General features: G+C 47.3%; 1 long non-coding RNA gene across 1 annotated transcript; it reads right to left on the minus strand.

Annotated features, from left to right (window-relative positions):
• Window positions 1–14,772: 14,772 nt before the first annotated feature.
• LOC147117865 (uncharacterized) lies at window positions 14,773–108,289 on the minus strand. The gene is made up of 2 exons (XR_015078310.1): window positions 108,120–108,289; window positions 14,773–15,019 (listed from the first exon to the last, which is right to left on the minus strand). It is a non-coding gene; the product is annotated as an uncharacterized LOC147117865 (long non-coding RNA).
• Window positions 108,290–144,179: the final 35,890 nt, after the last annotated feature.

Genomic DNA, 144,179 nt, shown 5'->3' on the forward strand with positions numbered 1-144,179 from the left:
GATTATCTGGTCATTATCACATTGCTGTTTGTGGGAGCTTGCTGTGTGCAAATTGGCTGCCGTGTTTCCTACATTACAACAGTGACCGCACTTCAATAGTGCTACATTGGCTGTAAAGCGCTTTGGGATGTCCTGAGGTCATGAAAGGCGCTATAGAAATGCAAGTCTTTCTTTCATTTTATCAGCTGACAGGCGGACAGATCCCTGATTGAGCAGATATTATATGACTAATAGCAAAAAGTTATGCAAATAAATTGAACACTGTGAAAATATTTTAATGAAAGTTTCCCAGATGCTTATTACTTTGAAACAAACTACAGGACTTTTTCATTATTCTAGTAATAAAAAAGGAAAAACAGCAAATTTTGGCAGTGTTCACCATGGGTTCCTTAAAGTGCATGTCCTAGTGTGCAAAGTTCTTCCTTGTGCACTACATCTAACTGGTGTATATTGGAAGGATTCTTGCTCTCTCACCTGTTGAGTGCTTGCAGTTCTGACAGCAACCTACAACTAAGTGTGCCAGACCCAGATGTGCCAGAAACAGGTTGTCTTATTCTGGCCATAAGGTCTGGCCAGCCTCGGCAAGCTTTCCCTGTCATTTACCCAGAAACAGATGCTAGCACGGGAATGGCGGTGATTGGAGATCCATCAATGTCCTAGCATCAAATCGTAGAATCATAGAATAGCACAGCACAGAAGGAGGCCATTCGGCCCATCGAGCCTGCGCCAACACTTTCGAAGAGCAATCCAGTTGGTCCCACTCCCCCGCTCTTTCTCCATATCACTGCAATTTCTTTCTCCTTCAAGTATTTATCCAGTTCCCTTTTGAAGGCTGCTATTGAGCACCCTATCAGGCAGTGCATTCCAAATCCTAACCACTCATTGCGTAAAAAAGATTTTCCTCATTTCGCCTCTGGTTCTTTTGCCAATCATCTTAAATCTGTGCCCTCTGGTTATCGACCCTCCAGCCATTGGAAACAGTTTCTCTTTATTTACTATATCTAAACCCTTCATGATTTTAAACACCTCTATCAAATCTCCTCTTAGCCTTCTCTGCTCTAAGGAGAACAACCCCAGTTTCTCCAGTCTATTCACGTAACTGTAATCCCTCATCCCTGGAACTATTCCAATAAATCTCTTCTGTACCTTCTCCAAAGCCAACACGTCCTTCCTAAAGTGTGGCTCCCAGAATTGGACACAATACTCCAGCTGGGGCCAAACTAGTGTTTATTATAGGTTCAGCATAACATCCTGGCGTTTGTACTTTATTTATAAAGCCCAGGATGCTTTAGTAACTGCTCTGTTAACCTGTCCTGCCACCTTCAAAGATTTGTGCACCAACATTCCCAGGTCTTCTTGCGCCCCCTTTAAAATTGTACCATTTAGCTTGTATTGTCTCTTCTCATTCTTCCTTTTCTGCATTGAATTTCATCTACCATGTGTGTGGCCATTCCATCAGCCTGTGTATGTCCTCTTCAAGTCTATCACTATCTTCCTCAGTGTCCTACACTTCCAAGTTTTGTGTCATCTGCAAATTTTGAAATTGTGCCCTGTGCCCCCAAGTCATTAATGTATATCTAAAACAGCAGTGGTCCTAGTACTGAACCCGGGGAACATCACTGTATGCCTTCCTCCAGTCCGAAAAACGGCATTTCATCACAACGCTCTGTTTTCTATCACTTAGCCAATATTGTATCCATGCTGCCACTGCCCCTTTTATTCCATGGGCTTCAATTTTGCTAACAAGTCTAATATGTGATACTGTACTTTATCAAATGCCTTTTGAAAGTCCATATACACAACATCAACTGTACTGACCCCCACTTAGCCTTGCTGTTACTTCATCAGAAAAATCAATCAAGTTGGTCAAACACAACATGCCCTTAACAAATCTATGCTGGCTCTCCTTTAATAGTCCATGCTTGTCCTAGTGGCTGTTAACTTTCTGTTGGATTATTGTTTCTAAAAGCTTCCCCACTACTGACGTTAAACTGACTGGCCTGTAATTGTCAGGTTTATCCTTCTCTTTTTTGAACAATGGTGTAACATTTGCAATCCTCCAGTCCTTTGGCACACCCCTGCATCTAAGGAGGATTGTAAGATTGTGCCAGCACCTCCACAATTTCTACCCTTATTTACCTCAGCAACCTAGGATGCATCCCATCCGGACTGGGTAACCTATCCATTTTAAGTACTGCCAGCCTTTCTAGTACCTCCACTTTATCTATTCTTATTATCTCATCCAGTGTCCCAGCAACCTCCTCATTTACCATAACTTTGGCAAAGTTCCCTTCCTCGGGAAACACCGATGCAAAGTACTCATTTAGTACCTCAGCCATGTCTTCTGCCTCCACCAATAGATCTCCATTTTGGTCCCGAATCGACCCCACCGCTCCTTTGACAACCCTTTTACTGTTAATATGCCTACAGACTATTATGTCCATGTATAATTGAGACACGGACTGCAGGAGTTGATTATAACAAGTCTTTACTGAATGGAGACAACCTGGAAACTGAAACTACAGAAGCCTGCTAGGGCCTTTTATACAGGGGTGGTCACTGCCGGTACTGCAGTCTGAGACCAGTTATTCCCTTAAAGGTACATACACAACAATTCCTCCCCTTTTAGATAAACAGTACATAACATTCATTTAACAACTAAATAATAACTAATAACAATTACAATTACGGTTGCTAGATACATTGGTTGAAGTTAAGCAATTATAAGTTCAGTCTTTGAGGAGGCTTTCTGATTCTGTTTGGATAACGCCTCTTTGGGGTATCAGGTTCTTCTGGCAAAGTTGAGTCAGGATCAATGTCGTTGTTTGGTTTGTCTGCTTCCAATATCACCGATTGCATATGGCATAGTGGTTAGCACTGTTGCCTCACAGCGCCAGGGACCCGGGTTCAAATCCGGCCTCAGGTGACTGTCTGTGTGGAGTTTGCACATTCTCCCCATGTTTGCATGGGTTTCCTCCGGGTGCTCCGGTTTCCTCCCACAGTCCAAAGATGTGCGGGTTAGGTTGATTGGCTATGATGAATTGACCCTTAGTGTTAGGGGGATTAAAATGTGTGGGGTTATGGAGATAGGGTGGGGTATGTTTTGGTGAAGGGGTTACGGGGATTGGGTGGGATATGTGTCGGCGCAGGCTCGATGGGCCGAAATGGCCTCTATCTGCACTGTGGGGTTTCTGTGATTCTGTGATTCTGCGGTAGATGCAATTGGTACTTCGGTTTCATCGCCAGGTGTATCAGATCGTGGTGTGGAGTTGACGTTTTCCAGTGACTCTAGAATCTGGTCAGCATGGCTTCTTACAATGCTCTCTCCAATGTCCACGGTATACATTAGAGGTCCTTGCCGTGTACAGATCGTTCCTGGCTGCCATTTCTCTGTGCGGTAGTCCCGGGCCAAAACTGGTTGACCTATCTTAAAACTCCTGGTCGGCCTTTCATTCATATTCTGAAACTGCCTGTTCTCCACATCTCTTCGAATGTTTGGCTTAACCGAATCCAAGCGGCATCGTAGTCTTCGATTGAAGAACATCATGGCTGGAGTTTGGTTGGTAACCGCATGTGTTGCATTCCGGTAGGCAAACAAGAAGTTATCCACCTTGTGTTGTAGGGGTATATCTTCATTACACATTGCCTTGATAGCCTTCTTGAATGTTTGAACAAACCTCTCGGCCAATCCATTAGTGGCTGGATGATATGGGGCGGATGTGTAATGCTTAACACCATTGTTCTTTAAGAACCTTCGGAACTCTTCAGACACAAACTGTGGTCCATTGTCAGAGCAAATCTGTTCAGGCAGCCCATTCCTGGTGAATATGGTTCGTAAGACTGTGATAGTTTTTTCTGTGGCGGTTGAGGACATTTTTATTACCTCTGGCCACTTTGAATGTGCATCCACCGCAATTAAAAACATCGAGTCCATAAATGGGCCAGCAAAATCAATGTGCACCCTTTGCCATGGAGATGAGGGCCACTCCCATGGATGTAGAGGGGCTTGTGGTGGGGCGTTTTGGACCTTCTGGCATCCTGTACAGCTCTTGGTCATCTCTTCGATTTCTCTATCGATTCCCGGCCACCACACAAATGCTCTGGCTAAGTTCTTCATTTTTACCCCTCCCAGATGACCCTCATGAAGCTCATTGAGCACTCTATCCTTCAATTTGGGTGGAATTACTACTCTGGATCCACACATCAAGGTTCCTCTCCACACTGACAGCTGTTCTCTTCTCGGCGAGAATGCTGGCAGCAGTGGTTTGCCATGTGCTGGTCATCCCTTCACCGTTAAATCATAGACCCAGGAGAGTGTCGGGTCATTTCGTGTTTCCTTTTCTATGTTTGCATTCGTCACAGGGAGACATTCGACTATGGTCGAGTGGAATATCTCCACTGGATCCACTGCAAGTTCTTCTTCCACCGTCGGCAACGGTAGGCACGACAATCCATCAGCATTCCCATGCTGTTTAGTTCCTTTGTACTCGATGTCATATTGGTGTGCCCCTAGGAAAAGGGACCACCTCTGTAGCCGTTGTATTCGACAGGCACCCTTATTTTTCCTCTGGGGTATACTTTTTGCCCCGTATACATCCTCAAGACAATGGATGTCTCTCTCAAGGGTATGTGTGAGAATAGCCACTCGTAGTCTCGTCGATTCATGATGGTTAGAGCTGATCCTGTATCCAATTCCATTTTGACTTGGGACCCTGCTATCGTGAGGGTGACCCAAATGGTTTGGTGATCCTCTTTTGCGATTACGTTGTGAAGTTTGAGACAGCTTAGTCTCTTGTTCCCGGATTCACTATCGCTCATCTGGTCTTCGGAACTACTGTCCGTCATCTTTTGTACTTTCCTGTACGGTTCCTTAGTAGCCTTTTTGTTGTTATTGGTCTTCTTCCCAGACCTGGAAACTCGTGCAATGTGTCCCATCTTTCCGCATTGCCTGCATATTTTGTCCTTGGACCAGCAGTCCTTCTGGTCATGGGTTGTTCTGCCGCAGCGATAACATTGTGCAAATCCCCGTGTCATTTCGTGGGTGCCGTATTCCTGTGGCTTTTGTTGTATTTCCGCAGCTCCCCTGGCTGCTGCTTCGTACGATACTGCCACGCTGAAAGCCTTATCTAGCGTCAGCTCTTTCTCTGAGAGTAACCTCTTCTGGGTTCCTTCACTCAGGAGTCCACAGACAAATTTGTCCCGTAGGGTGTCTGCCAGTCCTGCTCTGAACTGGCAGTGTTTTGATAGCTTGCGTAGTTCCGTAAGGTAATCAGCATTGCTCTCATATTTATGCTGATTTCTCCTGTGGAATTTAAATCTTTCTGCTATCAGCAGCGGTGCAGGGTTTAGGTGTTCCTGTAGGATAGCAACAATTTCGTTAAAACTCTTCGCCTTCGGTTTGGCTGGAGTAATCAGGTCCCACAATAGGCCGTACGTTCTTGCGCCCATTAAATTTAGCAATACCGATGCCTTTTTCTCATCGGCTATTTCGTTTGCCTCGCAATATACCTCGACTCTTTCCACATACGTGGTCCAGTCTTCTATTGCATTATCGAAGGCAGTGATATAGCCAGTCTTTGGCATCTTGAAAATCTGAGATGGCGCCTCCCGCGCTTTGCCTTCTTCCCCGATTTAACAAAATGGCGCCTCCCGCGCTTTGCCTTCTTCCCCGCTGGATTAAGATGGCGCCTCCCGCGCTTCTGTCTTCTCCGCTGTTGCTAGCACTGTTGCTGGCGTTTTATGCCTTGATGGCGATGCCCTATGGGCTTCGCGCACTTCCCCCTGCGCTGCTGCTAACGCCGCTCTCCGCGGTTTCCGTGGCAAACTGCAGCTCCTCGCGGCTTTCTGCGCGTTTAATTTTTTTAATTTTTTCATTTCCCCGTCGTCGGAACAACCCTGCGGGACTCTTGCCTCCCTCTTCTCGGGTCTGTACGCTGCCCGGCTTCGTAGCACCAGCCGCGCCTGGTGTGCTCCACCCTCTCTGTATCTCCTCTTCCCGACAACGCTGCTCGGCCCCGTTGCAAGCCACCCGCTCGAACTCTAGACCGCCGCAGCCCAGGAAGGATCAGTGTACTACCTGCCACCAGCCCGATTAGCTGAAGCACCATCGACAGGATAACCAAGCCCCGTTCTCGACAGCCTCTCCTGCAAATCTTCAACTCCGCTGACTCAGAGGCGGATGCCCACGGTCGACGCCCATTTCTACTGTTTCTTTCTTCCTTCTGGCCTCGACCTCTGCTCACTTCGCTTTAGGGATGGAACCCCATGAGGTGGTGCAGACTGTAGCTAAGTTCGTATCTGCTCGTCACCAGTATTATGTCCGTGTATAATTGAGACACGGACTGCAGGAGTTGGTTATACCAAGTCTTTACTGAATGGAGCCAACCTGGAAACTGAAACTACAGAAGCCTGCTAGGGCCTTTTATACAGGGGTGGTCACTGCCGGTACTGCAGTCTGAGACCAGTTATTCCCTTAAAGGTACATACACAACACAGACGACCTTTGAATTCCCTTTTATGTTAGCGGCCAATCTATTCTCGTACTGTCTCTTTGCCCCTCTTATTTCCTTTTTCACTTCTCCTCTGTACTTTTTATATTCAGCCTGATTCTCCCTTGTATTATCAAGTTGACATCTGTCATACACCCAATTTTTCTGCTTCATCCTACTCTCTAGCTCTTTCATTATCCAGGAAGTTCTGGCTTTGGTTGGCCTCCCTTTCCTCCTTGTGGGAATGTACGTAGACTGTACCCAAACCATCTCCTCATTAAAGGCTGCCCATTGCTCCATTACATTTCTGCCTGCCAGTTTTTGACTCCAATTTACCTGGGCCAGATCCCTCCTCAATTCGCTGAAATTAGCCCTCCCCCAGTTAAATATTTTTATTCTAGTTTGCTCCTTGTCCTTCTCCATAACTAATCTAAACCTTACAATACTATGATCGCTATTTCTGAGGTATTCCCTGACTGTGACATTCTCCACTTGACCCACTTCATTCCCCAGGACTAGACTCAGCAATGCCTCCTTCCTCGTTGGGCAGGAGACATTCTGATCAAGAACATTCTCCTGAACACACTTCAGAAATTCCTCCCCTTCTCTGCCCTGAACATAGTCACTGCCCCATTCAATATTGGGGTAGTTAAAGTCTCCCATTATCACTACTCTATAGTTCTCGCATCTCTCAGTAATTTCTTTGCAAATCTACTCCTCTAACTCCTTCCCACTATTTGGTAGCTTATTAAATACACCAAGTTGCATAATAGCTCCTTTATTGTTTCTTAACTCCAACCAAATATATTCTGTCTTTGGCCGCTCAAGTACAGTCTCTCTTTCTAGCACTGTATTTTCCTTAATCAAAACTGCTACCCCTCCTCTTATTTTCCTCCCCTATATTTCCTGAATTCCTTGTACCCAGCATTAAGCATCCAATCCTCCCCTTTTTTGAGCCAGGTCTCAGTTATCGCCACTACATCGCCTTCCCACGTGGCTATTTGCGCCTTCAGCTCACCAATCTTATTGGCCACAACTTGGTGCATTTACACACATGCACTCCAAACCTAACTTGGACCTCTTTGTACGTTCCATGCTCCCACCTAATTCTGTATTATTTCCACATCTAACCGCCAGCACCTCCAAATACGGCAGCCTTTCCGAGAGAAGACCCAATTGTGCGTCGGGCTTGCTTACGTGAAGTCTTACTCGCTAACTGAAATGGCACATTGCTCAATAGCATCCTGATGAGCAGATAACTCTTGCTGCTTGGCTTAACTTGGTGCTACACTGCATCGACCTCCTGCTGTTATATCCACTAATTTGTAAAAAAAAAAGGTAGAAAGGGAGTACAATCATGGAGGTTTAATCCATTCCCTGTGTGGATGATAATCTTAATACTATAAAAATAACAATGGAACAGAATGGTTTCTACTACAGTAACTAAATGTAATTAAATATTTAATCCCACTGGTCTTAACCTCTCTCGATTCAACCTGCTGCATCAAGCAGAGATTTCATCGCGACACCTAGAACGGGAGAGAGACCTGTCAAAAGGAGGATATTTTGTCAGTAATCTTTAGTGCTCCACATTGCCTGCATGAATAAACTCATCCACGTTAGTGGATGTTTAAATGTCACGAGGATGGAAAGAAGGCAGTTCGAATATTACAGGTAATTATTTATACAATGTGTGTGGTGAAGAAGGCGACGGAGTGTATATGTGTTACTGCTGATATTTCAAATAGCGAATTGATTCCATTTACATGAGATAACAAGCAAACCAGAAATGAATTTCTCCTTCAGCAGCTGAAGAAAAGGTCGCCCGGCCTTGTATCCTATTTTCGTTCTGGAGACTGTCGTCCATAACCATGGCAACTTCCATCCAATAACTGCTGCCGAATCTACTGCAGCATCAGTACCACGAGCAGAGCATCTGACACACAATAAGAATCAAATGCTCGCAAGCTGGCTCTCAGCTTCCCGAAGCAGTCAGCTCGTCGCCATGGCAACTATTGTGCTTGCTCATTGAACTACTTATCACTACAAATTAAAGGCACACCAATACAACGCTAAACAAATGGCCCCTGGAATTAAATGCTGCTTAAAGGTTACACCACTGAAATTACACGTGACAAATAGATGGCAAGCATCTATTAACTGCAAACACAGGTGTTGCTAATAAAATTATATTAAAAATGAGTAACACTTATTTTTCTGCACAAAATCTCACCTCCACCACCGCCCCCCCCCCCCAACAACACACACACACACATCATAAATATGGGCAAACTGTACATTAAAACAGTTAAAATTTATCACAATCCACTTAGCTGCATTCCACATTAACTGTAAACCGGCCTGGATTTTTCATGTGGGTATGATTCCGACCAGAGAGGTGGGCTTACACATATCGCCGGCACCATCTGGGTTGCTTAGACTGCTGTATTTGAGGTTTCTAATTGCAGAGGGCCGTCTGTGCTGGTTTGTTCAGCATTGGTGAGTAGCCGCAGAGCGGCACCACACAGGTCTTCACTGATTAGGAACTGTTTTCCTGCAGGGCCGGGAGGCGAAGGAATGATCTTGCTGGATATGATAGGATAACATCTTATGCATGCCCTGCTGCCAGCCCTCTCTGATGTGGCAGAAAGGATGCAAGGCCAGCTTGCTCACGCAGCAGCAAAAGAGCTGTAGCAGCTTCATCTCAGGACGTGGTCGACATGAAGTGACATCCAACTTAGTCCCAAGATGGTTATAATGAAACAGAAAATCTCTCATGCACTCCTGCCACTTAGTTAGCAAGTAGGAGAAGCACTAGTTTAGGGTTAAGTGTTCAAACTTCACATACTGGCACCAAGGGGTGAGAAGCACTGAGCTATCACGGTGCCCTGTATGCTGCTGCCAGTGCTAAAGTGGATGAAATGGCTAGCTCTAGTAAACATTGCATCTGTGACTTGCGCAACACAGCTGATTATCTGATGCCACCAGCGGCATCGTGGAATGGCCCAATAGCAGAAGCATTGAGGGCAGTTGTGAGCTTCACAGCAGAGCAGTGCTCCTGGCAGAGATGGGCTGCAGGTCAGGTTGCAGCGTAACGCATTGATGGTTTCCCGCAACCCCCACAAGCATTGCCTGGGACAACTAGGGGGTATGAGTGTCTCGGCCTGTATATTTCACTGTAAAGGTATCGGTGGGTTGGTAGTATGATGCCTTAGTGCCGGCTCAACACTGTCAGTTGTTCCTCTTTGTTCTGGAATTGGGGTGGGAGAGTGAGAAATGGGAGCTCCGTAGTAAACGGCACACAGGTTCAGCAGTTGCCAACAGTAGGAAAAGAGCAAGAAAATCACCCAAGTTACATTACATTATGAAACTGTAACATTAACGTGCAAATAGAGTGAGAAGGTAGACACTTAATGGGTGAAATGCGGGGTGGGGTGGAGCAGGGGTGGGGTGGGGCAGGAATGGGGTGGGGTGGGGTGGGGGCATAAGTGGGAAGTGGTGTAGGGGGTGGGGGGAGTGAGGGTTGGTGGGTGGGAAAGGCAGTTCTTAAATGGAAACAGGAAAAGCTGTTTCTCTGGGGTTTCCACTGATCCTCCATCAGAGTTACACCAGGAGACCGAGAGAACCCTGGAAATTCTAGCCTAAGATCTGAAGATATTTAAAGACTTGAGGTCTGCAAAGTGCCTAATGGATAAGGTGCAGTTTCTGGAGCTTGCGTTGAGCTTCACTGGAACAGCGCAGAAGGCCAAGGATGGAGAGGACAGAGAGAGGAAGATAGGGAATTGAAGAGACAAGCGGCAGATATAGTAGACTAGATTGAGGAAGTAGATGTAAACTTCTGTCTCACACAGCAGGACAGTTTAAGGCCTTCGATAGTGGTGTAGGAGGATGTGAATGGACAGGTGTTGCACCTCCTGCACCTGCCCAGGAAGGTGCCAGGAGGAGGACAGCAGGTGGTCAAGATGGTGAAAGAGTGAACCAGGGTGTCACGGAGGGAACAGTCCTTCAGTAACCAGAGTAAGGAAGGGCTAGGAAGGCGTGTTATGGGGTGGGATAATGTTGGAGATGATGGACTTGGCAAAATCTGATCTGGAAAACACAGAGGCTGGTGGACGGAAGGTGAGGACAAGGGCGACCCTATCGCAGTTGTGAGGAGGAGGGGACAATGAGTAACGGCAGAAGCACAGGAATTAGGTCTGATCTGGTGGAAGAGAATCCTCAGCTGAGGAAAAAAGGAGACATTTGAAAAGCACTGGTGTAAGAGGTGGCAGCGTCAAAGCAGATGTGACAGAGACAGAGAAACGGAGAGAAAGCAATGGAATCCATACAGGAAACTTGGTGAGATGAAGGAAGGGAAGAGTCAGGGATTGACCATGTAAAAGTAATGGATGAGTAAAGATTTGAAACATAGTTAATAAAACGGCCTAGATCAGGGCAAGAACAGAAAGCAGATCCAAGCTGAGCATATGCCAAAAAATTACATGACTGTGTTGCCAATCTGAAAATATTTTCAAGAATGCTCCACAATTAGCTAAACAGCCACTTGAGCAATTTAAATACTGCACTCTGAGCCAATCCAGCTGTGGAGTGTCCAATTTCTATGCGAAATGAAGGAAGGCTGAAGACGCGGGAGAGCAAGATTTATGAATCAAGAATCTACGGATCATTGCAGGGCACAGCAAGCATGGTTCAGTGGTCACTGGGGGGTAGAGGGGCAAATCATCAATGGGCAAATGGCAAAGCGAGTGGGGAAGGCTGTACACAGAAGGTTTTTAGGGGTTCATGCACGAGGAGGGCATGGAAGGATATGGAGAAGAGGTGACAGGCTATGGCAAATGTCATGGTGTGAAATGAAAATCAGTGCGATTTACAGTAGTCTGTCACTGGGACACTTTCCTATATAGAGCTAGGGATTGATAATCAAGTAAGTTACAGGTGTCAGATACATAGAATGTACAGCGCAGAAACAGGCCATTCGGCACAAGTGGTCTATGCTGGTGTTTATGCTCCACACGAGCCTCCTCCCGCCCCTCTTCATCTCACCCTATCAACATATCCTTCTATTCCTTTCTCCTTCATGTGTTTATTCAGCTTCCCCTTAAATGCATCTATGCTATTCACCTCAACCACTCTCTGGGTAAAGAAGTTTCTCCTGAATTCCCTATTTAATTTATTAGTGACTATCTTATATTTACGGCCCTTAGTTATGGACTCCTCCACAAGTGGAAACATCTTCTTTATGTCTACCCTATCGAACCCTTTAATAATCTTAAAGACCCCCATTAGGTCACCCCTCAGCCTTCTCTTTTCTAGAGAAAAGAACCCCAACTTTTTCAAAAGCAAAATACTGCAGATGCTGGAAATCTGAAATAAAAAGAGAAAATGCTGGAAGTACTCAGCGGGTCAGGCAGCATCTGTGGAGAGAGAAACAGAGTTAACGTTTCAGGTCGATGACCCTTCGTTAGACCCAACTTGTTCAGTCTTTCCTGGCAATTATAACCTCAGTTCTGGCATAACCTATAAAATTGCTTGAGTACTTTATTAAACGTGAATTGATCTAATAAGCTTCTGCAAATACAACACTAAGAAAAGTAACGATCACAGTTGAGAACAAGCACAGGTGGATTAAAAAAGAGTTTAGAGTGAATGAACTAAGAAAGATTGAAGAATGACTATCATTACTTACAGCGAACAATTATAATGCTGTCAGCTCTCAAACATTTTCACAAACTTTCTGTACGTAAGGTACATTCCATTCCAATAAGCTATGTATAAAGAAAGAAATTGGGGGAAAAATTGGGTGGCGCCCATTTTGGGGCGCTAACGTCACCGGGTCGCTAATTTTACCGCCCCAAAAACATTAGCATCCCCCCGCCGTAAATTCAGTAGTAGTGCCCCAAGCAGGAGGTGGGGCACGACTGGAAAGCACTCCCCCTCCTGCTCGGGGCGCTACTATTGAATTTCACGACGCTACGTGCAGCCGCGCCATGCGCATCGGCCCATAGCACCGCATCATTGCAGGCCTCCTCCCCTGATTAAAGGGGAGGGGTCTCACGCTGTGCGCACCGGGGCCCTGCCGGACCACCGGGGAGCGGGGGTGCCGTGAAAACAGCCCGGCACTCAAGCGGCGTGCCGGGCTGAGCGATCGCGACCGGCACCCCGCATACAAAAGCAAAAGGGGGCAGGTGCTGGCAGTCGGCCAAAATAAAAATGGCCGTCTGACACCTGCCCTCTAACATGTGCCGCTGCCAAACCGCCCCCCCTGGTCCTGTTGCACATAGTTTGCGGCCGGGGTGCTGCAGAGAGCAATGACGTCATCGGCAGTGGCGCGGGGTGCTCCTGCCTACCGCCACCGCTAACCTCCAGCTGAATTTCAGGGAAGGCGTCAGCGGCGTCGTGCCCGGGCGCTTGGGAATTTGCGTCCTGTTAGCGCCCCCTGGGGGTGCTGGCGAGAGGCGCAAACCAACCCAATTTTTTCCCCATCGCACTTCTATAGCGCCATTTCCGACCTCAGGATGTCCAAAAGCTCTTTACAGCCAATTAAGTACTTTTGAAGAGCAGTCACTGTTGTAATGTAGGGAAACTGAAGATGCCGCCAACCCTCCAGGGCTGTCGTGGAGTCTCCAAAAATTAAAGATTAATCTAGGCACTGCTGCAAGCAATCAGGGAGATAAATCATAAAGGCATGTCTGTTTTTTTTTCCATTTTCTTTGAACGCTTTCATTTATAGTTAGTTATAAAAATATTGGGGATGGGAAAAGAGGCTGCTTGCCTGGGCAGGGTGATTGGAGGTGGGAGGTCATGTAATGACCTCCAGGAATAAATCCAACCAGAGTTGGCAACGAGAAGGGAAACACAGCAGCCACAAAGGCCATAAAACTGTCCTGCTGCCTAAAATACACAGCACAAAATATTCAGCCATTCACGACATATTTACCACGAGGCCAGAATCACAAATCAGCTCAGCAGAATCCAATTAGCAGCAGCCAGCGCTAATTTGGCCATTACCAGCGCCGCTTAAACACCCAAGAGAAATGTCTCATCCTCTGCTTTCTCTGATAAATCACCAAAATCATCTCCAGTGTGTGCCTCTTGGCTGGTTGCTTGCTTCAAGTGATTCTCCTGCTGCCTGCTGTGATGAGACTCATTGCTAAGAGGGCTCAGCTTGCTGCCCTGGCATCCTGACATATCTGCAACAGGAAGAAAAGGCCAGATGAAAAACCACCGTGCAGAATTCAACCAGCTTTCAATTTTGTAAAGAAAGTGTTCGGCACATTTTTTGATATAACACAGGTCACTGCTTTACACCTGCTGAAATTCTTGCGCACATCGCTCTGTGTGATTATAATTACACAAAGCTTGAGTGCCTTCCCCTCTTCCTGTTTCCATGTCACCCACACCATAGAGGTCATTCTAGCTGATAAACTCTGTGATAACATCCGTGTAGGCAGTGAGAGGTTTGGTTGTTGGGTTTCTATAAAGAAAGAAAGACTTGCATTTCTATAGCGCCTTTCACGGCCACCGGATGTCCCAAAGTGCTTTACTGCCAATGAAGTACTTTTTGAAGTGTAGTCACTGTTCTAATGTAGGAAACACGGCAGCCAAACAAGCACACAGCAAGCTCCCACAAATAGCAATGTGATAATGACCAGATAATCTGTTTTTTTAGTGATATTGATTGAGGGATAGATATTGGCCAGGACACTAGGGATAACACCACTGCTCTTCTTTGAAATAGTGCCGTGGGATCTTTTATATCCACCTGAGAGAGCAGACAGGGCCTCGGTTTAATGACTCAACCAAAAGTCCTATTGCCCCACTCTCTTCCTATAGCCCTGTATCAATTCCAAACTAATCCCACTTCCCCACTCTCTCCCCATAGCCCTGTATCAATCCCAAACTAATCCCACTGCCTCGCTCTCTCCCCATAGCCCTGTCTCAATCCCCAAACCAATCCCAATGTCCCACTCTCTCCCCATAGCCCTGTCTCAATCCCCAAACCAATCCCAATGTCCCACTCTCTCCCCATAGCCCTGTATCAATCCCAAACCAATCCCAATGTCCCACTCTCTCCCCATAGCCCTGTATCAATCCCAAACCAATCCCAATGCCCCACTCTTTCCCCACAGCCCTGTATCAATCCCAAACTAGTCCCACTGCTCCGTTCTCTCCCCATAGCCCTGTTTCTTCCTCTGCTTCAAATGTTTGACCAATTATTCCTGAAAAGATGCAACTGTAGCGATTTGTGTGCATCACCACTAAATAATCGAGTTCGACTTCAATGAACTATAAATAAGTTGTTTATTTACAGGAACAGGTTAAATACAACAGGTAAGGTAGCAGGTAAGATGGCTGACTGTAGGAGCACCGTGGTGTAGGTCTTTCCCCAGCAGGGACGCCACGAGGACTGACTAGAAGTTTCCCAGCTCAACTGCCAGCAGGTTCCGAGCTCAACTGCCAGCAGGTTCCAAGCTCTACTGTTGGAAGGTTCCGAGCTCTGACATCATGACGTCAGAGTACAGGAGAGAAGCCTGAGTATAGTAACAGACACATACAGTAAGGTAAGTTAAAGGGAATTATGTATCTCAATGTAAGGGACAACCGGTGGTACCGCCACACAACAATCGTTTCCTCAAATAGTCCCTATGGCAAAACAACCCTCTGAGTAAAGAAACTTCTCCTAAACTCTCTCCTCACTCTGTTAAATACAATTTTAAATTGATGATCCCTTGTCATTGACGGAGAAGTATTTCCCTATTCATTTAATCATAATTTTAAAAGCCTCTATTAAATCTCATTAGTGCTCAGTGCTTCATCCAGTGAAAGCTCTAACTCATTAACTGTTCCTTCCCGAGTGAGTATACTTAAAAAGGAAACACTTACAGATCTATGGAGAAAGAGCAGGGGAGTGGGTCTAATTGAATAGCTCTGTCAAAGCGCTGGCACAGGCACGATGGGCTGAATGGCCTCCTTCTGTGCTGTATGATTGTATGATTCCATGCACGATTCAGGACACTTTGGGGGTGAAATTGGTCTTAGGCATGAATGCAGAATGGGCGACAGTGAATCAGTAGCCCGATACACCCCTCCGGGGTTGTGTAACACTGATTTGCTATCGTCTATTTCTGTGGTGTTATCTCTATTCAGTGGCACTGTGAAGTTAGCCCTAGCTATTTCACGTACTTTGTCCAGTATTAATTATGGAGTGTGTGTGTGAAGAAGCTTCATTAGGCTGCTTGTCTACTAGCTAATTATATGCTGTGCTGTTTCACCAACATGCAACCTGTATCGAGTGTACATCTTGTGATGTGTCACATTGAAATGATGCCGTCTGGCATCATTCCAGCTATCTCTTGACAACATATACGGCCAGTAATATGTATCTTCAATTTATTTTACAGATGTGTTCTCACATAAATGCTAACCATGTTTTGACATATTCAATGTATATTTTTGTAACCTGATGGAATAATAAGGCTGATTTCACGATCCTGATGGCCCAGTCAAGGATTGCACTCACAGGCAGTACATGGAAAGAAAGAAGTTGCATGTAGATAGTGTTATAAATCTCATCATCAAGAAACTACTTATGAAATAACGCTGGATGGCCAGCTGGTGGCGCCGTCCAAGGAGTATAAATACTCGGGTGTGGGCCCCAGCTTATCAGGGACATTTTGTAAGACAAGGAACTAGTGAAATACAACTAGACTTCCAAATTCTGAAACAAGTTGATTAAAGCCTTGCTTTAAGCTCAATCCAAGTGCGTATTGAGTTTTATTACATCAGATAGCACCTTTCATGACCGCAGAACGTCCCAAATGGTTCACAGTTATTGAGGTATTTTTGAAGTTTAGTCACTGTATATGTTGGGAAACGCAGCAGACAATTTGCGTATTGCAAAATCCCACAAGCAGCAATGAGATAAATGATTGGTTAATCTGTTTTAGCTGAGGAATAAATGTTCCCCCGCTCTTCTTCGAATAGTGCCATTGGACCTTAAAATCCACCTGAGAGGGCAAATAGGGCCTTGGTTTCATATCCTATCTGAAAGACAATGGCCTGGAATTTGTGGTGGGTAATAACAGTGGACGAACAGCGTTTGCTGTTATTGCCCCTTTGAAACTGGCCGCAACTTCAGGAGTTAGCGCATGTGCAGCCTAACGCGGAAATCCTGAAGTTGTGGTCAGTCAGTCTCTGCTCCAACACTGGCTGCGCTGGGCCCACCCCCACTGCACACCCCCTCCCCAACTCCCACAGCCAGCAATCAGTGTAATCAGTGATATCAGTGAAACTGATGAAAGTTTGGGATTTAGGCACTCTCTTATTGGAGATCCTCATTGCCTGGCACTTGTGTGGCGTAAATGTTACTTGCCACTTATCAGCCCAAGCCTGAATGTCATCCAGGTCTTGCTGCATGCGGGCATAGACTGCTTCATTATCTGAGGAGTTGCGAATGGAACTGAACACTGTGCTGTATCCAGTGTGCTCAGCCATTTCTTGATATTACGTGGAGTGAATTGAATTGGCTGAAGACTGGCTTCTGTGATGGTGGGGACCTCTGGAAGAGGCTGAGATGGATCATCCATGTGACACTTCTGGCTGAAGATGTTTGCAAATGCTTCAGCCTTGTCTTTTGCACTCACGTGCTGGGCTCTGCTATCATTGAGGATGGGGATGTTCATGGAGCTGCCGCCTCCTGTTAGTTGTTTAATTGTCCACCATCATTCATGACTGGATGTGGCAGGACTGCAGAGCTTTGATCAGATCCATTGGCTGTGGGATCACTTAGCTCGATCTGTAGCATGCTGCTTCCACTATTTAGCATGCATGTAGTTCTTTTAACAGCGTATTAACTACTAAACAAATGCTACTGCCCTGAAAAACTAATTTTAATTTTGTGAAGTGTCAAATTTATCCATTTTAATAAAAATTGCAATTTTTAAGAAACTTAATTTTTTTTAAAGTTTGTTCATCTTTATTTCAGGTTTACCTTTTCCCCGTGTGAGAGCCCCAATCACCAAGGACACCCATTACACCGAGGGCCAAACACGGGAGGAGAACGGAACCCGATTCAAAAGCACACAGGACACACAGGCCACAAACGGGCAGACGAGATGAGATGAGACGAAGAATACGGTAAACCGTTAAGGGCAGAGAGGAGCAGCGGAAAGACGTGTTGGGGGACAAACGCCTAGTTATAAGCTGGCGTTTGAAGAATAAGTTGGCATTACATGCATGGACAGTAAAACCCCAGAATCATAGCCCAGTTTAAGAATAAGCTGGCGTTCGAAGGATGGGTAGCAAAATCAAGACAAACGGCCTAGTTATGAGCTGGCGTTTGTTACATGGACAATAATAGCTCAGTTTAAGAATAAGCTTGTGTTCGAAGCTTGGATAGGAAAATCTTTAAACGGTAAAGACCTCCAACCGATCCCCAACCACAGCAATACCGTCGACGACTGCCCGAGGATGAAGAAGAAGACCCATCGCGACTCGACGACAACGTTAGCTGAGGAAAAGGAGGGTGATTCGCATCAACAACTCCATCGCCGCGCCCTGTGACCACGTGGCGATGAGATACCCCAAAGGACAGAAAGAGTGAACCTCAAAACCAACCCAGTTAAAGCAACAGGTTTCGAATTGGTGAGCATGAATCCCTGGCCCCTCATAGCTTAATCTAGTTAGGTATTAGGGGGTGGGATAAGGATAAGGGGATTTTTAATGTATTTGTTTCCCTCGATGTGCCGTGTGTTCCCCATTCCCATATAAGTGTAATTGTTTATGCCTGTAACTATATCAGTAATTCTCAGTAAGATTGTGTTTTATTCTGCTTTTAATAAAATTTTGGTTTTCTTGCACCAAACCACTTGTCTACTCGATTTTCTGTATCGCCGCCTGTACCTAAGTCCGGTGTCTAGAACCCAAGGGTGTGGGAGCGATTTGAACCGCTCAGAGACAGTCAGAGGTGAAGCTGACTGGGCGCACGCCACCCCCTACAACGTTGGAAAAGCCAAACTTCTCGCCACAGAGATCGCGAGATGTTTTCCAGTGGCGAACGCCTTTACTTCACTGCTGACATCAAATTACGGGCCAATATCTCTAATAGTGCAGCCCCCCTCAGTACAACACTGAAGCATCAGTCTAGATTATGTGATCAGGTCTCTGGAGTGGGGCTTGAACCCACGGCCTTCTGACTCAGAGATGAGAGTGCTGGTTATGGAATTGGCTATAACATAGTGTCCTTAATGTCAAAGGGTTGACATCTGAAGAAATACTGGAGCAACTTGAGCTTATCAGCCTCAAAAAGCATGCAATAAGGTGCTACATGTTGCACAAGATAAGGGCTCCTGGTGTTGAGGGTAATATATTAGTATGCATAGAGGATTGGTTAACGGACAGAAAACAGAGAGTAGGAGTAAACGGGTCTTTTTCAGGTTGGCAGACTGTAATTAGTGGGGTGCTGTAAGGCTCAGTGCTGGGGCCTCGGCTATTTATAATCTTATTAATAATTTAGATGAAGGGACCGAGTGTAGTGCATCCAAGTATGCTGACGATACAAAGCTAGGTGGGAAAGTAAGCTGTGAGGAGGACACAAAGAGCCTGCAAAGGGATATAGACCAGTTAAGTGAGTGGGCAATAAAGTGGCAGATGGAGTATAATGTCAACAAGGGCAGACGTCGATGACGAAGTCCAACACTGCCTTCAGTGTGCCAGTGCAGCCTTCGGTCGCCTGAGGAAGAGAGTGCTGGCACCAAGCTCATGGTCTACAGAGCAGCAGTGATACCCGCCCTGCTGTATGCCTCAGAGACATGGACCATGTACAGCAGGCACCTCAAAGCACTGGAGAGGTACCACCAATGCTGCCTCCACAAGATCCTGCAAATCCATTGGCAGGATAGGCGCACCAACGTCAATGTTCTCGCTCAGGCCAACATCCCCAGCATCAAAGCTTTGACCACGCTTGATCAGCTCCGATGGACGGGTCACATTGTCCGCATGCCCAATACGAGACTCCCGAAACAAGTGCTCTTCTCGGAGCTCCAGCACGGCAAGAGAGCCCCAGGTGGACAGAGGAAATGCTTCAAGGACACCCTCAAAGCCTCCTTGCAAAAGTGTAACATCCCCACCAACACCTGGGAATCCCTGGCCCAAGACCGCACAAAGTGGAGGAGAAGCATCCGGGAAGGCACCGAACACCTCGAGTCTCTTCGCCGGGAGCAAGCGGAAGCCAAGCGCAAACAGCGGAAGGAGCACACGTCAACCCAAGCACCCCACCCACCCGCCCCTTCAACCACCGTCTGCCCCACCTGTGACAGAGACTGTAGGTCCCGCATTGGACTAATCAGCCACCTGCAAACTCATTTTTAATGTGGAAGCAAGTCATCCTCGGTTCCGAGGGACTGCCTAAGAAGAAGAGATAATGTGGGGAAATGTGAGGTTATTCACTTTGGTAGGAAGAATAGAAAAGCAGAATATTTTTTAAATGGTGAGAAACTATTAAATGTTGGTGTTCAGAGAGATTTAGGTGTAAGAATTCGCAATAATTTACAGTTCTGAAGATACATTTTTTTGATTAAAGAATCCCTGGGCGTTGTGCTTTTAAATTTCCAGGGATAAAAATGGCTGTCACCACATGGCCGAAGACAAAGGACTTGGAAAGCAGCTTTCTGTGTCTGGAAGTAAGGTTCAATGGAGCTGCCAATCAAGGGGGTGTCCCCACCCCCCCTGCAGCAGGACAATCGATGCCTGTACCACAGGACAATGCTTTGTTTACAAAGCAATTGAATGCTATTAGCATTTGTTTGTATATCGAGTGGATACATCTAAACTGCAGAAGAGACTTTTGGATCTTGAATGGGAACCGTTTAAGAACTGAATGGGTTTAAATCACCTAGCATTCTGGACAATAGAGCAGTTGTATTTCCCTTTTGTTTCAGCCCAGGGCGCTCCGGAAGACACATTAACCCAGTCCAACCACTCTGAGTTAGCCAATCACAGCTTTCTCTTGTGTATTGGACTCTTTGGGCGGGGAATTTTGCACACAGCCCTTGCAGGGCAGAATGGCAGGACCTCACCAGGTATATAAGATAGCTGCTGAGAAGCTATCACTCTCTTTTTGCTTCGCTGGACCACAGGTGAGCAGGGTGTTCTGACTCCTCAACAAGGCAACCTAGCAGGAGTTTGGGGCGGTGATTTAAGGGAATTGCTAAGATTGTTTAAATAACATTGTAGCCATTGTATCCCTCGTTTTTGCCATCTGTACCCCCTTGTTATACACTTTTACTGCAATTACTGTGTTTGTGTGGTATAGTTTATTCTTTTGATTGTAGTTTATTTAGGTAATAAAACTTGATTTTTCTCTCATCCAGACCACTTGTCCATTTTAATATCATTAGTTATAAGTTCCTCCACTCAGAACTGAAGGAGGGGTAGCGATTCGCTACCGCTGTTTGTAAATTGGTTTAGAGTGCAGCAGCAAAAGGCTGCTGACCAGGTGAATTACCGTAAACCAGGTAAAAGGTTGGAATTGGTCAGAGCTCAGAGGCAAAGGCTGCTGGCCAGGTAAATTACCATAAACCAGTTAAAAGATGCCCCCCCGAAGAACATAGGCATCCCTGTACATGAAACACAGAAAGTTGACATGCAGGTACAGCAAACAATTAGGAAGGCAAATGCTATGTTGGCCTTTATTGCAAGGGATTGGAGTACAAGAGTATGGAAGTTTTGCTGCAATTGTACAGGGCTTTGTTGAGACCACAACTGGGGTACTGTGCACAGTTTTGGTTTCCATAACGAAGGAAGGATATACTTGCCTTAGAGGTGGTGCAACAAAGGGTAACTAGATTGATTCCGGAGAAAAAAGGGTTGTCCTGTGAGGAGAGATTGAGTAGAATGGGCCTATACACTTCCTAGTTTAGAAAAATGAGAGGTGGTCTCATTGAATTCTGAGAGGGCTTGACCAGGAAGATGCTGAGAGGCTGTTTTCCTTGGCTGGAGAGTCTAGAACTAGGGGGCATAGTCTCAGGGTAAGGGGTCGGCCATTTAGGACAGAGATGAGGAGAAATTTCTTCACTCAGAGGGTTGTGGATCTTTGGAATTCTCTACCTCAGAGGGCTGTGAATGCTGAGTCGTTGAGTATCTTCAAGGCTGAGATTGATAGATTTTTGGACTCTAGGGGAATCAAGGGATATGGGGATTGGGAAGGAAAATGGAGTTGAGGTCGAAGATCAGCCATGATCTTATTGAATGGCGGAGCAGGCTCGAGGGGCCACATGGCCGACTCCAGCTCATAATTCTTATGTTCACATGGAGGGGATTGAGAACAGATCTTAAAGAGGTTTGCAAGATAGCAAATATTATTAGAACATATATCTGGAACACTGTGCCATGAAAGATTGGAGAAGGGCGTACAGGCTCAAACTAGTGATAGGTAAATTTAGGACTGAAAACAGGAAGTTCTTAAGACAATGAACAACTAACACTTGAAGGTGGAATTTGTCTCCAGTGGTGAATCAGCAGCTCGGTTTACACGCCGCCCGATTTACTTTTCCATTGACTTCAATGGAAAAACAAAATGAGCAGGTTGCAAACCGGCTGCTGATTGGCTATTGCCCAACTCAGCGAGACGAGTTTCACCCCCTTGGATTGATAGCGTCGTGGAATCAAAAGCTTTGAGGTGACTTAGAGACAACGAGGGAGAAACTGCAGGTTTTTCTGGATGGTTAGACGAGTATGGGACTAAAACGGCACATTTACCTTGTAATATATTAATCTGGCCTCCTCCGATTTCAGTGTCACTGCAAAGCATCCAAAATAGTTTGGGGGTAATTTTGTGGGTCAGCTGCTCACCTGCTGAGTGCGTAAATCAGAAATCACTGCCCATGATTGTCTGATCATTGGAAATGAATAGTTGGAAAACCAAACACAGCCCATGACCGGATTTCTGATTCGCCCCATCGGCGAGTGAGGTTGTTATAAAAATACCCCCGTTATCCGTACTGGTCTCGATTATTTTGGAACTGGGCAGCAATGTGTCATTGCAGTCCTCCAGTTCTATTCAGATTGTTGTATGTTCCTACAATTGACTCGGTTATAAAAATAATGGGCTGAAATTCCGTGGGGCTTCTACTTGTGTCCTGCACAGGATCACGGCACTGTACTTATATCTCGGCAGGCTGCAAAATAAATCTTCAATATACCAAAACATTGTGAGCATTTATTTGGAAACACATCTGTAAAACATTCCGAGGAAACAGCAGTGACCACTGTCAGTAAATATTTGACAAAAATGCCAGACAGCATAATTTTAAAATAACACACTATCACAAGGTACAACTAACATGATGATCCCATACTTTGAAATAGTGCCCCAATTTTACATTTCTGTACAATTTTGTATCCCACTATCAATGCATCTGCGAGAAGTTGCAAAGCCCAAGGGTAGAATTTCAAAAGGGTTCTCACTGTAAGATTCTCACAAAAGAGTCAAGGGACCTCAGAGATATGGGCCATGATTTTTCCTCTCGATGCGGCTTGGGGGCGGGACAGCTGCCTTCGGGTTCCAATCCCACCCCCAAAGACGTCTGACGCACAGTCGCAATTTTGCGTCAATTGTGGGCTTGCCGGCCAATTAAGATAAAGCTGGTGTCAGATGACGCCAGTTGATGATGTGTCATCTGCCGGTTTTCTTAAAGGAGCCACGCACAATTTTTTTTTACAGCTGATTCCTCAGTGTTTGACAGCATTGAGGTGCTGCAAACGCTGACAATCACTGTTCACAGGTGAGCTCTTGCACCCGGGCTCTCCAGTGACTCCTTCCTTAGGCTAGAACAGATGGCAGCTGCAGGTGAGGTTACAGAAGCAATCTATCACTGGTGAGAGAGGTTCTCACAATGAGGTGAGACTACACAAAAAATTCCAAATTGTTACCTACAGAAAAGTCTAAATACATTAAAAATGATTTCCCCAACATTTTCTTACCTCTGAAACTCACCAATGTACCATTGGATCCTTCACACCACTTCTGCAGGTGTCATCAATGCAGAAACATTACAGTAGACCCACAGCACGCCACACTTACCTGGCGTGGTGTCTGGACGTTGGGAAGACCGCAGTAGACCTGGCAAAATTGCAAAAAGCCTCTTAACTGCCTGTTATCAAACAAGTAAGTGCCTATAATCCTCTTCCCGCTGCTACGTGTCGGGTCCATGTGCAAATCGGGGACCCGACACCTGGGAAGATTGTTTGGAGGCGGGTTGACAGCGGGTTTTCGACCCACTGTCAATCTTTGCGATTTTGCCGGATGTCCCACCCCCAAACCCGACCCCTGAGCGCCGGCAAAATTCCTGCCATGGTGTAAACAGCTGTCTCTCGATCTCTCTGCAGGTCACGCTGATCGTCTGTCCAGTAACGGAGATCAGGAGAACCCCCACAGAAATTCTACCCCCAAGTTTCTCCAATCTGTCCTCGTGTATCGATCCTTTGACAATCGAAACACTAAGCCCCAAAATGCCTGGGTTGGAAGAGGGCTTATGTTGGCAATTTTGTCTTTGCAGGGCAATTTTTCAACCACAAATGTGCTTCTCATTTATAATGACTAATACAGCATCTTTACAATATGCGGGGTGCTGTCATGATGCTTCGATACTTCATCAGTCCAGTGTCTCAGCTCTTCTTTCGTATGAGACATTAAACCGAGGCCCTGTCTGCTCTCTCAGGTGGATGTAAAATATCCCATGAAAGTATTTCGAAGAAGAGCAGAGGAGTTATCCCTGGCGTCCTGGCCAATATTTATCCCTCAATCAGCATCACTAAAACAGAATGGGCCAGTAATTCCTGTCCCAACGCGTGAGTACGGACAGGGTACTCACGCGTAGGCCCGGAGGAATTGCCGGTTTTCAGCATGCACAGCGCATGCGGGGAAAACCGGCATTTCCTCTCCTCTGACCCAAGGGGTTAAGAGGCGGAACGCGTGCGAGGTTTCAGGTAGCACGTGCGCGCTGAACTTCCTTTTTTTTTGAAGAGTTGCCCGTGGGGAAAAGACTTCGGTTTTTACGCGTGAAAAAAGCAGCTGTAAGTACTTACTTTTAACAGGTAAGTGGTCTATTAAGTAAAATTAGAAAAACTTTCCACAGGTTCTTTATTTTTGAAAACTTTACAGTAAGGTAAGTCTATTTTTAGCCCCGATTTTTTATATAATAATTTTTTTCAAAATTTAAAATTATTGTTTAAAATAGTTTTTTACAGTTATTTATAGTTTATTTAAGTAGTGCGATGTTTTTTAAAATTTTCTTTTAAGTTTAAGTAGTGTTTTGGGGCCAGGAGTTTTCATGAGTGAAATAAAGAATAGATTGGCCTTCCAAAGCTAGGCTTTATTAACTTTAAAATCAGCAGCATATCTTTCCGCATCCAGTCCCAACTAAAGCTAGAAAAGGACTGAATTTAAGGTAGCCACAACACATCATGTGATCATCAACTACCAATGAGATTACAACACATATCCCAAGGCAGTTAACAAACAACGAATCACAATACTTTTACTAATCAAGGAATAATCACCACATTCACCCCTCCTTTTAAAATATACTCCAACCTAATAACTTTTACAATTTACAATTAATTATTTACAACTAACTATGCACGAGAATAAAACTATTTACATAACACAATACTAAATGAACAACAACAAATAATAACATTACGCATAAGTATTAAGTATCTCTCAACTAAAACAATATACTATAATATTTCAACAATTTTTAAAACATTACTATCAATTTAAAAGTCCATTTTCAATCGGTCGACCGGATATCTTGTTCGTGCCGACCTTCTTAACCTTGGTGAAATTCCTTGCCCTCCCACGCCAGAAGGCACAGAAGTATCTTCAACAGGAAGGCTATCCATATCCCGATTCTCAACGGTTTCCGGATCAGAAATCCCATCAGAAGATGAACTGGGACGGTCATAAACATCTATCAAAGGCTGACTAATAGAAGTATGATTATCTGCAATCGGATTGGAAATATTCGTAGTATCTGTAACAGCATCCACATTATCCGAATCATGACCATTATTAATATCCTCAGAAGAGGGCTGGCCCCCACAAGGAGCCAAGTCTTTAATTGAAACAGTACTTTCTTTCCCATCTTGGAATCGAATATGAGCATATTGGGAATTTGCCTCCAACAGCTCCATCTCCTCCACCAAGGGGTCATATTTTGACAATCTAACATGGCGTCGAAGCAACACAGGTCCCTGCATAGTAAGCCATGAAGGTACCGAATATCCCGTAGTAGATCTCCACGGATAGTTAAAGAGCCTTTCATGGGGGGTCACATTAGTAGCCATTGAAAGCAATGATCTAATGGAATGCAGGGCATCAGGCAGCACCATTTCCCACTGTGTATTCTTAAGGTTCCGGGATGTCAACGCCAACATAACTGCCTTCCAGATCACCCCATTGTATCGTTCACACTGTCCATTACCCTGGGGATTATACGGGGTAGTTCTACTAGTAGAAATTCCCCGACTCTGAAGGTATTCCTTCAACTGGGAAGACATAAAAGAACTTCCCTGATCCGAATGGATATACGCAGGCATCCCAAAGATGACAAAAAGTTGAGTCAAACATTTAATAACTGTAGCAGCTGATACATCTGCACAAGGAAAAGCAAAAGGGAACCTTGAAAACTCGTCCACAACAGTAAATATATATCGGTTTTGATTAGTTGAAGGAAGAGGTCCCTTAAAATCGACACTCAAACGTTCAAAAGGAGAAGTAGCCTTTATAAGATGAGCTTGTTGAGGCTTAAAGAAATTCGGTTTACACCGAGCACAGATAGAACATGATGAAGTCATCCGCTTGACGTCTTCAACTGAAAAAGGCAAGTTCTTACTGCGTACAAAGTGTTTCATCCTCGTAACCCCAGGATGACATAAGGCATTGTGAAGATTAATAAGCGTATCTCCATGAATCACAGAACAATAAGCCCTCGACAGTGCATCAGCAGCAACATTATCCTTCCCCGGACGATAAACTATGTCAAAATGGTAACATGCCAACTCAATCCTCCATCTCATTATTTTATCATTTTTAATCTTTCCAAAATGTTTAACATCAAACATAAAGGACACAGATTTTTGATCAGTTACCAACGTGAAATGTCGACCCGATAAATAATGTCTCCATTTACGCAATGCTTCTACTATTGCGTATGCCTCTTTTTCTATTGAGGAATGTCTTTTTTCACTATTATTCAAAGTACGTGAGAAAAAGGCCACAGGTCTTCCATTTTGGTTCAAAGTAGCCCCAATTGCAAAATCCGAAGCATCCGTCTCAATCACAAAGGGAACCTGCTCATCAATGGAATGCACAACTGCTCCTAAAATATCCTTTTTAAAATTCTCAAAACATGTCCTGGCCTCCCATGATAGAGGATATGTCGTAACCTGAATAAGAGGCCGGATCTTCCGTGAAAAATTTGCAATCCAATTAGAATAATAAGAAAACAGTCCAACAACTCGTTGCAAAGCCTTAGAATTAGTAGGACAAGGTAAATCGATCAATGGTCGCAGACGTTCTGGATCTAGTTTAATCTTATTTCCCGAAACAATATACCCCAATAGATTTACCTCAGTAGTCGAAAAGATACATTTCTCTTTGTTAAAAGTTAAACCAACTTTTTCCGCAGCTTGAAGGAATCTTTTAAAATTAGAATCATGCTCCACCCTTGATTTGCCACACACTGTGATGTCATCTAAGTATGAAAAGGTGTCAGAGAGGGAGTTATCACTTATAAAAGCATCCATTGCCCATTGAAAACAAGCAACACCATTAGTAACACCAAATGGTATTCGGCAAAACTGATACAGCTTTCCACCAGCCTCAAAGGCCGTATATGGTTGATCCTTCTTAACAATAGGAATCTGATGATAAGCACTCTTTAAATCAATAGTGCTAAAAACTTTATACTGAGATACTTTATTGATAAGCTCATCAATCTTAGGCAAAGGGTACGCGTCTAATTGAGTATACCTATTAATAGTTTGGGAATAGTCTATCACCATTCGTTTCTTGTGTCTCTCATTAGTCGTGACAACTACCTGTGCTCGCCAAGGTGAACAACTAGGTTCAATGATTCCTTCCAATAAGAGACGTTGAACTTCAGAATTAATAAATTCTCTATCCTGACTACTATATCTTCTTGACTTGGTAGCAATTGGCTTACAATCCAACATCAAATTGGAAAAAAGTGATAATGGAGGAATAGATAAAGAGGTTAATCCACAAATAGATAAAGGTGGCTTAGTCCCTCCAAATGAAAGACTAAGAGACTCGTGTAACTGAAGCACATCATGTCCAATCAAAATATCCGCACAGAGATTAGGCAAAACAGATAGGCGTATATCAGTATACGTATTACCTAGAAGAACCATTTTCACAAAGCAACAACCAGCTATTTGTGAAGTAAGGGTCGTCTGAGTCATACACACCTGATACGTAACAGGCGAAATTTTCAAATGCTTCTCCTTCGCAAACTGAAGACTTATAAAACTCTCAGTACTGCCCGTATCTATAAGGGCCTTCACTTCCAACCCATTAACTTGAGCCGTAACTATAGCTTTGTTTAGGCCATGAGCAAATGCAGCAGAAATTGATGCAATAAACGCCCTATCTAAAGGCTGAATAGTCACAGAAGAGGTAGTGGAGGAAGACCCTCCCACACCAGGAGAAGGGAAGGTAATTGAACCTGATGATTTGCACACACGTGCATAATGACCTCTCTTGCCGCATTTACTACACACAGCCTCCCGAGCAGGACACTTCAGACGAGGGTGCCGGATATTCCCACAAAAATAACACTTCTGAATCCTAGAGGCAACGGCCGCCGAAGTAGAAACTGTTTCAAATTCTAGTAAACCACTCCCATTAAGTCCACATAATTCCTTTTCATCCGAAACTGCCGAAACCATAGTCGCAGGCCGATTAAAAAGAGCATAAGAATCCGAACTTCTCTGAGCCACATCCAATGTAGAAGCTTGCTCAAAAGCACTTTTAAGATCCAGAGTCTTATTTTCTAACAACCGCTGATGAATTGATCTAGACAGTAATCCATTAATAAAAGCATCCCGTACCGATTCGTCCTTATATTCTTCAGCCGTCACAGCCTTATAATTACAGTCAACACTAAGGCACCGAAGTGCTTGTAAATAAGTATCCAAAGATTCTCCCACCTGCTGCCTACGGGCAGATAGAAGATGACGTGCAAATACCTCATTCTTTGGTTTAACAAAAATCTTTTCCAATGTAGAAATAGCCTCTTCATAAGTTTTACAGTGCAAAATATATTTATATACATCCGGGTCAATGTAGTTGATCAGCATATTCAGCTTATTTAGAGCCTCTTGATCCAACACGCCCAAAAAGTTTTTAAATGTACAATACCAATGTTTCCATTTATCATCCACTCCAGCAGAATTGGGGTCAGCCTTGAATCATTCTGGTTGAAGATATCGCTCCATTCTAACATAAAGTTAATAAATTGAAATCAAGAATAGATTGGCCTTCCAAAGCTAGGCTTTATTAACTTTAAAATCAGCAGCATATCTTTCCACATCCAGTCCCAACTAAAGCTAGAAAAGGACTGAATTTAAGGTAGCCACAACACATCATGTGATCATCAACTACCAATGAGATTACAACACATATCCCAAGGCAGTTAACAAACAACGAATCACAATACTTTTACTAATCAAGGAATAATCACCACAATGAGTTTGACAGTTCTTACTATCAAACTCATGAATGAACTTTTGCAACCTCCCATTGGTTGCCCAGTGCTCATGTGATCCCAGCCGGCTCATGACACTAAGTACGCCGCTGGATCACGCACGCACAGCGCGGCAGGACCTGAAGCGGGCCAGTGACAGGAAATGCAATGCGGGCCAGGATTGAAACGTCAGCGCGCCGGGTAAGTGCACATCGGGGGCTTGCACACGCGGCAAGCCCCCAAACCTAATTTCTGGCCCATTATCACATTGCTTTTTGTGGGAGCTTGCTGTGCGCAACTTGGGTGCTGCGTTTCCTCCATTACAACAGTGACTACACTTCAAGCACTGGAGAAATTAATTGGACTGAAAGCCGATAAATCCCCTAGACCTGATGGCCTACATCCTAGGGTTTCAAAAGAGGCGCTATAGAGATAGTGGATGCATTGGTTGTCATCTTCCAAAATTCCATAGATTCTAGAATAGTTCCCAGGGATTGGAAGGTAGCAAATGTAAGAAATATTTAAGAAAGGAGGGAGAGAGAAAACGGGGAACTACAGACCAGTTAGCCTGACATCAGTAGTAGGGAAAATGCTAGAATCTATTATTAAGGACGTGGTAACAGGGCACTTAGAAAATAATAATAGGATTGGGCAGAGTCAACACGGATTTATGAAAGGGAAATCGTGTTTGATGAATCTGTTAGAGTTTTTTGAGGTTGTAACTAGCAGAATAGATAAGGGGGAACCAGTGGATGTGGTGTATTTAGATTTTCAGAAGTCATTCGATAAGGTGCCACACAAGAGGTTATTAAACAAAATTAGAGTGCATGGGATGGGGATAATATACTAGGATGGATTGAGGATTGGTTAATGGACAGAAAACAGAGAGTAGGAATAAACGGGTCATTTTCAGGTTGGCAGGCTGTAACTAGTGGGATACCACAAACCTAACCCTAACCCTAACCCTAACCACAAGGATAAGTGCTTGGGCCTCAGCTACTTACAATCTATAACAATGATTTGGATGAGGGGACCAAATGTAATATATCCAAGTTTGCTGATGATACAAAGCTGGGTGGGAATGTAAGTTGTGAGGAAGATGCAAAGAGGCTTCAAGGGGATATAGACAGGCTAAGTGAATGGGCAAGAACATGGCAAATGGAATATAATGTGGAGAAATGTGAAGTTATCCACTTTGGTAGGAAAAATAGAAAAGCACAGTATTTTTTAAATGGTTAGAGATTGAGAAATGTTGGTGTTCAGAGGGACCTGGGTGTCCTTGTACACGAAATCACTGAAAGTTAACATGCAGGTACAGCAAGCAATTAGGAAAGCAAATGATATGTTGGCCTTTATTACAAGAGGATTTGAGTATAAGCGTAAAGACGTCTTACTGCAATTATATAGACCCTGGTGAGACCACACCTGGAGTATTGTGTGCAGTTTTGGTCTCCTTATCTAACAAATAATTTTTTCTCTAATTGTCCTTGAGAAGGTGGTGGTGAGCCGCCTTCTTCAACCACTGCAGTCCATATGGTGAAGGTACTCCCACAGTGCTGTTGGGTAGGGAGTTCCAGGATTTTGACCCAGCGACGATGAAGGATCGGCGATATACTTCTAAGTCAGGATGGTATGTGACTTGGAGGAGAACCTGGAGGTGGTGGTGTTCCCATGCGCCTGCTGCCCTTGTCCTTCTAGGTGGAAGAGGTCGCGGGTTTGGGAGGTGCTGCCAAAGAAGCCTTGGTGAGTTGCTACAGTGCATCTTGTAGATGGTACAAACTGCAGCCACGGTACACCGGTGGTAGAGGGAGCGAATGTTTAAGTGGTGGATGGGGTGCCAATCAAGCGGGCTGCTTTGTCCTGGATGGTGTCTAGCTTCTTGAGTGTTGATGGAGTAGCACTCATCCAGGCAAGTGGAGCGTATTCCATCACACTCCTTACTTTTGCCTTGTAGATGGTGGACCGTCTTTGGGGAGTCAGGAGGTGAGACACTCACTGCAGAATACCCAGCCTCTGAACTGCTTACGGTATTGATATGTCTGGTCCAGTTAAGTTTCTGGTCAATGGTGACCCCCAGGATGTTGATGGTGGGGGATTCAGCGATGGTAATGCCGTTGAATGTCAAGGGGCGGTGGTTAGACTCTCGCTTGTTAGAGATAGTCATTGCCTGGCACTTCTGTGGCGCGAATGTTACCTGCCACTTATCAGCCCAAGCCTGAACGTCGTCCAGGTCTTGTTACATGCGAGCATGGACTGCTTCATTATCTGAGGAGTTGCGAATGGCATTGAACACTGTGCAGTCATCAGCGAACATCCTCATTTCTGACCTTATGTTGGAGGGAAGGTCAATGATGAAGCAGCTGAAGATGATTGGGCCCAGGACACTGCCCTGAGGAACTCCTGTAGCGATGTCCTGGGGCTATGATCTTCTTCTTAGGCAGTCCCTCGGAACCGAGGATGACTTGCTTCCACACTAAAAATGAGTTCTCAGGTGACTGATGAGTCCAACGCGGGACCTACAGTCTCTGTCACAGGTGGTTGAAGGGGCAGGTGGGTGGGGTGCTTGGGTTGACGTGCGCTCCTTCCGCTGTTTGCGCTTGGCTTCCGCTTGCTCCCGGCGAAGAGACTCGAGGTGTTCGGCGCCTTCCCGGATGCTTCTCCTCCACTTTGTGCGGTCTTGGGCCAGGGATTCCCAGGTGTCGGAGGGGATGTTGCACTTTTTCAAGGAGGCTTTGACTTGTCCTTGAAGCATTTCCTCTGCCCACCTGGGGCTCTCTTGCCGCGTCAGAGCTACGAGTAGTGAGCTTGTTTTGGGAGTGCTTTGAGGTGCCTTCTGTACATGGTCCATGTCTCTGAAGCATACAGGAGGGCGGGTATCACTACTGCTCTGTAGACCATGAGCTTGGTGCTGGGTTTGAGGTCCTGGTCTTCAAATGCTCTCTTCCTCAGGTGACCGAAGGCTGCACTGGCACACTGAAGGCAGTGTTGGACTTCGTCATCGACATCTGCCCTTGCTGAAAGTAGGCTCCCGAGGTATGGAAGGTGGTCCACGTTGTCCAAGGCCTCGTCGGGAATTTTGATAATCGGGGAACAGTATTGTGTGGCGGGGGCAGGTTGGTAGAGGATCTTTGTCTTATGGATGTTTAGTGTAAGGCCCATGCTCTCGTACGCTTCGGTGAAGGTGTTGACGATGGCTTGGATTTTGACCTCAGAGTGTGAGCAGACGCAAGCGTCGTCTGCATACTGTAATTTGATGACAGAGGATGGGACGACCTTGGATCTGGACAGGAGGCGACGGAGATTGAACAGTTTCCCATTTGTTCTGTAGATTAGCTTCACTCCAGCGGCGAGCTTACTGGGAGTGAGATGCTGCATTGCAGCCAGGAAGATCGAGAAGAGCGTCGGTGCGATGACACAGCCTTGCTTGACCCTGGTCCGTACGTGAATTGGATCTGTGGTGGATCCGTTGGTCAGGATCACGGCTTGCATGTCGTCGTGAAGCAGGCGGAGGATGGTGACAAACTTTTGAGGGCAGCCAAATTTGATGAGGACACTCCATAATCCCTCACAGTTGACGGTGTTGAAGGCCTTTGTGAGGTCAAAGAGGGCCATGTACAGCAGTTGATGCTGTTCCCTGCATGTCTCTTGTAGTTGACACACGGTGAAGATCATGTCCCTTGTGCCCCTTAGTGGGCGGAATCCGCATTGCGACTCTGGGAGGAGCTCTTCAGCCACTGGGAGAAGGCGATTGAGGAGGATTCTTGCGATAACTTTCCCTGTGGCAGACAGCAGGGAGACTCCTCTGTAATTACCGCAATCAGACTTGTCACCTTTTTGAAGGTGGTCACGATTACGGCGTCTCTGAGATCCCCTGGCATGCTCTCCTCCTTCCAATTAAGAGAAATTAGTTCATGTATTCGCGCCAGTCGAGCTTCTCCGCCATGTTTTAGCGCCTCGGCGGGGATTCCATCTGCTCCTGAGGCCTTGTTGTTCTTCAGTTGTCGGATGGCTTTTTCAACCTCATGCCGGGCTCGGGTTGTGCTGAGGTGGTGGCGGGTAGCATGCTGCGGGATGGAGTTGCGGGCACTCGCGTCGAAAACAGAGTCTCGGTTAAGGAGATCTTCGAAGAGCTCCTTCCAGCGGGCACTGACTGCCTCTCTGTCCTTGATGAGTACCTCTACGTTCTTGGCCCGCAGTGGGGTAGGACCTTGGGTGCTTGGGCTGTAGGCCATCTTGACTGCGCTAAAGAATCCACGCACGTCGTGGTTGTCGGCTAGCTGCTGGATCTCTTGCACTTTCTCCACCCACCATCTGTTCTTTAGGTCACAAGCTTTTTGTTGGACCTCGGCCTTCAGACGCCTGTAGAGCTGCTTTCTTGCTCTCTAGTTCTGTTGCTGTTTCCAGATCGGGAATGCCTTGCGCTTGCGGCTTATTAGCTCCTGGATCTCCTGGTTGTTCTTGTCGAACCAGTCTTGGTGTTTCCTGGTCGAGTGACCGAGCGTCTCTTCACAGGTGCTGATTATGGAGGCCTTGAGTGCAGACCAGGCGCTGTGGACACTCTGTGTCTCTGAATCACTGGGAGTCATCAGGGTGGTTGTGAGGCGCAGGCTCCCGGGCAATGATAGCAGTACGACGTTCCGGTCTGTCGCTATTGAGGTTGTCCATGAGGGTCCTGACATTCTAGGTCCCGAACTTCATTTTAAAGAGTGGAAGATGCCTGTGCGTGAATTCTTTTAATGTTGGTCGGCCGTTGCACACCAGCTACCACACGGGCTTGACAGAGCAAGGTCTTGGTTCAATGGCAAGGAGATCCAAGATGATTGGAGGCCAGGCTCTGCTACATCAGCCTAGCACACACACACAAACATACTCCTGCTGTCCCCCTCCCTCCTTCCCTCAGGTCCTCTCTGCATGGATTTCATAGGCTGCAGTGTGGTCCTCCCGACCCCGCTGCTGGTCCACGCTGCACCACTCCTGGGCCTCGACCTCGCTGCTGGGCTCGTCCTTGCCCCTGGGCCTCATCCTCGCTCCTGGGCTCCGTCCTCACTCTTGGGTCCCAACCTCACTTCTGGGCCTTGACCTCGCTCCTGGTCCCCGTCCTCGCCCCTGGGCCTCTTCCTCGCTCCTGGGCCTTGACCTCACTCCTGGGCCCCGTCCTCACCCCTGGGCCTCGTCCTCGCTCCTGGGTCCCGTCCTCGCTCCTGGGCCTCGACCTCGCTCCTGGGTCCCGACCTCCTTATAGTGTGTCTCCTTCTAGTGAGTGTGTCCCGTGATGTCTCCTTCTATGATGATTGACCTTCAACCACCACAACCATCTTCCTTTGTGCTAGGTACGACTCCAGCAAGTGGAGAGTTTTCCCCCCGATTCCCAATGACTTCAGTTTTACTAGGGCTGCTTGATCCCACACTCGGTCAAATGCTGCCTTGATATCTAGGGCAGTCACTCTCACCTCACCTCTGGAATTCAGCTCCTTTGTCCATGTTTGGATCAAGGCTGCAATGAGGTTGGGAGCCGAGTGGTCTTGGCGGAACCCAAACTGGGCATCAGTGAGCAGGTTATTGGTGAGTAAGTGTGCTTGATAGCACTGTCGATGACACCTTCCATCACTTTGCTGATGATTGAGAGTAGACTGATGGGGCGGTAATTGGCCGGATTGGATTTGTCCTGCTTTTTGTGGACAGGACGTACCTGGGCAGTTTTCCAGATTGTCGGATAGATGCCCGTGTTGTAGCTGTACTGGAACAGCTTGGCTAGAGGAGCGGCTAGTTCTGGAGCACAAGTCTTCAGCACGTTAGCCATAGAGGGAGTGCAACGAAGTTTCACCAGATTGATTCCTGGGATTTGGAGATTTTCCTATGGGGAGAGATTGAGTAGACTAGGCCTGTATTCCCCAGAGTTTAGAAGAAAGAGAGGTGATCTCATTGAAACATACAACATTCTTACAGGGCTTGACAGGGTAGATGCAAGGAGGATATTTCCCCTGGCTGGGGATTCTAGAACCAGGTGTCACAGTCTCAGAATAAGGGGTCGGCCATTTAGGGCTGAGATGAGGAGAAATGTCTTCACTCAGAGGGTGGTAAATCTTTGGAATTCTCTACCCCAGAGGGCTGTGGAGGCTCAGTCGTTGAGTATATTTTGGATATTAAGGGAATCAAGGGATATGGGGATTTGGCAGGAAAGTGGAGTTGAGGTAGATGATGAGCCATGATCTCATTGAATGGCGGAGCAGGCTCGAGGGCCCGAATGGCCTACTCCTGCTCCTATTTCTTCTGTTGTTATGTAGAAATGCAAGTATTTCTTTCATTCTTTTTACTTCAACAGCAGATGTAAGGAGTAGGATGGCTGTTGCAATTGCAACGCTCAAAGGTAGATTCTGGGGTCAGGATAGGTCCGAGAGTGCCTTGCAGTAAGCATCCCTGCACATCTCGCAAAATGTGATAGTATGACCTATGCTTCATGACGTAATAAAACTCACTACACACTTGGTTTGAGCATAAAGCAAGGCTTTAATCAACTTGTTTCAGAACATGGAGGTCTAGTTGTACTTCACTAGTTCCTTGTCTCACAAAATGTCCCTGAGAAGCTGGGGCTGACGCCCGAGTATTTATACTCCTTGGACGGCGCCACCAGCTGGCCGTCCAGCGTTATGTCACAAGTAGTTTCTTGATGAATGATGAGATTTATAACACTTCACAATTCTGAAATCAGCAATGAACTGATGGTAAATGTCCCAGAGAGTGTGACAATGAAGAATGGGAAGCTTTGGCTAGTGCCGATAGGCAACTGAACTACAGACTCATTCAGCACACCTTCAGAGATGGACAGAGCGTTATTGCCTGAATCTCTTAACCCATCATTGATCTTCCTCCTCTCAACCCATTATTGATCTTCAGCCCATTATTGATCTTCCTCCTCTCAGCCATCTCTCTGGTAAAATCCTTGCTCTTCACAGCTAACCATCACACCACCTCCTGAGCCTCAACATATTCCAGTGAGTTATTGCAACTACTTTACTGGGTTTTTTCATCATGCTTTTCTCTGCCCTATTCTAAAACTTCTTCTGTGTGTCACCTGAGGACCTGGGTATGAGATGTAGACAATTGCTCCTCTGGAGGCAATACACAACACTGTTAATGTTGGTTTGCTTGGGTTACGTTCTATCTTAACCAGCTACTTTGTGGAGCTGTTATAAGGAAAAATGGTAACTTTTTTTTTTATTCGTTCATGGGATGTGGGCGTAGCTGGCAAGGCCAGCATTTATTGACCATCCCTAATCGCCCTTGGGAAGGTGGTGGTGAGCCGCCTTCTTGAACCGCTGCAGTCCGTAAGGTGAAGGTACTCCCACAGTGCTGTTGGGGAGGGAGCTCCCACCCTGCTTCCCAGCAATTTGTTTCTAGCGCAGATTGAGAGTTCACTGAAGAAAAATGATTTAATAAAGCTAGGAGTTTGATGAAAATAAACTAATGAAAGAAAGTTGGATTTGCACTGCAGCAGCTGCTGAATAACTGGCTTTATTTTTTTTTAACTGTGTGGTTGAGGAAAACAAATGCAAAGCAGAGCAGGACAGGGATCAGATTAGGAGAAAAAACATCAGTACAAAACAATCAAAGCATTGACGCGGGGCGTGGAGCAGAGGCACTAAAATAGTATCAGAGAGGAGTTCACAGAGGGAGCGGAAAAACTCGAAAGCCCCACTCCCAGGAGCCTCCACTTCCAATCATGATGTTTTTTGTTATTCATTGATGGGATGTGGGCGTCGCTGGCTAGGCCTGCATTTAGTGCCCATCCCTAATTGCCCTTGAGAAGATGGTGGTGAGCCACCTTCTTGAACCGCTGCAGTCCATATGGTGTAGGTACTCCCACAATGCTGTTAGGAAGGGAGTTCCAGGATTTTGGCCCAGCGACAGTGAAGGAACGGCGATACAGGTCCAAGTCAGGATGGTGTGTGGCTTGGAGGGGAACTTGTAGGTGGTGATGTTCCTATGCATCAGCTGCCCTTGTCCTTCTAAGTGGTAGAGGTCGCGGGTTTGGAAGGTGCTGTTGAAGGAGCTTTGGCGAGTTGCTGCAGTGCATCTTGTAGATGGTACACACTGCAGCCACAGTGCGCCGGTGGTGGAGGGAGTGAATGTTGAAGGTGGTGGATGGAGTGCCAATCAAGCGGGCTGCTTTATCCTGAATGGTGTCGAGCTTCTTGAGCGTTGTTGGAGCTGCACTCATCCAAGCAAGTGGAGAGTATTCCATCACACTCCTGACTTGTGCCTAGTAGATGGTGGAAAGGCTTTGAGAAGTCAGGAGGTGAGACACTCGCCGCAGAATTCCCAGCCTCTGGCCTGCTCTTGTAGCCACAGTATTTATATGGCTGGTCCAGTTCAGTTTCTGATCAATGGTAACCCCCAGGATGTTGATAGTGGGGGATTCAGCGATGGTAATGCCATTGAATGTCAAGGGGAGATGGTTAGAGTCTCGCTTGTTGGAGATGGTCATTGCCTGGCACTTGTGTGGTGCGAATGTTACTCGCCACTTGTCAGCCCAAGTCTGAATGTTGTCCAGGTCTTGCTGCATATGGACATGGACTGCGTCAGTATCTGACGAGTCTCGAATGGTGCTGAACAGTGTGCAATCATCAGTGAACTGTAATGATCAATAACATGTCATTCTATAGTGGACACTAGGTGGAGCCGTAGAGCTGTGTAGAGCTGTATGTATAAGACTACACTACCCAGCTGTATGTATATTAAGACTACATTAGCCATGAGGCACTAGGCTACCCACAAGGCAACAGTCAAGATGGAAGCCTCTACAGATACTGTACCTAGTCCACATGTGCTCAATAAAAGTGTCTAGCAAAAGCTAGCTGTGTTCATAATAAGAATGTCTATTTATTAATGAACATAAGACGAACATCCCCACTTCTGACCTTATGATGGAGGGAAGGTCATTGATGAAACAGCTGAAGATGGTTGGGCCTAGGACACTGCCCTGAGGAACTCCTGCAGTGATGTCATGTGATTGAGATGAATGACCTCCAACAACCACAGCCAACTTCCTTTGTGCTAGGTATGATTCCAACCAATGGAGAGTTTTCCCCTTGATTCCCATTGACTTCAGTTTTGCTAGGGCTCCTTGATGCCACACTCGATCAAATGCTGCCTTGATGTCAAGGGCAGTCACTCTCACCTCACCTCTTGAGTTCAGCTCTTTTGTCCATGTTTGGACCAAGGCTGCAATGAGGTCAAGAGCTGAGTGGCCCTGATGGAACCCAAACTGGGCGTCAGTTAGCAGGTTATTGCAGTGTAAGTGCCGCTTGATAGCACTGTTGACGACACCTTCCATCATCTGTGATGAGCACTGCCCACCAGCAGTTGTGGAAGAGGCAATATCCAATAAGAACATATGAGCATAGGAATTAGGAGCAGGAGTAAATCATTTGGCCCCTCGAGCCTGCCCCGCCATTCAATAAGATCATGGCTGATCTTCTACCTCAACTCTACCTTCCCGCACTATCCCCATATCCCTTAATTCCCTTCATATACAAAAATCTATCGATCTCTGACTTGAATATACTCAACGACTGAGCATCCACAGCCCTCTGTGTTAAATCAGTGTATCTTGATGTTGTGTGTCCTTCAATAACTAGACAAGAGACTGCAGAGAACAATCAACAGGTGTTTACTGGATGAGGGTTACTCTAAAACTAACTGTACAGATCCCTACTCAGGGTTATATACCGGTGTGGTCACTGCCGGTACTACAGTATACAGGAGCTGTAAAAAGTAGTTATCCCCTTAAAGGTACATACACTACAATTCCTCCCCTTTTAGATTAACAGTACCATAACATTCATGTAACAATTAAATATCAACTAATTACAATTAACACTTTTAACATGCAACAATAACTGAAAATAGTCTATTTACAAATTCAGTCTTTGGGGAGGCTTTCTGATCCTTTCTGGATAGCGCCTTTCCTGAATGTCTTGCTCTTGGTGTGGAGGCGATTCTGGCCCCCTGTCGTCGGTTGGTTCATCAGCTTCCGATGCTACTGTTTCTGGGGTAGATGCTACCTGTATGTCGGGTGCTGGAATTGCTTACTCTCAACATCTCTTCGTACATTTGGTCTGAGCAAATCCAGACGAGATCTCAACCTTCGGTTAAAGAACATCATGGCCGGGGTCTGGTTGGTGACTGCATGTGTCGCATTTCTATAGGCTAACAGGAAATTGTCCACCTTATGCTGCAGTGGAATGTCGTCATCGCACATGGCCCTTACTGCTTTTTTAAAGGTTTGTACGAACCTCACAGCCAATCCATTTGTGGCTGGATGATACAGGGCGGATGTGTAATGCCTTACCCCATTCCTTTTCATAAATCTTCGAAACTCTTCGGACACAAACTGTGGTCCATTATCAGAGCAAATCTGCTATGGCAAGCCGTTCCTGGCAAATATGGTCCGTAGGACTGCAATAGTTTTCTCCGTGGTGGTGGAGGACATTTTGATCACCTCAGGCCATTTCGAGTGCGCATCCACGGCTATTAAAAACATTGAGTCCATGAATGGACCAGCAAAATCAATATGCACCCATTGCCATGGAGATGAGGGCCACTCCCATGGGTGTAGAGGGGCATGTGGTGGTGCATTTTGGACCTTCTGGCATCCTGAGCAGCTCTTTGTCAGGTCCTCGATTTCCTGATCGATTCCCGGCCACCACACATAAGCCCTAGCAAGGCTTTTCATTTTCACCCCTCCCAGATGGCCTTCGTGAAGCTCATTAAGCACTCTCTCCCTTAACTTGGGAGAAATTACCACTCGGGATCCACACATCAAGGTCCCCTGGCATACTGACAGCTGTTCTTTTCTGGATGAGAATGCTGGCAACAGTGAGTCGCCATGTGTTGGCCATCCCTTCACCGTCAAATCATATATTCGAGACAGTGTCGGGTCATTTCGGGTCTCCTTCTCTATATCAGCGTTAGTTACTGGCAAGCATTCAATTATAGTCGAATAAAATATTTCGACAGGGTCCACTGCTGGTGCTTCCTCCGCAGTAGGCAGTGGCAGGCGTGATAGCCCATCAGCGTTTCCATGCTGTTTCGTGCCCTTATGCTCGATTTCATATTGGTTCGCCCCTAGAAAAAGGGACCATCTTTGTAGCCATTGCGCAGTCATCACCAGAACGCCCTTCTTTGGATTAAAGATGGAGACAAGTGGTTGGTGGTCAGTCAGCAAGGTGAACTTCTCCCCGTGCAGATAGTGGTTGAACTTTTTCACTCCCCACACTAGGCTGAGGGCCTCCCTGTCAATCTGGGCGTAGTTACGCTCGGCTGAAGTTGGTGACCGAGACGCAAAGGCTACTGGCCTCTCTGAGCCGTCCGGGAATTTGTGCGACAGCACCGCTCCAATGCCATAGGGTGATGCATCACACGCCAACCGAATTGGTAGTGCTGGGTTGAAATGAGCCAACACCTCTTTTGATGTGATCAATTCTTTGCACTTCTGGAAAGATCGTTTACATTCGTCATTCCACTTCCATGGTACCCCCGTTTGCAGTAGGGTGTTCAGTGGGTGTAGTACTGTAGACAAATTCGGCAAGAACTTATGGTAGTTGTAGTGTATGTACTTTGAAGAAGGAACTATATTCTGCAGGCCCTGTATACTGCAGTACCAGTAGTGACCACCCCTGTATATAAGCCTGTGTAGTAACCTTGTATAGTAGTTCCAGTTTTGTCTCCATTCAGTAAACACCTGTTATAACCAACTCCTGCAGTCCGTGTCTCAATTACACACGGACATAATACTGACGACGAGCAGGTCCGAACTTACCTACAGTTCTGCACCACCTCACGGGGATCCATCCCTGCAGTGAAGTTGTTAGAGGTCGAGGCCAGGAGGAAGAAATCCAAAAAGAAAAAAAAACAAACAAACAGAAGAAACGGGCGTCAACCGTGGGCAAACACCTCTGATTCATCGAATTTGAAGATTTGCAGGAGAGGCTGTCGAGAGCTGGGCTTGGTTATCCAGTCTATGGTGTTCCAACTAATCGGGCTGGTGGCAGGTAGTACACTGATCCTTCCTGGGCTGCGGCGGGCTAGAGCTCGATCGGGTGGCTTTTCAAAGGGGCCGAGCAGCGTTGTCGGGAAGAGGAGAGAGAGAGAGAGGGTGGAGCACACAGGGCGCGGCCGGTGCTACGAAGCCGGGCAGCGTACAGACCCGAGAAGAGGGAGGAAAGTGTCCCATAGGGTCTGCTCTGACGACGGGAACAGTAATTAAAATAAAAGAAATTAGAAGCGCAGAAAGCCGCTAGGAGCTGCAGTTTGCCACGGGGACCGCGGAGAGTGGCGTTAGCAGCAACGCGGGGGGGAAGTGTGCTAAGACCGTAGGGCGTCACCATCAAGGCATAAAAAAAAACAGCAACAGCGCTAGCAGCAGCGGAAAAGACAGAAAGCGCGGGAGGCGTCATCTTAATCCAGCGGGGAAGAAGGCAAAGCGCGGGAGGCGCCATTTTGTTCAATCGGGGAAGAAGGCAAAGTGCGGGAGGCGCCATCTTAGATCTCCAAGATGCCAAAGACTGGCAATATCACTGCCTTCGATAATGCAATAGAAGACTGGACCATGTGTGTGGAAAGAGTGGAAAGAGTCGAAGTATATTGCAAGGCAAATGAAGTAGCCAATGAGAAAAAGGCATCAGTACTACTAAACTTAATGGGTGCAAGAACATACGGCCTATTGCGGAACCTGATCACTCCAGTCAAACCGATGGCGAAGAGTTTTAACGAAATTGTTGATATCCTACAGGAACACCTAAATCCTACACCGCTGCTGATAGCAGAAAGATTTAAATTCCACAAGAGAAATCAGCATAAAGATGAGAGCAATGCTGATTACCTTACGGAACTACGCAAGCTATCAAAGCACTGCCAGTTCGGAGCAGGACTGGCAGATACCCTACGGGACAAATTTGTCTGTGGACTCCTGAGTGAAGGAACCCAGAAGAGGTTACTCTCAGAGAAAGAGCTGACGCTAGATAAGGCTTTCAGTGTGGCAGTATCATACGAAGCAGCAGCAAGGGGAGCTGCGGAAATACAGCAAAAGCCACAGGAATACGGCACCCATGAAATGACACGGGGATTTGAAAAATGTTATCGCTGCGGCAGAACAACCCATGACCAGAAGGACTGCTGGTCCAAGGAAAAAAAACATGCAGGCAATGCGGAAAGATGGGACACATTGCACGAGTTTGCAGGTCCGGGAAGAAGACTAACGACAACAAAAAGGCTACTAAGGAACAGTACAGGAATGTACAAAAGATGACGGACAGTAGTTCCGAAGACCAGAAGAGCGATAGTGAATCCGGGAACAAGAGACTAAGCTGTCTCAAACTATACAACGTAATCGCAAAAGAGGATCACCGAACCATTTGGGTCACCCTCACGATAGCAGGGTCCCAAGTCAAAATGGAATTGGATACAGGATCAGCCCTGACCATCATGAATCGACGAGACTACGAGCGGCTATTCTCACACATACTGTTGAAAGACACATCCATTGTCTTGAAGATGTATACGGGGCAGAAAGTATACCCCAGAGGGAAAATAAGGGTGCCTTTCGAATACAACGGCAACGAAATACAGAAATTGTATCTGTACATACTGCAAGATGGTGGACCACTGTTATTGGGACGTGAATGGATCAGAAAGATAAGTTTAGACTGGCACTCCATTCAGGCACTGACTGTGGCTGGTAAAAAGGATGACGACGTCACACCTGGACGATTGTCAAAAATCTTAGCTAACGCTAAAGAGGTGTTTCAACAAGAACTGGGAACTCTTAAAGGCGTAACCGCCTCGATAAAAATAGAAGAGAATGAAATTCCCAAGTTTTTCAAAGCAAGACCGGTACCATATGCAATTCGCCCAGCCGTCGAGGCAGAGCTGGAGAATCTGGAGAATGCAGGCGTGTTATCTAAGGTAGACTGGAGCGAGTGGGCGACACCCATCGTTCCTGTCATGAAGAAAACGTTAAACAATAAGTCTGAGGAGCCAAGGAAGGTTCGCATCTGTGGGGAATTCAAGGTGACTGTGAACCCAGTCCTTCACACAGTACAGTATCCTCTCCCGAGGATAGAAGATATTTTCGCCTCACTATCTGGAGGGAAGCGTTTTACAAAAATTGACCTAGCACAAGCATATTTGCAGATGGAGGTTGAAGAATCCTCTAGGAAATATCTCACGATAAACACTCACAAAGGCCTTTACCAGTATAATTGACTGGTATTCGGAGTAGCATCAGCTCCGGCGATATGGCAAAGAGCGATGGAACAAGTCCTGCAAGGGATTCCGGGGACTCAGTGTTACTTGGACGACATCCTAGTGACAGGTGAAAATGACAGTGAACACCTTGCCAACCTAGAGCAGGTGCTCACTAGACTAAGAGAACATGGGCTACGAGCCAATCGCCCCAAGTGTGAGTTTTTTAGGAAACAGATATCGTATTGTGGCCACGTGATTGATGAAGAGGGGTTACATAAGTCCCCTGACAAAATTGAAGCGGTAGTTAAGGCTCCAGCACCTGAAAATGTGTCGCAACTGAGGTCATTCCTCGGATTGGTGAATTACTACCATAAGTTTTTGCCGAATTTGTCCACAATTCTGCACCCACTGAACGCCCTACTACAAACTGGAGTAGCATGGAAATGGAGCAATGAATGTAAGCGGGCCTTTCAGAAGTGTAAAGACCTGATCACTTCAAGAGAAGTATTGGCTCACTACAACCCATCACTACCGATGAGACTGGCGTGTGATGCGTCTCCCTACGGCATTGGAGCGGTACTGTCACATAAATTCCTGGATGGTTCAGAGAGGCCGATAGCTTTTGCGTCACGCTCGTTAACTTCAGCCGAGCGTAACTATGCCCAGATTGACAGAGAGGCCCTCAGCCTGGTGTGGGGGGTGAAGAAGTTCAATCACTACCTGCACGGACAGAAATTTACTCTACTAACTGATCATCAACCTCTTGTCTCCATTTTCAACCCTCAGAAGGGCGTCCCGATAATGACAGCACAACAGCTACAGAGGTGGTCCCTTTTCCTAGGGGCACACCAATATGACATCGAGTACAAAGGAACTAAACAGCATGGGAATGCTGATGGATTGTCACGCCTACCATTGCCGGCGGTGGAAGAAGCACCTGCAGTGGATCCTGTGGAGATATTCCACTCGACCATAGTCGAATGTCTACCTGTGACGAATGCAAACATAGAAAAGGAAACACGAAATGACCCGACACTCTCCAGGGTCTATGATTTAACGGTGAAGGGATGGCCAGCACATGGCGAACCACTGTTGTCAGCATTCTCGCCGAGAAGAGAACAGCTGTCAGTGTGCCGAGGAACCTTGATGTGTGGTTCCAGAGTAGTAATTCCACCCAAATTGAAGGATAGAGTGCTCAATGAGGGTCATCTGGGAGGGGTAAAAATGAAGAACTTAGCCAGAGCGTTTGTGTGGTGGCCGGGAATCGATAGAGAAATCGAAGAGATGACCAAGAGCTGTACAGGATGCCAGAAGGTCCAAAATGCCCCACCACAAGCCCCTCTACATCCATGGGAGTGGCCCTCATCTCCATGGCAAAGGGTGCACATTGATTTTGCTGGTCCATTTATGGACTCGATGTTTTTAATTGCGGTGGATGCACATTCAAAGTGGCCAGAGGTAATAAAAATGTCCTCAACCACCACAGAAAAAACTATCACAGTCTTACGAACCATATTCGCCAGAAATGGGCTGCCTGAACAGATTTGCTCTGACAATGGACCACAGTTTGTGTCTGAAGAGTTCCTGAGGTTCTTAAAGAACAATGGTGTTAAGCATTACACATCTGCCCCATATCATCCAGCCACCAATGGATTGGTTGTGAGGTTCGTTCAAACATTCAAGAAGGCTATCAAGGCAATGTGTAATGAAGACATACCCCTACAACACAAGGTGGATAACTTCTTGTTTGCCTACCGGAATGCGACACATGCGGTTACCAACCAAATTCCAGCCATGATGTTCTTCAATCAAAGACTAAGATGCCGCTTGGATTTGGTTAAGCCAAACATCAGAAGAGATGTGGAGAACAGGCAGTTTCAGAATATGGATGAAAGGCCAACCAGAAGTTTTAAGATAGGTCAACCAGTTTTGGCCCAGGACTACCGCACAGAGAAATGGCAGCCAGGAACGATCTGCACATGGCAAGGACCTCTAATGTATACCGTGGACGTTGGAGAGTGCATTGTAAGATGCCATGCTGACCAGATTCTAGAGTCACTAGAAAATGTCATATCCACACCACGATCCGATACACCTAGTGATGAAACCGAAGTACCAATTGCATCTACCTCAGAATCGATGATATTGGAAGCAGACGAACCAAACAACAACGTTGATCCTGAATCAACTTTGCCAGAAGAACCTGATACCCCAAAGAGGCGTTATCCGGACAGAATCAGGAAGCCTCCTCAAAGACTGAATTTATAATTGCTTAACTTCAGCTAATGTATCTAGCAACTGTAATTGTAAATATGTTATTTAATTATTAATCGAATGTTATGTACTGTTTAGCTAAAAGGGGAGGAATTGTAGTGTATGTACTTTGAAGAAGGAACTATATTCTGCAGCCCCTGTATACTGCAGTACCAGTAGTGACCACCCCTGTATATAAGCCTGTGTAGTAACCTTGTATAGTAGTTCCAGTTTTGTCTCCATTCAGTAAACACCTGTTATAACCAACTCCTGCAGTCCGTGTCTCAATTACACACGGACGTTACAGTAGTAGTTCACCAGCCCGAGGAACGACCTCAGTTGTGACACATTTTCCAGTGCTGGAGCCTTGACTACTGCCTCAATCTTTTCAGGGGACTTATGTAACCCCTCTTCATCAATAACGTGGCCACAATATGAGATCTGCTTCTGGAAAAACTCGCACTTGTGGCGATTAGCTCGGAGCCCATATTCCTTTAATCTAGTGAGCACCTGCTCCAGGTTGGCGAGGTGATCAGTCATTTTCGCCCGTGACCAGGATGTCGTCCAAATAACACTGGGTCCCTGGAATCCCTTGCAGGACTTGATCCATTGCCCTTTGCCAAATAATCGGAGCTGATGCTAACCCGAACACCAGCCGATTGTATTGGTAGAGACCTTTATGAGTGTTGATCGTGAGGTACTGTTTCGAGGCTTCTTCTACCTCCATTTGCCGGTACACCTGGGCCAGATCAATCTTAGTGAAGCGTTTCCCTCCAGATAGCGAGGCGAAAATATCTTCAATCCGCGGAAGCGGATATTGTACAGTGTGAAGGACTGGGTTCACTATCACCTTAAAGTCCCCACAGATGCGAACCTTCTTTGGTTCCCCAGGCGTATTACTCAACGACCTCTTCATGACAGGAATGATGGGTGTAGCCCACTCGCTCCAGTCCACTTTGGACAGTACTCCTGAACGTTCCAAACCTTCCAGCTCTGCTTCGACGGCTGGGCGGATCGCATAAGGGACCGGTCTGGCCTTAAAAAATTTTGGGCTTGCATTTTCCTCTATTTTGATTGTTGCTGTTATGCCTTTTAGTGTTCCAAGTCCCTCCTGGAACACTTCTTGTGCGTCAGTTAGCATTTTTGACAGTCGTCCAGGTGTGACGTCGTCATCCTTTTTGGCATCTACAGTCAGTGCTTGTATGGAATGCCAATCTAGCTGTATCTTCCGGATCCATTCACGCCCTAGTAGTGGTGGTCCTCCATCTGGCAATACATATAGGTCCATTTTTGGTGTTTCCTTGCCGTTATATATAACGTTCACCCTTATTTTTCCTTTGGGGTAGACTTTTTGCCCCGTGTACATCTTCAAGACAATCTTTGTATCTCTCAAGGGTATATGTGAGAATAACCGCTTGTAGTCCCTTCGGTTTATGACTGTTAGGGCTGATCCTGTGTCCAATTCCATTTTCACTTGGACTCCAGCTATCTTGAGCGTGACCCAGATAGTTTGGTGATCCTCCATTTTGATCACATTATGTAGTTTCAGACAACCCAGCTCCTTGCTTCCGGAGTCTGTATCACTCTTCAATTCGTCTGAACAACTCTCTGTCACCTTATGTACTTTCTTGTACTTCTCCTGTGGGGATTTCTTGCTGCTGGTTTTCTTTTCCGACCTGCAGACTCTTGCTATGTGTCCTACCTTTCCACACTGCCTGCACACTTGGTCCTTGAACCAGCAGTCCTTATGGTCGTGTGTTGTTCTGCCGCAGCGATAGCACTTCACTGTTCCGTATGACATTTCATTTGTGCCATATTCTTGCAGTCTCCGTTGTATCTCTGCCGCGCCCCGTGCTGCTGCTTCGTGTGATACTGCCATGCTGAAAGCCTTGTCCAGCGTAAGATCCTTTTCTGATAGAAGCCATTTCTGGGTTCCTTCACTTTGAAGCCCACACACAAACTTGTCCCTTAAAGTATCTGCTAGTCCCGTTCCAAACTGGCAGTGTTTTGATAGCTTGCGCAGTTCCGTTAAAAACTCAGCATTACTTTCATCTTTATGCTGGTTCCTTTTGTGAAACTTAAATCTTACCGCTATCAGCAGCGGTGTGGGGTCTAAGTGGTCCTGTAGTATTGACACTATGTTTTCAAAATCCTTTTCTGCTGGCTTCTCTGGGGTTACTAGGTTTCGCAGTAAGCCATACGTTTTTGCACCCATTGAATTCAACAATACCAGCGCTTTCCTGTCATCTGGCACTTCATTCGCCTTGCAGTACACTTCTATGCGTTCGACATATGTCGTCCAATCTTCGACTTCATTGTCGAATGCTGTGACACTGCCACTCTTCGGCATCCCTGGGTGTGGTTAGACTGGCTCAAAATGGCGTCTCCTGCGTTCTCCCTTCTTCTCCGCTGTGGCTCAAACAAAATGGCATTTCCCGCGCTCTCCCTTCTTCTCCGCTGCGGCTCAAACAAAATGGCGTCTCCCGCGCTCTCCCTTCTTCTCCGCTGCGGCTCAAAATGGCGTCTCCCGCGCTTTCCTTTCTTCCCCGCTGATGCTGCTCGCCCCCTGAACACTGCCTCTCTCTCGCGTCGACGCCGCTCGGTCCTGAACAGCAGCTGCGCCCTGTGCGCTCTGCCCTCTCTCTTTTCCCATCGACGCCGCTTGGTCCTGAACACCGGCTGCGCCCCGTGCGCTCTACCCTCTCTCTTCCCCGCTGACACTGCTCGGTCTTTTTCCTGTGCCGTCGGTCGGCTCTAGCCGCCGTTGTGCGGGAAGGGTCTGCGCCGTACCTGTTGCCAGCCCGTTTCGCTGGAGTCTCTGTTGGATGGTCGACGCCAGTGGTTCTGCAATCGGCCTTCTTCTGCAGAGTTGCAGGTAGGTTCGAATCTACTCATCGCCAATGTTAAATCCGTGTATCTTGATGTTGTGTGTCCTTCAATAACTAGACAAGAGACTGCAGAGAACAATCAACAGGTGTTTACTGGATGAGGGTTACTCTAAAACTAACTGTATAGATCCCTACTCAGGGTTATATACCGGTGTGGTCACTGCTGGTACTACAGTATACAGGAGCTGTACAAAGTAGTTCTCCCCTTAAAGGTACATACACTACACTTTGGGGTAGAGAATTCCAAAAGATTCACCACCCTCTGAGTGAAGGAATTTCTCCTCAGCTCAGTCCTAAATGGCTGACCCCTTATTCTGAGACTGTGACCCCTGGTTCTAGACTCCCCAACCAGGGAAAATATCCTCCCAGCATCTTCCCTGTCAAGTAAGAATTCTATATGTTTCAATGAGATCACCTCTAATTCTTCTAAACTAGGGAATATAGGCCTAGTCTCCTCAATCTCTCCTCATAGGACAATCTCCTCATCCAAAGAATCAATCTGGTGAACCTTCGTTGCACTCCCTTTAAGGCAAGTATATCCTTCCTTAGGTAAGGAGACCAAGACTGTACACAATACTCCAGGTGTGGCCGCACCGAGGCTCTATATAATTACAGTAAGACTTCTTTACTCTTATACTCCAATCCTTTTGTAATAAAGACTAATATACCATTTGCTTTCCTAATTGCTTGCTGTACCTGCATGTTAACTTTCAGTGATTCGTGTACAAGGACACCCAGGTCCCTCTGAACACCAACATTTCCCAATCTCTCACCATTTAAAAAATATTCTGCTTTTCTATTTTTTCCTACTAAAGTGGATAACTTCACAATTCTGCACATTATATTCCATCTGCCATGTTCTTGCCCACTCACTTAGCTTGTCTATATCCCCTTGCAGTCTTTTTTTGCATCCTCCTCACAACTTACCTTCCCACCTAGCTTTGTATCATCAGCAAACTTGGATACATTACACTCGGTCCCCTCATCTAAGTTATTGATATAGATTGTAAATAGCTGAGGCCCAAGCACTGATCCTTGCGGTACCGAACTAGTTACAGCCTGCCAACACGAAAATGACCCGTTTATCCCAACTCTCTGCTTCCTGTCCATTCACCAATCCTCAATCCATGCTAATATATTATCCTTGATCCCAATCCAAATTCATCTGTGGAATCACAGGAGATATCAAATTAATATATTAATCCATTTAAATCAATTTGTCAACCAATGCTTAAATTAAAAGTACAGATGAAACAATGGGGGAAATATTCTGAGTGTGTGCTGGGGAACTGCAACAACAACTTGCATTTATATAGCACTTTTAATGTAGTAAAACATCCCAAGGCTTCACACATGTGATATAAAACAAAATTTGACACCGAGCCACAGAAGGAGAAATTAGGGCAGTTGACCAAAAGCTTGGTCAAAGAGGTAGATTTTAAGGAGCGTCTTAAAGGAGGAAAGAGAGGTAGCGAGGCGGAGAGGTTTAGGGAGGGAATTCCAGTGCTCAGGGCCTAGGCAACAGAAGGCACGGCCACCAATGGTGGAGCAATTATAATCAGGGATGCTCAAGAGGCCAGAATTAGAGGAGCGCAGATATCTCGGGGCGGGGGGGGGGGGGATGGGGAGGGGTGTGTTGTGGGGCTGGAGGAGGTTACAGAGACAGGGAGATAGGCACCCAGCGCATGTAGCAGAGTCACTTGCAGCAAGCCCAACACTTCCTGATATGTCCCAGAGGCTGTAGAGTTTCCCCAATGGCCGGCACGCAATTGGAAAATGACCCCCAGTGTGTCGTTATTCAACTGTTTACTCATCAACGTGAACTGTTTTTGAATGCATGAAAACAGCAAGTATAATTTGGGCTCCAGGCCAGCGATCTGACTGCGGAGCACAGTAAAGCCAAGTGGCGGAAGACCAACTGCAGGAGCACAGCTCGGCCCGCACACCAGGCTCCAGGCTCAGTACAACTTCAGCCTGGTGCAAAGCCAACGTTCAAAGAGCTCACGGGTGGTCGGTTAGGTTTTCTGGGAACGTTTCAAGCTGAAACACTCGTCAATGTCTTCAAAGTGAGGAGGGACCCAACGTTCCCATCAGCCCTCACCAAGGATCATAAACTTAACCAGTTGTCAAACAGATCTCTGCATGTGAGTGCTTGCAAGCGTTCGTATGATTCTACTGTCCCTGGGCAACACAGACAGCAACAAACTTCAAGTCTATTGGCATCCTGTCACATTCTACGGGTACTGACATGAAACCAGAGGCTGTTTCATAATAACACGCTTGGTCGAATTCGATACAGTAACAGCTCTGTGTTTATGTTGATTCTGTTCCTGATTCTCAGAGCCTGTCTGTAATTTATGTACAAGTCAATAAATTGGAGTAAAGTTTGGATATTTTAACGTGCAAAATGTTAAAAAAATACAAGTCATTTGTACAGTTTGTTAAATTGGCTGAGTAATATAGACCCAAATCACTACAATTATAGCAAGACAGTAAAGGGGCAAGCAACTCGATAGGGCTGGAGTTTCTTGGGAGGCAGTTGAAGAAAGTGAGGATTCAAATTAACTTAAAAGAAAAGTTAATTAATCTATAAATTTAAATAAACTTAAAATAATGCTTTTATATGCTGGAAAATAATACATTTAAAAGCAGAAGTTGCCATGACTAGAGCCCTGCACTAGAACAAGACTAACACCCTAGAGCAAAGCTGTGATATTAAAAGGAGAATTGATTTTAAATTTTGAACAGATTAATGTGACATTGGAGCACATAGCTTGTAAAAGCACTGCTTAGGAGATTTATTCCACAAATGATGGATGAGGTATGATGCAAATATTTTGCTGAACATCCTTTACTAGAGTGCCTTCTATATATCGTGAACTCTCCACACTATAGTAGCAGGGAGATTATGGCCGGAATTTTAATTTGGAGGTGGGTAGGGAGCCGGCAAGGGGGGGCGGGGTGGGTGGCTGGAGAGTGGTCAGGAAAGCCTGGAGATTAGCATTTCAAAACACTGTTTCCCGCCCGCAGCCAGCCACATGGTGAGGCTGGCTGTCTGTCGGACAGGTAGGTCGGCGGCACTACGCCGCAGAGGGGAGGGAAGGAGGGGTCTCTGCAGGAAGCAGGAGGCTGGAGGAAGATCGAGGCTGGAGGAAGATCGGGGCCGGAGGGGGGATGTCAGAGGGGGATCGGGGTCAGAGGGGGGAGGCCGGAGGGGGATCGGGGCCGGAGGGGGATCGGGGCCGGAGGGGGGAGGTCGGAGGGCCGGAAGGCCGGAGGGGGGATTCGGAGGCTGGAGAAGGATCGGGGATGGAGTGCGCGGGTGAGATTGGAGGGTGATCATGGCCAGACAGGGGAGGTTGGGATGCTGGGAAGGCGATTGGGGACCAGAGGTTGGAAGGCCGGAGGGGGGGAATCAGAGGCTGAAGGGGGATTGGGGGCTGGAGGGGGGAATCGGGGGCTGAGGATCGAAGGCCAGATGGGGGATCGGAGGTCGGAGGCCTCATGCGGGAGGACAGAGTGGGGAGGGGGGAGATTGGAAGAGTCAGGATTGTCCGATCACGGGGGTTTGACAAGGCAAGAATGCTGAATCCAGCAGGTAAGTGGAAAGGCACTTACCTCCTGGATCCAGCAGTCCACACCTCCCTTTAGCTGGTGGGTTCCCTGAAGCCTGGGAAACCGCCCGTCCAGAGTTAAATTTGAAATGGTGGATCACCACGAGGCAGAGTCTCATTATAATATTTAAAGTGCCAACCCGCATCCTGCAAGCAGGTTGGTTGCCCGCCCCCTGTCCCGCCTCCATTTAAACTAGAAGTGGGCAGGCCGTAGGCGGGTTGGGGTTCGAGATTCCGTGTTTTAACTCTTTAACCTCCCCACCCAACCCCAACCAATGTTCCTGCTGAGCTGCATGGCCATGCAGTCATCTGCAAGCTCCCGCGCAGTCCACTCACCGGCTTTTACAATGTAGATCCCGCGCACGCAGAAAAACTTGAATGGGCCGGGCATCGGGGGGAGGCATTGACCCCCCCAGCCCACCCGCTTTTGGGGGGTTAAAATTCCCCCGCCCTGTTATTCTATTTACATCAGTACTTCCTCGTGGTTTTCCTCATTGGTATTTCATATTGTCGAAAAAGAGAATTCATGTTATGCACACGTGAAATTACAACACCGTTATCTCAGGAACTCAATTAGCAGAAAGTGGAAGCGTTTAGTGAATCCACGGTTCCCGCTGAGCTGTGGCCACACAGCGGTCTGCAGATTCCGCGCTGGCCGCTCGCCGGCTTTTGCATGGGAGAAAATTGGAATGGGCCGCGCAGTCACTTAAAGGGACTGCGCACCCTAAGGAAAATAAGAGGGAACATTGAATGTATTTGATAAATGTTGCCATTAATATTTCTAAGTATATGGAATTGTACGTAATAAGATTAGTAGAGCACCTTTCTTTATCATTGCTGTTTGCTCATCAGCTGTGGGGATTAATCATTTTCACTGTAACAAAAGCAATCAGCAGTCAAGCCCAAGTGCAGATACAGGAATCATTCCCGTATATATATATTCTAGAATAACAACAGAGAATGCTGGAAACACTCAGTAGGTCAGGCAGCATCCGCGGAGAGAGAAACACAGTTAACGTTTCAGGTCTGTGACCCTTCGTCAGAACTGGAAAAAGTTAGAGATGTAACAGGTTTTTAAGCAGGTGCCGAGGCAGGGAAAGGGGGCAGGGGAGGAAACAATACAAGGGACGGTCTGTGATAGAGTGGAAAGCAGGAGTGGTGAAATGTTGCAAATGGGAACGGCAGAATCATCAACAGCTGCCACGTGAAAAAATAGGGGCCGAGGTTATGGTCTGAAATTGTTGAACTCAATGTTGAGTCCAGAAGGCTGTAAAGTGCCTAATCGAAAGATGAGGTGCTGTTCCTCGAGCTTACATTGAGCTTCATTGGAACAGTGTAAGAGGCCGAGGACAGAGAGGTCAGAGTGGGAGCGGAGCGGAGAATTAAAGTGACAGGTGACCGGAAGCTCGGGGTCACCCTTATAGACTGAACAGAGGTGTTCCGCAAAGCGGTCACCCAATCTGCAATGTATATATTCTAGAAGACAGATCAGACTCCTCCAAACAGCTCTCCACTGCAGTCTGGATCATTTCTGATCTGTAACTGCTTCAGTTGTTTAAATCCTACAGTGCCTTAAATGACACATTTTGATGCTTGACTTCGAAGGGCAATTGAGCAAGCTGTCTGGAATTGATTCACTCTCGACAGGCACAAACCCTTGGATGAGGATTTTCTTATAACCGGCAGTTTAAAGCTATGACATTTTTTTCCTACAATCAGGTGAAGGCAAAGCGCTTTATGTTTTGCCCTGCGGAAACGAGTGCCAGCATCTGATTGGCTCAGAACAATCCAAAAGAAAAATGAAAAATCCCATGACATGCTTTTGCTTTCCGGATCTCAGTGAAATCAATGATTGCAGTAGCTTTTGCTAATCGTTCCTTATTGAGCACGGCTGAATAATGTAGAGCTGATTAATAACCTGGAAATGTGACTGCACGAATGGGAACGCTCATTGGTCAGGAGATTATGGAGCAACCGTCGCTTTCAGTTCCAATCTGCTAAATGGGTATTTTTGTGATATTAATTGCCAGATCACGCTGGGATCACGTGAGCACTGGGCAACCAATCGGAGGAGGGAAAAGTCCATTCATGAGTTTGACAGAAAGAACTGTCAAACTCATGAAAACTCCGGGCGCCCAAAACAGTACTTAGCCTTAAAATAAATTTGGGAAAAAATCACACTATTTAAATCAACTATAAATATCATTAAATAACTATTTTAAACAATACTTTAAATTTTTGAAAAAAATAATTTTATAAAAAATAAGGGCTAAAAATACTGTAAAGTATTTTAAAATAATAAACCTGTGGAAAACATGTTCTAATTTTAATTAATTGACCACTTACCTTTTAAAATGAAGTCCTTATGCCTGGTTTTTAGATGTGCAAAAAGTAGAGGCCTTCATGCACGGGCAAACCTGTAAAAAAAGAGGAAGTTCAACGCGCAGGCGCAGACTCCTGCGCGCACACGTTCGACCTCTGAACCCTTTGGTTCAGAGGATCGGAAATGCCGGTTTCCCGCGCATGCGTAGTGCATGCAAGAAACCGGCACTTCCATCGGGTCCACGCGTGGGTACTCCGTCCGTACTCACGCGTTGGGACCTGAATTTCTGGGCCATAATTTATTCAATGGCCGAACGCGGGAACCCGCAAGAAAATTCCCAGTGAATATTTTTCTGAGCTGGGCACTTCTAAAACAATAGTGAAATATTTTTACCATGAAAATAACCAGTTCTATAATAGTTCAGCAATTGGAATCTGAAGCTTTTAGATTTTTCACTCCAATTTTCTTATGTCATCTCACTGAGGCAATGGGGAATGAATCTATAGGTGTCAGTAACTCTGCTACACCTCACTCAATGGGGAATGAATCTATAGGTGTCAGTAACCCTCCTACACCTCACTCAATTGGGAATGAATCTATAGGTGTCAGTAACAGTCCTACACCTCACTCATTGGGGAATGAATCTATAGGTGTCAGTGACCCTCCTACACCTCACTCATTGGGGAATGAATCTATAGGTGTCAGTAACTCTGCTACACCTCACTCAATGGGGAATGAATCTATAGGTGTCAGTAACCCTCCTACACCTCACTCAATGGGGAATGAATCTATAGGTGTCAGTAACTCTGCTACACCTCACTCAATGGGGAATGAATCTATAGGTGTCAGTAACCCTCCTACACCTCACTCAATGGGGAATGAATCTATAGGTGTCAGTAACTCTGCTACACCTCACTCATTGGGGAATGAATCTATAGGTGTCAGTAACAGTCCTACACCTCACTCAATGAGGAATGAATCTATAGGTGTCAGTAACAGTCCTACACCTCACTCATTGGGGAATGAATCTATAGGTGTCAGTAACCCTCCTACACCTCACTCAATGGGGAATGAATCTATAGGTGTCAGTAACAGTCCTACACCTCACTCAATGTGGAATGAATCTATAGGTGTCAGTAACTCTGCTACACCTCACTCATTGGGGAATGAATCTATAGGTGTCAGTAACCCTCCTACACCTCACTCAATGGGGAATGAATCTATAGGTGTCAGTAACCCTCCTACACCTCACTCATTGGGGAATGAATCTATAGGTGTCAGTAACCCTCCTACACCTCACTCAATGTGGAATGAATCTATAGGTGTCAGTAACCCTCCTACACCTCACTCAATGTGGAATGAATCTATAGGTGTCAGTAACCCTCCTACACCTCACTCATTGGGGAATGAATCTATAGGTGTCAGTAACCCTCCTACACCTCACTCATTGGGGAATGAATCTATAGGTGTCAGTAACCCTCCTACACCTCACTCAATGGGGAATGAATCTATAGGTGTCAGTAACCCTCCTACACCTCACTCAATGGGGAATGAATCTACAGGTGTCAGTAACCCTCCTACACCTCACTCAATGTGGAATGAATCTATAGGTGTCAGTAACCCTCCTACACCTCACTCAATGGGGAATGAATCTATAGGTGTCAGTAACAGTCCTACACCTCACTCAATGTGGAATGAATCTATAGGTGTCAGTAACCCTCCTACACCTCACTCATTGGGGAATGAATCTATAGGTGTCAGTAACCCTCCTACACCTCACTCAATGTGGAATGAATCTATAGGTGTCAGTAACCCTCCTACACCTCACACATTGGGGAATGAATCTATAGGTGTCAGTAACCCTCCTACACCTCACTCATTGGGGAATGAATCTATAGGTGTCAGTAACCCTCCTACACCTCACTCAATGTGGAATGAATCTATAGGTGTCAGTAACCCTCCTACACCTCACTCAATGGGGAATGAATCTATAGGTGTCAGTAACCCTCCTACACCTCACACATTGGGGAATGAATCTATAGGTGTCAGTAACAGTCCTACACCTCACTCATTGGGGAATGAATCTATAGGTGTCAGTAACAGTCCTACACCTCACTCATTGGGGAATGAATCTATAGGTGTCAGTAACAGTCCTACACCTCACTCATTGGGGAATGAATCTATAGGTGTCAGTAACAGTCCTACACCTCACTCATTGGGGAATGAATCTATAGGTGTCAGTAACCCTCCTACACCTCACACATTGGGGAATGAATCTATAGGTGTCAGTAACTCTGCTACACCTCACTCATTGGGGAATGAATCTATAGGTGTCAGTAACCCTCCTACACCCCACTCATTGGGGAATGAATCTATAGGTGTCAGTAACAGTCCTACACCTCACTCAATGTGGAATGAATCTATAGGTGTCAGTAACCCTCCTACACCTCACTCATTGGGGAATGAATCTATAGGTGTCAGTAACAGTCCTACACCTCACTCATTGGGGAATGAATCTATAGGTGTCAGTAACAGTCCTACACCTCACTCATTGGGGAATGAATCTATAGGTGTCAGTAACAGTCCTACACCTCACTCAATGGGGAATGAATCTATAGGTGTCAGTAACAGTCCTACACCTCACTCATTGGGGAATGAATCTATAGGTGTCAGTAACTCTGCTACACCTCACTCATTGGGGAATGAATCTATAGGTGTCAGTAACAGTCCTACACCTCACTCAATGGGGAATGAATCTATAGGTGTCAGTAACAGTCCTACACCTCACTCAATGTGGAATGAATCTATAGGTGTCAGTAACCCTCCGACACCTCACTCATTGGGGAATGAATCTATAGGTGTCAGTAACAGTCCTACACCTCACTCAATGGGGAATGAATCTATAGGTGTCAGTAACAGTCCTACACCTCACTCAATGGGGAATGAATCTATAGGTGTCAGTAACAGTCCTACACCTCACTCATTGGGGAATGAATCTATAGGTGTCAGTAACCCTCCTACACCTCACTCAATGTGGAATGAATCTATAGGTGTCAGTAACAGTCCTACACCTCACTCAATGTGGAATGAATCTATAGGTGTCAGTAACAGTCCTACACCTCACTCATTGGGGAATGAATCTATAGGTGTCAGTAACCCTCCTACACCTCACTCAATGTGGAATGAATCTATAGGTGTCAGTAACAGTCCTACACCTCACTCATTGGGGAATGAATCTATAGGTGTCAGTAACTCTGCTACACCTCACTCATTGGGGAATGAATCTATAGGTGTCAGTAACAGTCCTACACCTCACTCAATGGGGAATGAATCTATAGGTGTCAGTAACAGTCCTACACCTCACTCAATGTGGAATGAATCTATAGGTGTCAGTAACCCTCCTACACCTCACTCAATGTGGAATGAATCTATAGGTGTCAATAACCCTCCTACACCTCACTCAATGTGGAATGAATCTATAGGTGTCAGTAACCCTCCTACACCTCACTCAATGTGGAATGAATCTATAGGTGTCAGTAACCCTCCTACACCTCACTCATTGGGGAATGAATCTATAGGTGTCAGTAACAGTCCTACACCTCACTCATTGGGGAATGAATCTATAGGTGTCAGTAACCCTCCTACACCTCACTCAATGTGGAATGAATCTATAGGTGTCAGTAACCCTCCTACACCTCACTCAATGTGGAATGAATCTATAGGTGTCAGTAACCCTCCTACACCTCACTCATTGGGGAATGAATCTATAGGTGTCAGTAACAGTCCTACACCTCACTCAATGGGGAATGAATCTATAGGTGTCAGTAACAGTCCTACACCTCACTCAATGGGGAATGAATCTATAGGTGTCAGTAACAGTCCTACACCTCACTCAATGTGGAATGAATCTATAGGTGTCAGTAACCCTCCTACACCTCACTCAATGGGGAATGAATCTATAGGTGTCAGTAACAGTCCTACACCTCACTCAATGTGGAATGAATCTATAGGTGTCAGTAACCCTTCTACACCTCACTCATTGGGGAATGAATCTATAGGTGTCAGTAACAGTCCTACACCTCACTCAATGTGGAATGAATCTATAGGTGTCAGTAACCCTCCTACACCTCACTCATTGGGGAATGAATCTATAGGTGTCAGTAACAGTCCTACACCTCACTCATTGGGGAATGAATCTATAGGTGTCAGTAACCCTCCTACACCTCACTCAATGGGGAATGAATCTATAGGTGTCAGTAACTCTGCTACACCTCACTCATTGGGGAATGAATCTATAGGTGTCAGTAACAGTCCTACACCTCACTCAATGTGGAATGAATCTATAGGTGTCAGTAACCCTCCTACACCTCACTCAATGGGGAATGAATCTATAGGTGTCGGTAACCTTCTGAACCTCACACAATGGGGAATGAATCTATAGGTGTCAGTAACCCTCCTACACCTCACTCAATGGGGAATGAATCTATAGGTGTCAATAACCCTCCTACACCTCACTCAATGTGGAATGAATCTATAGGTGTCAGTAACCCTCCTACACCTCACTCAATGGGGAATGAATCTATAGGTGTCGGTAACCCTTCTGAACCTCACACAATGGGGAATGAATCTATAGGTGTCAGTAACCCTCCTACACCTCACTCATTGGGGAATGAATCTATAGGTGTCAGTAACAGTCCTACACCTCACTCAATTGGGAATGAATCTATAGGTGTCAGTAACCCTCCTACACCTCACTCAATGTGGAATGAATCTATAGGTGTCAGTAACCCTCCTACACCTCACTCATTGGGGAATGAATCTATAGGTGTCAGTAACAGTCTTACACCTCACTCAATGTGGAATGAATCTATAGGTGTCAGTAACAGTCCTACACCTCACTCAATGTGGAATGAATCTATAGGTGTCAGTAACCCTCCTACACCTCACTCAATGTGGAATGAATCTATAGGTGTCAGTAACCCTCCTACACCTCACTCAATGTGGAATGAATCTATAGGTGTCAGTAACCCTCCTACACCTCACTCAATGGGGAATGAATCTATAGGTGTCAGTAACCCTCCTACACCTCACTCATTGGGGAATGAATCTATAGGTGTCAGTAACCCTCCTACACCTCACTCAATGTGGAATGAATCTATAGGTGTCAGTAACCCTCCTACACCTCACTCAATGTGGAATGAATCTATAGGTGTCAGTAACTCTGCTACACCTCACTCAATGGGGAATGAATCTATAGGTGTCAGTAACCCTCCTACACCTCACTCAATGGGGAATGAATCTATAGGTGTCAATAACCCTCCTACACCTCACTCAATGGGGAATGAATCTATAGGTGTCAGTAACCCTCCTACACCTCACTCAATGGGGAATGAATCTATAGGTGTCAGTAACCCTCCTACACCTCACTCATTGGGGAATGAATCTATAGGTGTCAGTAACCCTCCTACACCTCACTCAATGGGGAATGAATCTATAGGTGTCAATAACCCTCCTACACCTCACTCAATGGGGAATGAATCTATAGGTGTCAGTAACCCTCCTACACCTCACTCAATGGGGAATGAATCTATAGGTGTCAGTAACCCTCCTACACCTCACTCAATGGGGAATGAATCTATAGGTGTCAGTAACCCTCCTACACCTCACTCAATGGGGAATGAATCTATAGGTGTCAGTAACCCTCCTGAAACTCACTCAATGGGGAATGAATCTATAGGTGTCAGTAACCCTCCTACACCTCACTCAATTGGGAATGAATCTATAGGTTGCAATAACCCTCCTACACCTCACTCAATGGGGAATGAATCTATAGGTGTCAGTAACCCTCCTGAAACTCACTCAATTGGGAATGAATCTATAGGTGTCAGTAATCCTCCTACACCTCACTCATTGGGGAATGAATCTATAGGTGTCAGTAATCCTCCTACACCTCACTCAATTGGGAATGAATCTATAGGTGTCAGTAACCCTCCTACACCTCACTCAATGGGGAATGAATCTATAGGTGTCAGTAATCCTCCTACACCTCACTCAATTGGGAATGAATCTATAGGTTGCAATAACCCTCCTACACCTCACTCAATTGGGAATGAATCTATAGGTGTCAGTAACCCTCCTACACCTCACTCAATTGGGAATGAATCTATAGGTTGCAATAACCCTCCTACACCTCACTCAATTGGGAATGAATCTATAGGTTGCAATAACCCTCCTACACCTCACTCAATTGGGAATGAATCTATAGGTGTCAGTAACTCTCCTGAAACAACAATTTAGCAAAGGGAAACAAACAAGTGAAGGTGCCATCTAGGGGTTACTGAGGGAACTAACCGGCACCCTCACAGGACCCCCTCCCCTAGGAACGGCTCCTGACGTTCCTCCTGGATGATCAGGGTGGCGACGGCGAAAACCCCTGATGAGTTCAGGATCCAAAATGTCCCGGGCCGGAACCCAGGAACGCGCTTCAGGACCATAACCCTCCCAGTCAACCAGGTATTGAATGCTCCTCCTAACCCAGAGAGTGGTGAACCTGTGGAATTCTCTACCACAGAAGGCAGTAGAGGTCAATTCATTAAGTATATTCAAGAAGGAGTTAGATATATTTCTTAAGGCTAAAGGGATCAAGGGATATGGAGAGAAAGCAGGAACAGGGTACTGAATTTGGATGATCAGCCATGATCTCATTGAATGGCGCAGCAGGCTCGAGGGGCTGAATGGCCTACTCCTGCTCCTATCCTCTATGTTTCTATGTTTTCTATGTTTCTATCACGGGTGGCTCAGCTGTACAGTTTGGGAGGAGAGAGATCGGGAAAGCAATAGTGGTAAGGGATTCAATAGTTAGGGGAACAGACAGGCGTTTCTGTGGCCGTGATTCCAGGATGGTATGTTGCCTCCCTGGTGCCAGGATCAAGAATGTCACTGAGCGGCTGCAGAACATTCTGAAGGGGGAGGGTGAACAGACAAAGGTCGTGGTCCATATCATTATCAACAACATAGGTAGAAAGAGGGATGAGGTCCTGCAGGCAGATTTTAGGGAGCTAGAAAAGAGATTAAAAAGCAAGACCTCAAAGGTAGTAATCTCCGGATTACTCCCGGTGCCACGCGCGAGTGAGTACAGAAATAGAAGGATAAAGCAGATGAAAGTGTGGCTGGAGAGATGGTGCAGATGGGAGGGCTTTAGATCCCTGGGACATTGGGACCGGTTCTGGGGGAGGTGGGACCCGTAGAGGCTGGATGGGTTGCACTTCAACAGAGCAGGGACCAATATTCTTGCTGGCGGGTTGTTAGTGCTTTTAAACTAATTTGATAGGGCAACCAAAGCCACATCCCTGGATGATGAAAGAGATAGAAAGTAAGATATGGCAGAAAAAAGTGCCGTTTGACAGATGTCAGGTTGAGAATACAAGTGAGAACCAGGCTGAATACAGAAAGTTCAGAGGGGAAGTGAAAAAGGAAATAAGAGGGGCAAAGAGGGAGTATGAGAATAAACTGGCAGCTAACATAAAAAGGAATCCAAAAGTCTTCTATTGGCATATAATAATAAACGGGTAATAAGAGGAGAGGTGGGGCCGATTAGGGACCAAAAAGGAGATCTACGCATGGAGGTAGAGGGCATGGCTGAGGTAATAAATGAGTCCTTTGCATCTGTCTTTACCGAGGAAGGAAATGCTGCCAAAGTCATAGTGAAAGAGGAGGTAGTTGAGATACTGGATGGGATAAAATTTGATGAAGAGTTGCTACTAGAAAGGCTGGCTATACGTAAAGTAGATAAGTCACCAGGACCGGACGGGATGCATCCTAGGATGCTGAGGGAAGTAAAGGTGGAAATTGTGGAGGCACTGACCATAATCTTCCAATCCTCCTTGGATACGGGGGTGGTGCCAGAGGACTGGAGAATAGCAAATGTTACACCCTTGTTCAAAAAAGGGTGTAAGGATAAACCCAGCAACTATAGGCCAGTCAACTTAACCTTGGTGGTGGGGAAACATTTAGAAATGATAATCCAGAACAAAATTAACAATCACTTGGACAAATGTGGATTAATTAAGGGAAGCCAGCATAGATTTATTAAAGGCAAATTATGTTTAACTCATTTGATTGAATTTTTTAATGAGGTAACAGAGAGGGTTGATGAGGGCAATGCGGTTGATGTGGTGTACATGGACTTCCAAAAGGCGGTTGATAAAGTGTCACATAATCAAAGTTGAAGCCCATGGAATAAAAGGGACAGTGGCAGCATGGATATGAAATTGGCTAAGTGGCAGGAAACAGAGTAGTGGTGAACGGTTGTTTATCGGACTGGAGGAAGGCACACAGTGGTGTTCCCCAGGGGTCGGTATTAGGACCACTGCTTTTCTTGATATATATTAATAATTTGGGCTTAGGTGTACAGGGCACTATTTCAGAATTTGCAGATGACACAAAACTTGGAAGTATAGTGAACAGTGAGGAAGATAGGGATAGACTTCAAGAGGACATAGACATGTCATTATTTGAGCCTAGGTTTATACTTGCATTGGAAGCAGTTCAGAGACGATTCACACGGTTGATTCCTGAGATGAGGGGGTTGACTTATGGTGGAATGGGCGAACACGTGACAGATGAAGTTTAATGCAGAAAAGTGCGAAGTGATACATTTTGGTAGGAAGAACGAGGAGAGGCAATATAAACTAAAGGGTACCGGCCTAAGGCGGTGCTGGAACAGAGAGACCCGGGGGTTTTATGTGCACAAATCAGTGAGGGTGGCAGGACAGCTTGAGAAAGTGGTTAAAAAAGCATATGGGGTCCTGGGCTTTATAAATAGAGGCCATGGGCTGGATTTTCATTGAGGAGTCGGGTAGGAGGCGGGACTACAACTTTCGGGGTTGTAGTACCGCCTCCATCGAGTTCTAGCCAACCCACGCGATTTTGACTTGATTGACCCTGTTGAGCTCACCCAGCGGGCTCAGCAGGCCAACTAAGGGCCACCCGGCAACAGGTGGCATCACAGATTGATATTTCATCTGTCAAGACCTTTTGACAGATGAAATATCAGCGTTTCACACTGACAATCTGTATTCTAAGTTAATTCCTTCTTCTCAGGATGATTTAGAGATCTCCCCGGAACAGAAAGCTGAATGCTGCAACTTTTGACAGTTCGCAGCCATTCTGCTTTCTGTGCCGGTGAGATGAGGGACTCCCGAGACCTGAGGGAAGGAAGGCTGTAAAGGTAAGTAAAGGTATGTAAAACTTCTTTAAACACTTTACACACACCAAACACACTTACCTTTGCACTCATGCACCCATCACTCACCTGAACACCGGACATCTCGACCTCTCCAAGCCCTTCATCCCGACGGTCCGCCTCATCTAACTTGCCGTGATTTGGAGCTGTCGGGAATCCCACACTTCCACATTAAAATAGGGATTCGGCTAAAAACTGCCTGTTTACTAACTGTTAACAGGCAGTTAATTGGCACTAATCCCCTTCCCACCTCAGGGAGGCGGGTCCCAGTGTGGGGCGGGTACCTGCCTCCTTTGAAACTGGCATGGAGGCGGGTTGGGTGCGGGATGGGGTCAGGACTCCTGATTTTGGGATTTTAACCCCCCAAACGCCTCCAATCCCGCCTCCACGGCCCAATGAAAATCCTGCCCATAGAGTACAAAAGCAAGGAAGTTATGATGAACCTTTATAAAACACTGGTTCGGCCTCAACTGGAGTATTGTGTCCAATTCTGGAAACTGCACTTTAGGAAGAATGTGAAGGCCTTAGAGAGGGTGCAGAAAAGATTTACAAGAATTATTCCAGGGATGAGGGACTTCAGTTACGTGGATAGAATAGAGAGGCTGGGGTTGTTCTCCTTAGAGCAGAGAAGATTGAGAGGAGATTTGATAGAGGCGTTCAAAATCATGAGCTGTCTAGACAGAGTAGATAAAGAGAAACTGTTCCCATTGACAGAAGGGTCAAGAACCAGAGGACACAGATTTAAGGTGATTGGCAGAAGATCCAAAGGTGACATGAAGAAAAACGTTTTTACGCAGCGAGTGGTTAGGATCTGGAATGTGTAGGGTTCTCAAAATTCCCACATTCCCTGAAAGTTATGGATAAAGGGACCCTATGGACAAGTTATTAAAAAGGGTACCCAAAAGAAAATGGCTTCTGAAACCTCGTGACCAAGACTTGCAGGATTTTAAAAGCAAGGCCCTGCAAGAAAGGCAGGCCCATTTCAAATCCTGAAACGAAACCTAACATGCATGGGTCTGTGAAAGACTTTGTCATTTTCTAAAGCCAGACAGCTAGGCAAACACAGAATATGCATTCTTCACCTTGGAACAGATCAAGTCAGGATGGACCTAATCTTGAGGCCATTAACTTTTTGCATAAATAATCGGTAACAGCTCACAGGTAGCTACCAAGCCAGGAAAGACGATTAAATTTCATAAATAACAAACAGCCAGGATATCGAAGCCATTAAACGAGGAGACAACTGCCCCAAAAGTCGTTAAAGTGAATGACTGTAATCATTTTGGACGAGCCCGCCAAATTAAACAAAGAACTGACCAGATTTGGCGCGCAGATAAGGGGTGAAGAACTGAGTATAATCGTAGGCCCACCAGTAGCCAGGCTCGCTTGCTTCTCTTGCCTCTTGCTCCTGCCTCTCCCGACACCAAGGACGCCCATTACAACACTGAGGGCCAAACACGGGAGGGGAACGGAACCCGATTCAAACACGCACGGGACACACGGGGCCGCAACTGGGCAGGTGAGGCGAGACGAAAGGAGGAACCGATAAGCAGAGAAGGGCAGCGTAAAGAAGTGTTGGGGACGAGCGGCCTAGTTATAAGCTGGCGTTTGATGCATGGGTAGAAAAATCAGAATGACGACATAAACCGCCAACTGGGCCCCAACCGCAACAAGACCGTCGGCGACCAAACCACCACCAGAAGTACAACCATTCCTGCAAGGTGAAGTACCCAACAAAAGACTTTACTCTAATGAAGGAAAAGGAGGGTACTTCGCACAGACAACTCCATTGCCGCGCCCTGTGACCACATGACGACAGCAGGCCCCAAAGGACAACAAGAGCGAACCCCAAAACCACAACTGGCTTGATCGACGGCTTTCGAACCGTAAAAGGAACCCCATTGGTGAGCATGAATCCCTGGCCCCTCGTAGCTTAATCTAGTTAGGTATTGGGGGTGGGATAAGGATAAGAGGATTTTAATGTGTTTGTTTCCCTTGATGTGCCATGTGTCCCCCATTCCCAAATAAGTGTAATTTTATATGCCTGTAATTATTCCAGTAATTCTCAGTGTTGTGATTTTATTGTGCCTTTAATAAAAATTGCGGTTTTCTTGCACTAAACCACTTGTCTACTCTATTTCTGTACCTAAGTCCGGTGTCTAGAACGCAGGGGTGTGGGAGCGATTCGAACCGCTCAGAGGCAGACAGGGGCAGAGCTGACCGGGCACACGCCACACACCAAACCCCCTACAAATGCACTGCCTGAAAGGGTGATGGAGGCTGAGTCGATCATGGCTTTCAGAAGGGACTTGGATAAGCACCTGAAGGAAAAAAAATTACAGGGCTACGGGGATTGGGCGGGGGAGTGGGACTAGCTGAAGTGCTCTTGCAGAGAGCCGGCACGGGCTCGACAGGCCGAATGTCCTCCTTCTGTGCTGTAACCATTCTATGATTCTATGAAAATAGGGTTGAATTAAACCAAGGTCACGGTGCAGAGACTAATCAAAGATTTTTCAATTTCATCAATGTCGAGAGACTGCAAAATACATGTCTGCAACGGGCACTTGTATCACAACATACCTGCGGTTTAATTGGCTGTAGTTTCATTCTTAACTGTTTAGAAAGGACAGTCAATTTACAGTATGCAGCCTGCACAATTCAGCAATAAGAAAGGACAACCTGTGTTTAAGCTTCAGCATTACAGATTGATCATTTGAATAGTGTGTGGCTGTGAATGTTACAGATGTGTAAACAAAGACCGGGCCCTCTCCTTGATGCAGTTTTTAGAAGTACAATAAAGTAAGCCCCCCTCTCAGCTCTAGCATCAAATTTTACACATGCATTCCCAGTTTGGTTTACTTTACATTTCGTGCATCACTCGTAGTTAAACATAAGAACATAAGAAATAGGAGCAGGAATAGGCCACTTGGCCCCTCGAGCCTGCTCCGCCATTCAATAAGATCATGGCTGAACTTGGGCTCAAAGCCACTTCCCTGCCCGCTCCCCATAACCCTTCATTCCATTACCTTGCAAAAACCTGTCTATCTCCACCTTTAATGTATTTAATGACCCAGCCTCCAAGGCTCCCTGGGGCAGAGAATTCCACAGACTTATGACCCTCTGAGAGAAGAAATTCCTCCTCATCTCAGTTCTAAAAGGGTGACCCTTTATTCTGAAACTATGCCCCCGAGTTCTAGATTTCCCCACGAGGGGAAACATCCTCTCTGCATCTACCTTGTCGAGCCCCCTCAGTATCTTATATGTTTCAATAAGATCACTGTAGTGTATGTACCCGTCTATCTTTAAGGGAACTATTGAATGTAACCGTTCACCTTTAAGGGAACTACTTTAGGTGTGGCACTATTTGTTTGGCTTCTGTATACTGTAACACCGATAGTGATCACACCAGTATATAAGTGTTGTGCCAGGAGTTATTGGGCAGATTCGCCCGGACCTTCGAATAGTAAAGACCTGTTTTGTTTGTTACTTCTGAAGTCTGTGTATTTATTAACTGCACAACCCACAGACTTTACAGTGGCGACGAGTCCGATCGTACCCTGCGGCAAGATTACCAAAGCAAGAAGAGCGTCGAAGAGAGGCAACCGCCCTCGTCGTGCTGCTGGAAGAAAACACGAGGCTGCAGCAGGAGAGAGGTGGAAGACTTTAGCAACAAAAGCTTCCATTAGCAACAGGCACTGACTACCCTTCTACCACGGTGCGGAGTGAGCCGATCAGCAGGGAACAAGGCGGCCAAAGAGACTGTGAGTAGGGGAAGGTGCAGAGAATATCCGGTGGATAAGGGCAGAGCACTCGACCTCGGTCGAGGGGGAGCTGTGCCGGCCAAAAGTCGGGTCCAACGGCGTCGGGTGACAGCCGGACCGCGATCGGCGGGAAAAAATCCGGGCAGTGACCGCAGCCACGAAGCGCTGAGCCTGCGAGTAGGCGTGGGAAGAGAAACCCAGCCGCAGCCGGGGAGGGAAACACCAGTCTGCGAGAGGGCTGGGGAGGCGAACGGGAACCGTGCGGGTGAGAGCCGGGTGCGGAGAGAGAGACTGCGAGGAGCCAGTCCAGCGGCTGAGCTGTTCTCCACCAACGGGGTACTCAGAGCCGGCAAAACCGAACGTGCGGGTGTGGGTAAGAGACACAGCCGAAAACGGGGTGAGAGACTGCGCGAGAGCCAGTCCAGTGGCTGAACTGTTCTCCACCAACGGGGTACCCAGGGCCGGTAGCACCGAACGTGCGGGTGAGAGAGCGACAGAGCTGGGTACGGAGAGAGAGACTGCGCGAGAGCCAGTCCAGCGGCTGAACTGTCCTCCGTTAACGGGGTGTACCCAGCGCCGGTTGGGCCGTGCGGGCGGGAGGAAAAGACATAGCCGAGTAAGGGGAGCTGTGCGGAAGCCAGCCAGCGGCTGAACCTGTCCGCTGTGGGGGAAGCGTACCCCTTCCACCGGGAAGAAACGCGGGAAGCCGCCATTAGGCGGAGAAGACGCCAGAAGCGGGAAACCGCCATTGAAGTGGGCGGGGCGAGAAAGGAAGAGCGGGAAACCGCCATTTTCGCGGGAAAACCGCCATCTTGATTGACATACCGCCATTGAAGTGGGCGGGGAGAGAAGGAAAGAGCGGGAAACCGCCGATTTCGCGGGAAAACCGCCATCTTAGAAATACACAAATAAATAAGAATACTTAAAGAAATACTGGTGCTGCTCCCAAGGGAAGAAAAATGCCTAAGCGAGGGAATATTAACGACTTTAATTCGGAAATAGAAGACTGGGCCACGTACGTGGAATGCATAGAGATCTATTGCGAAGCCAACAAAATAGAGGAAGACGACAAGGCGATAACATTGCTAAACTCGATGGGGGCAAAAACATACGGGCTCTTGAAGCATCAAATAGCACCAAATAAACCAGCGGATCAGACCTTCGAAGAGATTGTGGCTGTGCTGAAGGACCATTTGAACCCCACACCGCTGATGCTGGCTGAACGATTCAAATTCTACGCAAGAACGCAGAAGAAAGACGAAAGCAATGCGGAATACTTGGTCGAACTGCGTAGGCTAGCGAAATACTGCCAGTTCGGAGGGAATCTGACAGAAGCGCTGCGGGACAAGTTCGTATGCGAATTGTCCAAAGAAGGGACGCAGAAGCGACTACTGGAAGAGAACGACCTCACACTGGACAGGGCTGTCCTTATAGCTGCATCGCACGAAGCCGCAGCGAAAGGAACGGCGGAAATGCAACTAAAGGCGGCGGCACTTGGGGTGGACCAAATTAATTCAAGCACAACAAAATGCTACCGTTGTGGGAAGACCACGCATGACCAGAATCAATGCTGGTTTAAGAACCAAGAGTGTAGGAAGTGTGGCAAACTGGGTCACATCGCGAAGGTATGCCGGTCCGGGAAAAAGACCAATAATCAAAGGAAGCCACCACAAGAAAAGTACAACAAGGTACACAAGGTGGCTGAGAAGAGTTCAGACGAACAGAATTCAGACTCAGACCCAAACAACCAGGAGCTGGGTAGGCTGAGAATCCACAATGTGGGTAAAGAAACGGATCTACAGGCCATCTGGGTCATACTAAAAATAGCTGGAGTCCAAGTAAGAATGGAGCTGGACACTGGATCAGCTCTATCAGTCATCAACCGAAGGGACTACCACCGGCTATTCTCTCACATACCTTTAAGAAATACCAAGTTCGTATTACAGACATACACGGGGCATAACGTATACCCAGTGGGGAAAATAAGAGTCAAGGTGAGAGATAGGGGTAAAGAACACCCAAGAATGAACTTGTACGTATTACCTGAGGGAGGACCACCACTTCTAGGACGGGAGTGGATTAAGAAAATAGACATGGAATGGCATTACCTAAAAGCCATAATGAGGGAGGACTCGGTGCAAGCTATTAGCTCAGATTCTGAAATGGATGATGATAAGACCAAGTCGAATATGGAAGACAAGGCTAAAAGGGACTTGCCGACGATGGGAAAGAAAACGAAGACATGCAGAAGGACTTATGGTACCAAGAAGAATAAAGCTGCAGAGCAGAACTCCAGGTTGACAGAGAATTCTGAGCCTGTTCAAGCAAAGGATTCATCCATGACGGAAGAACACCGAGCTCGGACGCAAACTTATGTCAAAGTACGACAACAATTAGAACAGTTGAGTGACCGTCTCGTACAAGAGATGAAAAATATGGAAAGGTTCTGGGACACCGAATGGGAGAACCTGGAAAGACTACAGAGACAGCTAGCTCAAGCAGAGAGCGACCATAGAGCCATCGTGGTCAAATACCAATCACATTCCCCTGATGCTGTTCAGGAACTAGAATATTTACAGAATGAACCAAAGGAAGAGGAATCTTCAGGGAGCCAGTATTTTATTCCAGTTCTGCTCTACGACTCCTTACAAGCAGAGTGTGAGAAGTTGAAAGAACAGTATGAACAGGCCCAGGCTACAATTCTGGAGGGGGTTAACTCGGCAGCCTCCGAAAAGCTAGTTTCAGTAGAAGCATATGAACAACTAAAGGTTGAACATGAGCAAGAAGTCCAACGGCTGCAGGAAATTCTTGATGAGCTCAAGGCCAAGGCAGACTCATCGGTAGGAGATCCATCCATAGATGAGAAATTAGAGGTGAAAATCATGGCAGAGCATGAAAGACAGGATGTCCAAGAACTTATAAAAACATTGAAGGACACCCAAGACAAATATGAGGCGGCAATGACCGAGGTTCAACAACTTGAAGAACAGATTCAACTGGGTATCCTTTCAGTGGAAGAACAGGACACTGTAAGAATGGTCCCTGAACATGAACTAGAGAGCATCAGGGCGCAACTTTTCCGAGCGCTGAAAGCCAAAGTTCAAGAGGAACGTAAGGTGGAAGTATTGGAGAAAGAGGTGGAGGAAATGGAGAAGACTCTGATCCACCGTGTTCCCAGGGAAGAGTTAACGGTCAGCCAACTCCTTCATATGCTGAAGGACAAGACTCTGCAAGGGGAACAATCTGAACACGAGCTTCAATCTTCAGGGGGAACGAGTTTGGAGCTCTCAAAAGTCACGGAGATAGCTGAGGTGGCAACACAAATTTTACAAGGATGCCAAAAGTACGTTGAATCACGTCAAGGTGAACAGAAGAATGTGGAAACCGTTACTTCAGTAGAAGGGTTAAATAGCCTGATAACGCAATTACCGATGGAGAGGAAGGTATTGAACTCACAAATGAGGTCCGTCGTGAAGGAATGGCAGATAACCCAGGAAGAGCGGGATGAATATGAATGCATGAAGAAGGCTTTTCAAGAAAGATGTTTAGGGAAGGAACCACCGTCAGCTAACGTCCAGACGGGTGAGGAGGAAGAAGAAGTCTCTCTCGCTGGCCTAACTCAGGACGAACCCGAATATTACCATGACCTGTTGAGTGACACTGAATATTACGAGGATGTGGTCTGCCCAGCTTGTGATGAAAACTCTCAAAGTGCTGAAATCCGGAGGAAGCACTTAAGGTCTAAGGAACATAGAGAGTTGGTGGCGCTACAGCTGGCAGCTGAGAAAGGAGCTCCGAGAGTTTCAAAAAGGCAGAAAAGAAAAAGAAGAAGCAGAAGATAATAACTGTCTAAAATATCAGCACTTCTACCATTCCAGGCGGGACATTACGAAAGGAGCTAAATTAGTTGAAAAACTGGAAAATGTCAAGACAGCCAGTTGGTTGTAAAAGTCCGCACTGCTGGTTCAACAGGACGAAGGTTCAAGCTGTTACGTCAAGAAAAAGGCTATGGAGGAGTCACGCTAGCCAGGTAATCCGGCTACACCAAAGAAATGTTGTTCGGAACGAGTCAAGATCAGAGGCTGAATCTATGAACTGTTTCCGCAGAGACTGAACCTGTGAACTGTTTCCACCGAGATTATATTTGTAAATTGTTTTATATGACATTGACTCCACCGAGATTATATCTGTAATTTGCTTTATAGGAATTTGAAGATATGTATGTTTAACGGGGACTCTGTAAGTAATAAGCTAAAAAGGGAGGATTGTAGTGTATGTACCCGTCTATCTTTAAGGGAACTATTGAATGTAACCGTTCACCTTTAAGGGAACTACTTTAGGTGTGGCACTATTTGTTTGGCTTCTGTATACTGTAATACCGATAGTGACCACACCAGTATATAAGTGTTGTGCCAGGAGTTATTGGGCAGATTCGCCCGGACCTTCGAATAGTAAAGACCTGTTTTGTTTGTTACTTCTGAAGTCTGTGTATTTATTAACTGCACAACCCACAGACTTTACAATCACCTCTCATTCTTCTAAATTCCAATGAGTATAGGCCCAACCTGCTCAACCTTTCCTCATGAGTCAACCCCCTCATCTCAGGAATCAACCGCGTGAATCGTCTCTGAACTGCCTCCAATGCAAGTATAAACCTAGGCTCAGATCAAATAATGACATGTTCGCCACCTAAACGGTCCTATAGGATATCTATAGGGGTATCCTTCAGCTTGCTCCATCTTTTGTAGAGCGCAGGTTGCTAGCAATGGTTAACTGTTGACCTACATGAATATAGGGAGAAGATTATCTCCGTCAGCAAGGTGCAGCTAAGTTACAAATCCATCGTGCGCATCTTGGACACCATTTTCGAATCTTAGGTGCCGCACAGTATCTACAAAACTGGAGCTTCTCGGCTCCATTTAGCCCCCAATATGTTTATGATTTTGGTGCACATAGTGCTCAGTGGAAATTTTACTTTATATTCTTTTTAATCAGCTATCTGTTACAGTTACAGGTCGATTTAAGTCAATTGTTCTGTAATGAAAGAATGGTCCAGTGCAACATCTGCTTGGATCTGAATTATTCAGTAGAACTGCATCAAGCTCCAAGCAGCATCGTAAGGGTGGCTGCATATTCTAGGTCAGTGAAATGTCCTAGCAAAAAGGGATGATGGTTTGTGCAACAGCAAATGCTACATTAGATCTTGTTGCTAGGCAGCATAAAACTCAACAGAATTGCTCGCTTGTCTCAAAGACAGTGTTTTAAAAATATGTAAGCAATACCTGCCTTTTACAAAGTCGCATTGCAAAATTCAATGGAACCGTGTCAGATAGCTGTCAGATAGCACTGATTTTCATGCAATTAGGATATAGCAACATATTTCGTGTTATGCAGTGGGTGTCAGCGTGATGGAGGTGCATTAAACCACACAGTCTTATTTATTACCAATAGAGTTAAGCTTGCCTGTAGCAGTAACATTCCTGTTCGGTGAAAAATGGTAGTGCCACTGCGCTTGCACAATCGTGAACTCATGACACAGATTCATCTCTGGGCGTTGTCCTGACTCTAGTTCCTATACCAGGACCAACACAGAGCTGCTCCAACACTTCGCCTGTTTTAGGTGGGATTTACGAAGGGTGGGATAAGTGATCTGATTTGGCAAGGCTATACTTGGAATAGGCCAACATCCCCAGCATCGAAGCTTTGACCACGCTCGATCAGCTCCGATGGACGGGTCACATTGTCTGCATGCCCGATACGAGACTCCCGAAAACAAGCGCTCTACTCGAAGATCCGACACAACAAGAGAGCCCCAGGTGGGCAGAGGAAACGCTTCAAGGACACCCTCAAAGCCTCCTTGAAAAAGTGCAACATCCCCACCGACACCTGGGAATCCCTGGCCCAAGACCGCACAAAGTGGAGGAGAAGCATCCGGGAAGGCACCGAACACCTCGAGTCTCTTCGCCGGGAGCAAGCGGAAGCCAAGCGCAAACAGCGGATGGAGCGCACGTCAACCCAAGCACCCCACCCACCCGCCCCTTCAACCACCGTCTGCCCCACCTGTGACAGAGACTGTAGGTTTTGAGGGTGTCCGTAAAGCGTTTCCTCTGCTCACCTGGGGCTCTCTTGCCGTGTTGGAGCTCCGAGTTACTATAATCCTCAAGGGTCAAGTTACCCTGCCACTCCTAAAGTCATTGAAGTTCCTACCAATTGGACACCTTCGGACCTCTGATTTTTCTCAAAAGGGAGACACTCTACTGCTCCTCCAACAGAAGGACCTTCGATAACTCTGCCTTTCCCACCGCCCTCATCACATACACTTTGAAACCAAACCATTTTGGTCCAATTTAACAGCAGCAATTCTCCTTCTGCAGCCAGGTTCACTCAAGGAACAATCCACTTCCCCTTTAACACGAAGCTTTTCACAACTGCTGCCTGATTAGATTTTGTGATTAGCAAGCAATTGCGCTATAGGCTCTTGCAGGCTTTCCATCTTCAGGAAGCACATGGAAATTAAGAGGAAAGGCTTCCCTTGCCAAGTCCAGCTCTCCCACTCCTGCACATGAGTATAATTTCAATCAGTATTCACTGAAGTAAGATTGGATCTGAATGAACGGACTGAAGAATAATCTACCGAGGTAACCCTACAATCCAGCAGCACGAACGGTGAGGGCATCTTGGAAAATAGTGTGACTGTAGCCGTGATCTTCAATCCTGTATTTTTAATGGCCCACTTTGGGGAATCGCTTGTGTTAAAAATGAACAGAGACCTATTCTTCACTGGGTTTGCCAAATTAGTGATCTAATTACAGGCCAATATATCTTTTTGTGATGTGTATAGTAATCATAATCAAAATCAAATCATAATCAACTTTATTGTCATTGTTAGTGCACAAGTGCAGTACAACGAAATGTAGGCTTGCAGCTCCCGAGAGTGTACATTTAGATTAAGACATTTAAACATTCAACATTCATTTGGCTTGTAATACATTAACATAAACATAACCATGATAAAGTGCATTGGCAGCTGTGCAAGCTTTAGAGTTTATTTGTGGAGTTCAGTAGGATGACAGCCCTGGGAAAGAAGCTGTTCCTAAATCTGGTCGTTCGGGTGCGAATGCATCTGTAGCGTCTCCCAGATGGCAGGAGGGCGAACAGACTGTGGCTGGGGTGGGTAGGGTCTTTGATGATGGACCGTGACCTCCGTAAACAGCGTTTCTGGTATATGTGCTCTATGGTCGGTAGCCGGGTGCCGGTAATGCGTTGGGCAGTTTTGACTACCCGCTGCAGGGCTTTCCGGTCATAGTGGAAATGGAAATTCCTTAAGTGTTTGGGGTGAGAGCTAAATCTTATACCCAGCCTAAATAAATCCAAAATGGGCAATCGTATATTTGTCCTTGCCACAAATACCCACATTTTGTCCAATTCAGATCATTTCAAGCTTGGGTTAAAATTCTGTGCCTTGCAATTGGGCTTCTGTTTTCTTCTTATAACTTCCCTCTTTACTTTTCTTTCATGTTTTGTCTCTTATATTATTTCTCAATTTATTTTCCCTAGATCTCCTCTTGTTTTATTCTTTTTGCAACCTCTCACCTCCGCTTCGCTTCATGTTCTGTTTCATCTTAGAATCATAGCATCATAGAAATTTCCGGCACAGAAGGAGGCCATTCAGCCCATCTTGTCCGTGCCGGCCGACAAAGAGCTCTCCAGCCTAATCCCACTTTCCAGCTCTTGGTCCGTAGCCCTGTAGGTTACGGCTCTTCAAGTGCGTATCCAAGCACTTTTTAAATGTGATGAGGGTTTCTGCCTCTCCCACCCTTTCAGGCAGTGAGTTCCAGACCCCCACCACCCTCTGGGTGAAAAGATTTCTCCTCAACTCCCCTTTAATCCTTCTACTAATTACTTTAAATCTATGCCCCCTGGTTATTGACCTCTCTGCTGAGGGAAATAGGTCCTTCCTATCCACTCTATCTAGGCCCCTCATAATTTTATACACCTCAACTAAGCCTCCCCTCAGCCTCCTCTGTTCCAAAGAAAACAACCCCAGCGTATCCTATCTTTCCTCATAGCTAAGATTCTCCAGTCCTGGCAACATCCTCGGAAATCTCCTCTGTACCCCCTCTAGTGCAATCACATCTTTCCTGTAATTTGGTGACCAGAATTGTACGCAATGCTCTAGCTGTGGCCTAACCAGTTAGGTTGATTGGCCATGATAAAAATTGGCCCTTAGTGTTAGGGGGGATTAAATACATGGGGTTACGGGGATAGGGCTTGGGTGGGATGGCTGTCGGTGTAGGGACCGGGTGCTAGGGTTTGGATGATCAGCCATGATCTCGTTGAATGGCGGAGCAGGCTCGAAGGGCCGAATGGCCTACTCCTGCTCCTATCTTCTATGTTTCTATGTTTCTATGTAATCTCCACGGTCATCCCAGTCTTCTTCTGTTATTTGATTCTCTTTCCTTCTACCTTCTGACTCGACCCTCATGGTTTCCTGCCCTGTGCTCCATCTCCCAACACCACTCTACAGTTACAGCATGAATACAAAAATGTGATGTTGTTGTTGTTGTTATTAGGTGATGCCATGATCCCACTCCCACTGTTACTGTCATATTATTTTACATCGTTCTCAACTTTACTCTTCATTTTACATATTACAAATGGTTAACAACAACAACAACTTGTATTTATATAGCACCTTTAATGAAGTAAAATGTCCCAAGGTACTTCACAGGAGTGTTATAAGATGAAAAAAAATTGACACCGAACCACATAAGGAGAAATTAGGACAGGTGACCAAAAGCTTGGTCAAAGAGGTAGGTTTAAAGGAGCGTCTTAAAGGAGGGAAGAGAGGTGGAGAGGCGGAGAGGTTCAGGGGGGGGAATTCCAGAGCTCAGGGCCTAGGCAGCTGAAGGCACGCCCACCAAAACCAGGGAGGGCAGAATTAGAGGAGCACAGATATCTCAGGGGGCTGTGGGGTTGGAGGAGATTACAGAGATAGGGAGGGGCGAGGCCATGGAGGGATTTCAAAACAAGGATGAGAATTTTAAAAATCGAGGCGTTGCTTAACCGGGAGCCAATGTAGGTCAACGAGCACAGGGGTGATGGGCGAACGGGAGTTTGTGTGAGTTAGGACATGGGCAGCCGAGTTTTGGATGACCTCAAGTTTACATAGGGTAGAACGTGGGAGGCTGGCCAGGAGAGTGTTGGAATAGTCAAGTCTAGAGGTATCTTGATGGTTAAGAACCATCAAAATCGATGGCAACATTTTATGCTATGTTACCTTTTTACCATTCTTAATCTGAAACTAGACGAATCAGACTGGGGCAGTTCAGTAATGAGACGTCACTAAATAGACGTGTATGGCTGACAGCAAATTTAAATCATAGGTTCATAATGCACTGCACTAAAGTGTCAGATGTGGCTCAGTCGGTAGCACACTTGCCTCTGAATTCCTGAAGGCTGTGGGTTCAAGTCCCACCCCAGGGACTTGAGCACATACAGCTAGGCTGACACCCTGAGGGAGTGCTGCACTGTCAGAGGTGCCGAGGCCCCGTCTGCACTCTCAGGTGGATGTAAAAGATCCCAGGGCACTATTTTGAAGAAGAGCAGGGGAGTTCTCCCCAGTGTCCTTGCCAATATTTATTCCTCAACCAACATAACAGAAAAAACCAGATTATCTGTTCATTATCACATTGCTGTTTGTGGGAGCTTGCTGTGCGCAAATTGGCTGCTGCGGTTTCCCACATTACAACAGTGACTACACTTCAAAAGTACTTCATTGACTGTAAAGCGCTTTGAGACGTCTGGTGGTTGTGAAAGGCGCTATATAAATGCAAGTCTTTTTTTCTGATATCCAGAACTGAATGTAAAGATAATGGGATAGATTCCCCCCTTGCCCAGCCCGCCCCCCCACCTCACCACAACATGGACCTTACGCAGCTGACTGTCCAGCCAGTTGCCCGATATTCCCGGTGGAAGGCCCGGCCTCATTAGCACTTGGCCAATGGGCTGCCAGCAGAGAACAAACTCCATCGTGCTGCTTTCCTGCTCCAGGCCAACGCAATATTGGATGGCAAGAAGATAGGTCAGTGGGGAGGGGTCTGATCTTGTGTTGGGGGGGAAGTGGAGCGGCAGCAGACCAGGTTGGTGTTGTGGAGCTCAGAGGAGAACTCCTGCTTCTCCCAGCCCCTCAAAAATAAACACCAACCTACCTTTGGGCTGCTCTTAGGCTGGATCACCAGCTGATAGTGGACAGAGTACACGCCATGCACGTTCCACCCAGTACTGTCCTAAAATGGCCAACGGGGTCCTGTGTATGTCGTAAGACTCCAATTTGCCTTTTAAATGTGGCTGCCCAATGGTAGGACCAAGGGGGGGAGGTGGGGTGGGGGGCGGGTGGTTGTGGTGGCCACAGCAACAGCGGGAATGGGACAGAACATCATTCCCCACCATGTTCAGGGCACTATCGCCACATTTACGCTGGGCTGGAGGCCTTAAAATCTACCCTAAGAGCTCAACAATAAACAAAATGGATGGGTGAAGGAATAACTAATTGAGCCCAATGGAAAATATGAAACCAAAGATGAGCACAGCACAGACCTGGAAATTGCACCCATCCTCTAGTCTGTGGCTCAAGAAATGGAAATGGTTCACCAGCATACAGCAAGACCATTGAGTTGAAATTTTCAGGCAGTCATTAGTAACATAACTATTAAATAACACTAGTAGGAAACTTAGATTGTACCTGATTCTTTTACATTATAGTGGGAAGCTTCGCTTAATTGTAGCGTCGTGGCTGGACGCTGCACCTGATCATTTGATCTGAACTCCTGGCCATGAGAGAAATTATTTCTAATCACATTTAGCCACCCTGACCCCAGCTCCCTTCAACCCTCCTTTCATTCATCCACCTATCTATCCAATCAAATCGTGAATGTCGACATAGTTTCTGCCTCAAACAACCACACTGGAACTATATTCCACAACCTCACAACTCCTTGCATTCTAAATCTCTTATATTCACAAGCTACATAGTCCTTGTATCTGTGGCCTTTGGATGAACCTGACAGAAATAGGATCAAATCAAGTTGCATACTTGGAAACTCACAGAAGCTGACACAAGCCCAGAAAATCTCTCAACTCAACGTCCGCCTGAACATAGACTTCATGCCACATGAGGACGAGAGGCTGTAATGAAAGTGCAGTGGGACATGGACAGGTAATAACTGAAACACTAGGTATACCCTGTTATAAATCTCATCATTATAAAGAAACTGCTCATGAAATAACGCTGGACGGCCAGCTGGTGGCGCCGTCCAAGGAGTATAATTACTCGGGCGTGGGCCCAGCTTGCACAGGGACATTTTGTAAGACAGGAACTAGTGAAGTACAAGTAGACCTCCATGTTCTGAAACAAGTTGTTTAAAGGCTTGCTTTATACTCAAACCAAGTGCGTAGTGAGTTTTATTACATCATACACTTCTTTTAAACCCACCATTTAAACCCAACATTTATACCCAACATTTAAGCACTTTTACTGTAGGGGAAATTCTAAAGTGCATAAAAGCATAGTTTGCAGCAATGGTGAATTTAGAAATTACTGACGGGAGATGCGAGTACTGAAAGCGTGAAACTTAATTCCTAGGAGGACCTGAGAGGGATGCCCCCTGAAAGTTTTACATCTTGTCCTGTTATATTGTGGCGGTTTTCTGAGATTTTCTGCCATTCCACACAGAATACATTTGTCCTGGAAGGGTTAGAGATATTTTAAACCTGAAAATAAAAGTAATTGCCTATGCTTCAATACAACTTTACAGGCAAAGTTTAAAATAACTGGCTAATAGTCTGTTGAAATAATAGAAAAAGGAATTTTTTCAGTGCATTAAGCGATACTTTACCCACTATTATCACCAACTGTTATGTTTACCCTTTGTGCTTTTAAAGCTGCTAAAAAGCCTTATATTCTTCTACTAGGAATAAGAAATCATTACATGCTGTAACTATTAAAGAGAAATAAAGCACAGGTGCTGTCAGGTATTCCTTGCCAAATAGCCAGGGTAATTATTATACAAGATATTAATGTCACTCTTCACAATTCCCCATGAACATTGCGTGTAATGTAGTTGGTGTGGACTCTCTCCCTGGTAACTGATTGTGTGTGAGTCACAGTGCCCAGTTACAAACAAACCAACACCTATCACAGCAGTACACTGTACTAAACCCCTGAAACTGGGAATTGCAGGAATGCTGAATAAAGCCAGTTAATGCATTCACACCAGGGAAGTATCCGTTTACCTCAAAACAGTGGCCGCGAGTAGCCTTGGAGAAAATAAATCTTCTTCTAAGCCAAACAGACCTCAGAAAGTTCGCTTGAGGACAACTGAAAGTTCAAAAAGTTGCATTTAATGAATAGACAAAGACAAAACACTGCGGATGCTGGAAATCTGAAATATAAACAGAAAGTCCTGGAAATAATCAGCAGGTCAGGCATCATCTGTGGAGAGAGAAACAGAGCTAACGTTTCAGGTCGGTGACCTTTCATCAGTAATGCTTTCCTGCCTCAAATATGGGCCCAGCCAACACTGAGAAAAAGTATAGCTCCAACATCCTTCAGTTCCAGCTGACATGATTGATTTGAATATCTTCCGACTGATCTGGTTGGCTTATATTGACAACCTCCAGTTAAAAAAGCTATTTTATTTTTACTCATTCATTCGATGTGGGCGTCGCTGGCAAGGCCAGCAATTATTGCCCATCCCTAATTGCCTTTGAGAAGATGGTGGTGAGCTGCCTTCTTGAACTGCTGCAGTCCGTGGGGTGAAGGTACTCCCACAGTGCTGTTAGGGAGGGAGTTCCAGGATTTTGACCCAGCAAGGATGAAGGATCGACGATATGTTTCCAAGTCAGGATGGTGTGTGATTTGGAGGGGAACTTGCAGGTGGTGGTGTTCCCATGCACCTGCTGCCCTTGTCCTTCTAGGTGGTAGAGGTCGTGGGTTTCTCTAATGAGGTGCTGACAAGCTGTCACATGGGTTGGAAAGCTGACAGTTGGGATGTTTGAATTCCCCACCAGCGCCATTTTTGGGATTTTCAAGTTAGCCGTATAAGGGGTGGAACCTCTTCCCATTCCTCACAGGGCCACTGATATCAGGGTGCAGCCCTGGGACTCAATCAGGGTCTGGCATAGGACTGGCGACGGGTACAGTGTTAGTGCTGACAGGTACCAGCCTACGAATGGGTACAAATGGGCACCATCGGAGGGACCAGGCCAGGGAGATTACTTGGACCCCCAAAAACTGGCTAAAAATAATTGTTCAAAACAATGTGGATCGACTTCCTTACCCTGAAGTCAATGGAGAGGAAAACTGGGCATAACGTATAACGGGCGGCCAATCTGACATCACCCATTACGCACCCCTGCCAAAGTTGAAAGTTCAACACTTAGGTTCTGAGGTGTAAGCCGAAAACCAAACAAGAAAATAACAGCACACTGCGCCGCATTTAACTGTGAACTAACCAGTAGCATTGTTGCATTATGAAGAAAGCATTTATCAGTTTGCCACCACAAGCATTGGCTTTTTTTTATACATTCCTGGAATGGGGGCATTGATGGCAAGGCTGGCATTTATTGCCCATCCCTAATTGCCCTTGAAAAGGTGGTGGTGATCCACCTTCTTGAACCGCTGTAGTCCGTGTGGTGAAGGTACTCCCACAGTGCTATTAGGTAAGGAGTTCCAGGATTTTGACCCAGCGACGACGAAGGAACAGCGATATATTTCCAAGTCAGAATGGTGTGTGACCTGGAGGGGAAGTTGCAGGTAGTGGTGTTCTCATGTGCCTGCTGCCCTTGTCCTTCTAGGTGGTAGAGCTGGCATGTTTGGGAGGTGCTGCCAAAGAAGCCTTGGTGAGTTGCTTCAGTGCATCTTGTAGATGGTACACACTGCAGCCACGGTACGCCGGTGGTGGAGGGAGTGAATGTTTAAGGTGGTGGATGGGGTGCCAATCAAGCGGGCTGCTTTGTCCTGGATGGTGTTGAGCTTCTTGAGTGTTGGAGCTGCACTCATCTAGGCAAGTGGTGGAAAGGCTTTGGGGAGTCAGGAGGTGAGACACTCGCCACAGAATACCCAGCCTCTGACCCGCTCTTGTGGCCACAGTATTTATGTGGCTGGTCCAGTTAAGTTTCTGGTCAATGGTGACCCCTAGGATGTTGATGGTGGGGGATTCAGCGATGGTAATGCCATTGAATGTCAAGGGGCAGTGGTTAGACACTCACTTGTTGGAGATAGACATTGCCTAGTACTTGTGTGGTGCGAATGTTACTTGCCACTTCTCAGCCCAAGCCTGAATGTTGTCCAGGTCATGCTGCACGCAGGCATGGACTGCTTCATTATCTGTGGAGTTGCGAATGGAACTGAACACTGTACAATCATCAGCGAACATCCCCACTTCTGATCTCATGATGGAGGGAAGGTCATTGATGAAGCAGCTGAAGATTCTTGGGCCTAGGACACTGCCCTGAGGAACACCTGCAGCAATGTCCTGGGGCTGAGATGATTGACCTCCAACAACTACAACCATCTTCCTTTGTGCTAGGTATGACTCCAGCCAGTGGAGAGCTTTCCCCCGATTCCTATTGACTTCAATTTTACTAGGGCTCCTTGATGCCACATTCAGTCAAATGCTGCCTTGATGTCAAGGACAGTCACTCTCACCTCACCTCTGGAATTCATCTCTTTTGTCCATGTTTGGATCAAGGCTGTAATGAGGCCTGGAGCCGAGTGATCTTGGCGGAACCCAAACTGGGCATCAGTGAGCTGGTTATTGGTGAGTAAGTGCTGCTTGATAGCACTGTCGATGACACCTTCCATCACTTAGCTGATGACTGAGAGTAGACTGATGGAGTGGTAATTAGCTGGATTGGATTTGTCCTGCTATTTGTGGACAGGATATACCTGGGCAGCTTTCCACATTGTCGGATAGATGCCAGTGTTGTAGCTGTACTGGAACAGCTTGGCTAGAGGTGCGGCTAGATCTGGAGCACAAGTCTTCAGCACGACAGCCGGGATGTTGTCAGGGCCCATAGCCTTTGCTGTATCCAGTGCACTCAGCCGCTTCTTGATATCACGTGGAGTGAATCGAATTGGCTGAAGACTGGCCTCTGTGATGGTGGGGACCTCAGGAGTAGGCTGATATGGATCATCCACTCGGCACTTCTGGCTGAAGATGGTTGCAAATGCTTCAGCCTTGCCTTTAGTGAAAATGAAAGCGTTTTTTTTTCCATTTTGCTGTGTTTGTTGCATAATTTCAGTGTATGTTAACTCAACTACTACCAAGCATTGCTGCCACTGGCAAGCCTTTATTTCCGGGCGCAAACATTGGCCCTGCATGTGATCACACCATTCGCAAAGTCAAAAAGATGTAATTAAACTCAGCAAATAAATAACACATTTCTTTTCAGTCACGTGCAACTTAGCAACGCTTGCATTTCAATCCACTGAACACTCATTACATTCATTGGAAATGAAGCTGTTGGTCCATGGGAATCATATCTGTGGTACAATCACAAATCAACTTCTATCCAAGAACAATAGCTGAATATCAAATACACAGACGTTTACCTTGCTGCTTGTTCAGTAAATTGAGTGACTGCATCGGTAACAAAGAAACCTGGTCATCATACAAAAGGAGTGGCTTTGTTGTGTGGGTGTGTATTGTGTGGCTGTGCGGCAGTGTGTTAGAGTGCAGGTGAGCTATCTAAAGCTTACAAGCTACTCAGTGCCTTTCCTGTCCCGAAGACCTATTGAGGAGAAATTGATCCAAGTCACGCCCCGTTACCGGGCATGAAATAAGCATGAGAGTGTCAGCCTTGGCTCACTGGGTAGCACCCTCACCCCTATGAGTCAGCAGGTTGTGGGTTTGAGTCCCACTCCAGGGACTTGAGCACATAAAGCTGACACTCCCACTGCAGTGCTGAGGGAGTGCTGCACTGTCTGAGGTGCCGTCTTTCGGATGAGATGTTAAACCGTGGCCCCCGCCTGCTCTCTCAGGTGGATGTAAAAGATCCCGTGTCCTAGCCAATATTTATATCTCAATCCACATAACAAAAACAGATTATCTGGTCATTATCACGCTGCTGTTTGTGGGAGCTTGCTATGCGCAAATTGGCTGCCACATTACAACAGTGACTACACTCCAAAAGTACTTCATTAGTTGTGAAGTGCTTTGAGATGTCCAGTAGTCGTGAAAGGCGCTATATAAATGCAAGTCTTTCTTTTGCGGGGGTGCTAAATTTTTTGGGCAGTGGTGTACTACGCCCGTTCCCCTCTGGAAGTGCACCGAATGCCAAGTGTATGCGGCACCTGCCTGAAACAAGTGACAGATTGCTTAAATACACTAATTATGGGCCTAACGCCTATTTTAGGAACCCCTTTCCCAAATTCGGCCTAACCTGCTGTCTTTAAAAGGACTGCTGGAGGCCACTGAGAGAAGGTGAGCAAAATTGTTTCACTAACGTTACTCAGGGCTGTGAGCCAGGCCTTGCCCCTCCTCTCCCCCTGGACTCACTTATGACTGGCTCTCTGCCCCAACCAGTGAGTTGCATTGGAACGCCCGATTGCCGTGCACAGCTCGCTGGATTCAGGTAGGTCAAACCCGCAGCCCAATTCTCGGTGAGCCTCAGGCTGATGGCTTCATGTCCATTTCTGGCACTGGAACAATTTCTCCCCCCCTTGATTCTGAAAAGCGTCTGGCACATCTCGGCAAGGCTAGCGGAGTCAGAGGGAAGTCCCGCATTTCAAATGCTTTTTGTGCACCAGGGTTGCATCTGCCTGCCAATGAGGTCAGAAAGTCCAGCAGGAAAGTGCTGGGCTTCGAGTGGACAGGGAAGCGCCCACAGAAAAGTGGAGTGCCCGTTTCAAAGGGGGCTGCTGTAAAAAAATTAAAATAAAACACACAGTGACAGATCTCTGGGATTCAAGCTTTGAGTACAGACCAGGTGCAAAGCGCAACTGCCAGTGAGTCAGGTGGTAGGTCTGATCTGTCCCACAGAACATAAGAACATAAGAAATAGGAGCAGGAGTAGGCCATACGGCCCCTCGAGCCTGCTCCATTATTCAATAAGATCATGGCTGATCATCAACCTCAACTCCACTTCTCCACTTTCCTGTCCGATCTCCATATCACTTGCTTCCCCTAGAGTCCAAAAATCTATCTATCTCAGCCTTGAATATACTCAAAGACTCAGCATCCAAAGCCCTCTGGATTAGAGAATTCCAAAGATTCACAACCCTCTGAGTTAAGAAATTCCTCCTCATCTCAGTCTTAAATGGCCGACCCTTTATCCTGAGACTATGCCCCCTAGTTCTAGACTCTCCAGCCAGGGGGAAACAACCTCTCAGCATCTACCCTGTTAATCCCCCTCAGAATCTTAAATGATAGCAAAATACTGTGGATGTTGGAAATCCGAAATAACAACAGAAAATGCTGGAAAAACTCAGCAGGTCAGGCAACATCCGTGGATAGAAATTTGAGTTGACGTTTCGGGTCGAACCCTTCTTCAAAACTGGAAAGAAAAGATAGATCGGAGGCAGGGCTGCGATCGGACAAAAGAAAAAAAGAAACAAAAGAAGTAAAAAAGAGACAAAAAAGGTATTAGAAGCTAGACGAGATGGTAATAGGCTGAGATTAGGTGTAAAGTGTACTGGCAGGGCAAGAGATAGCTGCCAGGTGTGAGAAAGAAACAAAAGGAAAGTGGGCGGGGGGGGGGAAAGGAGTGGAAAAATTACAAGAAAAAATGAAATAGGGGCCGAGGTTATGATCTGAAATTGTTGAACTCGATATTGAGTCCGGAAGGCTGCAGAGTGCCTAATCGGAAGATGAGGTGCTGTTCCTTGAGTTTATGTTGAGCTTCCATGGAACAATACAAGAGGCCGCAGACGGTGAGGTCCGAGTGGGAATGGGGCGGTGAATTAAAATGACAGGCGACCGGAAGCTCGGGGTCACCCTTACAGACTGAACGGAGGTGTTCCGCAAAGCGGTCACCCAATCTGCGTTTGGTCTCCCCAATGTAGAGGAGACCACATCGTGAGCAGCGAATACAGTATACTAGATCCCTTCAGAATCTTGTAGGTTTCAATGAGATCACCTCTCATTCTTCTAAACACCAGAGAGTACAGGCCCAATGTACACAATCTCTCATCATAGGACAGCCCTCTCATCCCAGAAATCAACCTGTCCCAAAGACGTCCTAAGGTGCAGAGACTTCATTCTTCAGGGTTTGCATTCCCCTTTCCTGCAAAGGGCTTGTGAGCGACGGACAGAAGCTCAACCCCTACAAGGCCATTGTGGGAACTTGGGCACAGGGCTGAGACCCGAGCTATTGGCTATTCCAACAACAGACTATTGCTGGAACCTGTGCTCTGCTACCTCAACCAACTCGCTATTCTATGTCTGAACCAAGGCAAAAAGTTCTAGCGCCTTAGAGGCATCACAGCACAGTGGTCACAGAGCATTGATTAGAACTGGGAAGCCGAGATGGTTTTCCTGGGCCAGCAAGGCTGTGACCAAATACAGGGGCCGGAATGTTTACCTGTGAGGCGAATTGGGGGTGGGGGTGGGGGGTTGGGGGTGAGGGAGTTGGGGGTGGGGAGTGTAATGATATCAGCAAAGAAATCAATACAGGGAGGTGGGGTTGGGGGTGTTGGGGGGCGTGGGTGTTGGGTTTGGGGGGGGCGGTGGGTGGGGGTGGGGGATTGGGAGCGGTGGCGGGTGTGGGGGTTTGGGGGGGTGGGTGTTGGGTTGGGGAGGCGCGGCGGGTGGGGGGAGGGTGGGGGGTTGGGCGGCTGGGGGTGCGGGGGTGGGGAGTGGGGGGCTGGTGGATTGGGGGTTGGGGGGGTGGGTGGGTGTTGGGTTAGGGGGCGGCAGGTGTGGGGGGGGTTGGTGGTGCGGGGGTGGGGGTGGGGATGGGGGTGTTGGCTGGGGGGGGTGGGGGTGGGGTTTGGGGGAGCGGCAGATGGGTGTGGGGGGGTTTGGGGGGAGTGGCGGGTGGGGGGTGCCGGCTGTGTAGCAGGTCGGCCTCACGCGGCACTCGGCAGTGCGCTGTCCACTTTGTCTTTAACTCAATGAGATCAATTCGCGGATCCCTCCCTCCCTCTCTCCTCTCTGCAGCCTGGTGCCGCAGGCCTCTCCATCTGCTTGACTGCGGGCAGGAATCGGTGCTTTAAAATGCTAATTAGGCCCTACCGTTAATTCCAGCAGGGCCTGCGGGAAACCGGTTTTAATGGGTTTCTAGCACCAACTCCCCCACCCCCCGCCCCCGACCCCAAACCGCCTCCAGAATAAAATTCCAGCCAATACTCCAGTTGCTTTATAAGGGTTTTGCATAAATTCCTGGCTTTTGTACTCTATGCCTCCATTTATAAAGCCCAAGATTCCATATGCTTTATTAACCCGTTCTGCCATCTTCAAAGATTTGTGCACAAGCACCCCCAGGTCTCTCTGTTCTTGCACCCCCTTTAAAATTGTACCATTTAGTTGATATTGTCTCTCCTCATTCTTCCTACCAAAATGTATCACCTCACACTTTTCTGCCTTGGATTTCATCTGCAATATGTCCGCCCATTTCACCAGCCTGTCTATGTCCCCTTGAAGTCTATTACTATCTTCCTCACTGTTTATTACACTTCCAAGTTTCATGTCATCTGCAAATTTTGAAATTGAGCCCTGTACCCCTAAGTCTAAGCCATTAATGTATCTCAAAAACAGCAGTGTTCCTAGTACTGAATCTTGGGGAACTCCACTGTATACTTCCCTCCAGTCCACCAAACAGCCATTCACTTGTTTTCTATCCCTTAGCCAGTTTTGTAACCAAGTTGCTACTGCCCCTTTAACCCCATGAGCTTCAATTTTGCTAACAAGCCTAATATGTGATACTTTATCAAACGCCTTTTGAAAATCCATATACACATCATCAACTGTACTGCCCTCATCCACCCTCTCTGTTACCTCATCAAAAAATTCAATCAAGTTAATCTAACAGAATTTGCCCTTAACACATCTGTGCTGGTTGTCCTTTATTAGTCCAGGTTCATCCAAGTGGCTGTTAATTTTCTCCCGGATTATTGCTTCTAAAAGCCCCACCATCGATGTTAAACTGACTGGCCTGTAATTGCCGGGTCTATCAGCCAGTGGCTCAGTGTGGTAGCACCATTGCCTCTGTGTCATGAAAGGTGTGGTTTCAAGTTCCACTCCAGAGACTTGAATGCAAAAATCTAGGCTGACGCTCCAGTGCAGTGCTGAGGGAGTGCTGCACTGTCGGTAGGTGCCGTCCTTCGGATGAGACATTAAAACCGAGGACCCATCTGCTCTCTCAGGTGGATGTAAAAGATCCCATGGCACTATTTCGAAGAAGAGCAGGGGAGTTATCCCCCGTGTTCTGGCCAATAATTATCCCTCAACCAGCATCACTAAAGCAGATTATCTGGTCATTATCGCATTGCTGGTTGTGGGAGCTTGCTGTGCGCAAATTGGCTGCCACGTTTCCTACAGTACAACAGTGACTACCGTTCAAAAAGTACTTCATTGGCTATAAAGCGCTTTGGGACATCCGGTGGTCGTGAAAGGTGCTATAGAAATGCAAGTCTTTCTTTCTTCCTCCCCTTTTATGAACAAGGGCGTATCATTGGAAATCTTCCAGTCCGTTATCCCCACCACTGTATCTAAAGAGGATTGGAAGAATGTGGCCAGTATCTGCACAATTTCCACCCTTACTTCCTTCAGCAACCTAGGCTGCATCCCATCTGCACCAGGTGCATAATTGATGATTTAATCTAATTTTTTTAATATTCTTGATTTTCAGTACTATCTGTAACCTTTATTGATCTAAAGGTCTGTCACAAGCTGTTATCATGTTATAGACTCATTGGAGAGGATTAATATCATAGTTTCACTGCAGCAGTTCACTGGAATCCAATACTCATTAAACAACAACAACTTGTATTTATATAGCGCCTTTAATGTAGTAAAACGTCCCAAGGCGTTTCACAGGAGCGTTATCAAACAAAGTATGACACTGCGCCCTAAAAGGAGATATTAGGACAGAGAGGTAGGTTTCAAGGAGTATTTTAAAGGAGGAGAGACAGGTAGAGAGGCGGAGAGGTTTAGGGAGCGAGTTCCAGAGCTCAGAGCCCAGGCAGCTGAAGGCACGGCCACCAATGGTGGGGCGATTAAAATCGGGGCTGCTCAAGAGGCCAGAATTGGAGGAGCGCAGAGATCTCGAAGGGTTATAGGGCTGGAGGAGCTTACAGTGATAGGGAGGGGTGAGGCCATGGATGGATTTTGAATTGCATTATCCTATCTATGCTGCAGGTAATTAAAACCACACGTGCCATGTAAATGTAGAATAAGGAACAATCTCTTCCGCACCAGATTACAAAAGTAGCAGCTGGCTATAACATTCCAAGGACACTCCTGGATGCCTGTGTGGACAATCAACACAGCTGGAAAACCCTTGGGAGGTGAAATTGGGTGCCCTTGCGCCTTCCGTTGCACCCCTGGGGGGCGCTAACAGGTCACAAATAGCTTTGCGACCGGGCGCGGTGCTGACATCGACTCCCACCATATTCGGCGTGGATTTTGCGGCGTGTGCATCGCCGTGTGCATCGCTCCGGTAGCGCCCCGGACCTGAAATTGACTCCCGCCCCCTGAAGCAGCGCCGGTCAAAAACACCGACAGCTGCGGGAGGCGTGCGTTGGGCGGCCGGCCGCTTCGGGGGCGGTGATTAAAGGCGAGGTGACCGAGGTAAGTGAAAAAAGACTTACTTTTCCTGATCTCGTTTTTTCACGGATTCTTGCCCGCGATCGATCAGCCCAGATCCCTGTGGCTCCCTGGAGTGATTTCTACATTCGGTTACTGGAATGCTGAGCCCTTTCTCAATGTACAGTAAAATTGCTCTCCCCCAAAGTCACACTGACACCCCCCCCAGATGAACCAGAAATGTCAGAGGCGCCCACCCAAATTATTCAAAGTAGTGTAGGAACAAAGGAACAGGAGGAGGCCATTTAGCCCCTTGACCCTGTTCCACTATTCAGTGAGATCATGGCTGATCTGAGACCTAACTCCCTATACCCGCCTTTGCCCCATATCCCTTAAAACCTTTGGTTAACAAAAATCTATCAATCTCAGATGTAAAATGAACCATTGACCCAGTATTGATTGCCATTTGTGGAAGAGAGTTCCAAACTTCTACCACCCTTTGTGTGTAGAAGTGTTTCCTAATTTCACTCCTGAGAGGTCTGGCTCTAATTTTTAGACTATACCCCCCCCCCCCGCCGCCGAGGGGTCCCCGCAGAGTCCGAGAATCCCCAACCAGCGGAAATAGTTTCTCTCTATCTACCCTATCAGTTCCCCTTAATATCTTGACACCAGGATTTCCGATGGGGTCGGGGTGGGGCAGGGGCAGAAGATGCTTTCGTCTCCAGACTCGCCACTGCAAAAGGCAACCACAAATTTTTAGGCCAGTTTGTCTAATACATGTAATTTTGGCAAGGCCAATATTGGAAAATTCTAATTTACTTCTGTTAATTGTGCTGTGGAAGCATCCTAGGTTGCTGAGGGCAGTAAGTGTGGGAATTGCTGGTCACAATCTTCCAAATCTCCTTCGATATAGGGGTGGGCCTAAATGATAAATATAATTCCAAAATGTAGAGTATGATAAATCTGGACCGCAACATCAATTTACTGAGGAAACTGTAAGCGACAGTTGAAAGAAGATTTGAAATCTGTTTTTGATTAAGAATGAAGATGCTGGATAGCCAGAACTGGCATCAAATACCCCATAGTGAGAGGAGAGATTAATCCCGCACAAGGCATTCTGTGCGTGTGTGCATAATCTGGTTTTGGTAAAACAAATGGCGGCATAAATCAAGAGCTCTTTACAGCAATAGGACTGTCTCCAGAGAAGCTATCTTTCAGTCTCCATTAGGGATCTCTCAGTGTGAAGGTTATTTAAATGTCGTAAAAAAAATCCAGATGCAAAATGAGTCTAAGATTTAATCAGGTCAGTGGGATAATATTGACTTCTCATTCATTATTCTAACTTTGCCAAAAAGGAGACAAAGGATAGTGCCTAACTGTTTAATGTACAGTCTGATTCCATCGATCATAGAAACAGACCCATCAGAGGTTGATACATTGTTGTCCAGAACTAGGTCCATTTGTGTGGAAGAAAATAAATCAAAGCTCTGTACGGAGGAGATTATTGGTGACTGGTGTATAAAGATCAAGATGTTTATTGTGTTAGTTGGATTCTAGGAACTAGAGTGCTATTTGCACACTTGTTATTTACACACTTGCTAGTTACAGCCTGCTGCAAGTGAAAAACATTGAAGCCATAACTCTATGGAGTGTGAGAATCGTATGACTATGGTTCTGTAAGGTTTCACAATGCTTACGAGGAAAATGTTGTCATTAATCCTTTGATCAATATCAGCACACGTCTGCTCTGAAAGTGTACTTTGCTACAAATGAATGGTCAAGAAAAGGGACAGCCCAATCTGGTGATGCAGCGGAGCAACCGCAGAAGGCCCCGAGACAAAATTGGCAAGTGGATAGGACGATGGCAGATAAAATTTACTACAGATCAATGCAGGCACACTGGAAGAAAAATAAAAGGAGGTATTTACTGAATAAATGGTGCTGAACTAGATGGAGGAGACCTTGAAAGAGGTTCAGGTGTGAGAGAAGACTCGACAGTTACCATATTCATTCATTGTGGAGCAGCAGTCTACCAGAACAAACCGAATGTTGAGCTATACTGCTAAATCTGTAGAGTACAAATCTGAGATTGTCACACTGAAGCTGCCCATCCTGTGGTCAGTGTGCACTCTGAACGCTGCATCCAACGCTTGTCAGCAAGCCACAGTGGAAAGATGCAAGCCCTGGAACTGGCGATAAAAAGGGTCTTAAGGCTAATCCCTGAGGCCCAATCTTATACCCGGGGCTCCAGAAATGAGGTCCGGGACATTTTAAGTCCCACCGGCCAACCTCCGACCTATTCCGAGCGGGAAGCAGTGGAAAAATCACACGACCCGGAGACCACCTGGCCGTCCTGTGGATGTTTTGCAATTGGGAATGAGCGAGCAAGTCCGCGGCAAGGGAGGCCTAAGCTTTCCTAGCGGAGCCAGGAAGTGTCAGTTTAAACCAAACAAACACGTTCAAAGCCACAGATATGGCAGGATTCTGCCCAAGTGGAAAAATCTTACCGAAATGTTTAAAAACCAGCTGCAATTAAAATCTATCTCCCAGTCTAACTCAATAGAAATTCTGTGAATACAATCTAGGGCTTCTAACAGAAAGACTGTAGGGAGTTGAGCGGAGCAGAGTTGGGTTGGGTTCGATGCCTTCACAAACCTTCACAAGAAGAAGAAAACACTATGCAGATAATCATCTGCCAAAAATAACTTCGCATAAAAGGTGCATTTCTTACATTTGATGAGGTGAATAGTACTGTAAATATACATACATTTCTGTTGTATATTCACTTATTCACCTTTTGTTCAATAAATGAATTTGTTATTAAACACCTAAAGCAAGGTTTGATGTTGTAATGTTCCAGGTAATTAACAGAAATGTTTTCTGTCTGTTCTCCTTGTAAACTGTCAGAAATGTTCTTAGAAATATCGAGCCTGTGGAAATACTCTCGAGACGGCAGGAAGCTGAGGCTCACATAAGAACATAAGAAGTAAGAGCAGGAGTCAGCCATGTGGCCCCTCGAGCCTGCTCCGCCATTCAATAAGATCATGGCTGATCTTCGACCTCAACTCCACTTTCCTGCACTGTCCCCATATCCCTTGATTCCCCTAGAGTCCAAAAATCTATCTATCTCAGCCTTGAATATACTCAAAGACCCAGAATTCACAGCCCTCTGGGGCAGAGAATTCCAAAGATTCACAACCCTCTGAGTGAAGAAATTCCTCCTCATCTCAGTCTTAAATGGCCGACCCCTTATCCTGAGACTAAGCCCCCTAGTTCTGGACTCTCCAGCCAGGGGAAACAACCGCTCAGCCTCTACCCTGTCAATCCCCTTCAGAATCAAACCGATGAGAGTAATCTAAAAATGCAGAAGTCAAATATTCTAGAGCAAGACGGGGAGAAAAGTCGCAGAAACACAACGTTCAGTAAAAAACCTTCTTTCATTTTCCTTCTGTATCAGCGGAAGCAACAAATCTCCTCGCCCCGATTTTCCCAACAGCTTAATTCCCAGGTTCACTTGGTGGAATTCCCAGTGCAAGTCCACATCTCGTTCCTCCTTTACCCAATGGGGTGAATTTGCACGCGGGTTCTCCTGCTCATTCACGGTAACTTCAGTGGAAACCCCCAGAAATACAGCCTCAGTGGCGTTTACACCATTTTTCCAGAGTTTCTGCAGATCCCCCGCTGGACTTACGGCAAGCAAGTGGAAGGACGCCTGTGCAAATTCACTCCAGTGCGCTTTTCAGCCACTTTGTGTCTTCTTCTTCTTAGGCAGTCCCTCGGAACCGACGATGACTTGCTTCCACATTAAAAATGAGTTCTCAGGTGACTGATGAGTCCAATGCAGGACCTACAGTCTCTGTCACAGGTGGGGCAGACGGTGAGCAGTATGGCGTTCCAGTCTGTCACTGTTGAGGTTGTCCATGAGGGTCCTGAAGTTCCAGGTCCCGAACTTCATTTTACAGGGTGGAAGATGCCTGTGCATGAATTCTTTTAACGTGGGGTGGCCATTGCACACCAGCTACCACAGAGCAAGGTCTTGGTTCAATGGCAAGGGGATCCAAGACGATTGGAGACCAGGCTCTGCTACAATGGCCTAGCGCACACACATACACACAAACAATGGCCCAGAAATTTGGGTCGGAGGCTTCCCGCGAGTGCAAGCCTCCGACTTGCACTTACCTAGCGCGCCGGCTGTTGAGCTGTGGGCCCCCGTGGGATTCCGATCCTGGACCTGCTCCAACTGCCGGCGCGCAGTGCTTGTGTATCCCAGGGGCGCAGTTAGTTCGATGCGTCCCCTGGGATCACGTGGGCCATGGAGAGCCAATGGTAGCAGGGAATGCTTCATTCATAAGTTTGACAGGAAGACCTGTCAAACCTATAAATACTATAAGCCCCAAAACATCACTAAAACCTCAAATAAATTTTAAAAAAAACATCACATTTTAAAAATAAACTATAAATTACATTAAATAACTATTTTTAACAATAATTTAAATTTTTGAAAAAATTAATTACATTTTCTAACGGGGCTAAAAATAAATTTACCTTTCTTTAAAGTATTTAAAAATAATAAACCTGTGGAAAAAATGTTTTAATTTTAATTAATTCACCACTTACCTTGTTAAAAGCAGGCCTTGCGCCTGCTTTTTAAAAGTGTAACTGTTGGAAACTTACCCTCCCGGAGAAACCTGCAAAAAAAGCGTAAGGTCAATGCGCACGCGCTGTCTCTCTGGCGCACGCGTTCGACTTCTGAACCCCTTCTTTCAGGTCAACGGAAGTGCTGGTTTCCCGCGCATGCGCAGTGCATGCACAAAACCGGCACTTTCGTTGGGCCTATGCGTGAGTACCCTGTGCGTACTCACGCGTTGGGACCCGAATTTCTGGGCCATTGTGTACCAATAAATGGGCACAGGTGAAATAGCTCAGTATCATCAAGCTAGGAAAAATCACCAAAAATATTCAAAATACAATGAGATGCCACCGAGGGAGAATACAAGCTGAGGGCTGACCCCCTCTGGTGAATCTCGTGGTGAAAGGTTTAGTGGAATTTAAACCACATCCCAAGTAACCTCAATGTCTGTATCCTATATCTTCCTTTGCTTTTCAAACAGAATTATTTATAGATCAGTTTCTGGGGTATTTACAAATGGAATGTTACATGGCAACTTTTAACACTGGGCCAAATATTTTTTTATTTTTGAGAACAAGGATCAAATGGCCTTTTTTCATCCCTGAACTTTATACTTTCAATTAGTTCTTGTTCCGTTATTTTCACTGAAATCCCTTCCACTGAGATATCAATAAACCTCTTTAAAAATATACTGCATGCAGAGTGGTGGCAAGTGACAAACTAAAGATCTGATGCTAAAATGGAGGCAATTTTAACTTAATCTGCCCAGCGTGAGATGGGATTGGCTCGGCCTCTTAGTTTACACCGATTTTATATTCCATTGACTCAGATGAAAGTAAAATCATACGGGGTGTAAAATGGGCCAGTGGTCTGATCCCACCCGTCTCCCATTGCGTAGGTTGGGTTACAATCACCCCTTGTTGTCCGTTAGAAAATTCAGAACTTACGAAAGAGTCGTCTTTCTGAGAAAACTCTTCAGATGTAACAGTATTTATGGCATTCATTAGCGGAAAAAAATGTTTGAAGTACAAATAGAGTTAATTAGCGCGCCACAATCGTTTCTCAATCAGAGCTCATTTTATCGTAACAATGTACATTTTATTAACAATTTGTACTTTTCACAGTTAGCAGACACCAAGAGATAAAAGGATGATAAAAAGTGAGTGGACAATCTCATAATGAGAATGAAAGATTAGCTTTTATATTTAATTAAATGGACATGTGGCAGTGAATTATAAGCTTTAATCTAATTGAGGGGATTCATACAGATTTAAAGATTTAATGATTTGTAAACCCTACGGTTAAATCACAGCCTTGCACTGGTTGGAATCTGTCAATTTGTGTAAAATGTGAATGTTTTCTAAAATTAGGAATGACTGTTACTGGGGAATTTCAGGATCTTAAGCATTACAATGATCACAACAGGCCATTACAATGCCTCAATGACATAATTACCCCGGTTAATGTTGGTTAGAGCTTGATAAAGAGATACAAGAGCTAAAGGTCAACCATTAACTTGGGAATCAAGGAGCTAACCGAGTTTTGATTGAAGACTATGACATTTTTAGGCAGTAGTTCCAAGCGAATATCCCCCAATGAGAGCTGGTAAGTATCATAGAATCATAGAAATTTACAGCACAGAAGGAGGCCATTCGGCCCATCGTGTCTGTACCAGGAAAGCAGCCCCTGAACAGGGACTTGAACCCTGGAGCATCAGATTAAAAGGTCTGATGCTCTACTTACTGAGCTATCCCTTTAAGTAGTGCTGGCAATGGGCACCCCCCCCCGCCCCCACCCCCACCGGTACCAACCATGATTTTTGGGCAGGTTGAGGAAGCAGCAGTGACAGTGCTGTTTGACACGAAAATCGCTCCCGGGTTTAGACTGCCTCCGCTGAGCCCTATTTCAATAAGGCCTGTTCCCAGCGGGAGCGCCGACCCACTTAAATCGAGGGCCAGAGACATGTGGGTGCATTCGAATGACGCCCTGGGCTTTGGGGAGTCGTGTCATTTCCAAAACCAAGTGCTGTGCCCCGTCACCCTGCCACCCGTTGTTCCTGGTGAAAGTGATGTTTTAATGTGATTAGAGGAGAACGCAAAGGAGTGGGAACAGAGGGTTGGCACCAAAGGAGGGACACAGCCTGCCACTGTTACCCTCCCAACTGCATGTATAGGCAAAGGCAAAAATGCCCGAACTTGTCGGGGAAACAATGGGAGTTATTTTGACTTTGGGCAATAGTGTCAAACGGGCGACACTGATTCAACTGTCCATTATAAATCTGTCCCAGTTTTCAGTTCCGTTAATTTCAAGATGTATAACAGGCAGCTGAATTGATATTAGCCATTTTATACTATCATCAAGAGTCAAAATTGCCCCATGTATTGTCGTCTAAGGGCTGGATTTTGCCAATGGGGAGCTTTTGGAGGCGGGACTCCCACTTGTTGGGTTTTAGTCCCGCCTCCATCGACTTCTGGCCAACCCACGCTATTTTCCCTTGATTGACCCAGCGGGCTTAGCAGGCCAATTAAGGGGAAGCCTGTTACAGAGAATGTCAGTGTATGATGTTTCATCTGTCAAAAAGTTTTGACAGATGAATTGTCATCGTTTGACAGCTCTGTGAAGCTGTTAAACACTGACATTCTCTGTAGTTTGATGAGTTCTTGAATTCAAGACTCATCAAACCTCTTCCTTTAGCAGAAATGAGATGGTTGTTGCATCGGAGAATGCAGCAGCCATCTGTCATCTCTGCCGCGGAGATGTGAGACTCTCCGCATCTCCAACGACTGAAGCCTGCAGGAAGAAACAAAGGTAAGTAAACTTTTTCTAACACTTTCCACTTACCTCAGACACTCACCTCTCCACACTTGCACCCATCACTTACCTTCACAGCGCACTTCTGCACCCCTCCGACCCCCGCAGACTCACTATTCGCCTCGGTGACCCTGGCGGGGTTCGCAGCCTTCGGGAAGCCCGCACTTGTGTGGGTAAAATGGGGATAATCCTCTTGTCTGCCTGTTAACTACTTGTAATCCCCTTTCTGCCTCCAGGAGACGGGACCCGGCGCGGGTCGGCTACCCGCCTCCTGGCGAGATGGCACGGAGGAGGGTTGGGGGCAGGATGGGCACCTGCCCCCAGATTCTGCCTTATTCCCGGCAGTCCTGCCTCCATACCCACCTCCCCAGTGCTGGCAAGATTGCGCCCTAAGATTCAGGGAGGCTGGGCTGAATTTTCCAGGAGGTCAGCAGGTGGCATCAGTGGCGGGTCGGGTGGGAAATAGGGCCTAGAAATTCAGTATCGCCACCTTTGGGGCGCTACAGCCGGGCGTTCGCTAAATTTATCGCCTGGCGCAACTTAGCGCCACCTTCGCCGAAATTGAGTTGCATCGCCCCAAGAGGTTGCTGCTGCGCTAAAACAGGCAGTGCACGACTATCATAAGGCGCTAAGCCGGCGAGCCGAGGTGCTAACACCGAGGGCGGGCGCAGCGCAGGTGCGGCGAGTTGCTGATTGAAGGCAGACACGCTGGCGCCGGTCAGCTCTTAAAGGGGGAGGGTCGATTTGTTTGGCTGCCACGCCCTGCACACTGCAGCCCTGAAGCAAGGCCTGACCATTGCTGGTTCAACAGTTCAACACCCAGGACAATGGAGAAGGCTAGGGAGTGAGCGGAGCGCTTCAGCGAGGGTGCCCTGAGGCTACTGGTTGGCGCAGTGGAGCGCAGGCGACCTGTCCTCTTCACTGACAGTGGGAGGAGGCCGCTTCCCAGCGAGTACCGAAAAGCCTGGAGGAAGGTGGCAAACAGGGTGACCACCAACAGCATGGTTGCCAGGACTTCAGTTCAATGCAGAAAAAAGTTCAACGACCTCACTCGGGTTGTCAGGGTGAGTACCCTTTCCACTATCCTCTTCATCCCTGCATGTGCACCAAAGTTTCTGGCCAAGGGGACCTGAAAGTCCCAATGCCCAGCCGTCATCCAAGAGCTATGGGACTCTCATGAAAACCACTTGCACATTCAGTACTTTACGCACTGTCAGGGCTATTCCACCATGGGAGGCAGTGCAGGCAAGATGAGGGCTTGACACTGTCAGGGCTATTCCACCATGGGAGGCAGTGCAGGCAAGATGAGGGCTTGACACTGTCAGGGCTATTCCACCATGGGAGGCAGTGCAGGCAAGATGAGGGCTTGACACTGTCAGGGCTATTCCACCATGGGAGGCAGTGCAGGCAAGATGAGGGCTTGACACTGTACTTAGAGGCCGTCCTTTCCCTTGCAGGGCAAGCTGGCCCACAATCGCAGGCATCAGCTATGGACCGGGGGAGGCCGTCCTGACCTGAAAGAGCTCAGCGACCTGGAGCAGTGTGTGGAGCGCATTATGGCAGGCCGGCTGATTGGCCCCGTCGCCAGTGGCGATGCCAACCCTGTTTTGGACAGCAATGGTAAGGTCATCACCTTTTTGACCTCTCTCTTTCCACTTGTGCCTCACACCAGCATCCTTTGCCACTTTCGAACCAATGCAGTGCATAGCAGCACTCATGCCTCCCTCGCTGCCACCCTGTCCTCACTCTAAAGCAACTCTTGTGCCTCCCTGCTTTCAGATGCTGATTCGCCAGGTGAGGAGGTGGCCCCTCAAGCTGCCACTGTCAGTGATTCTGAATTCGAGGAGGAGGAAGAGGAAGCCGGCCCATCAGTGCCACCCTCAGCCGAGGCAGCCCATGGCCATGATGAGGACACGTCTTCCCTGGAGGGGAGCAGGGGGGAAGGGCCTGAGGAGAGTGAAGCTCCGGGGCCCAGCGGGCTGCAGCAACGCGGGAGGGGTGGGGAAGCTCGGCGGCCTTCTCCCCGGAGGGTGAGTGCGGCCTCCAGTCCTGCTACGGTGAGCGCAGAGGCGGTGCGGCTCCTTGCGGAAATGGGCGCCCAGGCTGAGCGCAGGCACACTGAGCTCATGGCTGCAGTGGCAAAGATGCCTGACTCCATAGAGTCACTGGCAAGGAGTGTTCAGGAATTCGGGGCAGCACAGGCCAGGAGTCTGCAGGAATTTGGGGCAGCACAGGCCAGGAGTCTGCAGGAATTCAGTGCAGCACAGGCGGCTTCGAGCCAAGTGCTCAGTCGTGCCGTGCATTCACTGGCGGCTGTCATGCAGACACAGACCAGGGCCACACGGGCACTAACTGCTGCCACCCTCGCTGGATCGGCCAGGCATCACCGGGGCCCTCGCCACGCCGCAGCAGCCCAGCAGTCTGTGCTTCAGCAGATTGCTGCGCATGCTGCAGTGCTGGCCCGTGCTAGTGCCAGTGTATCAGCTGACCAGGGAGTGCCTGTGCTCTGTTAGGTTGGCAGCATTCCTGCCGCCAACACTGTCACTCCTTCACTGCAGCTGCCACCACCCGTAGGACAGACTGCTGCCGCCCAAGCAGAGTTGGAGCAGTCAGCAGCCGGCCCCTCCCGGCCCAGAGCTGGTCCAGGCCGACCCCCAAGGGCATCAGCTGTCTCACCATCTGACCCTCAGCAGCCTTCCCCCAGCCTTGCTGCAGCCACTGGGGTCCTATTGAGGAGGAGCTGCAGGGCAGGAAGAGGCCACTCGCGGAAGCGAGGCGGCTCACCCTCGCAGGGGAAAAAGTTGAAGCTGTGGCCAAATATTGTGTTTATATATGAAGGCCGAGAATGTTTTTTTTATATATGAAGGCTGAGGCTGTTGTGTTTGTTTTTTATATGAAGGCCGAGGATCATGGTCATTTTTGTTTAACTGTTTTTTTCATTTTCTGAAGGTTGTGAGAGCCAGTTATGTCTCTGACTGTTTTTTGGGGGGTTTATCTGAATTAGTTTGTCATGCGGGAAGGGCACAGAGTTTGCACAATAAAAAATTTTCTTTATTCACATTGTCCATGTTTGCACTTTGAACTATTTGTTGCCTTGACCGGCTAAGGGTTTGCGGAGCGGCTCCATTCATGTTCTTTCATTGGCACAAGCCATTCCCTGAGAGGGGGCCTAGAACCGAGTTGCAATAAGCCGCCGATTGACGGCCCTTGCACTTTGTGCCTCCCTCCCGTCTTGGTGCTCCTCCTCCTCCTCCTCCTCCTCCTCCTCTGGTGGTCCTCCAATGTCTGCTGGCAGTGGCTGAGTCCTGAGGATAGCCAGGTTGTGCAGCATGCAGCACACTACAACGAAATGGGAGACTCGCTCAGGCGAGTACTGTAGGGCTCCTCCGGAACGGTCCAGACAGCGGAACCGTTGCTTGAGCACGCTGATTGTGTGCTCAATGATGTTCCTGGTAGCTTGATGGCTGTCATTGTATCGCTCTTCAGCAGGGGTGCTGGGCGCACGGAGCGGGGTCATCAGCCAGGTGCCCAAAGGATAGCCCTTGTCCCCGAGAAGCCATCCTCGTGGGTGAGCCTGGGCTTCGAAAATGTCTGCCACAGAAGTCTGGCACAGGATGAAGGCATCGTGGCTGTTGCCTGGAAAGTGAGCATTGACAGCTAGTATGAGCTGCCTGTGGTCACACACCAACTGGACGTTGAGCGAATGGTAGCCCTTCCGGTTGTGGTAATCTTCGGCATTCTCTAGAGGTGCCCGCAAAGCCACATGCGTGCAGTCAATGGCGCCCTGGACCATGGGGAAGCCTGCTATTCTTGCAAATCCCATTGCACGCTCTTGCTGCTTGTCCAGGGTCATGGGGAAGGAGATGTACTGACGTCTCCTTCTGAAAAGGGCATTGGTCACCTGGCGGATGCAGCAATGTACCGCGAATTGGGAGATGTTGGCAATGTCCCCAGTAGCGGATTGGAAGGAGCCGGTGGCATAGAAGTTGAGAGCCACCGTCATCTTCAGTGCCAGCGACAGAGACGTCCTGCCCCTCAGCTGTGGCTGCAGATCTCTGCGAAGCAGGTGGCAGATCTCAGTGACCACCTCCCTTCTGAATTGCAGCCTCTGAACACACTGCTCCTCAGACATGTTCAGATATGAGAACTGCTGGCGGTATACCCTGGGTGGGTAAGGCCTCCTGTGCCGACGCCTGTTGGCCCTTCTCCATCTGGCCATGACTGGCACTCTCTCACGGCGTCTCTGAGCTCTTTGAATGCAATGCAGAAAGCCAACGTTTCCACCCATTGCAGCTCCCATTATATGTGGCGACTCTAGACTATGGCACTGAAAGTTAAATCCAAGTGTAAAGCTCTGGCCTGAAGCCAGAAGTACCTGTGCGAGCGCTGAGTCAAAGCTCTCTCCCTTTGTCTCTCTCCAAATATCTGTCCCTCACACAGGATTGGCACAAAATGGCTGCCACTTATAATGCAGGAGGAGTCCCCTTTAAATAGCGCCCCCCGCACCCCGCAGCGACTGGGAACCGTTCCCCTCTACCAGTCGCTGGGGGCGCCAGGCGCACAGAAGGGGGGCGCCACTGAAGTTCCGGATCGGGGCGCACCAAGGGCGTTGCACCATGAAATGACGTCAGGATCTGCGCGCGCAGCTGAGCGGGCGCTGCAGTTTTGCGCCGCCGCTAAATCTTGACTGAAGTTCGCGAGAGGTGAGATTGCGCCGCGCCCGGGCACTAGCCGCTTAGCGCCCCACTTCTCCTCCTCCTAAGGCGCTAGCGGCTGGCGCTAACAACTGAATTTCTAGGCCTAGCTTTTTTTGGCAGCGGGAACACGCCACCACGCGACTTTCCCAATGTCGGGTCTGTCAGTGCTGAGCAGACCCGACAGGCAGCAGTGGGCGACCCAATTAAACTTATTATAATGGGGCAGTCATTCCTCCCCAAATGCGTGAGTACGGAAGGGGTACTCACGCGTCTGGCCGGAGGAAATGCCGGTTTTCAGCATGCACAGCGCATGCGCTGAAAACCGGCATTTCCTCTCCTCCAACCCAAGAGTTGAAGAGGCTAGCGCGTGCGCTGTAGGGGGCAGCGGGTGCGTCTTGGATTTCCTCTGTTTTGGGGGATTTGCGCATGTCTAAAGGCCTCCGGTCTTTACGCTTGTAAAAAGCACACGTAAGTATTTATTTTTACAGGTAAGTGGTATTTTAGTGTAATTTAGAATTTCTTTTTCCACAGGTTTATTATTTTAAAGAATCTACAATAAGGTAAGTTTAGTTTTAAACCCTTTTTATTAAAAATTTATTTTTTTCAAAAAAAAAAATTATTGTTTAAATTATTTTTTTAAACTTATTTATACTTAATTTAATGATTGGGATGTTTTTTAAATTTTTATTTAAAGTTTAAATAGTGTTTTGGGCCCCCGTAGTTTTCATGAGTTTGACAATTCTTACTCTCAAACTCATGAATGAACCTTCCCCTCCCCTGATTGATTGTACAGTGCTCACCTGATCCCAGCCGGCACATCGCACTAACTACGCCGCTGGATCAGGTAAGCATTGCGCGCTGACATCTGAACCGGGCCTGTCACAGGAAATGCAAGCAGGCCCGGGCTTCAGATGTCAGCGCGCAGGTTGAGTGCAGATCGGGGGCTTGCACGCGCGGCAAGCCCCCGACACCAAGTTCTGGGCCATTGTCATTAACAGATCATTAACAGGCTTTTTTAACTTACCTTTTCACTTTAACTTCATGGCCACAGGAACCACGGGGACCACGTCCGTGAACCTGAGGCGGGAGTTCAGTGGCCATTGTTCCAGCTGATTACTTGACAGCTTCAAATGTACAGTAAAAGCTCTCAACTGATAGATCATCACTTGCCTCAGCCACAAGCTGTTTCTCAGTCAATTTCCAGCACAGATTCTGCAGGCTTTCCACTCTACATCCACTCTCCATCCACTCTTACCTCATCGGAAGAACTCTCTCACCATTGACAGATTGTTTCTGTCATCTCTACATCACCTGCCATCTATTCCATCAAAATGGGTGCCCTTTATACACTCTCACCTTGGTCCTCAGAATCCGACCACGATGAGCCCCTACACCAGCAGCACCAGGCACACCAACAACAACAACACCAACCTTCTCCGTAATCACCTGATGCTGCACAGGACAGAGGGCATCAGCACCCGAGCACGTTGCTGCCCGTGAGGCCAGGGATGGCCTCACCATGGACAGATTTACTTCACTTGACGCTGTAAACCCTGGCTGCCACATGATGTGCCAGGTTGGCACCACCCCACACCATAAAGCATCCCTACAATGTCCAAGCCATTCCTTTCACACTCACCACCATTGCAGGGGGTACCATTATGTCTCACCATTCACTGCAATTCACTAAGCCACTTCCGAAGGTGCACACAAATCTGTCCAAGAACGCAAAGTGTTGAAAATAAAGGTTTCAATGTTTGGCAGCACATTTACAGAAACTTTACATGAACATTGGCTAAAACACCCAAGTACCTACCCTTGTGTGTTGTTAGTTGGTATGATGGCACTAGAATGAGGGAAAGTGTGAGGGGTGGCTAGTGAGATGGGGATGTGATACTGTAGATAGAGAGGGATGGGTGGAGGTGCAAGGTAAATTGGTGTGAGTAAGGATGTACAGGAGTAGGGTAGGGAAGGCAGAGTGATGGGGATGTGATGAGTGGCACAGGAGGATGAAGGTGAGTGTGGCTTTGCAGTAACATTTCGTGATCTACTGTGATCATTGAAAGGTTGGTGCCACTGCACCCAGGTCCTCCTGATAACATCCTACTTGTGGCCTCCTGTGCAATGTGCAACCAGGCTGTGTTGGTCTACTGGGGAGGTGTCTTCTGCCCATGGGAAGGGAAGAGGACCTCCCTGTGTACTGTGACTCCCTCCATAAGCATATGGAGGGAGTCATGAGAGAGCCTGGATGCAGCCCTGCACCTCTGTGCAGTCATTGTCAGTGTTTACAGTCAATGCTGTAGAACACGGACAGCAGAATTGTTAAAAGAAAGTTGGCCATGGTCCCTTTAAGGAAACCGGCTGATTGGCCCAGGAAACATGCTGCGCAGGCTTAACAAGCCCCATCAATGTAAAATCATTTTGGACAGTGGGATGGAGCCAGCAGCGGGGTCGGGACCCGCCACCGACATCGCCCGCCCCGGGCCCGCAGAGGTAAGGAAAATCTCGGCCGCCGTGACAGAGTTCTGTCACAATGCAGCCAAACTCCAGGAAAGCACCACATTGTCAGTGGCTGTGAACGTCACTTCGGCCTGAAACTTTGTGCCTCAGGCTTATTACTGGTTGCTTTTGGGCACATCAGCAACATTGCTCAATTTACAGTGTATATTGTTTCCCAGAGGTAGAAACTTCATCACGTATTCTGCCTATGCTGTCCTGGCTAAAGAAAGGAACCATAGGGACATAAAGAATTTCACAAGCTATCCTTTTAAATAAAGAGACAAGGCGTGTAGAAGCAATTTAATGAATACAGTCAAGCTTTTTTCATGTTCTGTCCCATCGGTGGGATGTGTTGTTTTGCGGGTACGTGGCTACTGCTGTCTTCTTGCGGGGAAGGGAGGGCCATGCCTGGCAGTACTGTGTGCCCCCTGGCACTACCTGAGGGCAATGGGGAAGTGTGGGCTGCCCGCCTGCCCTCCTGGCACCAGAGATCCGAAGGTCCAGTGGAATCTTAAAGAAGGTTTTCCTGATGGCTCAGAGGACACATTTACTAGGTCCTTTGGCACTGAGCTGTGTAGACAGGTGGCAGTGCTTCAGATGGCCTCAGTATCCCTCTGCTAGGGAGGTGACGTCAGCCAAGGGTTCTGCTCCTGACTGTTAGCCAGTGACTCCTTGTGGGAAAGTGCATGTCTCCTGACAGTGGGTGAGGACTTGGTTTTGATTAAATAGTCTGCCGACACTCACTTGGCTAGACATGCTTCATCCCTATTGATTTTTCAGTAGATTTGGGGCAGATGGAGATGGAAAGCGACGCGGGGATAAAATCCACCCATATATGGGCAGGCCTATGTAATTTAGATGTCGATGAGGGAAACTCGGCCTCTGCCATGGAATGCATACCAAGGAATGCTGGTGCAGGGGCCGCCTGTTAGACCCTGGCGTCCAGCAGTGAAAGGCCAGTGCAGGGGCTTCAGGAATAGATTGCTTGGAGCAAAAGCTCTCCCGGCACAGCTGTACACACGACGTTGAATTTTAAAATTTTAAAGGGAAAAAAAATTAAATTTTCTTCAGACCCCCAGCCTAGCCTGACCTTCTGTAGGTGTGATCCCAGGCTGGATATATCATTGGGATCTCTCTGGCGTAGATGACACTGAACTCTTCCCAAATGGAGATGAAGAAAAAGAAATGAAGAAGGTGAAAACAAAATCTGAACTTTGAATCTACTGATATATTATCAGTGGTTTAATTCAACATACTTTTATATAGTGCTGTTTGTGATATTAGCTTAGAATAATCCTATGTGCACAGTTTTAATGGATATATTAACCCCTTTATTTAAAATGTTTAACATCTTTGTTAAAATAGTGCAGAAGAACACACGAAATATCAGAGGAACAATATTTAACACAATATATCAACAGTGTATAAATATTGCAAATAGTAATATTTGGGCTGCAGTAAGTAATATAAAGAGGAAAACCATGTCATAGAATAATGGAACCATAGATATTTACAGCACAGGAGGAGGCCATTCGGCCCATTGTGTCCGAAAAATAGCTCTCCAGCCTAATCCCACTTTCCAGCTCTTGGTCCGTAGCCCTGTAGGTTACGGCACTTCAAGTACATATCCAAGTACTTTTTAAATGTGATGAGGGTTTCTGCCTCTACCACCCTTTCAGGCAGTGAGTTCCAGACCCCCACCACCCTCTGGGTGAAAAAAGGTTCTCCTCAACTCCCCTCTAATCCTTCTACCAATTACTTCAAATCTGTGCCCCCTGGTTATTGACCCCTCTGCCAAGGGAAATAGGTCCTTCCTATCCACTCTATTTATGCCCCATAAAATTTTAAATACCTCAATTAAGTTTCCCCTCAACCTCCTCTGTTCCAAAGAAAACAATCCCAGCCTATCCTAGCTTTCCTCATATATAATGTATTTGTGTGTGCTTTTGCTATGCAGGGCAAAAGCTGAAATCAAGGAATTTAGCTTTAAAGACAATGCAAGCTGACATTTTTGATAAATATTTTCTATTGTGATATGTTATGGTTTTACACATCTATCAATTTGATCTTCAAACATTAAATAGTTGGTAGTTGCGAAGGTTCTTAGCTGAAGTTGCTGTCGTGTACGGCAGCCTGTACTCAGTGAACATTTAAACTACAAACACAGAGTATGAAAACAGATTCCATTAAGACCCACCAATCAATCAAGGTGATGGGGTGGGTTAAAAATAGCTCCCTCCTTTTAAAGTTACTGTCTGAGTGGGAGGGGGGTGGTAGCTAAAAGCATTGCGTAAAACAGTTAATGAAACTAAAATCAAGGCACAAAAGTTTTATGCAAAATATAAATCAGGTTTTAGACAGCTAGCGTGAGGACAGGGCAGCTTGCTGCTCATGTAGCTGGCCTTGATTAAACAAAAAACAGACAGTTTTGGAGATGTGCAGAAACGCATTTATTATATACTGTACCAGGAATGTTGTTTTACTTCTTATTAAAACTTCAACTCATCTCCTTTTGATTAAATGTTAACGGGTAAGTAGCAATAAGCTACACTTTTATTTTGCTATTATTCATTCATTTAAATATTAGGGGGGAGAAATTGGGTGAGTAGCGCCACCTGTTAGCGCCTAAAGAGGCAGTCAGTGGCTGTAGCGCCACTGGCTGCGTCTCCCGCGATATTCAGTAGGGGCGCTGATGGTGGCGTTAGGCATTTGCGCTGCGCCGCCGATGACGTCATCGGTGTGCGCAGCGCCCCATTCATGCCCCGTTCGCGATATTTGGTAGCGAACGCCGCAGTTGCGCCGTTCGCTACCCGCGCCCGGTTCACGGGGCCTTACTGTGCCGGCAGCGGCGCAAGTTAAGGTGGAGGTGCGGGGCGGCCACTTTTTCAGCGGCCGCCTGCCAGCACCTCCGTCCCCGGCCTCCTAACCCCCCCCCCCCCGCGGCATTGCCGGCTGTTTCCCGAGAGCCCGGCACTTCTCCTTGGTGCCGGACTCATTTGCCGGCACTCGCGAGCGGGGATCGCGCTGTTGCAGGCACCTCCCCCTTAACAGTGGGAGGAAGGCCTGCAGTACCGCAGCGTGCCGTGCCGCAGCGTGTGGCGCTGCGGCACGTTGCGCTGCGATAATCAGTTTCAGCGCCCTAAGAGGGACGCGGAGCGCCTCGAGCCTCGCCCCGTCTCCCTCGAGGGGCACTGAAACTGAATTTCTGGTGATCAGTATCACTCCGATCGCTGCGCTAAATCCTGCGCTCAGGCGACTTTTGCGCCACAACCCAATTTCTAGGCCTATATATATAAATTGGATTGTGGCTAAGAGGTCCATTGGTAATAGTGTTCTGTCCCAATTTTATACCTGGCTTAGGAAATATTTCATTTCTTTACCATGCTCTTTACCATGGGACACACTAGGCTAGAGCAGGTTCAGCCATTTGCCTAATGAATTTGATTGGACGAGTTGTTGGTAATGTCTCGGTTGTCAATTTGCAGCTGTTGACTCCACTCGGCTGCCAGCGATTAAATGGTTACATTACGACAACCCGCACTGCACCATGTGATTGCATGTCACTTGCCGATAAAATACCGGTGTCTTGAAGTTACAAAGCGCGAATACTTTCTGCGCTTCCTTGAAATTCTTCTCCGTGCCATTTTAGCAGAAGTGTTAACCTGTTTAAAGTAAATGGGTTAATGCCTCCGCTAAACTAAGAGACTGGGGAATGCCAGGTTAAGCATTTATATGTTTCTCACACAGCAATACTTAATCATTGCTTTTTCAAATTTAAAACAGCATTGGTTTAATTTTACGACTTAGTTGAAAAGAATCAACACGGCCCAATCCTGATTTATGTTTTGGGTTTGATACTCCACAGATTAACCTGAAGTGTGTTTAATAGTCATGAGCCCTTCGCGAAGGGTCATCGACCTGAAACGTTGACTCAGTTTGTCTCTCCACAGATGCTGCCTGACCTGCTGAGTATTTCCAGCATTTTTTGTTTTTATATCAGGACTTCACTGTGGGAGCAAACAGGTTCTGCGTTCTACACACGGGACAGAATAGATACACCTCCCTCTGTCTAGACTCACGGGGGTAAAAAAAATCTTCTGGACCCGTTTTCGGGCCCAGACTCGTCGCTGCGCGTTTCACACTAACCCGAAGCAAGAGGGCCGAGGATCGATAGAAAGTGTTCCTCGAGCCTGATCTACGCACTCGGGGAGAGCGTCCGGTCCTGGCCACTCCTCCACAGGCTGCTCGCCCAATGGGAAACATCAGTTTAGCGACACCTGCCCAACTGACAGTGGCCCTCAGGTCAGCACGAAGGGTGGGAGGGGGACGGTTGCTAAGGGCGGGAGGGTGACGGTTGCTAAGGAAGAGATGGGGTGGAGGGGGGGAAATCGCGATGCCTTTGGGTAGGGGTTGCATTCCTGCTCCTCCTGTCTCCCCTGAAAGGTTTTTCAATTTTTTTTCCAAGTATTTACTTTTCATTGGCGACCAGAGGGCCGCTGCTGGAACCTGAGTGAGAGCAGGATCGACACGCTCTCCGCTCGTCCAGAACTGATTCTCTAAGCTGTCCTTCAACAGGCGTTAGGCCCCTAATTAACACATTCAAGGGGCCTAGTGCTTGTTTTAGGCGTCCACCTGGGAATTAGTTAAATCGATGACTAGAATTGGTTAAATCGATGACTAGAATTGGTTAAATCGATGACTTGAATTGGTTAAATCGATGACTAGAATTGGTTAAATCGATGACTAGAATTGGTTAAATCGAAAACTGATATTGTAAAACAAATAAATATCGGCACATTTGGCTGCAGTAATGAACGAACTCACAATATAAATTCTTGAGGATGTTTCCATGTCCTTATCATTGATATGTTAGCTAAATAATTCAAGGAAAACAATATCTAGACTTTCACTTACAAGGATCCAATCCCAGGTTTCTTATAGCTTACGTTCTTCCACTATTTAAGTTTCCATCTGGTTATAATAGAGATTTATGAGCCGAACCAACACATCAGATACTGCATGTAAAGTTTCACAACATCCAGCCACAGTTTCAACTGAATTATTATTTTCAGTGAGAATTATTGCAGCATTCTTTAACTATATGAAAAGTGACAAGGTTATGGTCTGATAGTGAATGGTAGTGATTCAAGCCACAGTTTGTACTGACAGAATCATGCTGGAGCTCGACCCAGTGACTAGATGGGGCATTGGATGGAAATTAAACAGTTTTAATGGGAAATACGGACGTTTGAGAATGAACCTGATTGAACTGGGCCACATTCAAGTATTTGGTGAATTCAACAGCTAAGTTCAACTCATTTTCTGGGGTAGTAGCGGGCGAGATCGGTGGCGGGTCGGGTGGGAAAGTTGTTATTTTTGACAGCGGGTCAGGAACCCATTGTCATCTGGCTCCCACGTGCCTTTCCCCCAGGCCCATCTGTCATCGCGGAGCTGACCCGACCAGCCACAGTGGGGGGACCCAATTGAAATCATTATCAGGTAGTTTACAGGCACTTAAGAGCCTTTTTTCACTTACTTTTTAAATTTCCCTGCATGGCCACGGGATTCACGCAGCTTGGGAACCACGTCTGTCAACCTGAGGCGGGAGTTCGTGGCCATTGCTCCAGCTGATTACTTGACAGCCTGGGAAACAAACCCAAATAAAAACATGTTGATTACATTAGTTTACAGATTGATGGAGATTCTGTTCTACTTGAAAAGCTACTGGTAAATGTTAATTCAGAAATTCCTGAAGGGATGCGAGTGCTGAAGGCTCCCCTCCTACCCTGGATGGTGAGGGAAATACATTTATCATGGGCCATTCTCGGCAGTTGCCTTCCTCCCTTTCATCAGACCCTATGTTCCCCGACATCTCTGGGAGGTTATTTGTGTCCTCCTTTGTGAAGACAGAACCGAAATATGTATTTAATTGATCAGCCATTTCTTTGTTGCCCATTATAAATTCCCCTGATTCTGACTGCAAGGGACCTACGCTTGACTTCACCAATCTTTTTCTCTTCACATATCTATAAAAGCTTTTACAGTCAGTTTCTTTGTTCCCTGAAAGCTTACTCTCATATTCTATTTTCCCCTTCTTAATTAATCCCTTTGTCCTCCTTTGTTGAATTCTAAACTGCTCCCAATCCTCAGGTTTACTGCTTTTTCTGGCCAATTTATATGTCCTCTCCTTGGATCTTATGCTATCCCTAATTTCCCTTGTTAGCCATGGTTGAGTCACCTTTTTTGTTTTATTTTTATGCCAAACTGGGATGAACAAATTCTGTAGTTCATCCATGCAGTCTTTGAATGTTTGCCATTGCCTATCCACCATCGACCCTTTGAGTGACATTCCCCAATCAACCCTACCCAACTCGCGCCTCAGACCATCGTAGTTTCCTTTATTTAAATTCAGGACCCTAGTCTCTGAGTCAACTACTTCATTCTCCATCTTAATGAAGAATTCTATCATATTATGATCGCTCCAATCCAAGGGGCCTCGTACAACAAGATTGCTAATTAATCCTTTCTCGTTACATAATACCCAGTCTAATGTGGCCTGATCTCTGGTTGGTTCCTCGACATCTTGGTCCAGGAAACCATCCCGTATACACTCCAGGAATTCCTCCTCCACAGTATTGTTACTAATTTGGTTAGCCCAATCTATATGTAGATTGAAGTCACCCATGATGACTGCTGTGCCCTTATTGCACGCTTCTCTAATTTCCCTTTTAATGCCATCCCCAACCTCCGCATTACTGTTTGGAGGTCTATATACCACTCCCACTAACGTTTTCTGCACCTTGGTATATCTCAGTTCTACCCATACAGATTCCACATCAAAAGAGCAAATATCCTTTCTTACAATTGTGTTAATCCTTTCTTTAACCAGCAATGCTACCCACCTCCATTTCCTTTTTGCCTATCCTTCCTGAATATTGAATACCCCTGGATGTTGAGTTCCCAGCCTTGGCTACCCTGGAGCCATGTTTCCGTAATCCCAATCAAATCATATTTGTTTACCTCTATTTGCGCAGCTAATTCATCCACTTTATTACGAATGCTCCTCGCATTAAGACACAAAGCCTTCAGGCTTGTTTTTTTAACGCTCTTAAACCTATTAGAATTATTATTTACTGTGGCCATGTTTGATTTAAACCGTTGATTTCTCTGACTGCCACTTTTGTTTTTCTCCTTCCTATATTTTGCTTTTATCCTTGTTTCCCTTTCCTCTGTCTCCCTTCTCAGGTTCCCAACCCCCTGCCATTTTAGTTTAAACCCTCCCCCAGAGCACTAGCAAACACTCTCCCTAGGACATTGGTCCCGGCCCTGCCCAAGTGCAAACCGTCCGGTTTGAACTGGTCCCACCTCCCCCAGAACTGGTTCCAATGTCCCAGGAATTTGAATCCCTCCCCCTTGCACCATTCCTCTAGCCACGTATTCATCTGAAATATCCTTCTATTTCTACTCTGACTCGCACCTGGCACCGGTAGCAATCCTGAGATTACTACCTTTGAGGTCCTATTTTTTAATTTACCTCCTAACTCCCTATATTCAGCTATCGGACCTCATCCCGTTTTTTACAAATATCGTTGGTACCTATATGCACCACGACAACTGGCTGTTCACCCTCCCCTTCCAAAATGTTCTGCAGCCGCTCTGAGACATCATTGACCCTTGCACCAGGGAGGCAACACACCATCCCGGAGCCTCGTTTGCGTCCGCAGAAACGCCTATCTATTCCCCTTTCAATAGAATCCCCTATTACTATAGCTCTACCCTTCTTTTTCCTCCCGTCCTGTGCGGCAGAGCCACCCCTGGTGCCAGGAAGTTGGCTGCTGCTGCCTTCCTCTGATAAGCCATCCCCCCCAACAGTATTCAAAGTGGCATATCTGTTTGAGAGGGAGATGTCCACAGGGGATCCCTGCACTACCTGCCTGCGCCTACTACTCTGCCTGTTGGTCACCCCTTCCCTTTCTGCCTGTCCAACCTTTGCCTGTGCTGTGACCAACTGCTTAAACGTGATATCCACGAAGTCCTCCGCATCGCAAATGGTCCAGTATGTATCCAATCGCAGCTCCAGTGCCATAATGTGGTCTGCCAGTAGCTGCAGCTGGACACACTTCCTGCACACATAGTTGTCAGGGACACAGGAAGTGTCCCTGAGTTCCCACATAGCGCAGGAGGAGCATACCACAGGGCCGGGCTGTCCTGCCATGACTTACCCTTTAATTAATTGAAATTAAATTAAATCAAATCAATCCCACCAATTACACTACAGTTAAATGGTATATTTAATGGCCCTGGTTTACCAACAGTCCCCGCTACACCACAGAGACCTTAAAAACTATAAACCACAGAGTTAAAGTTTAAAAAAGAGAGAAATACTCACCAACCAATCACTTATCTGCTTTCTGGTGACGTCACACTTCGATTACTTTTTACTTCTCTCCCTCCCCCTGAGCTCAGAGATTGGAGATTAGTAAGCCTACCTGGTCCTCAGGCTCTTTATATCACCGCCGCCTCGCTCCTCGCAGGTCCGCCTCTCTCGCCGCTCTGAGGCCTACCTGGTCCTCGGGCTCTTTATATCACCACCGCCTCACTCCTCACAGGTCCGCCGCTCTTGCCACTCTGAGGCCTACCTGGTCCTCGGGCTCTTTATATCACCGCCGCCTCACTCCTCGCAGGTCCGCCGCTCTTGCCGCTCTGAGGCCTACCTGGTCCTCGGGCTCTTTATATCACCACCGCCTTGCTCCTCGCAGATCTGCCGCTCTCGAGGAGTAGGCCATTCAGCCTATCGGGGAATGGTAGCTTTCTGTTAACCAAAGGTATTAAGAGATATGGGCCAAAGGCCCATCGAGTTAGGTCACAGATCAGCCATGATCTTATTGAATGGCAGAACAGGCTCAAGGGGCTGAATGTCCTACTCCTGTTCTTATGTTCCAATGTTCCCTCAAGCCTGTTCCACCATTCGATGAGATCATGGCTCTGGGGAGGATTTTGTTTTTTATTATTTCCAGGGAATGTATCAACTTTTATTTAAAACAATGGCCTAGAAATTCAGTATAGCCACTTTTGGGGCAGTAAAGTCGGGCGGCCGCTAAAATTTGCGCCTGGCGCAAAGTCGCGCCCCCTTCACCGATATTCAGTCGCATCGCCCCAAGAGGTTGCTGCTGCGCTAAAACAGGCGATGCACGACTATCTTTAGGTGCTAAGCCGGCGGTGCTGAGCGATACCCCCGAGGCCGGGCGCAGCGCCGGTGCGGCGAGTTCTTGATTGGCGGCAGACACTCTGGCGCCGGTCAGCTCTTAAAGGGGGAGGGTTGATTTGTTTGCCTGCCACGCCTTGCACACTGCAGCCCTCAACCTAGGCCTGACCACTTCAGCTTCACCTGCACAACGCCCAGGGCTATGGAGAAGGCCAGGGAGAGAGCGCAGCGCTTCAGCGACGGTGACCTGAGGCTGCTGGTTGGCGGAGTGGAGCGCAGGCGCCATGTTCTGATCCCAGAAGGTGGCAAGAGGCCGCTGCCCAGCGCCTACCGGAAAGCCTGGAGGGAGGTCTCCAACAGGGTATCTTCCAACAGCGTGGTTGCCAGGACTCCTGTGCAATGCCGGAAGAAGTTCAACGACCTCACTCGGGTTGTCAGGGTGAGTACCCTTTCCAGTGTCCTCCTCATCCTTGCATGTGCACCTCACTTTATGGGCAAAGGGACCTGAAAGCCCTAATGGCCAGCCCTCATCCAGCAGCTATGGGACTGGCATGAAAATCACTTGCACATTCAGCACTTTACACACTGTACAAGCTCTTCAACCATGGGAGGCATTGCAGACAAGATCAGGGCTACACACTGTACAAGCTATTCGACCATGGGAGGCATTGCAGACAAGATCAGGGCTTCACACTGTACTTAGAGGCCGTCCTTTCTCTTGCAGGCCAAGGTGGCGCACAAACGGCGCAACCGAACTGAGACCGGGGGAGGCCGTCCTGAGCTCTCCGACCTCGACCAGCGTGTGGAGCGCATTATGGCAGGCCGGCTGATTGGCCCCGTCGCCAGTGGAGATGCCAACCCTGTTCTGGGCACCAATGGTAAGGGCATCACCTTTTGGACCTCTCTTGTTCCACTTGCGCATGAGATCAGCATCCTTTGCCACTGTCCGACCAATGCGGTGAATGGCAGCACTCATGCCTCCCTCGCTGCTGCCCTGTCCTCACTCTAAAGCTACTCTTGTGCCTTCCTGCTTTCAGATGGTGAATCGCCAGGTGAGGAGGCGGGCCCTCAAGCTGCCACTGTCAGCCCTTTGGAAGATGAGGAGGAGGAAGAGGAAGCCGGCCCATCAGTGCCACCCTCAGCCGCGCCAGCCCATGGCGATGTAGGGGACACGTCTTCCCTGGAGGGGAGCCGGGGGGAAGGGTCGGAGGAGAGTGAAGCTCCGGGGCCCAGCGGCCTGCAGCAACGCGGGAGGGGTGGGGAAGCTCGGCGGACTTCTCCCCAGAGGGTGAGTGCGGCCTCCAGTCCTGCGACGGTGAGCGCAGAGGAGGTGCGGCTCCTGGAGGAAATGGCCGTCCAGGCTGAGCGCAGGCACAATGAGCTCATGGCTGCAGTGGCAAGGATGCCTGACTCCATTGAGTCTTTGTCAAGGAGTGTGCAGCAATTTGGAGCAGTACAGGCCAGGAGTCTACAGGACTTCGCAGCAGCACAGGCGGCTTCGAGCCAAGTGCTCAGTCGTGCCATCCATTCACTGGCTGTTGTCTTGCGGACACAGACCAGGGCCACACGGGCACTAACTGTTGCCACCCTCGCTGGATCAGCCAGGCATCGCCAGGGCACCCGCCGCGCAGCAGCAGCCCAGCTGTCTGTTCTTCAGCTGTTTGCTGCGCATGCTGCAGTGCTGGCCCGTGCGAGTGCCACTGTATCAGGCGACCAGCAATCACCTGCGATCTGCCAGGTTGGCACCATTCCTGCAGCCGACACTGCCACTCCGCCATTGCAGCTGCCACGAGCCGCTGGACAGACTGCTGCCGCCCAGCCAGAGTTGGAGCAGTCAGCAGCCGGCCACTCCAAGGCCAGAGCTGGTGCAGGCCAACCCCCAAGGGCATCTGCCGTCACGCCATCTGCCCCTCAGCAGCCTTCCCCCAGCCTTGCTGCAGCCACTGGGCTCCCATTGAGGAGGAGCTGCAGGACGGGCAGGGGCCAGGCAAGGATGCGAAAGGCATCGCCCTTGCAGGGCAAAAAGTAGAAGGTATGCTCAAATGCCTGTTGTGTTTTTGTAAGGCCGAGACTGGTGTCTTTCTTTCTTTTTGTAAGGCCGAGACTGGTGCAGTTGTGTTTTTGTAAGGCCGAGACTGGTGTCTTTCTTTCTTTTTGTAAGGCCGAGACTGGCAGTTTTGTGTTTTTGGAGGGGGCTTCTCCACATGAGCATGTAATGTAGGAAGGGCAGAGGTTTGCAATAAATTATTGTTGTTAAATTGCACTGTGCATGGTTTTTTTGTTAAGTCCTGGTTGCCCTGCTCGGCCGAGGGCTTGTGGAGCGGCTACATTCATCTGCTGACATTGGCACAAGCCATTCCCTGAGAGGGGGACTAGAACCGACGTTCAATAAGCCGGCGACGGGTGACCCTTGCACTTTGTGCCTCCCTCCTGTGCTGGTCCTCCTCCTCCTCCTCCTGCTCCTCCTCCTCAGGTGGTCCTCCAATGTGTGGTGGCAGTGGCTGAGTCCTGCGGATAGCCAGGTTGTTCAGCATGCAGCAAACGACCACGAAATGGGAGACTCGCTCCGGCGAATATTGTAGGGCTCCACCGGAACGATCCAGACAGCGGAACCGTTGCTTCAGGATGCCGATTGTTTGTTCGATGATGTTCCTGGTCGCTTGATGGCTATCGTTGTATCCCTCTTCAGCAGGGGTGCTGGGCGCACGGAGCGGGGTCATCAGCCAGGTACACAAAGGATAGCCTTTGTCCCCGATAAGCCATCCTCGTGGGTGAGGCTGGGCCTGGAACATGTCTGCCACAGAAGTCTGTCGCAGGATGAAGGCATCGTGGCTGCTGCCTGGAAAGCGGGCATTGACAGCTAGGATGAGCTGCCTGTGGTCACACACCAGCTGGACGTTCAGTGAATGGTAGCCCTTCCGGTTGCGGTAATCCTCGGCATTCTCCAGAGGTGCCCGCAAAACCACATGCGTGCAGTCAATTGCGCCTGCACCATGGGGAAGCCCGCGAATGCTGCAAAGCCCATTGCACGCTGTTGCTGCTTGGCAAGGGCCATGGAGAAGGAGATGAAGTGACGTCTCCTTTTGAAAAGGGCATTGGTGACCTGGCGGATGCAGCAATGCACGGCGAACTGGGAGATGTTGGAAATGTCCCCAGTAGCGGATTGGAAGGAGCCGGTGGCATAGAAGTTGAGAGCCACCGTCACCTTCACTGCCACCGACAGAGACGTCCTGCTCCTCAGCTGTGGCTGCAGATCACCGCCAAGCAGGTGGCAGATCGCTGTGACCACCTCCCTTCGGAATCGCAGCCTCCGAACACACTGCTCGTCAGACATGTTGAGATAGGAGAACTGCTGGCGGTATACCCTGGGTGGGTAAGGCCTCCTTTGCCGACGCCTGTTGCCCCCTCTCCGTCTAGCCAGGGCTGCCACTCTCTCACGGCGTCTGCGAGCCCTTTGGATGTAATTGAGAAAGCCAGCGTTTACACCCATTGCAGCCCCCATAATATGCTGGCAAACAATGAGATGTCAATGAAGGCAAAGACAAGTGGAAAGCTGTGGCCTGAAGCCACAAGTACCGGTCCGAGTGATGAGCCAAAGCAGAAAGCTCTCTACCTTGGTCTCTCTGCAAAGATCCTTTTCTCAAGAAGGAGTGCTGCGAAATGGCAGCCTTTTATAGCGCAGGAGGTGTGCCCTTTAATTTGCGCCCCCCGCGCCCCGCATCGACTGAGCACCGTTCCACTGTAACAGTCGCTAGGGGCGCCAAGCGCACAATGGGGCATAGCGACTGAATTTCCGGTTGGGGGTGCACAAAGGGCGTTGCACGAGGAAATGACGACATGATCTGCGCGCGCAACTGAGCGCGCGCAAAGACTTTGCGCCGCCGCTAAATCTTGAGTGAAGTTGGGGCGAGGCGCAGATCGCGCTGCGCCCGGCCGCTAGCCGTCTAGCGCCCGACATCTACTCCTCCTAAGGCGCTACCGGCTGGCGCAACCAACTGAATTTCTAGGCCAATGTGTTTGCAAATCAGAGAGCGGGAAAGAATATTTCACATTGTGTGTGAGAACTGGCGGAAACTCAACGGTACAAAAAGTCAACAAAAATTGTGTAAACTTTCCACTTAATCATTGATATTGGCAATATTATTTTAATAGATTTTCTGTTTTTATTATATAGTTTATAGACAATATTTTTGAGGGTTTGCTGGAAAGAAGGAAACATACAACACTACTCACTACACCATGCTCCACTTGCATATGCAGTTGGAATGGAAACTCTGAACCACGTCTTGTGGGACGAACAAGCAGCTCCTTCCAGACGAGGGAGAATGGGTAAAGTCTGGTTGGGGGGTGGGTGCAAGAGGCCAGCGTTAGAGAGCAGCAGCTGGGAGCAGCAAGCCAAGGGAAACAGGCTGAAGGACTGAGGGAGGAGAACAGTTTAAGAGGCTAAGCAGACTGAAAGACCAAGACGATGAAATTGGATCTCACTATGGCAATTTCGCTGGACTATGTGCCTTGCTCCAAGGGCATCTGAAATTTGTTGGGTCATGCGATTTCCATATGTTAATGAGGGGCTTCACGCCCGTTTTAGGACCCTGTTGGGAATCTGGGCACTGGACCTGGTGTGGATGTGACCTCACAAGCGGCCGAAAGGTAAGTTCCATTTTTCTTTAAAGCTTGAGACAGGAGCAGCAGGAGTGCTCGTCCCAGATCCACGGAATTCCCGTGGGCCACTGCCGGCTCGTGATTTTACCCCCCACCATGGGAACTTACCTAAAAACAGGCGGCCTAAACTGGAACGGTGGTAATGGGCGAGCTGTCCCGAGAGGCACCGGCAGCTTGTAATCGCACAGCACGTGCAGTCTGCCCCCCAGAACCCATTCCGCTTCAACCCCCAACCCCCCTTCCTCCCAGGACTTATCCTCGGGCTGTTGCTGGCAAGACAAGCAGCCCAACATTTATCATTGGAAAAGGGGCGATCTGCCTCTGGAGGCTTGAGAGACACCACCAGGTCACCCAAATGAAGCATATCAGGACCCGGGATCAATTTCATGGTAGCCTTGTGCCTCTGAGTTGGGCATAAGCTGCCGATGGCCTCTGGTTATGGACTCGAAAACGGGCTAAAATCAATTTCCACCTCTTCATCTTTAAATTGAAAAGAGGAGCGCAACTTGTGGGGGGGGGGAAATTGGGTGGGCGCTAACTCCGCCGGAGTGCTACTCTTCGCGCCCTGAAAAAGATAGCGCCCCCCGCGCCCGAAATTGAATGGTAGCACCCCAAGCAGGCGGTGGGGCGCTGCTGGAAGCGCTCCCCCTCCCCCTTGGCGCGCTCCCATTCAATATTGTGGCGCTACGTGCAGCAGCATCACGCGTGTCGGCACATAGCGCCGCGTTACTGTAGGCCTCCCTCCCCTGATTAAAGGGGAGGGGCCTAGCGCAGCGCACACCGGGGCCCTGCTGGACCACCGGGGAGCGGGGTGTCGGCAAAAGAGCCCGGCACGCAAGAGGAGTGCTGGGCTGCCCGATCGTGGCCGGCACCCCCTGCAGGAGGAGGCAAGAGGGGGCAGGTGCTGGCAGGCGAGCCCCCCAAAAAATGGCCGCCCGGCACCTGCCCTTTAATTATCGCCGCGCCGGCTGCAAACATGCCCCCCTGACCCTGTTGGACACAGTGCTCGGCGGTAGGTCAGGGAGCGCGAGCCAAGTTTGCGGCTGGGGCGCGAGCGGGACACTGCGCACGGCGATGACGTCATCGCCGGAGGCACAGCACTGGGGGATGGTACCGGCTACCGGCGGCACTAACTTCCCGCTGAATTTCGCGGGAGGTGTTCATGGCGTGTGCCCGGGCGCTAGGTGCTTTGTGTCCCGTTAGTGCCAGGAGGCGCTAAGCAACCAAATTTTTCCCCCTTAACATAGAAACATAGAAGATAGGAGCAGGAGTAGGCCATTCGGTCCCTCGAGCCCGCTCCGCCATTCAATGAGATCATGGCTGATCATCCAAATTCAGTACCCTGTCCCTGCTTTCTCTCCATATCCCTTGATCCCTTTAGCCTTAAGAAATATACCTAACTCCTTCTTGAATATATTTAATGAATTGGCCTCCACTGCCTTCTGTGGTAAAGAATTCCACAGGTTCACCACTCTCTGGGTGAAGAAATTCCTCCTCATCTCTGTCCTAAATGGCTTACCCCTTATCCTTAGACTGTGACCCCTGGTTCTGGACTCCCCGACCATCGGGAACATCCTTCCTGCATCTAATCTGTCTAGTCCTGTTAGAATTTTATAAGTTTCAATGAGATCCCCTCTCATTCTTCTAAACTCCAGCGAATATAAGCCCAATCGACCCAATCTCACTGAGAGGGTTAAGTGGAAGAACATTCCAAAGGTTCAAGCGGCAATCTGTTGGAAGATAGACGTCACCAGGGTCGGTAGGAGCTGATTTCTCAGCAGTTATTCTACGTTAAGATGAGAGAAACTCTGGCCCTTTCTTTTCATTTTCAACGAAAATACCCAGGACAGATTTTCTTTATTTTCATGGATACTCCCAAATACCCAGCTTTTAGGATCAGAGAGGAGCTGCGGCTGGTGAAAAGCTGATCTGTTGGAACATTTTAAAGTGTTGCCACGTGTGATTGGGGAATTACAATTCGCATTTAGTCATATTGTGTAAGTACAACTGGAACTGGTTAATGACCACATTGCGTAATGTTTCAAAAGATCGCAGCGATCAAATGGAAAATGAAACCACAAGTGAAAATGAAAAGCTTTCATGCAAAATGAAAGAGCCAGGGAAATTGTGCAATACATTCAACTGATTGATCAGGTCACTGTAAATCATTCAGAAGCAAATGTGATTTTATTTTCCCCCTTGTGCTTTTAAGTTCCCTGTGCTGTGGTGTGAATTGATTTTATTTGACACCATTTTTGATGGTAAATTTTAGTATCTGCCCCAGTGAATAGAGAGCAGCCAAAGTCTGGGCCCAAAGCCAGGACGTCAGCTAATTTAGCTCGACACAGCTCTTTTGCATTGATTTTCGAAAATATTACAGCGACTGAGTAAACATTGACCAGCGTTGGCCCTGCTGCAGATTGTCCTGCAGATTATTGATGTTCCTCGGTATTGACACGATTGAGTGAAAATTTGCTGACCGCTCAAGGCGTGTTGCTTGTTGTTGTCTTGGCTCCTCCACGCTCATTAACTGTGCGGGGCATCCATGTTTTTGCAGGACGTTCTACAAGATCAGGCATTGCCCTGAAATATTGTTTAGATGCAAATGCCGTGTGACTGCTGGTGAATCTGAGTTTAAAGAGTGAGTTTCGCACTTTTTTAAATAAATAAAACGATTCCAAGGCCAGGAATTTCCTTGATCTTATTTACGTTGAAATGAAGCTGTTATTTCCGGCGTTCCCTGCACTGGTTGTTCCGATGGGAATTTCCGGAATGCCCTACACTGATCGCACTGATGGGAATTTCCGGCGTTCCCTACAATGATTGCGCTAGTGGGAATTTCCTGCGTTCCTTGCACTGATCACGCTGATGGGAATTTCCAGCGTTTCCTGCATTGATCATTCCGATGGGAATTTCTGGCGTTCCCTACACAGATCACGTTGATGGGAATTTCTGGAATTCCCTACACTGATCGCGCTGATGGTAATTTCCGGAATTCCCTGCACTGATTGTTCCGATGCGAATTTCCAGAATTCCCTACACTGATCGCGCTGATGGGAATTTCCAGCGTTCCCTACACTGATCGCGCTGATGGGAATTTCTGGAATTCCTTACACTGATCGCACTGATGGGAATTTCCGGTGTACCCTACACTGATCGCGCTGATGGGAATTTTCAGATTTCCTTACACTGATAGCGTTGATGGAAACTTCTGGAAATTCCGATACTGCTCATTCTGATGGGAATTCCTGGAATTCCCTACCCTGATCGTGCTGATGGAAATTTCCAGAATTCTCTTCTCCGATCGTGCTAATGAAAATTTGCGGAATTCCCTACATTGATTGTGCTGATGGAAATTTCCAGAATTCCCTACATTGATCGTGCTGAGGGAAATTTCCAGAATTCCCTACATTGATCACGTTGATGGGAATTTCCGGAATTTCCGACACTGATCATTCTGATGGGAATTTCTGGAATTCCCTACACTGATCGTTCTGATGGGAATTTCCGGAATTCCCTACACGGATCGCACTGATGGAAATTTCCGGAATTCCCTACACTGATCATTCTGATGATAATTTTCGGAATTCCCAGCACTGAGTGCTCTGATGGGAATTTCCGGAATTCCTTACACTGATGGGAATTTACGAAATTCCCTACACTGATCATGCTAATGGGAATTTCAGGAATTCCCTACACCGATCCTTCTGATTGGAATTTCTGGAATTCCTTACACTGATCAAATTGATGGGAATTTCCAGAATTCTTTACACTGATCGGCTGATGGGAATTTCCGGAATTCCCTACACTGATCACGTTGATGGGAATTTCCGGAATTCCCTACACTGATTGCTCTGATGAGGAATTTCCAGAATTCCCTACACTGATCGGCTGATGGGAATTTCTGGAATTCCCTACACTGATTGTTCTGATGGGAATTTCTGGGATACCCTACACTGATCACGCTGATGGGAATTTCTGGAATTCCCTACACTGATTGTTCTGATGGGAATTTCTGGAATACCCTACACTGATCACGCTGATGGGAATTTCCAGAATTCCCTACACTGATTGTCCTGATGGGAATTTCTGGAATTCCCTACACTGATTGCTCTGATGAGGAATTTCCAGAATTCCCTACACTGATCGGCTGATGGGAATTTCTGGAATTCCCTACACTGATTGTTCTGATGGGAATTTCTGGAATACCCTACACTGATCAGGCTGATGGGAATTTCTGGAATTCCCTACACTGATTGTTCTGATGGGAATTTCTGGAATACCCTACACTGATCACGCTGATGGGAATTTCCAGAATTCCCTACACTGATTGTCCTGATGGGAATTTCTGGAATTCCCTACACTGATCGCGCCGATAGGAATTTCTGGAATTCCTTACACTGATCGTGCTGATCGAAACTTCTGGAAATCCCGACATTGATCATTCTGATGGGAATTCCTGGAATTCCCTACCCTGATCGTGCTGATGGAAATTCCCGGAATTCCCTACACTGATCGTGCTGATGAAAATTTCTGGAATTCCCTACATTGATCGTGCTGAGGGAAATTTCCAGAATTCCCTACATTGATCACGTTGATGGGAATTTCTGGAATTTCCGACACTGATCGTTCTGATGGGAATTTCCAGAATTCCCTACATTGATCGTGCTGTGGGAAATTTCCAGAATTCCCTACATTGATCACGCTGATGGGAATTTCTAGAATTCCCTACACTGATCACGCTGATGGGAATTTCCAGAATTCCCTACACTGATCACATTGATGGGAATTTCCAGAATTACTTACACTGATCACATTGATGGGAATTTCTGGAATTCCATACACTGATCACGTTGATGGGAATTTCTGGAATTCCCTACACTGATCGCGCTGATGGGAATTTCTGGAACTCCCTACACTGAGCGCGCTGATGGGAATTTCCTGCATTCCCTACACTGATAGCATTGACGGAAAATTCTGGAAATTCCAACACTGATTGTTCTGATGGGAATTTCTGGAATTCCCTACACTGATCGCGCTGATGGGAATTTCCGGAACTCCCTACACTGATCGTGCTGATGGCAATTTCCGGCGTTCCCTACACTGATCGCGCTGATGGGAATTTCCTGAACTCCTTACACTGATCGCGCTGATGGGAATTTCCGGAACTCCCTACACTGATTGTGCTGATGGCAATTTCCGGCGTTCCCTACACTGATATCGTTGATGGAAACTTCTGGAAATTCAAACACTGATCGTTCTGATGGGAATTTCCAGAACTCCCTACACTGATCGCGCTGATGGGAATTTCCTGAACTCCTTACACTGATCGCGCTGATGGGATTTTCCGGCATTCCCTGCACTGATCGCGCTGATGGGAATTTCCTGAACTCCTTACACTGATCGCGCTGATGGGATTTTCCGGCATTCCCTGCACTGATGGTGCTGATGGGAATTTCCTGAACTCCTTACACTGATCGCGCTGATGGGAATTTCCTGAACTCCTTACACTGATCGCGCTGATGGGAATTTCCTGAACTCCTTACACTGATCGCGCTGATGGGAATTTCCTGAACTCCTTACACTGATGGCGCTGATAGGAATTTCCTGAACTCCTTACACTGATCGCGCTGATGGGATTTTCTGGCGTTCCCTGCACTGATGGTGCTGATATTCTCCATTTTTTGGAGTGAGGCGGGGAAGCTGGCTGTGAGTGTCAGACTGCTTCTTTTGGAGGTAATTATCTGCATTTTGTGGGCTTCCAGTGCATCAACAGCATTTCCACTTATTGTTTGACAGAGAGATGTTCAGCCCAGTGCCATCTGAGAAAAGCAGAACAGCGAGAGGCGGATCTGCAGCTTCTCCGATGAAGAGCCCTCCTGGAGGAAACGGAGATGAGGAAGGATTGATGTCTGTGCAGCAGGAAGGCCAATCTGGATCAATATCCTTGGTCGTAGCGCCTGGCGGGAGATGGCTCTGCACTGAGCGTCAACCCTGGGACCTCAGATCAGTTCAGAAGAAGTTTAACAACCTGACCAGAACTGGCAAAGTAAGACACTCATCAGACTCTCCCTTTCCTCCTTGGCCATCCTGGGCACCACCACATTCTTTCAGTGCACTCAGCTTAAGGACACCTTGATCACCCAATCCTGCAGTATACTGGCCTACGCAGCTCCCTAATCACACAGCCACTGACGAGCGCAATTCTCAAAATGCGACACCAATTTGAGCCCTCGCACCTGCACCTCTCACCAAATGCCACTACTAGGACACCAAACCACAGTGTTCAACAGCAAGCCTCAACTACATTCTCTTTTCTCTTTGAAGAGCACCAAAAAACATCTTCGCTCTGTATTTTTCCTGAAAACTACTGAGACACATTGGGGTAGATTTTGACTTTGTGGGACAGTGTAAAACGGGTGATAGCGAACCGGTAGCCCCTTATATATCTCTCCCCATTTTTATTCCCTCTGACTTCAATGACTGTATTGCTTGACTGGAAATCTACTGGTCAATCAGCTCGCCGCTGTACGTGGTCTGTCATTCACCTGCTGATGTAATGTCAGTGTTTTATTGCCGTTGAAGCTCTGTGTAAAGGTCAGTATTCCTGTCTTAACCCCAACCTCAGTGGAGCCTGATACTTTTTTCCAACTCCAACACCATCCATTCCGAACGCTGTTTTGAGTGAGATCTTCAATTTGTGGCCGATTTTCTGCGGTGGGTTTACATCCACTCATTATTGATTCGAGATTGCTCAACTGCAGCCTAACAGACCAACAGAGACACATAGGGACCTTTCATTGCTTCAGCCTTAGATCCTGGAAGTGGCAGAATCTCCTGCCAACATCCTGCCGATTCCAATGCCCTTATTTTTAATTCGGTAGTGACTTACACAAATCCTATGTGAACATCAAAGGACTGGCACTAAGCAATTGTTTTAAAATGAGGTTGAAGTTTGCTTAAAATGTATTGTTTTCATCCACTTTTTATCATGGTGAGCGAGATGCGTTAGGTAGCTCTATGGTGAAGAGCCTGTTACATTGTGAGTGGAACTCAGGAGAAAAAGGGGTTTGTTTTCAATGGAACCACTGAGTGAGCAGCCAATTGTAACACAAGGGCCGTTGAGTGCTGCATTTGATTGCTCGCACACCATGGGAGAAAAGCTAAGCACGTTCTTCCCACGCCTGATCATAGAGGTCTGTCTGTTACTTTTCACCCGGTGATTGGAAGCACAGCCATTTTTGGCACTTGTGAATTCAAACTTAGCAACATTAACCTTTTGTGCACGAAAAGACCAACTGAGCTTTCACAAGCTCCCAGCAATTCTCTTTCACATCACTGAGTAAGATTCTAGTGACGGCGTCGCAACACAGAATCCCAGAAACGTGCACGACATTCTTTAGCTCGTGTTCTGTGTTTTCTTAAAAATATTATTTATATATATATTTTCGTTGTATTTCTGAATTCGGTTCGGATATGCTAACGCAGTCTGCAAGCATTACTAATTGCTCGCTGTCGTATAATAAAGTTATTGCTCAGGGAGGTTATTATTGTAATTCTTGAACTAACATAGCGAGCTTGGCATTCACAAGCATCGTCCAGACAACATAACGGACAAGAACTGTGGCTTCTGAAGAGCAGCATCACCAAGTTACACCAGTCTGGGACACTCCATTAATTAAAAATAAAAAGCCTTAAGATTCACGTACAAAGCGTTCCACTTTCCCAGGATGCTGCAGTAGCTACCGACAGCTCAAGCGACCCAAAAGAAAACGACATCTGTCCTGCCCAATGCCGCACTCTTAAAACCAACACCTTCTGAAACCTCATCCAGATTTAGAGCATTAAAACAGAAAATAGCCTTTGAAGTATCTGGTATAGAAATAGTGCATTGTCAGTGTTCGGAAATTATTCCTGTCATTGTTTTATATAATAATGTTTCTATTGGCCACCACAGAGCAGCCGGACCGGCCTCTGAAATTGGCAGAGGCTAATTACTATGTGGGGCGGAAATTACTCGGAATCCGATTTCAGTGGTTAAAAAGAAAAACTTGCATTTCTGTAGAAACCTTTCACAACCTCAGAACGTCCCAAAGTGCTTTACAGCCAATTAAGTACTTTTTGAAGTGGATCACCATTGTAACAGCCAATCTGTGCACAGCAAGGTCCCACACACAGCAATGTGACAATGACCAGATAATCTGTTTTTAGTGATGTTGATTGGCCAGGACACCGGGGATAACTCCCCCTGCTCTTCTTCGGCATAGTTGCCATGGGATCTTTTACATCCACCTGAGAGAGCATACGGGGCCTCGGTTTAAGGCCTCATCCGGAAAACCAGGTGACGCCAGGATTGCATCAACTGCCGCTCTCCAGTGCTGGCTCCGCCGGAGATTGCAGGACCAGCAGGGGGGCACCTAATTAGCAAGGGGCAGGTGGGCATAAGGACCACTTCAGGAGCAGCCCTGCCCCACGGGTCTCCTCCCAGCCTTGGTGGGGGTTGAAGACATTTTTAACTCTTTGGTTCACACTGGAGCCTGTAATGTATGTACCTTTAAGAGAGGAACTATCTTTTACAGCACCTGTATACTGCAGTACCAGTAGTGACCACACCTGTATATAACACCGTGTAGTAATTTGTACAGTTAGTTCCAGCATACCCTCTGTTCAGTAAACACCTGTTATTACCGTTCTCCTGCAGTCCGTGTGTTATTGATACGCGGACACTACAGTGGCGACGAGCAGGTTCAAACTCACCTGCAGTACTGCATCACCTCACGGGGATCCATCCCTGAAAAGAAGCTTCTTGGAGGTCAAAGCCAGAGCAATGGGCGTCGACCGTGGGCAACCACCCAGTGATCCATCGGTGTTCAGAGAATCGCAGGGGAAGCTGTGGAGAGCTGGGCTTGGTTCTCCAGTCAAGGTGTTCCAGCAAATCGGGCTGGTAGCAGGTAGTGCGCTGACCCTTCCCGGACTGCGGCGGGCTAGAGCTCGATTGAGCGGCTCTGCAAGGGGGCCAAGCAGCGTCGTCGGGAAGAAAAAGAGAGAGAGAGGGTGGAGCGCACAGGGCGTGGCCGGTGCTCAAGAGCCGGGCAGCATTAAAGAAAAAAAAAAAGGGGGAAGGAAAAGAGACACGCAGTGGACAGCGTCGAAGAAGAATAAAACTAAGAAAATTAATTAACAAAAGAGAGACGCGCAGAAAGCCACGGGGCGCCGCCATTACTATTTAGAACGCTAGGAGCAGCATTGGCAGCAGCGGGGGAAGAAGGAAAAGCGTGGGAGGTGCCATTTTAATCCATTGGGGAAGAAGGAAAAGCGTGGGAGGCGCCATTTTAAACCACCCAAGATGCCGAAGAGTGGCAGCATCACTGCTTTCAACAATGAAATAGAAGACTGGACCACGTATGTGGAAAGAATTGAAGTGTACTGCAAGGCAAATGAGGTGGCCGATGAAAAGAAGGCGTCGGTATTATTGAATTTGATGGGCGCGAGAACGTACGGCCTATTGCGGAATTTAATTACCCCAGCTAAACCAATGGAGAAAAGCTTTGAAGAGATTGTCAATATCTTACAGGAACATCTAAACCCTACATCGCTGCTGATAGCAGAAAGATTCAAGTTCCATAAAAGAAACCAGCACAAAGATGAGAGAAATGCTGACTATCATATGGAACTACGCAAGTTATCGAAACACTGCCAGTTCGGATCAGGACTGGCAGATACCTTAAGGGATAAGTTTGTCTGCGGGCTCCAGAGTGAAGGAACCCAGAAACGACTACTTTCAGAAAAGGACCTTACGCTAGAAAAGGCTTTCAGCGTTGCAGTATCCTACGAAGCAGCAGCACGGGGAGCTGCAGAAATACAACAGAAACCAGAAGAATATAGCACCAATGAAATGGCATATGGAGCAGAAAAGTGCTATCGCTGCGGCAGAACAACCCATGACCAGAAGGATTGCTGGTTTAAGGACAAAGTATGCAGGCAATGTGGAAAAGTGGCACACATAGCACGAGTCTGCAGGTCAGGAAAGAAAACCAACACTAAAAGAACTACTAAGGAAAAGTACAAGAAAGTACAAAAGAGGATGGACAGTAGTTCAGAAGATCAGAAGAGTGATAATGACTCCGGGAGCAGGAGACTAAGTTGTCTAAAGTTACACAACGTGATCGCAAAGGAGGATCACCGAACCATTTGGGTCACCCTCATGATAGCAGGGTCCCAAGTAAAGATGGAATTGGACACAGGATCAGCCCTAACAGTCATGAATCGACGAGACTACGAGCGGCGATTCTCACACATACCCTTGAAGGACACGTCCATTGTCTTGAAGACATATACGGGGCAAAAAATCTACCCCAGAGGAAAAATAAGGGTGCCCGTTAAATACAACGGCAAGGAAACACAGAAACTGTATCTATATATACTACAAGATGGAGGACCACCATTATTGGGACGTGAATGGATCAGAAAAATACAATTGGATTGGCATTCCATTCAGGCGCTAACTGTGGCTGACAAAAAGGATGACGACGTCACACCTGGGCGACTGTCAAAAATTGTAACTGATGCGAAAGAGGTGTTCCAGCAAGGACTTGGGACTCTAAAAGGCGTAACGGCAACGATAAAAATTGAAGATGACGCAAACCCCAAATTTTTTAAGGCCAGACCGGTACCGTATGCGATCCGCCCAGCCGTCGAAGCAGAGCTGGAGAGTCTGGAGCATTCGCGTGTGCTGTCCAAGGTGGACTGGAGTGAGTGGGCCACACCCATCGTTCCTGTAATGAAGAAATCATTGAGCAGCACGCCTGGGGAGCCGAAGAAGGTTCGCATCTGTGGGGACTTTAAGGTAACTGTGAACCCAGTCCTTCACACAGTACAATATCCACTTCCGCGGATAGAAGATATTTTCACCTCACTATCTGGAGGGAAACGCTTTACGAAGATTGATCTGGCCCAAGCGTATCTACAAATGGAGGTAGAAGAAGCATCTAGAAAATACCTCACGATAAACACTCACAAAGGTCTTTACCAATACAACCGACTGGTATTCGGGGTAGCATCAGCTCCGGCTATTTGGCAGAGGGCGATGGAACAAGTCCTGCAAGGGATCCCGGGGACCCAGTGTTATTTGGATGACATCCTGGTTACGGGCGAAAATGACAGTGAACACCTTGCCAACCTGGAGCAGTTGCTCACTAGATTACAAGAATATGGGCTATGAGCCAACCGCCCCAAATGCGAGTTTTTCAGGAAACAAATCTCGTATTGTGGCCACGTGATTGATGAAGAGGGGTTACATAAGTCCCCAGACAAGATTGAGGCAGTAGTCAAGGCTCCAGCACCGGAAAATGTGTCGCAACTGAGGTCGTTCCTCGGGTTGGTGAACTACTATCATAAGTTCTTGCCAAATTTGTCTACAATTCTGCACCCACTGAATGCACTGCTGCAAACTGGAGTAGCATGGAAATGGAGTGATGAGTGTAAGCGTGCTTTCAGAAATGTAAATGCCTAATCACTTCAAAAGAAGTATTGGCCCACTACAATCCAACACTACCGATTCGGTTGGCATGTGATGCGTCTCCCTACGGCATTGGAGCGGTGTTGTCGCACAAATTCCTTGATGGTTCAGAGAGGCCAATAGCCTTTGCGTCACGCTCGTTAACCTCAGCCGAGCGTAACTACGCCCAGATTGACAGGGAGGCCCTCAGCCTGGTGTGGGGGGTGAAGAAGTTCAATCACTATCTGCACGGGCAGAAATTCACCTTACTGACTGATCACCAGCCTCTTGTCTCCATTTTTAACCCAAAGAAGGGCGTTCCGGTGATGACGGCGCAACGGCTGCAAAGATGGTCCCTTTTTCTCGGGGCACATCAATACGAAATAGAGTATAAGGGCACGAAACAGCATGGAAGCGCTGATGGGCTGTCGCACCTGCCGCTGCCTACGGTGGTGGAAGCACCTGCAGTGGACCCTGTTGAGATATTCCATTCGACCATAGTCGAATGTCTACCTGTTACAAACTCAAGTATAGAGAAGGAAACCCGAAATGACCCGACACTCTCTCGGGTCTATGATTTGACGGTGAAGGGAAGGCCAGCACATGGCGACTCACTGTTGCCAGCATTCTCGCCAAGGAGAGAACAGCTGTCAGTGTGCCGGGGGACCTTGATGTGTGGATCCCGAGCGGTAATTCCACCCAAGTTGAGAGATAGAGTGCTCAATGAGCTTCATGAGGGTCATCTGGGAGGGGTAAAAATGAAAAGCCTAGCCCGGGCGTTTGTGTGGTGGCCGGGAATCGATAAAGAAATCGAGGAAATGACCAAGAGATGCACAGGATGCCAGAAAGTCCAAAACGCTCCACCACAGGCCCCGCTACACCCATGGGAGTGGCCCTCATCTCCATGGCAACGGGTACACATTGATTTTGCTGGTCCATTTATGGGCTCAATGGCCTAGAAATTGGGTATAGCCCCGCCAGCTCGGTTGCGCCGAAAATTTTGCGCTGGCCGCGGAGCCAGTTGCGCCCATCCCATATTCACTTTTAGCGCCCCAAGTCGGAACCGGGCGCTGTTCCAGGGTGTGCCCGCCCCCGCTTGGGGCGCTGAAAGTGAATTTCAGCGCTCCAGGAGCCGCTGCGCAACTCGATGCGGTGCGGCAGGCTGCTGTACTGGAGGCATCCTCCTTCTCTTAAGGAGGAGGTGCCTGCAAGGGGGAGATCGCCGCTGGATTGTGCCGGCAAATGAGCCCGGCACCACGGAGAAGTGCCGGGCTCGCGGAAAGCAGCCGGCAATGCCGCGGGGGGGGTGGTGGAGGTCGGGGAGGGAGGTGTGGCCAGGCGGCCGCCGAAAAAGCGGCCGGCCGCACCTCCACCTTTATGCGCCCCACTAAGGCTGCAGGAAGGCCCTGATCTCCCGATGTTAGTAGCGGCCGCCACGGAGGAGGTGGCCGCAACTCAATATGGGGGTCAGGCTGGCATCGGGGCGGAACCGGGGCACTGCGCACACCGATGACGTCATCGGTGCCGGCGCAGCGCTACCGGCTACCGCCGCCATTTGCGCAGGGCTCAATTTCAGCGCAAACTCCTCCAATGGCGCAGAGGCCCTCTTTGGGCCTTAACTGGGCGCAAAGCCCACTGAATTTCTAGGCCAATGTTTTTAATCGCCGTGGATGCACATTCGAAATGGCCAGAGGTCATCAAAATGTCCTCCACCACCACGGAGAAAACTATTGCAGTCCAACGGACCCTCTTCGCCAGGAATGGCTTGCAAGAACAGATTTGCTCCGACAATGGACCACAGTTTGTGTCCGAGGATTTCCGGAGGTTTTTGAGGAATAATGGGATAAAGCATTACACATCCGCCCCATATCATCCAGCCACAAATGGATTGGCTGAGAGGTTTGTTCAGACCTTTAAAAAAGCAATAAAGGTGATGTATAACGACAACATACCACTGCAACACAAGGTGGATAATTTCTTGTTTGCTTACCGGAATGCGACACATGCAGTCACCAACCAGGCTCTAGCCATGATGTTCTTTAACTGAAGGTTAAGATGTCGCCTGGATTTGCTCAAACCAAACATAAGACGAGATGTTGAGAATAAGCAATTCCAGCACATCAATGAGAATCCAACCAGGAGCTTCAAGATAGGGCAACCAGCCTTGGCCCGCGACTACCGAGCAGAAAAATGGCAGCCAGGAACGATATGCACACGGTAGGGACCACTAATGTACACAGTGGATGTTGGAGAGAGCATCGTGAGACGCCATGCTGACCAGATTCTAGAGTCACAGGAACAAGTCAAACCCATGCCACGATCATGTGCACCTGGTGATGAACCCAAAGTACAGATTGCATCTACCTCAGAATCAGTGGTATTGGAAGCTGACGAACCAACCAATGACAATGAGCCAGAATCGACTCCGCCGCAAGAACAGGATACTCGAGAAAGGCGCTATCCAGACAGGATCAGGAAGCCTCCTCAAAGACTGAATTTATAAATGATTACTTTCAGCTGATGTATATAGTACAAAGAAAATTGTAATTGTAATTAGTTATTATTTAATTGTTAAATGAATGTTATGTACTGTTTATCTAAAAGGGGAGGAATTGTAAGGTATGTACCTTTAAGAGAGGAACTATCTTTTACAGCACCTGTATACTGCAGTACCAGTAGTGACCACACCTGTATATAACACCGTGTAGTAATTTGTACAGTTAGTTCCAGCATACCCTCTGTTCAGTAAACACCTGTTATTACCGTTCTCCTGCAGTCCGTGTGTTATTGATACGCGGACACTACAGAGCCACTCCGGGATTGATTGCTTTGCTCCAGTGAAAGTTTGGGATGTTTAGAAGCATGTCTCAGCTGGCACGAGAGCTGCTGAGGTCTTTCAAAGATGTCAAGGGAGAAATTTCCTGAGGAAGCTCAGGAACTGTCCCCAGTACATCCCCTTGATATTGGTTGGGGGGGGGGCGGTGTTGGGGGGTAGAATATGCCCCCAGGGTCCTTGCAAATGGATCAAATGGGGCAGAGTCCGAGTGTAGCTGAGATTCGGCCTGTATTCCGGAACATTCCGATATAAAAAATGGCTTGCGCACTCTCAGTTTTCAGTTAACTAACAAATTCCAGAGTTAATATTGCCCTTACTGTCAAAGCGGTGCTTCTCAAAGTGACACATATTCAAATCTAACTATGCTTGGGGCGGTGGGATGGGGTGGGTGGCGGGGGTGCGGTGAGAAATCTGCATTAAATTACAGCAAAGAACTGAGAGAATTTCCATCCAGTGAGTCTAAAGACATGAGGTTAGAATAACACTTGGTCACAAAACCTCAGTTCTGGCACATGTATAAAAAGGAGAAATCTGTGGAAATAGTGGATCCTCGCTGGAAAAAAGCACGATTGCTCGTCACAGGATAATCCACTGTGATCTGGGAGTGAGTGCGTGCCTGAGATACTTGTACAAAAGTGAGGTCATTTGTGAGGCATGTTGTTTTTATATAGGATGTCTCCCTGTGTTGCCTTGAGTTACAGTTACAACTGGTGGATTTGATTCAGTTCATTAACCCTTAAGTTGATTGGCTGAAAACAATTTGCAAGGCAGAATCACATCGGGGTTCATTTAGGAGCGGGTTTTGTCGAACAGTTTATAGCATTGAAACTTTGCTATTATAAAATGGTTATTATTACAAAAACATCAATTATGATTGGAAATGTGAAATTCTTCAATAACATTGCCATTATAAAAATGGCAGCAGACTCCATGAGCACCAATATCGTCAACATAGCCAACCAAATTAACCCTGAGCATTTTCTTCATCTATTTCTTGCTATGTGGGTGATGCTGGCAAGGCTGCATTTATAGTTGCCTGAGAAGGTGGTGGTGGACCTTCTTGAACCTCTGCCGTCCATGCGCTGATGGAATTCCTGCAATGGTTGATATTCCAGAGACAATGAAGGAATGATGATATGTGTCCAACTCAGGAAGGTGTGTGACTTGGAGGGGAAGTTGGAGGTGGTGACCATGGCGACAAGGACAGCTACTCTCACCTCCCCTTTGGCATTACCCCTTGATTCTATGTCTGGATCTAAGCTGTGATACGGTCTGGAGCCAAGTGATTCTGGCGGAATGTGGTGGTGTTCTCAGAGGCCTTCCTTTAGCAGACAATGCCTTGCAAATGTCCAGCAGCACTTCCTGCACACTTTAACAACATTTTAAATGTATTGCACCAAGCCACTGCTCCAATCAAATGTAAAAAAAAGTCTAAAAGCAAAAATATAAACTTACCTGAAAGATGTGTGAGTCCCTTTGAGAAGCGCTGGCAGCGTCTCTTTAGTACTGCTGCATGCACGTTCTTCCGTGAGGGGTTTGGAAAGGGCGTTATGGCGTGCGGTGACGTCCAATATCACAGATCGTGCGGCAAATCAGGAATCGCACGCCGATTGATGTCACGATCTGCATCACTTAAATATGGGCGGCGAGCGCAGGCAACGGCAGCGCTGCTGACCTGCCCAAAATGGCGGCTTCCGCGTTCCGCGCCAGAAGCGGGCGGAAGCAAGGCGGCCGCCATATTCCCAGCAAAACCAGCCTAAACAGCTGGCGCTAAAGCTCCCAGTTTTGCAACCGTATCGTTTTAAGAAGGCAGATGCACAGACGCACACGTATATGAAACAATTAATAGTAAGCCCGTTAGGAGAGGGAGGCTCTTTTCAATCCTGCGAGTCCTGCTCACCTTAAGAACTACTCCCAGCCTGCAAATGTGTCAGGTGGAAAAAAATCAAGTGCTAATAGGAAACTAGTGTGAATTCAAAGACATGTCCAAATGAAATCCGTTGCTTATCCTGACTGATGACGTGCATTCTCCAGGCGGTTACATCATTGGTTTAGCTTATCAACACTCTGACTAAATGCAGCCAAACAATAAATTTAACATCAGCGACTAATGGTCTTTCACTTAGTCCTCACCCATCGGGTGGATCTGAAGTCTGGACAGAAGGACAGATGTGAGGAGATAAGCAATTGGCTGCTTCAGTAAATGTGAGTGTTTTAAAATAAAGTCAAACGCGGCCATTCCTAGGCCAGCTTTTCAATCCTATTTCTTTAACTTTGGCTGTGGGCTTTTTAACTTCTTTCTCCTTTTCCTAACCCCTTTCGTTACACATCAAGTGTTCAACCCAGGGGTTTTATTAGCGGCTATTTACGCCACAAACATCTCAGGCAATGCCACACCTGGAGGTAATGCAGCCTGCAACAGCAGAAAAGTTTCCTCATCTTCCTCATCAAGGGGTATGGGGAGAAGGCAGGACAGGGTACTGAATTTAGATGATCAGCCATGATCGCATTGAATGGTGCAGCAGGCTCGAGAGGTCGAATGGCCTACTCCTGCTCCTATCTTCTCTGTTTCTATGCCACGGCGTCTGCCTGCAGTAGCAATCGAACTTTACTCCGTAGCTGAATTGGGTCTCCTATTCCCTCATATTTGGGCAATTGGCCACTGAGTTGGCACAATTCTGAAAGGGTCAGATCCTGACTTGCTTCTTTATCTTCGTATTCATATACTACTTGACGTTCCCTGTTTGTAATTCTATCATCTTGTTGGAAAATATTGTGTAAGTCAGTTCAACGGTGCTACCGCCATGCTAAGTGGAAAAAACTAAGGACCGATCTAATTGCCCAAAGGTGGACACCCATGAAGTCTGGACATCATCAGTAGAGGAATTGTATACTACCATAATCTGAAACCTCGTGGCCTGATCACCATCAAGCAAAGACACCAACCCTGGTTCGATAGAGAGTTTAGATATGAATGCTAGGAGTAGCACCAGGCATACTTTCGGATGAGGTACATAGAAACATAGAAACATAGAAGATAGGAGCAGGAGTAGGCCATTCGGCCCTTCGAGCCTGCTCCGCCATTCAATGAGATCATGGCTGATCATCCAAATTCAGTACCCTAGTGAGGCTGCTGTACAGGGCTAAGCTGCCCACTATACACAAAAGCAGCAAGCTACTGACAGAGCAAAGCTCTGTAACCCTATCACATCAAGTAAGAATAGTGGTGGATAACTAAGTAGCTAACGGGAGAAGGAGGAGGCTGTGTGAACATCTCCATCCTCAACCACAGTGGAGCCCAGCAGGTGAGTGCAAGAGTCAAGGCTGAAGTATTTGCAAGCAGCTTCAGCCAAAAGTAACGAAAGACTTGCATTTATTTAGCACCTCTCATGACCATTGGATGTCCCAAAGTGCTTTGCAGTCAATGAAGTGCTTTTTAAAAAAAATGTAGTCACAGTTGTAGGAAATATGGCAGCCAATTTGCAGACAACAAGCTCCCACAAACAGCAATATGATAATGATCAGATAATCTGTTTTAGTGATGTTGGTTGAGGGGTACATATTTGCCAAGCCACCAGGGATAACTCCGCTGCTCTTCTTCGAAATAGTGCCATGGGATCTTTTACATTGACCTGAGAGAACCGACAGAGCCTTGGTTTAATGTCTTCTCTGAAAGGCGGCACCTCTGACAGTGCAGCACTCCCTCAGTACTGCACTGGAGTGTCAGCCTAATTTTGGTGCTCAAGTCTCTGGAGTGGGACTTGAAGCCACAACTTTCTGGTTCAGAGGCAAGGGTGCTACCCACTGAGCCACTGGTTACAGAGCTTTGCTCTGATCTGTTGATTTGCTTTGTCAGTAGCAAGTTACAATCCCACTTGGCCTCCTCCTGAGACCTCCACAATCATAGCTGCCAGTGTCCAGCCAATTTGATTCATTCTATGTGACATTAAAAAGTTGCTGAGTGTACTGAACATAGCAAAGGCTATGGGTCATGATAATATCCTCATTGTGGTGCTAAAAACCTGCACAATAGACCTAGTTTCCACTAGCCAAGCTGTTCCAGTACAGCTATAGCACTGGCATCTACCCAACAATGTAGATTTTCCCAGGTATACCGCTTCCACAAAACCAAATAAGATCTAAACTCACCAATTATCACCCTATCAAGCTCCTCCCAATCCACAGTCAAGTGAATGAATCAGAGAAGCATAGAAATTTACAGCACAGAAAGAGGCCATTCGGCCCATCTTTTCCATGCCAGCCGACAAAGAGCTCTCCAGCCTAATCCCACTTTCCAGCTCTTGGTCCGTAGCCCTGTAGGTTACGGCACGTCAAGTGCATATCCAAGTACTTTTTAAATGTGATGAGGGTTTTTGCCTCTACCACCCTTTCAGGCAGTGAGTTCCAGACCCCCACCACCCTCTGGGTGAAAATATTTCTCCTCAAATCCGCTCTAAACCTCCGACCAATTACTTTAAATCTATGCCCCCTGGTAATTGACGCTTCTGCTAAGGGAAATAGGTCCTTCCTATCCATTCTATCGAGGCCCCTCATAATTTTATACACCTCAATTAGGTCTCCCCTCAGCCTCCTCTGTTCCAAAGAAAACAACCCCAGCCTATCCAATCTTTCCTCATAACTAAAATTCCCCAGCCCAGGCAATATCCTCATAAATCTCCTCTGTATCCTCTCTAGTGCAATCACATCCTTCCTGTAATGTGGTGACCAGAATTGCATGCAGTATTCTAGCTGCGGCCTAACTAGTGCTTTATACAGTTCAAGCATAACCTCCCTGCTCTTATATTCTATGCCTCGGCTAATAAAGGCAAGTATCCCGTATGCCTTCTTAACCAGCTTACCTACTGTAGGGGGTGGCGTGTGCCCAGTCAGCTCTGCCCCTGACTGTCTCTGAACGGTTTGAATCGCTCCCACACTCCTGGGTTCTAGACACCAGGGATAACTCCGCTGCTCTTCTTCGAAATAGTGCCATGGGATCTTTTACATTGACCTGAGAGTTCTTAGGTGCAGGCGGCGATACAGAAATAGAGTAGACAACTGGTTTGGCGCAAGAAAACCATAATTTTTATTAAAGGCACAATAAAATCACAACACTGAGAATTACTAGGATAATTACAGGCATATACACTTATTTGGGAATGGGGAACACACGGCACATCGAGGGAACAAACACATTAAAAATCCCCCGACTCTTGTCCCATCCCCAATACCTAACTAGATTAAGCTATGAGGGGCCAGGGATTTATGTTCACCAATGGGGTTTCTTTGACAGTTTGAAACCTGTCGACCAAACCGGTTGTGGTTTTGGGGTTCGCTCTTGTTGTCATTTGGGGCCTGCCGTCGTCACGTGGTCCCAGGGCGCGGCGGTGGAGTCGTATGTGTAAAGCACCCTCCCTTTTCTTCCGTTAGAGAAATGGTGTAAAGTCTTTGTTGGGTGCTTTACCTTGCAGAGATGGTTGTTCTTCTGGTGGTGGTTTGGTCGCTGACGGTTTTGTTGCGGTTGGGGTTCGGTTGGCGGTTTTGTTAGCTTGATTTTCCTACTCATGCTTCAAACGCCAGCTTATAACTAGGCCGGGGTGTGTGCCCGCTCGTCCCCAATGCTTCTTTTTTTTTGCTGCCCTTCTCTGCTTTATCAGTTTGGCCGTTCATCTCGTCTCGTCTGCCCTTCTCTGCTTTATCAGTTTTGCCGTTCATCTCGTCTCGTCTGCCAGTTTGTGGCCCCGTGTGTCCTGTGTGCATTTGAGTCGGGTCCCGTTCTCCTCCCGCGTTTGGCCCCCGGTGTTGTAATGGGCGTCCTCGGTGTCGAGCAGTGTGGGGATGGAGAAGAGAGCCTGCGACGAGGCACGAGGCAAGAGCGAGAGGCCAGAGAGCGAGCCTGGCTACTGGTGGGCCTACAATTATACTCGGTTCTTCACCCCTTATCTGCGCGACAAATCGGGTCAGTTCTTTGTCTAAATTTTGGCGGGCTCGTCTAAAGTGATTACAGTCATCCACTTTAACAGCTTTTGGGGTGGTTGTTTCCTGGTTTAATGGCTTCGATGTCCTGGCTGTTTGTTATTTATGAAATTTAATCGTCTTTTCCTGGCTTGGTAGCTACTGTGAGCTGTTACCGATTATTTATGCAAAAGTTAATGGCCTCAAGATTAGGTCCATCCTGACTTGATCTGTTCCAAGATGAAGAATGCATATTCTGTGTTTACCTAGCTGTCTGGCTTTAGAAAAGGACTAAGTCTTTCACAGATCCATGCATGTTAAGTTTTGTTTCAGGATTTGAAAGGGCCCGCCTTTTGCAGGGCCTTGCTTTCAAAATCCTGTAGGCTTTGGTCACGAGGTTTCAGAAGCCATTTTGGGTACCCTTTTTAATAACTTGTCCATACAGGGTCCCTTTATCCATAACTTTTGGGGAATGTGGGAATTTTGAGAACCCTACACTACCTGTCCTGCTACCTTCAGGGATCTGTGGAGATGCACTCCAAGGTCCATCTGACCTTCTGCACTTCTCAGTGTCCTACCATTTATAGTGTATTCCCTTGCCTTGTTAGCCCTCCCCAAATGCATGACCTCACACTTCTCCAGATTGAATTCCATTTGCCACTGTTCTGCCCACCTGACCAATTTATTGATATCTTCCTGCAGTCTGCAGCTTTCTTCTTCATTATCAACCACACGGCCAATTTTTGTATCATCTGCAAACTCCTTAAACATACTTCCTACATTCAAGTCCAAATCATTGATTTATACCACAAAAAGCAAAGGACCCAGTACTGAGCCCTGTGGAACCCCACTGGAAACAGCCTTCCAGTCACAAAAACACCCTTCGACCATCACCCTTTGTTTCCTGCCTCTGAACCGATTTTGGATCCAACTTGCCACTTTGCCCTGGATCCCATGGGCTTTTACTATCATGACCAGTCTGCCATGCGGGACCTTATCAAAAGCCTTGCTAAAATCCATATACACTACATCAAACGCACTACCCTCATTGACACTCCTTGTTGTCTCCTCAAAAAATTCAATCAAGTTAGTCAGACACGACCTTCCCTTAACAAATCCATGCTGACTATCCCTGATTAACCCGTGTCTTTCTAAATGAAGATTTATCCTATCCCTCAGAATTTTTTCCAATAATTTCCCCCCAACCGAGGTTAGGCTGACTGGCATGTAATTGCTCGGTCTATCCCTTTCTCCCTTTTTAAACAATGGTACCACGTTAGCGGTCCTCCAGTCCTTAGGCACCACACCTGTAGCCAGAGAGGATTGCAAAATGATGGTTAGAGCCTCTGCTATTTCCTCTCTTACCAGTCTGGGATACATTTCATCTGGGCCTGGGAATTTATCCACTTTCAAAGCTGCTAAACTCCTTAACACTTCCTCTTTCACTATGTTTATTTCATCTAATATTTTACACTCTTCCTCCCTGATTGCAATGTCTGCATTGTCCCTCTCTGATACTAAATTCAACTTCTCAAACTGTCATGGTGGGATTTGAATTCCGGTTCTCTGGATTACTAATCCAGTAACATAATCACGACATGACCATTCATTTGGATACACTACGGGCTAGATTTTGTCAATTGGAAGCTTTTGGAGGCGGGACTGCTGCTTGCTGGCTTTCAATCCCGCCTCCATCAGCTTCCGGCCAACCAGCGGGATTTTCCCCTGATTGACCCAACGGGCTCAGCAGGTTAATTAGGGGGAAGTCAGTGACAGAGCACGTCAACGTCCGACGTGCCATCTGTCAAGAACTTTTGAAAGAAGAAATGTCAGCGTTTGACAGCTCTATGAAGCTGTCAATCACTGACATTCTGTGTAGTTTGATGAGACCTCATGTTCAGGACTCATCAAACCTTTCAACTTTGCAGAAATCACCTGGCTGTTGGATCGGAGGATCCAACAGCCAGTCTGTGAAATCTACAATGAAGATGTCAGGGACACTGGCTCCACAGCGGTTGAAGGCTGGAGGCAGAAACAAAGATAAGTGAACATTTTCTAACACTTTACACTCACCTTACATACTTACCACTCCACAATTGCACCCATCACTCACCACTTTCAGACCCCTCCGACCCCCTCCGACCTCCTACTCATCTCCTAAACTGGCAGTTAATAAGCTTTAATCCCTTTCCCACCTCGAGGAGCTGGGACCCCGGGCAGGATGGCTTCCCGCCTCCTGGCAAGAGGGCACGGATGTGGGATGGGGGCGGGTGGCAAACCCGCCCCCAAATTCTGCAACTTTACCAGCAGTCCCGCCTCCATACCCGCCTCCTCGGGGTTGACAAAATCCAGCCCTACCATTCAGAGGGAGGAGGAAGCAGAAGAGGAAAACGCAGAAGAGGAAATAGCAGAAGGAAGGATGTAACCCAGACCGCCCATTTTTGTCCAGGATTGAAGCATCCACCTGTGGTACCCGTGACCACAACCCCAATTCCCCTTTCAACATTTGTCCCACACCTTACCTTCCCTCTGTTACTGACCATCACAGCGTCCTCTTGGCCACAATGCTGAAATAAAAGCCACCACAAAGCAAACTTTCCAATCCAACTTTATCCATGTATGCATCCAATATTTCATCAAAACATCAACTAATCACCCTTGTGCCTTCCCTTAGTGACTGTTTTGTGTGTGCCTTTGCCTATCCTAGTGATGTCATGCAGTGCTACCTCAGTGACTGCAGTGTAGCTGGTGGAAGGCTGCTGACTTTAGTGGGGGACACTGCAAATGGTCTTGCAGGACGACCTCAAGGAGTACATTCTGCTGCCTGCTGATTAACATGGGAGGAGTGTTCAAACTTACTTTGTGTCAGGTGTCCCATCAAATTTAATCATAATATCTCTAGACCATTGTCTGATTCGGATATGCTAAAATAAAAACAGAAAATGCTGGAGATACTCAGCAGGTCAGGCAACATCTGTGAAGCGAGAAACAGAGTTAACGGCCCCGATTTTCGGCTTGTGTGGGAAATGGTCGGGTTTCCCCAAATGTGGGGTTTCTGACACACATAAAAAAGTGTCAGCCAGCTCCATGCAATTTTCCCTCAAGTGGCCAATTAATTCCCAGCATGTGGGAAGCCTTGCTAATTGTCCAATTTGAGTCAGAAATCCCCACACAATGATGTCATCATTCGTGGTGCTTTCAAAGTGTTCAGCAAGCTTCTCCACCTCTGCAGGCTTCTCAACCACTCTTGCACAATGGCAGAGGAGCCTGCACCAGCTGCTGCCAGCGGCAGAGGCTGAGCTGCCTTCAAATTCGACGAGGCATTATTGGATGGGGTTAGTGCCCACAGGGAGGTCTTCTTCCCTAGGTCAGGGAGGAAGAGGCCTCCCACTGAGACCAATGCTGCATGGATGCAGGTGGCAGCAGATGCCAACTCGCTGGGAGTCACCAGAAGAACCTTGGCATTACATCTCTAACTCCTTCCTTTACTCCCCCACAGTACCATCCAGAGCCCCCGTCCTCACTGTGGAGGAGGAAGAGGCTGTGCAGCCAGACTCCTCAGAGGAAGCTCCAACCTCTGAGGGCGCAGCATCAGCAGAAGTAAGCGCACCCAGCACCAGCGCAGACACTCACACCTCGGGGGGACCTTCGGGACATTGAGTAGTGTTGTCACCTGGTGTTTCACACCTCACAAGTGAGCCTCAGCAGATTCTGGAGACAGGGACAGCAGTGGAGAGTCCTCGTCGGAGGGCACAGGACTCTGCCAGCTCAGCTCAGCTGTGCTGCATGATGACCCTCTGCCTCTGCGTCCATCCGCAAGAGAAGAGGTGATGGATCTCCATGCACGGATGCAGGAGTCTCTGGCAGGTTTTGTCTCCAGGGTCGCTGCGAGTGTGGAGCGAATGGAGGAGTCCATAGCGACCATGAGCAGAGCCTTTGTGGAGTCATTGGTGCATGAACGCAGCACCATGGAAAGGTTGGCAACCTCCATGGAGGAGATAACTCGCCAGCATACGGAAAACATGGTGAGTGCTCATAAGAGAACGACATCTCTTGAGGAGCGTTGGCCATCTGTTGAACAGAGAAACCAGATCTTCATGGAAGTCCTTCTGAGTACGACTGCCAGTGCAGAAACGGGTCCCACTGGCCCCCTAAAGCGCAGCAAGGTGCTCTCAAGCCACTTCCAAGTGCTGGCCCCTTCTGGCTTGTGCAGCTTCAGGTGAGTGAGCAGCAGCCTGGTGCTCCTGGTAATCATCCTGCTGTTCCTGGTTCTGCTGCTGTCACCTCTGCTGTTGGAGATCCTCTAATGCCAGGAAGGGAAGGTGCCAAAGGCCTCCCATGCTTCTAGCAGATGCCTCGGTTGAGGAGGTCCTGAGTTAGGGTGGTGAGAGGGGCTTCCCAGGAGCTCACACTGAAGAAGTGTGTGAGGCTCCAACTTTCTGCAGCTGCTCCTAAGGCTTCAAATAGTTCCCCCAAGCCTTGATCAACAAGGTCCTGCAGCCTGCAAATGCTGCCTCTTTAAATCTCTTCAGCCCTCAGCGACCTACTGCTGCAAGCAAGCAAGCCAGCTGTTTTCACATCAGCTCTCATCGGCGGGGTTCCCCGCAGGCGGGTTTCAGGGGGAAAGCCCCAAAGTCGCAACGGCACGGGAAAATCGTCCTTAACAAGGTGATCATTGGTGATTAGTGCTGTGACGAGCAGTCCCGCCAGCGGCGGGCGGGACTGAAGCGGGGCGCGTGGAAACGGCGGTCCGAAAGTCGGACAGGGCGGGGAATCAGGCGGGGGGCGGTCTCGACCCGCTTTTTCCGTGATTTTCGGACCACGGCCGCATGAAAAGCCGCCCGACAGCTGCCCGAAAATCGGGGCCAACGTTTCAGGTCGATGACCTTTCGTCAGGATATGCTAATATTGGAGATTAGTCGGGAAAATGGGGAGTAGCAACAAGCAGACGGATTGGCTACATCCCATGTGAGGTGCTAATATCAGGGATTGGCCAGAACAATGGAAGCACCCAAGAAGTGTCAGATTAACCATCTGGAATTGTCTAGGCCGTCTCCTGTTCCTTTTGTAATGTCAAGGTACAATATACGGCAGGTTAAATTAATTAGCAGTTAAACCATCAAGATGACCATTATACGATAGCAAAATACTGCGGATGCTGGAAATCCAAAATAACAACAGAAAACGCTGGAAAAACTCAGCAGGCCAGGCAACATCCGTGGAGAGAGAAACAGAGTCAATGTTTCTGGTCGAAACCCTGTAACCCGAAACGTTGACTCTATTTCTCTCTCCACGGATGTTGCCCTGGCCTGCTGAGTTTTTCCAGTGTTTTCTGTTGTTATTTAAGATGACCATTATGTCGGGATCAATATACATTCTGGGCATCATATGATATGACTCACATTAAAGGGGAGGGTGCTTTGAGGATGCCTGGAAGGTTCCTTGAACATGTGGCAAATGGTTAAAAAGAGGGAAACAAAAGAACAGGTAGTGAGAGCTCTTGTGGTTAGAGCTCACGGGACAGTTGGAAATGCAACACCTACAGAGGCCGAGCTTGATCACCTCGGGTCTGCAGGGAGCCAGGTTGTTTGAGTCTATTGTATAACCGCAATAGTTATTACACTATTGGTGTCTGAGTAATAAACCTGCATTTGGACAATACGCTTGAGCCTGAACCATGAGGAATCATTTAATTGAGTTAAGAGATTTCCTTACAAGGAGCCTTGTGACGAACACACTGCTGGCAGGCTGTGTGCTCAGCAAGGGGCCCAAGCTCGTGCTGCTTTGGCCCCCCTGCTGAGCCACAGCCTTTCGCTCCTTTTCAAGGCAGTCTCCAGCTCTTAAAGCTGAACTACCTTCTGCACGTAAAAAAATCCTTAAGAACCAGGGTGTCTGCAGCTCTGAAAGCTGAACAGACTTCTGCACATAAAAAAAAATGCTAAAATGCTTCAGCACTAACACAAATGGTTCAACAGGCCAGGGGAAGGGCACCCAGGGTCTCACACGCAGCACTCCAGCTTGTGCAGGGGGTCAACACTGCAAGAGAGGTCCTCT

This window comes from Somniosus microcephalus, chromosome 5, assembly GCF_052327205.1.
Source record: "Somniosus microcephalus isolate GS21.2 chromosome 5, FLI_Smic_1.0, whole genome shotgun sequence".
NCBI lineage: Eukaryota > Metazoa > Chordata > Chondrichthyes > Squaliformes > Somniosidae > Somniosus > Somniosus microcephalus.